At 36.0% G+C, this 144,179-nt stretch overlaps 6 protein-coding genes and 1 long non-coding RNA gene across 15 annotated transcripts in view; 4 read left to right on the plus strand and 3 right to left on the minus strand.

The window, feature by feature from the left end:
- The window catches only part of sh3bgrl (SH3 domain binding glutamate-rich protein like), a 15,789-nt gene extending 5,679 nt beyond the window's left edge, over positions 1-10,110 (minus strand). Inside the window, 3 exon segments of the mRNA NM_201209.1 lie at positions 1,551-1,631; positions 3,580-3,765; positions 9,974-10,110. Coding sequence (NP_957503.1) covers positions 1,551-1,631; positions 3,580-3,765; positions 9,974-10,018 — 312 coding nt within the window. The 5' untranslated portion in view covers positions 10,019-10,110.
- An 883-nt stretch (positions 10,111-10,993) lies between these two features.
- Positions 10,994-17,481, plus strand: hmgn6 (high mobility group nucleosome binding domain 6). The gene is made up of 6 exons (NM_001161336.1): positions 10,994-11,184; positions 11,820-11,846; positions 11,954-11,983; positions 13,901-13,948; positions 14,052-14,168; positions 16,742-17,481. The coding sequence occupies exons 1-6, from the start codon at positions 11,170-11,172 to the stop codon at positions 16,784-16,786; spliced, it is 282 nt and encodes a 93-aa protein (NP_001154808.1). The 5' UTR covers positions 10,994-11,169; the 3' UTR covers positions 16,787-17,481.
- Positions 17,482-21,823: 4,342 nt separating this feature from the next.
- rnf128b (ring finger protein 128b) lies at positions 21,824-40,707 on the plus strand. 2 transcript variants are annotated; one of them, XM_021481307.3, is made up of 7 exons: positions 21,824-22,301; positions 26,707-26,951; positions 27,087-27,158; positions 34,921-35,003; positions 36,232-36,319; positions 36,400-36,541; positions 39,662-40,707. In XM_021481307.3, the coding sequence occupies exons 1-7, from the start codon at positions 21,860-21,862 to the stop codon at positions 39,790-39,792; spliced, it is 1,203 nt and encodes a 400-aa protein (XP_021336982.2). In that variant the 5' UTR covers positions 21,824-21,859; the 3' UTR covers positions 39,793-40,707. The 2 variants fall into 2 exon arrangements, with proteins under 2 accessions (XP_021336982.2, XP_068069408.1); XM_068213307.2 differs by having other exon boundaries at positions 39,665-40,707.
- On the minus strand, positions 40,561-46,299 carry LOC141377686 (uncharacterized). Its single transcript, XR_012390225.1, has 2 exons — positions 45,840-46,299; positions 40,561-41,541 (listed from the first exon to the last, which is right to left on the minus strand). It is a non-coding gene; the product is annotated as an uncharacterized lncRNA (long non-coding RNA).
- On the plus strand, positions 45,859-64,997 carry rell2 (RELT like 2). Of its 3 annotated transcripts, none has more exons than XM_005157154.6 (6): positions 45,859-46,070; positions 52,082-52,280; positions 56,869-56,931; positions 57,064-57,127; positions 58,667-58,846; positions 63,712-64,993. In XM_005157154.6, exons 2-6 carry the CDS (start codon positions 52,088-52,090, stop codon positions 64,415-64,417), a joined length of 1,206 nt encoding a protein of 401 aa, XP_005157211.1. In that variant the 5' UTR covers positions 45,859-46,070; positions 52,082-52,087; the 3' UTR covers positions 64,418-64,993. The 3 variants fall into 3 exon arrangements, with proteins under 3 accessions (XP_005157211.1, XP_068069341.1, NP_001035391.1); XM_068213240.2 differs by having other exon boundaries at positions 45,871-46,070; positions 52,076-52,280; NM_001040301.1 differs by lacking the exon at positions 45,859-46,070 and having other exon boundaries at positions 51,993-52,280; positions 63,712-64,997.
- Positions 64,998-70,789: 5,792 nt separating this feature from the next.
- On the plus strand, positions 70,790-88,567 carry st3gal5 (ST3 beta-galactoside alpha-2,3-sialyltransferase 5). 5 transcript variants are annotated; one of them, XM_073921283.1, is made up of 8 exons: positions 70,790-71,532; positions 74,418-74,533; positions 74,615-74,735; positions 81,896-81,964; positions 82,127-82,233; positions 84,121-84,307; positions 84,409-84,567; positions 87,325-88,567. In XM_073921283.1, exons 2-8 carry the CDS (start codon positions 74,496-74,498, stop codon positions 87,574-87,576), a joined length of 933 nt encoding a protein of 310 aa, XP_073777384.1. In that variant the 5' UTR covers positions 70,790-71,532; positions 74,418-74,495; the 3' UTR covers positions 87,577-88,567.
- An 8,108-nt stretch (positions 88,568-96,675) lies between these two features.
- Positions 96,676-111,724, minus strand: atoh8 (atonal bHLH transcription factor 8). 2 transcript variants are annotated; one of them, NM_001079991.2, is made up of 3 exons: positions 110,844-111,724; positions 105,817-106,008; positions 96,676-97,663 (listed from the first exon to the last, which is right to left on the minus strand). In NM_001079991.2, exons 1-3 carry the CDS (start codon positions 111,444-111,446, stop codon positions 97,658-97,660), a joined length of 801 nt encoding a protein of 266 aa, NP_001073460.2. In that variant the 5' UTR covers positions 111,447-111,724; the 3' UTR covers positions 96,676-97,657. The 2 variants fall into 2 exon arrangements, 1 of the variants encoding a protein (NP_001073460.2); XR_012389536.1 differs by lacking the exon at positions 96,676-97,663 and adding an exon at positions 101,389-102,276 and having other exon boundaries at positions 102,697-106,008; positions 110,844-111,667.
- Positions 111,725-144,179: the final 32,455 nt, after the last annotated feature.

The raw sequence follows: 144,179 nt of genomic DNA on the forward strand, positions 1-144,179 counted from the left end.
CTGACGTGAGACACCTGCTTTAGCCAATCACAACAGTCAGACGCATTTACGTCCGCGCTGTTTGTGAGGATAAAAGCCTTTGAATATTTTTCCAGACACATTTAGCTGCTAGAAGTTAGTGAGATCACGTTTATATGTTCTTCTTAATGCCAACAGTGTAAATAATCATCGATGAGATGCTTATGATAAGCCGTTGTTTGTTTACCTTCAAGCTTTGCGTGCGCCTATGAGCGCCTGCACACGCACATATTATGAACATCTCGACATGCGAAAGTGATCCTGCGAAAGTTGTTCACAATATTGATCATCCACAGAGTTTGTAATTTAGTCAAATGTTTACAAATACAAGCGCAGCCGTTTAAAGCTCATTTGTGGTGAATGATGTCAGAATTTACCGGTATTTTGGAATGGATGTGTGAATGCTCTTTTCCGGAAAATTTCCGTAACGTCCTCGCCTGTGTAAACAGCGCTTTTTTCAATATACCGGTAAAGTCGTTCCGGAAATTTTCCAGAAATTTACCGGTATCACTGTGTGAAAGGGGCTATTGTCTTCAATAAACTCTTCTCCCCATAAGAACTTTGGTTAGCTTACTTTTTGGTTGTATTAGAGTCATCTAATACATTGGCGAGCTACCCAAGAATAGTTAAGCAAAATCTAACAGTGTCAAACAGTCATATGTGTATGGCCTATCCATCCAGCACATATATTTTTGTCCTATACATCTGACTGCCTCACGCAAAATTTCTATTTTAGCAATGATTTCTATTTCTGCAACATTGCAGCATAACGACAGGATATTCTATAATGGCCATGATCACCTCAGGTACCGATTTATGTGCTTTATTCAGTGTTAAATGTTACCAATTTTGTTTGAATATCATTATATGTTAAATGTATTGCCGTACTACTGAAAGCAGTTAGTTTCACACAGATCTTAAAAATAAAATAACTGCAGCTGGTTTGAAAATGAAAGTCAAAACTGTGACTCAGTCACTTACACCACATCAGTCACTCAAGACTATTTTAGAATGTTATTTTAGTGCTCATAAATATGTGTAATGTAGGTGTAACATATTTATAAATATGTATTCATTTGATTATAACTTACCGTTTCGTTGACAGTGCAGTGGCTGATATTTAAATGAATAGCTGGTATTTAAATGTTTCTGCCGTGTCGCATCATGTTTGATGCAGACAGACAAATTGTATGTCGCACTGAGTGATGTTAGGACATGGTGTAAAACAGGAATACTCTACTTCTTTATTTGATTTGGGATGACTTTAGCTGGATCAAAAATCTCTGTTTACATGGTAGACTCTTCGTATTAAAATCGGACTATTGGTGTCCATGTAAACGTTCTGATTGTCTGTTTGTGTGTTTTGAAGCTCATTTCTGCCAATTGCAAAAATCAGAACATGCTGAATTGGTGCATAAAATATCTGGTGATTGTTCAAGTTTGTTGGCTTCTGTCTGTATGGTGTGAATTGGGATAGTACAGTACATATGAAGTGGGAATAAAGTACCCTTTATGTCAGTCAGAACACCTACCTTTGAACCTGGGGGTGCAGTCAAACCAAGAAACGCGTACACAGCATTGTCCTCCCGAGCAGAGAAAAACGCCTCATAGTTCTAGAACACAGAAGTATCATTTAGGGAGCAGATAGCAAAAGAAAGCATTGCTCAATTCTTAGAGTCTCTCTTTGAGTGCTGTTAAGACAATCTAACACAATGTCACAATGTAAGACTGTTAACAATGTCACAATGTCACATAGACTAAGTCTGCAGTTAATCTACTATGAGTATTATAAATGTTTTCAATTTTTAAACTCTAAGATGTCATGCTTTAAAAAAAAAATAGTTAAACCAGTGTATATGACTATCAGTCAAACTTCATGTTGATGGTCCGTTTGTTAAATTTAAGCTATATTGCATCTACATGCCAATTCATTCTTATTAGATTATAAGTAGACTGTTAGGTTGGGGCTAGGGTAAGTGTAAGTTGACATGTACTTGAAAAGTTTCTTATAGTCAGTTAAATGTTTGTTGAAGGAGCATTATCAACATATTAAGCAAAAAGACCTCCCGTTTGCAAGGCGAGAGGGGAGTTTAAGCTCAGGTAGATGCGAGAACTCCCTGCTGTAGCTAATGAACAGATAGGGATTGCTGTTAAGAAATAACTACTTACTAGGAGCATGTCTATGGTGCCGATTTGGATTAGTCAATTAACTAAAGTTGCATGTTTTTGGACGGTGGGAGGAAACCAGGGAACCTGGGGGTAACCCACGTGTCCACAGGGAGAATGTGTAAACTCCACACATAAATGTTGGTTGGCTTAGTAAGGACTAGAACCAGTGGCGTTCTTGCTGTGAGGCAACAATACTAACCACTGGGCCACCGTGCCACCCATCTAGGAAAGGAAGAGGAGTAGGGGTGGAAGGGGGGATTCTTCAAAACGAATATGGCTGTTATATGGAATTTAGAGTATTTATAGTGGCTTTGGAATCGTCTGATTGATGACTCATAAACTAAATAATGCGGGACCGGCTGCAAGCAATCATAAGCACGTGATCCTATCGAAATCAGTCTATAAATAAACTTCACAAACAGTTGTTAATAAACAGTTGTAGTTAAATCAATGGAGCACAACCATTCAACAGAGCTCAGATAAGCATGGAAGAAACAAAGCTAGAAAGAATAAATTACATTCAGCGACAGGCTTCAGCCACTGTTTAAGCTCGTCTTTCTCCAAATAGGAGTAAGCGAACTTACATTTTGTCATTTGCTGTCTGTTTCACTCTATAGTTTCGCTACATGTGGAAAGCGTCACATCACCTTCCCACATTTGTCGCAAATTACGTGACATCACCTGGATGGAGGAGCTTGGCCGGACACGCCCTGGCCTCAACCAATCGCATGGATTGAGCACGCCGTTGACAATATTAGAAGGAAATTATATATATTTATGCTTTTTTGGAGTCAAACACTTTAGACAATGCTTAAACAAAATTTAAGACCTCCTAAAAATGTGATTAAGACTTTTTAATAACTATTAAGGGCCTTCATTTTCTCATAATTGGTTTATCAACTTTTAATACTTTTTGAGACCCCGCGGATACCCTGTGTACTGGGTGTTACAAAAGGAAACATGCAGTGCTGGTGGTCTTCCAGCAACATGGTTGAAAAACACTGATCTACACCAAGCATGGCTTGAGCGTGAGTAAATTATGGGGTAATTTTCATTTTTGGGTGAATAATGCCTTTGAAGGAATATTTTAGGTCAAACTTGTTACTTTACATTATAAGCAAAAGTTTATCTAAAAATGGGGTAAACTAAAAATATTATTTCAAAACGAAAACAAGATCAATTTTAATTCACTTTATTTTCACATATTATTTCTGAAAACAAGACAATATTTCTTGCTTGTCTAAAAAATGCCTCTTGGCTAGGAGTATTTAGATATTTAGGCGAGAAACAGTACAAAAACTAAGAAAATATATTTTTTGCAGTGTGTTATATTTCTGAATTTTACTCTGTGAGCCACTACACCAACACATAATATTCCTAACATGTACAAACCCCACAATATTTCTCTTCATTGAAGATCTGAGGTGGTAAGGGGTTCCCTGTGGCTGGTCGGAAATCATCTGGAACGTTCTCTCTCATCCACTTTCTGTTTTCTTCATCAGCTGCAATGTCACACTCCTCAAAATCTATTTTATTGACTGTCAAGAAGCCCATGACATCCTGTTGCTGTTTCTTGATCTGAGAGAAAAAGAAAATCAAATCATGTCAAAATGGATGGAAACCGAATCTGGTGCCCTCAAATTGAGGAGGTATGCAAGAAAAAGTTATTATTTAATGAAATTTATTTTTCATCAATACTTTTTATGTTTTATAACATGTAGATATAATTTTAATCCAGTCTACAAAAAAGAGACACAAAAGACTACTTGTTTTTTTAGCTAATCTTTTCAAAGGGAATCCATGCTCAATTAAAAGTTTACCCATTTTAATTATTGACCTATGGGCTCCTTAGATCCAACTGGCAAGTAAAATAAAACAATCCAAGATCAAAAGTCACATATAATCAATATATGTTTGTGATTGTTACGGACAAACCCTGTCAAAATGATATGTACTTAGACTTAGACCTTACTTATCTACTGTACACAAAATAAATATCTGTTGAAATGCATACTATTTACTACTTATTTATTTACTAAATGTGCGGTATCTTATACATGAAAGCATTTTCAGTGTTCCATTTTTATGTTACCACATTTAAATACAAATATTTGTGTTCATATGAGTCTGGAGTGAGTGAGATTGGAGTCTTTACTCTTGTTGAGAAGCCTCACCATTTACTTTATTAAACTAAAGGATGCAAATTAATTTCTGTAAGTTTGACACCCAGTGGTTGAACTAGGTATTGCACACCTGGTTCGAAACACACGCACGTGCAGATTGCCAGATTGACGACAGCAAGAGCAGTATTTAAAGTGTTCTATATAAAAGCAATGGCATGCAATGAAGACAATATTTTCCATATTAAAAGGAGGTTTTGTCCTATTCAACACCTGAAATTTATATTTTAGAAACAGCTTTTATTTCCTGTAGCTGAACAGCATGATAAACTGATGATCACCTCAGGTAAACCTCATGCGCTTTGTTCAGTGTTAAATGGTAATAATGAAAGTTTAAATGCCATTTTACATGACATTTATTCCCATACTGCTGAAAGCAGCAGAAGATAGTTTAACTCAGATCTTGAAAATAAAATAAACCATTTGAAATGTGTGACACATATCAGTGTCTCAGCATGTACATTTAATAATGTTAAAGAGGTTTAATATATAATACTTAGATTACAATCCCTACCATTTCATTGGAGTGCAGTAAGTGCACTATTCTGTGCTTCAGAATGGCTGTATTTCAATTTCTGTCGTGTTTTGTCTTGTGCAAATAGCCAAAAGGCTAAAGTGTTGTTAGGACATGGGGTTACAATGTAACCTGCACACCTAATATTTATGTTCGTAATACTTATATTATTTGCTAATTCATAACCACCTCATGTGGAACTCTGAATCTGCATCTCATTTCAGCGTCTGCTACTGTCCATTTTGGTTGCATTTCGGTCATTTACGCATGCTTTGAGAGCCTTTCTGAATGACTGATTGAATGAAATATGCGGTTTTCTACCAAGGCAAGCAGCTGAAATATAATTGCCTAAACTGGCAGTGAGCAGGTTAAATGATCAAAACAAAAACAGACGTTTAGGCACATAACGCACATTAGCATTGTTTTTTAGGGAAACAACTATGTTCACTTAGCAAGTTTATTAAATATCTGCAAACATTTTATGGTATTTTTATGTTTAGAAGAGTCAAAAGCTTACATAGAGCACCTTTATCTATGATAAATAATATGTTATGGCACATGTAATTTGAAACTAGTGGCTACTTAAAAAAGTTACATTTATGTTATTCGAAAATGTTTGCTTTATCCGAAGTACTTGTGCATCTGGATGTGGATTGTTTAGCAAGTTCGTGATGAAGGTCAAACCATTAAGATAACAAGAGAAATTGTTTGAGTGTTGCCAATTAAATCATTAAATAATCACAAAAGATAATACTTGATTGAGTTGTCGCTTCTTACAGACTGCAATGACAAACAAAAGCAATCATCACTGTTAAGAGGTAAAGTCTAGACAGGATACACAGCCGGCCAAAAGTGCAACATGCACATCAATATAGCAGCATTTTTTAACACACTGTATAAAAAAAATTCATAATTTTACGTTACTGTGACAGTTTAGTTTAGGGTTAGGGTAGTCGTTATTATAAAAAATTATTGAGTAATTTAATTGATAACATAAATATTACACAGTCTAACTGTTTTTACATTACTGTGATGGTTGGTTTTAGGGTTGGAATGGGGGTAGACATTTATAAAATACAATTAATGGGAAATTTAATAAATAATACAAATCATTTTCATTAACTTCTAGCTGCAACAACCCTGTAAATGTGGATAAAGTTGTGATAATTGCTTCATTGTGTTTTCTTCTGCAAAAGAAATTCAGTCAATCTAAATGGGTATACCACAGCTCTTGTCATCTCGAGTATCAAAACATGATGCTTTAAAAGAGGGAATGATTACAGTGTGATGATTTGAGCCTATCACAGACATTTAGGCTATTTTAAGTTAAGGTTTTTTTTATTTTGTTTATGACAGTATGAAAATTAGAGTGTAAGAATGAACGTAGACGAAAACCTTATAATCTAACGTTGATAAGCATAATAGAAAAACTAAAACTGTATTTTATAACCCCTTTAAGCCTGTCAGAATATTTTTTAAAGACACATTACTACTACTAAAATTCCATGACTTTTCCAAGACTTTTGCAGAACTTTCAAGTACATTTTCATGACGTAATGTTTCATGTAATGTCTATATACATAGTAAATAATAGGAAAAACAATGACGTTAAAATTAATTACAGCATATCATAGAACACAACAATCTATTTTGTTTAAATTTGTTTATTTATCTATGTAAAATTGATTTTGATAATGCTTGCACAGTAACAATGTGAGAGCACGTTTGTGGCCAAGGACAGAAAATAATAAGTGAAGAAAAGTAACCTATATTCAAGTTAGGGCTGCACAATATTTCGTTTCTGCATCAATATCGCAATGTGTGCAATCGCAATAGTCACAACGCAGGAAATGCAATGTTGGGATTATAGTTTAATATAGAGTTTAGTCATAATGGAGTAAAAGTTTATCATCTGCATACCTTTTTAAAGAGATTTAACCCAAAAATTACTTTTTTCATTACATTTTCATTACTATTTTCATTACACCCTTCACTTGTTTCAAACATTTATGAGTTTTCTTTTTTTTAAATGAACACAAAAAGAATATAATTTAATAACTCCTATAGTTTTGAAACAAGGGAAGTGTGAGTAAATAGTGAGTAAATTTTAATCTTTGAGTAAACTCTCCCTTTAAGGCATGTGACTGTGAACATTTCAATATTTCAAGTTTAAAACAAAAGATTAAATGATTTACAGTGAAGACTATGCAGTGTTGATTCTTCAATATCTGTACCTGAATAGGGAATAGCTGAAAAATATAATTCACTTTTATCTTTACTATATTTTATCTATGCTTCTATTTTATTTGCTACATATTTTTCGGGATTTACTCGCTCTACAAAATTCCCCCAATCAATCTAAATAAACCTGCTAAATCATCTGGTGAAACTGTATTCACATCGCAATATATATCACAGAAATACAAAGTATTGTAATGTCAAATTTTTCCAATATCGCACAGTCCTATTTCAAGTATAGATATTTGTTCAACTAATTTCCATGACTTTTCCAGGGTTTCTGTGATGGTTTAAATCCTGTACAGATGACTTGACATCTTTTGTGGTAACTGCATTTGTAATCCAAAACTGACATGGGACGATAACCATTTTCAAAGTGTACCACGGTTTGGAAAAGTCAAGGGGCTCTATTTTGACGGTCCATGTGCAAACGGTTTCAGGGTGTGTCAGAATCCACTTTTGCTAACATAAGGGTTGAAAAATCCGCTTTGCACTGTGGCGCATGGTCTAAAAGGGTTGATCTTATTTTCTTAATGAGTTATAGGTGTGTTTTGAGAATAAACCAATCAGAGTCTCATTTCCCATTCCCTTTAAAAGCCAGTTGTGTCGTGCTATAAGCGCATTTGCTATTTACACGGCGACTTTGTAAGTAGAAAAACTGAGCATTTCTCAAGCAAGAAAACAGTTTATCAGAGCATCTATAGCGCGAGAATAAGAGATAAGGCATCTCATAATCTACTTTCACTTTCGCTCCCGTGGATAGGGAAACCTTGTACATACAGACATCAATTAGCCTATAAATAATTTTGTTTGTTAAGCACAACAATTTGTTTCAAAACTATTTCTAAATTAAGTTCTAATTTCCACCAAACGAATAAATGTAATATAAACAATAAATAACAAATAAACAATAAACAATAATAACGAAGTGTGTTAAAAAAATGTTATATAAAAGTTATATACTAAAACACATGCTGTGCCCCATATGGTCTGAAACCTGACAGGTGGACAAATCTAGGCTTGTTTTTAATAAAACAAATAAAAATATGGATATAATAAATAATACTGATAATAATGATAGCATTATAAAAAAGTCCTGAATTGTTATGAATAAACTGAAAAAGCCTCCCGAGATGAAGAAGGCATGAAGGCAGTGGTTTTTAAATTTATGTAGACTAGAAAATGTTTTTTTTAATATTTTAATACTTTATATTTATATCCTATATATATCCTTATTATATCCTAAATAAATCCTTAATATTTAATTCTTTTTCATATGTAAAGATATTTGCTCTACATCTTGTGTGTATTAAGCAGTGTGTGAGCGAGGCGAATAACTAACGCACCCTGCTGAAACTAGCAAACAACTTTTGCGTCGTGCCTTGCGCCACATTGCGCCGAGTGTATGATAGGCCCAAGGTTCTAAAACCGCCAATATTTTCTGTAATACCGTTCCTAAGATATGTGTAAGTATCTCCAGCAGAAAATATATCCAAAGATGCCATTTTAAATTGTAAAGAAATCTTTATTTTAGAAACAAATGAAGACAGCAGAAGTCAGTGATTTCTTATGAATTGTGTCGCCTGACATGTTTACAGCTCCAAAATACTATAAATCTTTTAAAAAAATAAAATCTATTGTGTTCAAAGGGGAAAACGCTTTTACCCAGACATTTAATAAGAATATATTTTAGAGCAATGAGCACACTACCATGATACCATGAAACCGTGACATTTTTCTCCAAGGTAATCATACTGTCAAAATCTTATACCGGCCCATTCCTATCCATAACTACTAAAACACCAGCCTAAAAACAGAATCAAAATTAAACGTTACAGTATTGGTCCTTATATTTAAATACATTTGTAATAAATGATAATGTTTGTTTTGTTTAAAATGTAATACAAATATAACATTTAATCTGTGTCCACCTTAGAAAAAAAATACCTATTAATCTATAAAGTAATAAAAGTCAAACAAAGTCAAATTTAGCTTTTCCCCGCTCCTCATTTAAGAAAAAATACATACACACACAAAAAAAACTAAACAAATGCAACTGGTGGCAGGAGCATAAACTAGTCAAGACTGTGTGTCATTCTGATGTTACATAACTTAAAGTATCTGGAGCACAAGAGTTTTCTGCAACTCACCAAATTAGGAAGAGCTACAGCCAAATCACCTGCAAGAGGAACAGCTCCCTCTAGCGCGGCCATTTTACACACAGCCAAAAACTGTTAACTTTCCAACAGTCAGGATGCAGTTAAAACAAACCCACTAAAACCTGTCATGTTCATGTCCGTTTTTATGAACTACCTTGCAGTGTGCAATTATGCATTATTTTGCATCTCATTTCTGGTGGAGTTGAACAAAAGGGATGTATGATAGCTAGTTCCAGTACACCAATGAGGAAGTGGTTACATTAACTGTCAACTTCATCACCATATTTAGACTTTGTACTGAATGTGTTTCTTTGTTAAATTTGCTGGAGAAAGAAATAAGTTATGTAGTCTCTACAGTGGTAATATTTCCTGTAGGTTTAATTAGATTGTAACAATAATAATAACACAATATGAAATGGTTTGTCTAATAATATTCCAACATTTGCATGAGGTTTTCGTTTTAAAACATGCACAATTAACTGTCGCCAAATTATCCTATCATATTTGTATTTACTTCAGCATTGTTTTTTAATCTGACATAAATCAGCAATGACCAATCACTACACAAAATACAGGATTATGGACTAGTCACATTGATAAATGTTGCCATTGCTGTGACATTTTAGTGGCTGTTGCTACTTTGTAACTGTTTGCAGTCGCGTGTTACCATCACGGTGCTCATCTGAAGTTCTTACCGATGTTGATCCAGAGGAGGATGCGATGTAAACTTTAATCACCATATTCACAAATTCCAGAGCTTCGCGGGAATGCAAACAAAAATAGTATGAGCGAGAAAATAGGCGTTACTGTTCAACCCCGGTGTTAAAATCCCATTTACTCTGCTTGTCTCGGTGAGAATCTGAACATTCCAGTCAACAGTCTGTATCGCCCCCAGTTCTCTTTCTTTTACCCCTCCTAGTTCTCCGCCTCTTCGGCAAACATGCCTCGCAAAAATGCTTCTGCTTTATCTGAAACATTTGATCTCACAGTTAAATGGCGTGTTTTCAGAGTACAATGAAAACTGGATAGCTGTATTAGGATATATTATTTAAACAAAGAGCGTTAAAAAACGATAAATTTGCAGATATGGTTAAGCTACATGTATCTTTTTCTCCATTTTAGGTTATAATGTTCTGATATTATTATGCCCGTATTGTTTTAGACACCCGTAGAATGTTGTTTTAGTGGAAAAAGCACGTTTAGCACTTTTTGTTTAATGTAAGTCCTGTGAAATCATGAACGGTGAACGCGCATGTACTTGTGTATGAACTGCGCGGCAGTGAGTTTGCTTCAAAATAAAGTTATCTGTTGCTCCAGTGCTTTTGTGTGGAACAATGCTATTGTTACAAGGGACAACTGTGCAGCAGTCTGCTATGCTCAAGACAGACAGAAGTGTGGTTCCCCCTCTTTTGTCCCGTCATCTGCAGGCTGGAAACAAACCCTAACCCGATTCAAGTCGAAGGCGCCATTTTGAACACAGAACTCGAACAATGATTCACCCTGTACACAAACGACAAAACTGTTACGAAATTGGCCTCGCCTAATATTTTCCCTCGTCTACGTTAGCTACTGAATTGTAAGGCTTAAGCCTTCATATTTTAGGATTAAAGATTCATATTTTCAGTCGACCTTGTTGTACTGTCGACATTTATCAGCGATACCGGCTTAGATCTTCTTCATGCTTTGCTCTCAGTTCTCAACGCTGATTGGTCCAAACAGACGTCTATCACGCGTAGCCACTCCCCTCATCCCATTCAGTCCCTTTGCTGTAATGTTCCTCTGTGTTTACTACTGTATTTAGTGAATCGAACTGCGCACGTATATGCAGAGATCTCTTCCAAAGCTGCTGCTTTCCTAGTGTTTTAAGAAAAAAATCTGTTCAGGACCCAACATGCCTAAAAGAAAGGTACGTATCCTTTTGCTCGCGCGCACACACTCCTACACCAGGGAGGCGTTGTTCGGTATTGATAGCCATTTTCGTGGTTTATTTATCCGTTGCATTGCGAAATATATGTATGCACAGCTTAAACATGATTATCTCTGAAATCCGAGCCTCACACGGTTTATTTTTGCGCAGTATGAACAATGGCGGGATGAAGTTTGTTTTGCTGCCTTTCTTGCTCCTCGAGTCAACCATGCTGTGCAAGAAGAAACTCTTAGAAATTCATTCACGAAATATCCACATATGGTTAAATATGACTTGTTCAATGCTCACGAGTTCGCTAACCGCGAACACGTCGATATCGATAATAACAATGTAATAATTATTTTATAGTCTTTGTTCGTGTGAGCAGATGGCAGTAATGGCGCTTGAGTACCGAAAGATGGCGCTGCCGTCAGCTCCTCCTCAGGTCACATCTAGGGGTTGGTTGTGCTATTAATAAGGGGTGGTTGAGCTGAACTGATCTCAGTTGATTGTAATCACACACGTCACACGATTTGTTTTAGGTTTTACATTTGAAAAGTGAATTAATGCACGTGTTTTGAATAAAATGTTTAAATGATTTGATTTTAACTTTTGTTTTGTTTTTTCATTCACAGAGAGCCGATGGAGAAGCAAAGGATGAGGTGAATATGTTCATGCTTACACTTAATACACTGCATGATAATTCTGTTATTTAATTGTTATTTATAGTGGCGTGTGCATATTTCACTCATATCTGTACTCTTTTCAGCCTCAGAGGAGATCTGCACGGTTATCAGCAGTACGTATATTTCCCAGTTATTCTCTAGGATCTGTGTGTGTGTGTGTGTGTGTGTGTGTGTGTGTGTTTAAAAATGCTTTACTACAGAGCTTTAGGCCTGTCTGTTGGTCAGATTTACTGTCAGTGATCACCGTATTAGAGAAGATTTGACATTCTACACAAAGCCAATAAGCTGACAGGTCTACTTATTTATGTAGATCCGATAGAAAAGCTGTAATTTTCTGCTAAACCCAAAATAAATATTTATATTCACTTTATGTTAAGTGTGTTTAACGTACAAACATTTAAAATTAACAACTTGATGCACAGTATTACAGTGTACATATGTGTATTAGAAGTGAAGGTTTTGATAGATCCAACCTATGCTGAAAAGTGTTTCTTTTTTCCATCACATGACGGATTGGAAAGAAGTTTATTCTCAATTAAAATGAATTCAACACTTTAAAAGTGTAAATAAAATGCTTAATGGGTATAAAGAAGAAAATACTTTACATCATAGGCCTCAAACTCAATTCCTGCACAGTTTTGTTCCAATCCTAATCATACACAGCTGATCCAACTAATCGAGGTGTTCAGAAGAGTCATGAACACCTTCATTAGTTGGATCAGCTGTGTTTGTTCAGGGTTGGAGCAAACTGTGCAGAGCTGCGGCCCTCCAGGAATTGAGTTTAAGGCCTATGCCTTACATAGTGTAAATACAATCTGTTGCTTTTTGCATTGCTTTTACACAGTGTAAAAGTATGTGTATGCTAAACAAATAATGCTGCATTCCTTTTGTGTTTACAGTATCTTACTGGGATTTGTGCTTATAGAATCTATCACTATTTGAATGTAGTCAAACAATAATACAATAATAATATCCCGACCCTACCCATTAACCAATTATTAAACCTACCAATACCACCATAGTTTGCCTACTGTAAATTTAATCATATTCCAAAACAGTTTTGCAATACCACAACATGAGCAAAGTGTGTGCATAATATTTTGTTTTTTTTTTACAATTACTTTCTTTTAACAGAAGCACATAGTAGTTGGACCTTATGAAATCTTTATACAAAGCGGCATCAAATATCTTACTAAAATTAATTTTACCAAAGGGTATTACACCATAATCACGCACACACTCTAATATATATATATATATATATATATATATATATATATATATATATATATATATATATATATATATATATATATATATATATATACACAGTGCTTAATTAATATTGTCTTTAGGAAGCTTTACAATATTATATTTGCATATGCATTAGATTAGTCAGTACTGAAAACAAACCTGGAACTTATCTAACAAAACATAACTTACAATAATGGTTTAAAAATTTGTAGCCCAAATTTGTGTTTTAGAAAAATATTAAATAAAATTTTCAAAAATAGCAAAAATCAAGAGTAAAAAAAAGATAAAATTTTGTTAATGTTGTATTGTCATTTTTTGTTGCAATATTTTGCATAAATTAATTTTTTATTATAATTATCTTTCCATTTCTAAAGATGTGACTAAAATATTGTTTTAATAAATATATCTGTTTAATAAAAACTATTGCCCATATTTACTGAGAAATGGGTAAAAATATTCACTTTCAAAATGGGGTGTACTCAATTATGCCAAGTGCTGAATATATAAAATTTATACAAAATAAATAAATATATATATATATATATATATATATATATATATATATATATATATATATATATATATATATATATATATAATATTGTAATAGGATTTTTATTTAATCATTATTATTTTATTACTATTAAGAAAATAAAAATAATAGTAATGGAACGTAATGAAAAGTTTTATTATTCCCTTTTTGTTTACGTCTATATTTTCATGTGAACAATATCTGGTTACACTCATACATGATTTTTTAACCTATTTGTTTATAGCGACCAGCTCCTGCGAAGGCTGAACCCAAATCAAAAAAGACGGCTAAGGTAAATAATATCACAAAACTAAAGAGCGAACAATAAAACTGTAACATTATAATACTATCATGAATTTGCAAAATGTGCTGCTAATCAATCACTTCTTCTGTAGAAAGACAAAGCTGTTAAAAAGGAGGATAAAAAGACCAAGGTGAAGGCCAAGGAGACCTCAGAGTCTGCAGCCAATGAGGAAAACCATTCCGAGAATGGAGACGCAAAGACCAATGCGGTGTGTAGGGGAAACACTCACATATCACAGCACATAAAAACAATAAAAACTCTGTTTGATTATATTATCTTTAATTATCATAGTCATTTATATTGATTAAGAGTGATGAAATCAGTAGTTGTTCTCACACTAATATATTTAAAAAATATAGTTCACCCAAAATTAAAATTCTGACATTATTTACAAATCCTTTACTTATTTAAAACCTTTTTGAGTTTCTTTCTTCTGTTGAACATTAAACAGGATCTTTTGAAAAATGCTATTAGCAGGCACCCACTAACATCCATAGCAAAGAACTATGAATGACCAAGATGCGACACTCAATAGAACGTTCCATTGCAAAAGTCCAACTATGCCGCCATTTTGGTGTGAAAGCGATCGGCCGTCATTTGGATCTTATTGCTGTTGCGATGGCAAGCAGCTGTTTTGTTATTTATTTGTTTGTTTAAAAAGCGCATTAAAGCTGAGATACAACCTGTAAGATGACAAAACATTACTTACTATCACAATCATCAGCACTTTCAATAGTTTATTTTACAGACTTATAATATGCTGTTGTTCTATTGAAATTTTCACTCCAAAATGGCCACTCTGTGACACTAGCGGCATCTAGTGGCTGTTTCCTAAATCGCAGTAGACTTTCGCCTGATGGTAATTCTATGCTCTTTGTCCATAGTATGTTTTTTTCCTGTTAAGGAAGTTCATGGTTGCCAGTAATCAGCATTTTTCTAAATATCTTTTGTGGAAGAAACTCATAAAGGTTCAAAACAACATGAGCAAGAGTAAATGAGATACTTTTCTTCTTTGGTTCAACTATGCCCTTCAAGGCCACGGTATACTTCCAACAAAATCAGACAAGCTCCAACCAAAACTAAGCCCTTTTTGAGGTAAATTTCGCAGTTCAAAACAGCTCCTAAAACCTTTGAGCTACCATTGGTCTGTGAACATTACACAATCAGTGGACGTGATATGGAACTCCGCCACCTTTGCCTGATTCATTTCTTATTCAAGGGGGTCTGACAGGAAAACAGCATCCAAAATAACAATACTAGCCACATAAATACACTGAAGGGTATTTAAGGGTGAGTAGCAAAGCTGGTGCAGAAGTATCCGCACCTGTAAGTTCACTTGCTAGAGAGATTTTAAGACTCAGAGATGGTCAAAAACTGGATGAGAAGCCCACCTCTTAACTCCACAAGTTTTTTGTGTGTTTATGAAACTGTTCCTCTTTTAGCTGCCGTCGTTGTGTGTAGGGCTACATACAAGCAGCGTGACACGTTTACAACCCCACCTACTGCAGCGTTTTGTGTACTGTTTTGAGTATACAGTCACTCAGCCTTTTAAAATTTTTTGTGCTTTCAAAGATTCATACAGAACATAGTTTGAAGTATAACAGGGCCTTTAAAGTCAGATTTATACTTTCGCCTAGCAGAGTGTACCTCCACTGATTCGCGTTTGCCGTTGGGACATTCTTTAAAACGACAGGGGGTGGTCAAAAGTAACTTACTGTAAAATCAGAAGGATAAACAGAGAAGTAGAAAGTTTCTATATTCTATATCATTCAAGGTATTTGAAGTTATTATTTTTATTGTTTTTATAATTTATTTGAATGATTATAAGCTTTTTTTAAACATTCAAGATTTTTTCAATCAAACTTTGATGCATCACTTGCTTTTGTTTATATCTCAGACTTTTACTTATCTCAGTTTTACCTGTTAACGTTTATTAAAATATTAATGGCAAGAGAACACGGGTTGCTCTACAAATATATATTTTTATTATGACAGGAATAAAAGCTAAAAATACATTTATTAAAAAATACAGATGTTTTTTTTTTGGATTTAGCTCGCTCCACAATTCACACATTACTGTCTGGCTAATTTTTATAAAAAAGGCAATAATGGTCCAACATTGCTGACCATTATCACCAATAAAGCCTAAAAATGGCATCAGTATATTGTAAAGTGATAGGTTCAAATATTCCTCTCCAGTTATCAAAGAAATAATTTGTTCCTTCGTTTTAGTTTTGTTACTATTACATTGTTTTAAATTTAAAATTGTAATATATACATCACTGTAAAAACTGTGCCTTGTGGAAAAAAACATTCTGTAATTGTGTATTAAAACCACCTGGGTCTCCACTTTTAGCAAACTTATGCCTTAGGTTTTTCCAAACTCTTACAAAAACTTTCCACTGTTGCAATTACTTGCCAATAAATACTGTCCATCTGATTCTATGATCACACATAGACGGATCATAAAGATGTCTGTACAGTCATACCCGTTTCAGAAAAAATCTCTTTAAAGTGGTTCATGTTCAACTCAAATCAAACGTGATGCCTCGCCAACTGTTCGCTCGAGTCTCAAAAAAAAAAGTGTGCTCCACCAGCTGAAATCATGTTGCACGCACCCAAAAGCGAACCTTCGCAAACACAATGATGAAGTCACAGTCGCCACGCGCACTCAAGCGAACTAGCGGGTGCATCAAGTATAAACCAGGCTCAAGGCACATGCAAAAGTCAAAACTGTAATATTACACTGTTACATTGTTATTTCTCTCAATCTTTCCTCAGGTTGCGAAGACTAACAAAGAAGCGAAGGAAGCAAAGTCCGAGTAGCACTATTGCCCTCTCATCAACTCTTGTCATTGCAACTCCTCATCACTCCTAGTATCGTGTCATTGTCCAACCTCCAAGGCATATTGTTAACAGAGAAATATTTTTATCAATGGTTTTATAAGTATCCGTACAGATTTTTAGCACAAACTGAAGCTAAATACTGAGCACCTTGTAGATTTGCGGTGATTGCTTCTGCGAGAATGCCACTCTAAAAGTATTTTTAAATGCCACTTGTTGTTGATAACTTATTTGGTCTAGAAGAAAAACAAACCATACCCCCCCTCTAGAGCTTTGAGTGTTTTCTTGAACTGTTTCCACATGCATTCTTCTTCCTCACTCGTTTTAAGGTTTTTCAAGCGATTATATACATGGTTGGGAGAAATTGACCTCGTGTATATTTTCCTTGCTATTTAGTAATTTGTCCTAGAGTTAGTGTAGTGTTCATGATAGAAATGATATAGAAACAAACATCATAACCTTCAAGCAGATATTTGACAGAGCTGATGTATTTCACTCTACCCTGCAAAAAAAAAAGAATGAAAATGATGGCAGCTTACTAAAGATCATGATGTTTTCATGCAAATTGTAATTTTTTTACCATGTGAGTCTGACATTTTTTGAAGTCTGCAGGTTGTTATGTACATTATCTGATGTTGCAATGTCTGCTAATAAAGAAAACGGTGGAATTTTCCTCACTTTTGCCTCACATTCTTTTCTTCAGAAATGATAAATTAATTCAAAGGATATAAATACAGTCCTGTGTCTTTCATAAACGTAGATTTGCATATAATGTTGTAGTTAGAATTATTATAGTATTTTTGGTCCCACTTTATATTGTGGCCTTAACTAATATGTACTTACATAGGAATTAATAGTTTGTTACAATGTACTTATTGTGTAAATACATGTATTTACTGTGTACTTATGCTTGATTTAATACATGTATGTACTTACTTCTGTAATTAACTTTTGTAATTACATTTGTAAATACACTGTTGACCATCCCTTACACCTTAACCCACCCTTAAACCTACCCATACCACCAAACCTGTCCATAACCCAACCTCTATCCCAACTCAAAAGCACCACAAGTGTTCTCAAATACATTATAAACACAGTAAGTACATTGTATTTATTTTTCTGATGTAAGTACATAGTAGTTAAGGATACTTAATATAAAGTGGGACCGTATTTTTTTCTGTTTAATGGAGAAAAGCTTTTTTTAACACATTTCTAAACATAAAAGATTTAATAACTCATCACTAATAACTGATTTATTTTATCTTTGCTATGATGACAGTAAATAATATTTGACTATTTTTCAAGACACTTCTATACAGCTTAAAGTTACATTTAAAAGCTTAATTGGGTTAATTAGGCAGGTTTTGGTAATTAGGCAAGTTATCATATAACAATGGTTTGTTCTGTAGACTATCGAGAGAAAAAAAATAGCCTAAAGGGGCTAATAATTTTGTCCTTAAAATGGTGTTTAAAAAATTAAAAACTGCTGTTATTTTTGGCAAAATAAAACAAAATAGACTTTTTTTCTGAAGAAAAAATATTATCAGACATACTGTGAAAATTTCCTTCCTCTGTTAAACATCATTTGGGAAATATTTAACAAAGAAAAACAAATTGAAAGGGGGCTAATAATTCTGACTTCAACTGTATATAACTCTGAACAATATAAAGAGACATTTCTTGATAATTAATCTGGAAGTGGGCTGACACGGTGGCTCAGTGGTTAGCACTGTTGCCTCACAGCAAGACAGTTGCTGGTTCCTGCTCCGGCTGGGTCAGTTGGCATTTCTGTGTGGAGTTTGCATATTCTCCTTGTGTTGGTATGGGTTTCCCCTACAGTCCAAAGATATTAGCTATAGGTTAATTGAATAAACTAATTTGGCTGTAGTGTATGGGTGTTTCCTACTACTGGGTTGCAGCTGGAATCCATTGTGTAAAACATATGCTGGATAAGTTGGTGGTTCATTCCGCTGTGGCGGCCCCTAATGAATAAAGGGACTAAGTCGAAGGAAAATGAATGAATAATCTGGAAGTCCTTGTTGACCTTGGAGTGCGTCAGGAGATCAGTGGTTCTAAAGCACAGTAACTGGGGGAGGGGCAGACAGGAGCCACTCGTGTTATCAGGGGTCACACTTTAGCATATACATTATTCAGAATGATTTCATTGTCATTCATTTCATTTATCAATACAATTCAAGACGTAAGCTCATACACATATTACATATTCTACATTCTGATAAAAATTCAATTTAGCAAGCCAGTAAAACAAGTGGTTCTATAAGTGGCATTATTATTATTATTAAAGTAATTAATATCTCTTTCCTCTAAGCTTGCATAATCATGATTACTTCAAGGTGGCACTGTGGTTCAGTGGTTAGCACTGTTGCCTCACAGCAAGAAGGTCACTGGTTCGACTCCAGTTGGTATTTCTGTGTGGAGTTTGCATGTTCTCCCTGTGTTGATTTCCTCCTGGTGCTTCGTTTCCCCCCACAGTCTAAAAACATGCAATATAGATGAATTGTATAATTAATTGCCAGTAGTATATGATTGTGTGTGAATAGGTGAGTATTACTGTGTTGTGGCTGGAAGGGCCAACCTTTTCATTTTGTAACATTGACCCAAAGAAGAAAAAAAAAAAGAAAAAAATACATAGTACTGCAAAAAGAAAAAGAAAAAAACAACAACAACAACATAGTACTGCTATGTACTGCATGGTACTGCAAAAAGTTAGTTTATGTACTGTATGTGCTGTTTCCATGTTTGGATAGGTGTTACTGCAAATAATGACAAATATTTTAGCCAAAATCGGTTATCAATACCACACTTTAATCACTTAAAGTACCGGTAGGTACCGGGTTCGTGACGTCATCGACTTTCGCTTTCAGATTTAAAGGGCTAGCGTTGCACCAGACCCCCGTAAGTGGTGTCGTTTAAAAGAGTAGAATCTATATTTTATGCACATATGCATCACTTTGGTTTTTATACCACTGTACAAAAGTTATTTACACTTAAATACACAGTATTTTGGATACCCGAGCTAGGTATTTTACATTGGTTCATTTTCATATTTTTTTCATATAACACATGTACAAGTTATAGCTCAAATGAAAGCTCTTGCCGGTGCTCATACAGTTCTAGCATTCTTTTTACTGAATTATATTCATGTGTCAAACAGTTGTTGAATGAATTGTGGTGTTTCCATGGCACAGAAATGTAAACAATACATTCATGATCACTAAGCAGCCCCAGATAGCACAGACAGCTGTCATCTCTTACCTTATGCTGAGCGCTTCAGGGCCATTCTCCTCTGTTTTTGAGGTGATGTGCATAAGTAATCCTTTTATATGTCTGATGTGGTCCAAACACAGTGAATTATGTTTGATCAAACAAAAGAATAGTGAAATATGAAAACAAGGATTGGTCTCTGTGGCTTGTACAGCACCTACCATCAGTTGGAATGGAATAACTTTTGCATAGATTATGGTAGAGACATTTTTCTTTTTTAATATCATTACAGATATGTGCAGGAATCAACAAAATTAATTACAGCACGCTAGGACACACAGAACCTAAAAGGTACACTTTCAAATTTGAGTTTATTAAAAAAAAAAAAAAAAAGCGCCTCTTTTTTTAGGTGTTTATTAAAACACAGACAACATATACAGTTATTTTAAACACTTTCAATAGTGTTTTATGAAAATTCAAAGGGTTTTCTTTAAAATGATACCAAATTTTTGCATTTACACCTCTGCATGTGGATTTGGGAAGCTTTTAAATTTGGGAAGGCAAAACCTAGGCGGAAATCCCCAAATAGCAGCAGAGTTTAAGTGGTTAAAGGAGTGGTTCTCCTCTCTTTCACGCTATTGGGTCTGTGATTGGGGATGTGGTCCCCGCTGCAGTATGCATCCCTTATTTTTTTGTATTGAAAGTGGTAACCCTAGAGCCATACTAAATCACACATTCCAAATAAAAACTGAAAAATTGAGCATTTAGAATAAAATATTCTATTAATTGCAAATTAAAAATTGAAAAGCTATAGAGAATCTCTTATTTTGGATGTAAAATTTGGATTTTTAAATAATTTAAAACTAAAGAGGTTTTTTTAGTCCAAATATCTAAAAATTCTTAAATCAAGAAGCATTTTATTGACAAGCAAAAAAATAAATTCTTGTTTTAAGAAATAATATGCTAAAATTGAGTGTGTTTTTCCTTAAAGCAAGCGAAATAATCTGCCAATGTGGTAAGCAAAATAATCTTGATTTTCTTTGTGACGAGATTATTTTATCTCATTGCCAAATCATTTTATCCCACAAACATTCAATCATTCATTTTCTTTTCGGCTTAGTCCCTTTGTTAATCCGGGGTCGCCACAGAGGAATGTATCTTCCAACTGATCCAGCATGTTTTTATGCAGCGGATGCCCTTCCAGCTGCAACCCATCTGTGGGAAACATCCACACACACTCATCCACAATCATGCACTACGAACAATTTAGCCTAGCCAATTCACCTGTACCACATGTCTTTGGACTGTGAGGGAAACCCGGAGGAAACCCGCGCAAACGCAGGGAGAACATGCAAACTCCACACAGAAACGCCAACTGAGCCGAGGCTCGAACCAGCGACCCAGCAACCTTCTTGCTGTGAGGCGACAGCACTACCTACTGCGCCACTGCGTCACCATCCTACAAACATCACAAATGTAATGGAAAACTAGTATGGCCAATGTGCCAACACAGAGTGCTGAAACTTTCTGTGCATATTCATTATCCTAAATGATAAAAGCTCAACATCAAAATACGCTGATGTATCAAGCCACAGACTTATAAAAATGAAGCAGATGTAAAGCAGTGGTAAAAACAATGACACTGTTGTTCTACCAGATGGATTAAAGTAGCAGAAGTTTCCTGAATACCAAAGCCCAACCCTTTCAAATGAACTATAATGTACATAACCAATGTCCAAGGTCCACTGTGATAAGAACACTTCACCTAATGTAAAAAACCACCTAGTAGGTATCTGATTACGGACGATTGAGTGTTTGCCTGAAGCGATGAAATCGAAGTTGGGGTTTAGAGCAACTGGTGAACATGGCCGTTCATGTATTTGGCTGACAGTATTAACTTTCCAGTGCTGCTTCCAGCTGTCAGCCGCTGCTGCCACCTTTTTTTACTGGACTGCAGATGTTGGCTTGAGTTACTTCGACAGAGAGTCTAATGAAACGGTGATCAGTATGTGTGAATGTGGCAAGTTTGGAATAAACTCACCCTTGAGGTCAGCTTCTGGGTTAGCGGTGCTTCCAAATTCGGATCCTCTGGCATGCTCGAAGAACACTACTTTCACTGCAAGTCACCAGCCATGGATTGCCCTGATAAAAACTGGAAAATGCTCCTACACTAAGAAGATCAATTCGGCCCAGCGAGAAGGAGCCTCTGCTGTGGTTATTTACAATGAGGACGGGACAGGCAATGACGTTATACTTATGATGTATTCAGGTATGAAACTTTCTTTACTTGACAAAACACGTCAGTTTGTTTTGAATCAACTTTAGAAATAAATTGAGTTCTGGAGTGCCTTAATGGCACACAGCGGCTATTTGTGACAAGATAACAACTCCATAATGCATTAGATAACTGAATTAATACCAATGCTAAACAGTTTGAGATGTCGTTCTCTATTGTGTTGTAAAATGTCTCAGACGATCACGTTCTCTCACAAAACACGTGTTAGCAAAACTGAACTGTCGCCATTGTTGTAAAAACCGGAACAAGAGAGATGAACTTTTAGCTGAAAAAAATTCAGAATGCACTGTAATCAAATTTTCTTAAGACACGAATTCTTAAAGTGAGAAACAGAGGGAATTTTTCACATCAATGCTCGTGTCACGCTTCTTCAGGCACCAGAATATGAGTTATATATACAGCCAAGCCTGAAATTATTCATACCCCTGGAAAATACTGACTCAAAGTCTTTGTTAAAATGTAAATAAAAATTTAGATTGTTTTTTTTTTCCCCACAATGTTGCCTCTTGTTCATCGTCTTATTTTCTTTTGGCAGAAGTCGGTGTCATTTCCGGTCAAAAAAAAATGTTGGTTGAACAGAAGTAATTTTAAGTAAAAATTTATGGGTAATGAATAATTTCGGGCTTGACTGTGTGCTCTTCACACTAAGAAAAAACTGTTCACTGATTGGTTCTTTTTGGAACCAACAATTTTTTTTTTTTTTTTATGGAAACATTGTAAAAAAACATAGTTTTTAGGACTGTGAAATTAAATGACTGAATTAAGGGACTCAAAATGAAAATATTTCTTTGCGTTTTGGTCCTTTACTTCCACAAAACCAGACTGCATAGGTTACTTAGATATTGTGTTCGAAAACTGATTGCAATTTACATAACGAAAAATTTGTTAACATTTTCTAGATTAATTTGAGAATGTCACCAAATTTATCACATCAGTTTGATCTAAAATACATTGAGAAAGACAATAGATTCCATTCTATGCTATAAACAACAAATACATTGTTTTATTAAATCAAGGTAGATCAAATTGGGATTTTGCGAAGGAACTACATGGGGCTTTGAGTAGTTATGAAGAAATTTAATCGTACCAATGTAAAATTTAAATAAATAATTAATAATTATCATTGACTTCTGTTTTCTTCATTAGTTTCGAAAACATAGATTTCATTAAAATTTATAATGACATCGTTAGATTTGCTTTTTGCTGGGAATACTGTTCTCCTAAAAAAAACTAGATTAAAAAAAAAAAACGTAAATAAAAAATTCCTACACATACCTTAGGAATGGAATAGCAGAACATTTTGGCGGTTTTAAAATCTTGAGTTTTTTGAACCGCGGTAAAACGATTGAAAACAGTTATCGTCCCATGCCCATTTGTGAGTAGTTTTAAAGATATTCAATCTTAAAAATGTAAAATTAAAATAAATAATTGATAAAACACACAAAAATATTTACAGGAATGAACACTAACAAATCATGTGACTATCTGTGAATATGCAAATGTACTGTTAACTGACATATTAACTTTACTTATAATGTAAAGATTCATTTTAGAAAATTTGTCACCAAATTGATCACATAAATTTGATCTAAAATACATTGAGAAAGACAATAGATTCCAGTCTGTGCTATAAACAATAAATACATTGTTTTAAACTTTACATTACTTCAAGGTGGATCAACAGCATGTTTTTTTTACAATGGATGCCCTTCAAGCCGCAACCCATCTCTGGAAAACATCATTCACAAACACACTCATACACAACGGACAATTAAGCCTACCCAATTCACCTGTACCACATGTCTTTTAACTGTTCTGTTTCGACTGGGTTGATTGTTGTCGTGCGCGTACTGAAGGGGGGGGGGGGGGGGGGGTATCGCGGGGGCACTTTGGATCATTTTGGAAGGGCACTTTCTATCCAAGACTAAAAAGGGCATGTGCACTGCACAGGTTGAGCCCTATGTGTGCACGTGCCTGAATAGTGTTGTCTTGGTACTGAAATTTAAAAATTGTAATTTCCTGCTAACATTTAGGTGCCGTTGACCATGTCTTAAACACAGCTGATTTGCCATAGTATTCACCAGTGCTCAACAGAGACGACTGTGATTGGCCGTGAAGGTCATCAGTTCACCACTCTTCACCTAGAGCAAACCCAATTACAGGGACACTGGATCGATTTAAAGCCGCGAGGATCGGTCAAGTCATCTGCAGGTCGCTCCTCTGTGTTTGCACGTGGTAAACATTAGTGAAGTGCAGTGAACTGATTTTTTTTGTAAATTTCAGTACCGAAATTCAGTTAAGTTTGATAAATGGCTTCTAAAATGTGAAAGTGTTAGCTAACTAGTGCCATTTCCCTTAACTTAGCTGAATATTAGGTCCGACATCTCTTTATATTTTAACTCTCCATTCAGAACAGACCTTCAGGTCTCTCGAAATCTGTGAAATGATAAATGTGTGTCACCTTCTCTTCGCTGACAACATATACAGTCAGGTAAACAATAATACACCATCGCAGATATTTGTTGTCTGAGCAAAATGAAAAACATTTGTTTGGTCATGTAAATGTAGATGTATAGTGGATCTGACAAACTATTATGTTGAACGTAGGCATGGGACGATAACCGGTTTTAAGGTATACCGGGTTTTGAAAAGTCAAGGTTTTAATAAACGTTAAAAAGTTCAGTTATACCGTTCCTAGGGTATTTGTAAGTTTGTTTATTTGTGTTTTTTATGACTATTTTAAGTTTCTTTTAGGGCAACATTAAAAAAGGACCCTCCACATCCCAAGTTACTGGTCAGTCCATGATTCAGGAAACATCAGAAAAAGAAATCTTGAATAAACCAACATCCAGCATGCTGTAGAGCTGAATAGAGCAGAGACTTGCTTTATATCCAAAGTAAAGAAAGATACCCAAAGTTACCTTTTCAAGTTGAAAATAAATCTATGTTTTTGAAACTAATTGAGACAGCAGAAGTCCAGACTTATTTAAATTATTTAGCCTGACATTTATTGTTTCAAAATATTTTAAATATAAAAAAATAAACCATGTTTAAGGGGGGAAAACGTTTTTAACCCAGACATTTAAAAATAACTTATTTTTAGAGCAATAATTACAATACCGTTATATTGTGGAACCGTGATATTTTTACCTAAGATTATCATAACGTCAGAATCTTATACCAGCTCATGCCTAGTTGAACGGCAGAGGTTTTTGTGGCTATTAGTTAATCTGGGTTTTGTGGAAACATTTGTATGTCAAGTTTGTGAAGTAAAAGGATAAAATAGACCACTGAAATAACCTGGCTTTTCTATTTCATTGGCATCGTTTCTTATTAAATAAATATAATTCGGCAATTATTTCAAAATGTCCAAAACTGTTGATCAGCTTTTGTTATGAAAGTATTTAAAGTCAGAATTTTTATGTCATTAACCTTGACTGTTTATTGTTTAATACGCTTATGGCCCAGTAAAACTTTATGTGAGTTGGGTTTTACCTGAGACCATCAGAATGCATTTTATGACTCACTGTAAACTTGTTCCATAACGTGTTGCACCAAACCTGGTTTTCCTGACTTTTGTGAAATTTGCATAACATGGTTTTGTAACGAGTTATTATCTAGTCTCATGGCAGCTTCTTTTTGAAAATTGAACAACAGTATTTGTTTACATACAGTTGAAGTCAGAATTATTAGCCTCCCTGAACTATTCACCCCCCTCCAATTTCTGTTTAACGGAGAGAAGATTTTTTCAGCACATTTCTAAATATAATAGTTTTAATAACTCATTTCTAATAACTGATTTATTTTATCTTTGCCATGATGACAGTAAATAATATTTTACTAGATCTTTTTCAAGACACTTCTATACAGTTTAAAGTGACATTTAAAGGCTTAAATGGGTTAATTAGGTTAAATAGGCAGGTTAGGGTAATTAGGCAAGTTATTGTACAACGTTAGTTTGTTTTGTAGACTATCGGGGAAAAAAATTGCTTAAAGGGGCTAATAATTTTGACCTTAAAATGTTTTTAAAAAAAAATTAAAATTGCTTTTATTCAACCCAAAATAAAACAAATATTTTCTCCAGAAGAAAAAATATTATTAGACATACTGTGAGAATTTCCTTACTCTGTTAGACATAATTTAGGAAATTTTTAAAAAGGAAAAAAAATCAAAGGGGGACTAATAATTCTGACCAAAATATGTTTTGACCTATCAATGCATTTTAGCTGTAAATATAACCCAAGTTGCCCTGCTGATGAAGAATCACTGCAGCAATATATAAATCTGCACATCACATTTTTAAATAAAGTTTTCATTTGCTGTTATGTTCATCCCTTAAATCAACAATCATGGCTAATATACTATTTTATTTCAACAGGTGCTGATGATCTAGTTGCTATCAATATTGGCAATATTTTAGGCACACAGATTGCTTACCTGATCAACAATGGTTTGGATGTTAATATGACGATTAATGTAGCCACTCCAACTGGCGTGTGGAAGGGTACATGGGCATATGTGCTGTCTTTCACTTTCATTGGAATAACAGCCGTCACGATGTTCTACTTTGCATTCCTGTTTATGAAACGCATGTACATAAACCGACAACTTCGTAGGCAACAGGTAAAAGTTCACTTAAGCACTCTCAAACGTTTATCGTCTAATATAACATTAAATATTTGTCTTATTTTCTACAGTAAGAAATCTCATAAGTGATATTTTAATATTTATTCTGTTCTGTCATTCATTTCTGTGCAGATGGAGATAAAAAGAGAGACTGAAAAGGCAATTGGAAAGTTAGAAGTGCGGACTCTACGGACAAATGACCCGGTATACAGCTATTACAAAACAACAATAAAAGAACAAAGAAATAGCTCTTAAAAAATAAAAAATAAAAGCTTGCTTTATTTACTCAGATATAGATAACTTGACCTTTAGCTGAACTCGTGTTTCTTATTGATTCATAAAATGGGTGCTGTCATGGTGCACCTTAGATACTTTAGTAAACAAACACTAAAACATAAGACTGAAACTTAGTCAGTAAACATTTTAAACTGAAATAAAATAAAAAAAATGCACACTAATTGAAAACTAAAAGTAACTGAAACTAACAACAATCACCAAAAGACTAATTGAAATAAAATAATAATTAGCAAATTGAATTCATTCATTTTCTTTCTGGCTAAGTCCCTTTATCAATCTGGGGTCACCACAGCAGAATGAACCGTCAACTTATCCAGCATATGCTTTACCAACGGATGCCCTTCCAGTGGCAACCCATTGCTGGGAAACACCCATACGCTCTCATTCACACACATACACTAAGGAAAATTTTGCTTATCAAATTCACCTAAAGCGCATGTCTTTGGACTTGTGAGGGAAACTTGAGCACTCTGAGGAAACCCACGCAAACACGGGGAGAACATGCAAACTCCACACAGAAATGCCAACTGAGCCAGCCGAGGCTTGCATCAGTAACCTTCTTGCTGTGAGGCGAGAGTGCTGCCCACTGCACCACCACGCTGCCCTGCAAAATGAATAATTAAATTAAAATTATTAACATGTATGATTTGACCAGCCTGATCTCACGAGAAAACGTAAGTATTTTACGTTTTGCCAGTTTAGTGGCTAATTCGTACAAATTCGTACGAGTTCAGTCGTACGAAATGGTACGATTTTAAAAAGGAGGCGTGGCACCTGACCCCACCCCTAACCCCAACCATCATTGGGGGATAAGCAAATCGTACTAAATTGTACGAATTAGATCGTACGAATTCATACGAATTAGCCACTAAATGGAAAAGTTACGAATTGCCGTGAAATTGTGTTGGATTTGACCTGTGGCTGTTTAGAGAAGAACATGTAAATGGCACTTTTACCATAAAACAGACAAGACCTGTTAAAGTCGGCAAGAAACAGAAGTTAAGAAATATTGAGGGTGGTGAGAGCGTTGGTTATTCGCTATCAACACCCAGCAAAAAGCGTTTGTGTTTAATAGACATCTAAAAGACATCTAAACGTAGACAGCTTGGCTAAAACAAGGCTAATCTTGGGCTGTCAGTGAAAATCTAATAGATATTTAAGGATTGCCCAAAACTAGACTAGTCATCAAATAGACAGATTAGACAGACTTTATATGTGTAGTCATTAATTTCTGTTTAGATGAAGTTAGTTTTTTGCTTATTCTTAGAGATCTTTAAGATTTTCACATACTGCCCAAGTTTACCCTGGTTTTAGTCAAGATGACTGTTTTTTTGACCTCTATTGTGAATTTCATACGCTTGACATTATCCTGAATTTAGAAAAACTAATTATATAAAAACGAAATGGAAATATGTTCAGAAAATAAAAACTAAGCTAAAACTAACAAAACCATTAATGAAACAAACTGAAACTTACACTAGCTGGCCTCTATAACACTCACCCCCCCCTAATCTCACTCCCATCCGGGTCACGGCACCAATATATGGCACCCTCTCTGAGCTGGGATTGAACCAGTGACTTTCCGCATAGGAGTCAGCTGCAAGGAGGCTTGAGACCATGGCCTCTAGCGTCTGTTGCTAGAGCACCTTTTACAGGTCAGAGGACTGATGTTTTACCTGCACAGCACTTCACTAGCTGGCCTCCATTACACTTACCCCCTTTAACCTCACTCCCATCCGGGTCACGGCACCAATATAACCCCCCTGTTCTTACATCACCCAACCCGCTCTGAGCTGTGATTCAACCAGTGACTTTCCACATGGGAGTCGGTTGCACTAACAAGGAGGCTAAAGACCATGGACTCTAGCGTCTGTCACTAGAGCACCTTTTAGAGGTGAGAGGACTGAGGTTTCACCTGCACATCACTTCAATATCAGGCCTTCGTTACAAAAGGACACTGTTTGTTTTCAGAAAATAGAGATGGGAAAGAGGTTGGCGGGTGATGGGGGTTGGGTTGTTTGTTTGTTTTTACATGAAAAAAAAGTGTTTCTATAGATGATTTGTCAAGACCACTCAGCATTGCATGATGTTTAGAAGTTGTCCTGTGGAGGAGGAGGAGGTCCTGGTTTTGATCACAAGGTTTCAGGTGATTCCGGAAACATGGGTTTTTAGTTGTCGTTTGAAGACTACCCATGAATCCACAGTCTGTGTAAGAATGGGAAGACCATTCCACCACTGTGGAACATTGAATGAAAATGTTTTGGAAAGTCATTATTGCCTTTCGGTGATGGTACCACAAGGTGATGCTCATTCCCTGAAAGGAGGCTCCTGGAATGGAGACCTTCAGGAGCAGGTGGTAAGAAAGTGTGGTGCCAGTGGCTGTTCTGTAAGCAAGCTTCAATGATTTGAACTTGATACAAGCCTCTACTGGTAACTAATGCAGAGAGATAAGAGAGGTGTTACATGAATTATCTTGGGCTTAATAAAGACCAGGCAAGCTGGAGCATTCTAGATCATTTGTAGAGGTTTAAGGGTGCAAGATTGTAGTACAGCTAGAAATAGCATTTCTGTAGTCCAGACATGAAAAAGAGCTGTCACTTAAATATGTGCAGCATGACCTGTTAGGAAGAATTTGATTTTTCTGATGTTAAAAAGTGCAAACCTCCATGATCCAGCTGTGTTGGCAATTTGCTCTTTGACAGCTGATCATCCAGGATTACCACAAGATTCCTTACTGAATTGCATGGGGTAAAACTAGATGAAGGGAAAACAAGAAGTTCATTTTTGGCAACATTGAGCTAAAGGTGATAGGTCTTTCATCCAAGTCCAGATATATTGAAAGTAATGCTTAAGTGATCTGAAGTGAGCAATGGTTTAACTGTGACTTTACCAGAATTGCAATGTCTTGTCTAGATAAGATTTGTGTGTGATTGTGGTGGTAAGCTGCTTGAGGCTGAATAAAATTATGAGAGAATGGAAATCTGTAGCATAAGGTTTGTACAAGTGAATGCTGAAGTTATCTAATACTGTAACTTATAAAAGAAACAGCCAATTCTTCAGTAAATGCACCTAACTGACCAGAAGGATGGTAAATGAGCAGAAAGTCAAATTTAGCAAGAGAAGTGATACAGACTGACTGGTATTTAATATTATTGATAAAGTGAGTACAAATGGAGTATTTCCAATTATTCTCAGTATATTCCTCATTCATTAGAAATGAGAAACCCAGTCTTTCCTCCCCTTCCAATCAGGCGGGCAGTGTGGGTGAATGCAAAGTTTTTAGAGAGAGCAATTGCAGTAGGAGTCCTAGAGACGAATCCAGGTCTCAGACAAGGACAGGATGTTAAGATTAGATTATGATGCAAATGCTGGGATAAAGTCTGCTTTGTTGACAACTGACTGACAATTCCACAGACCATAAGGAAATGTGTATAGGGTGTAAGTTGTTGATGTTTCAGTGGCATCTGCGTGTGTTGTGTGTGCATGGAATTGTAATGACAGGAATGTTCTGCAAGCACATAGTGTGAAAAGTAAATGGAAAAGCCTACTAGTGTTGTGGTGGTATCCCTGATCGGTGTAGTCATGTAAGCCAAGTCAGTACCCTTTTCCCTTGTTGGTCTTCACACGATTATTGCTTTCGATGACATGGTAAGCGTTTACACCCAGGTTTATATACAGCTACTCATGCTCCACTGAACTGAATGAAACTGTGCTCAACTGTTCATTAACTGCCCAACAAAGCCTCCAGCTCACGAATGCAGTGAATTGAAATCAAAGCTGCTAAGAGCCCTATCATACACCCGGCTCAATAAGTCGCAAGACGTGTTTGGCATGATTTGTTGCTATCATCAGACCAGGGCAATGTTCACATTTTGCGGCATGTTGTTTAAATAGCAAATCCATTTGCACCACTTTTTGGACTCATGGGTGTTCCAGTCTAAAAAAGAGGTGTGTGAAGGCGCATTGTTGATGAGTTGCTATTCTTAGGAACTGAAATAGACTGTGCCATTGACAAACTAAAACCTGGTCTAAGTCTAAAGTATTATTTTCTACATAAATATAAAAAACAACTACCTCCATGCCTTCTACATGTTGGGGGCTTTTTTAAATTTATGATAATTTGCATTTTTTTAATGTTATTATTAAGATTAGAAGTATTTATTATATGCATATTTATATTTGTTTAATAAAAGTTTTTGGATATAACTTTTTTGACCACACTCCGTAATTATTCTTCATTTATTCGTTTGGTGGAAATTAGAACTGAATTTAGAAATAGTTTTGCTTAACAAACTAAATTAAATATGTAGGCTAATGGATGTTTTCAGTGGAGTGTGTACAACACCGTTTCGTTATCCACAAAAGTAAAGGAGTAAAGTAAAGAGTAGAGGTAAACAAAAGAGAAAGTAAATAGGCAGAATGGAGGAGGCTCATTCTTTATCCTCGAGCTGCAGATTGTCTGTTTAACTATTTTTTCACTAGTGAAGCGTTCAGTTTATCCTCTCATAAAGTCCACTATGTAAATAGCAAATGCGCCATGGCGTGACGCAACAGACTTTTAAAGACACCAATAACTCAATATAAGAATAAGCACAACCCATGCGCCAGGGTGCAAAATGTATATTTCAGTCCTTAAAATAACAAAAGTAGTTTCGGACACACCCTTAATGCTTTTGCCATGCGCTTTACAATTTGCGCCCTTTTTTTTACTGAGCGTAAAAACAAACATATTCCTGTGAAATTCAGTCTATGTCCAGTCTCTAAAGAACTTTTGACTGATTTTGACCCGACCAGCATACTTGTTTAAGCATTTGAACAGAAAGCATTCTACAACAATACTCGTCACCAAGGAGGACACCGGCGCCCAAAAGCATGATGGCCCAACTCAGCCTGAACAGGCTAAATAGTGTTTTTGTGCACAATCTGGAGTGAAGGTGTCTTCTGAACGTGAAGAGAAGCATAACTGCTTGGGGCAGTTCACATATCTCATCTTTTGCACATATTAGTAGTGCACATTGCACGCGCTCGCATTTCCCAGGTGTACCAGTTGAAAACCATGAGTCGCATGACAAGAACTGACCAATCAGCTTCTTACTTTGTAAGGAATATTAGGGGTGTAAAAATTAATTGTTTCTTCTGTATCAAGACAATTCGGTATCGATTCAGTAATAATCATAACCGGTTATTATGTACTGACGTCATTTATCTCCTATGCGCTCTGTCGCGAGGGAGGTGAGCGCCGGTATTTACAACACTCAGCCAACTCAGGGCCGGCCCGTAGCATAGGCTCCATAGGCAAATGCTAAGGGTGTGCATATCCAGTGGGGCGCCAGAAATGAGCGCGCTTCAGTTAGTTTTGTTTTCGATTTTCCTGACACACATTTAGTTATAGACGGCAATAACTCAAAAATCTCTTACCCTAAAAAGATCTAAAGTGTGTTTCCTACAGAAAGACAAAGCTGGTTATGTTTCACAGCTGTCTTTCTTTTTTTTCATCTGCGTTTACTTTAGCCGGCAGAGCTCGCGCTGACAGGAGCTCTCAGTAAGGGACCGTCGGAAAAGTGCTTATTTTTTTTCGTTTTTCTGCTCCGCTCAGTTGCAAGGGCTTAAGTGTGTGTGTTTGTGTGTGTGTGTGTGTGTGTGTGTGCGTGCATGTGTTTGTTTGATGCTGTCTATGTTTGTGAATGTGTTTGAATGATAGACAGTGTGGTGCTGTGTGTCTGTGTGTTTATACAGACAGCATGTTATAGCCTCCCCCCTAAAATATAACACTGTATATGGAAAGCATCGTCAATGCACCGTGATGCACCGAGATATCGAATTGAACCGAATCGATGGCATGATAATCGTAACCGAACCGAACCGTGAGACCAGTATAGGTTCACACCTCTAAGGAATATACACACTTCGGTAGACTAATTACCTCAGACAAACACAGAACACCCAAACACTGCTGTGCTTTTTCATACTATGGATGTCAGTGGTTTCGTGTATCCAGTTTTCTAGTCTTTCGAATATCTTAAGCTGCTATGATTAACTCATTGTAATATTTTTCAGTGAATATTAAACTACTGAAAGAGCTGCAGTTTATTTTGTATTTTCAGGGGTAAAATTTATATGTTTAAAAAGTAACTTCAAAGTAATTAGTAATTGATTATTTTTACATGAAGTAATTAGTAATGTGATCAAATTACATTTTTCGAGTAGTAATCAGTAATTTGTAATGAATTACTTTTTAAAAGTAACTGACGCAACACTGTGAGGTTCAGATCTAGCCATATTACCAAAATGTATTGTATACACACCCCCCAGTTGAAGGGGGGGGTGTACACATAGATATACACATATACACATATGTCTATAATCGGGAGTTTTCCTGGATGTTAGTATGCATTTTTTTTTAATGATGAAAATTTTTATTTGACATCACTTTTCTACATTGATGGATCACTTATCGCACAGGCATTCCTGACAAAAAGCTTGTGTTTGTGTGTATGAAAATGTACTATTCACTCTCCCTGTTAAATTTGATCTAATCGTGTGCTGAAATACACCTCCTCTCCTGCTTTCACTTCTCATACTGACGGAGGGAGCGATTTGTTTGTGAATGAATCTCCGTTATGAACGACTTGTTCACTAGCCGACAATAGTTTCTGGCACCACAGTATCTCTTTGTCATATTTCTTTTGCATTGTTTGCTGATTTATTCAACAAGCCTAGCATAAACCGAGTGTTTAGTGCGAGTTAGTGCTGCTTTGCCTTATGGTGAATGCAGACTATAGCTATTATTATCAATAACGTGACATGTATAGCACAAATTTCAAAACATACAAAAACGTAAAAAACTTAATCCTATGAAATGTTCTGCCTTTGTGCTTTGTTTTCTTTGTTTGCTCGTTACTTCACCCGTAGACAGCGCTTAAGTCCAGCATCTTCACGTAATAACACTGTCTTGACTAGTGCGGTTGAATGACATTTGTCCTGGGAGCACTGTACCAATGTGGCGGCGCTATAGACGCATGCTCAGGGTCCCTATGCGATATCTAGTGTATATATCTATGTCACAAATTGAGGAGCGGGGAAAGGAGGCGGAGTGGCGTGACAACGCGGGGAATCCTTCACAAACTGAGGAGCGATCACAAACCGAAAGTGGCAAGAGCGTCAAAGTAGCCAGAAGTCATTCATTTTTTAACGAGAACCGGCGGCGAGAAACAGCGGCGCGTCTTCATTGGCTATGACGCGGTTCGGCGGCAAGCAATCAGAATGAAGTAGTCCACCGCCTGAGCGGAGTTCAGAGAACACAGACCTGTAAACTTTGGTTCCGACCACAGTTGTTCCCAAGAGTTTGATTATTGCGGTTCCTGGATTTTCAATTATTAAAAATCGCGACGACGTTGGGCCCCCTAATCACGCAGGGCCCCCCCGCGGTGGTTGCCCTGCGGGCCCGTCCGCTACGCCACTGCCTCTATATGATTTTGAATTCAGTATTCTACTGAAGAAAGGGATGTATATCATGGATGGCCTGAAAGTTAATTAATTATTTGCTGATTTAACAAAAAAAAAAAAAATGGTAGGAAAACTATAGCTTTAAGAGAGCATTTCAGCTTAAGTGAGTTTTAAAGATGAATTTTGAGTTGAATTAAAAGTACAATGTCTGTGTGTTTTAAAGGAGGTTGATTCAGATGACACTGGCTGTGTGGTTTGCACTGACTCTTACCAACGTGGTGAACAAGTCACAGTTTTACCCTGCAGGTGCAGTATAAAGTTAACATATGATTTCGGTTAAACATTACTTTAGTACAGTAACAGTATAAATTATTTAAATAGACTGTCTTCATTCTAACACAACATGTATACTGTATGTTACATGTTGTTAAATCACAGAGGTAAATCAAAATCCCTTTAAGCCAAGAAAATTAACCTGGCAGCAATCTATGAAATTCTTCTTATCTCTTTGAATGGGGAAGCATCAAATTCTCCAAAACTGCTTGCCAAGCTTATAATTAAATTTCATATTTGGCATTACTAATGACATTTAACAACAGCTGTCTCTTAAATTTAGTTTCAAAACATTAGAATCAAGACAACAAAAGGTTTTTTTGGCTGTTTCTGAAGGACATGGTCAGACATCATCATGTCAATCAAACGATTTAGCCAAACAATAACTTACATGTGACAATCATCCTCCGAATAAGACCCTGTCTGTTTACGCCGGTCTTCTGAAGTAATTTCCAACTTATTCCTGATCCAAATCTTCTCCCAAAATGACGAGTGAAGTGGTTGCTGTCATGTGATTTGCATTTGAATGGTGGAGGCGGGAATTGGTCAGACAGGACACACTTTACTTCACATTCGTTTTATACAGATTACAAACCCTACTAAAAAAAACAGCTTAAACCAGCCTATGGTTATGACCAGCTAAAACCAGCTTGACCAGCCTAGCCAGGCTGGAAGCCCAGCTAATACCAGCTATGTCCAGCTTAAACCAGGCTGGTCAAGCTGGTTTTAGCTGGATTTAGCTGGTCAAGACCAGGCTGGAAATGGCTGGAAACCAGCCTGAAAATGGCCAAAACCCCTCTAAAACCAGGCTGGTTACCAGCTTAGGCTGGTTTAAGCTGGATTTTTCAGCAGGGAAGCCATAGAACATTTGTTTTCAAGTGTCGTTGGTTCTTTTAAAAGCAGAGATTGTAAGCTTTATGTGAATATATTTCTCATAAATGTCAGGCAAGTATTCGCTGAGATTCTGTCATTTTTGACGATGCCAGACATAACATTAAAGCTACAGTCGTCTGGATAAAGCTCCTCCCCTGGAGAATCATCAATAGCCTGTGCTGGCTCCTTTACTTGACCACATTAGTCCTTATTACACTTATTATTAAATTACATTTTTCCCATTCAAAACTATATGAGTTTTGATGCATTATATTTTGGTTTGCTTTTAATAAGAATAAAATTAACTCTATTCTCTCTTGTTTTCTAGGCATTTATACCATAAGAAATGTATTGAGCCATGGCTTTTGGAACACCCCACCTGTCCTATGTGCAAATATAACATCCTCAAATCCTCGGTTAGTTTGCAAGCAGATCAGCAGATGTAGTCATGAATGATATTATGTAACATGGGTTCTTTGTTTCTTTATATGTTTAGATTGAGGAGGATAGCTATGACCAGCCTTCACCATCATCATCCTCTTCTTCATCATCTTCCTCAAATGATACATTCTGTTTAGCTACAATAACATCAGCAGATCAACGCAGCACATTACAATCAAACATCCAAACTGAAGAAAGTAAGTAAAGTCTAAAAAAAAACCATTTGGTGCTTAAAATTTTTCATTCATGTTTGTGGGTATTAAAGTGATAATACCTCCAAAACTACTTTTTTTTGTTGTTGTTTACTCACCCTTACATGTTTTACTTTCTTCGGTTGGACACAAAATAAATTTTTTGAAAATTAGTAGAAACTCATAACCATTTATTTTTATAGTATTTGTTTAACCTACTATGCATGTAAGAGCCAGTTCATTCATTCATTCATTTTCTTGTCAGCTTAGTCCATTTATTAATTCAGGGTCGCCACAGTGGAATGAACCGCCAACTTATCCAGCAAGTTTTTACTCAGCGGATGCCCTTCCAGCCGCAACTCATCTCTGGGAAACATCCACACACACTCATACACCACAGACAATTTAGCCTACCCAATTCACCTGTACCGCATGTCTTTGGACTGTGGGGGAAACCTGAGCACCCGGAGGAAACCCACAAGAAGGCAGGGAGAACATGCAAACTCCACACAGAAACGCCAACTGAGGCAAGGTTCCAACCAGCAACCCAGCGACCTTCTTGCTGTGAGGCGATAGCACTACCAACTGCGCCACTGCCTCACCCTAAGAGCCAGTTATGCATAATTAATTTGTGATAATAATTTAGTTAAAATGGTTAAACATGGCGAAAGTTTAAAAAATTCATAATGATTCTATTATCTAAAATGCATAATTTAATAATTAATACAATTTAAGAACTTTAATTTTTATTTATTTATTTATTTATTTTTTCTTCCGACAGTAATACGACATGATGTCATTAGTTTGTACTTTAGGTCAGATTGCAGCTTAGGACATTGGAAGCAACACAGTTTTTTGACCGAGCTATATCAAGTCTACCCACAAAGCAAATTATCTCTGTCCCAGCTCTGGCTCACTCAGTCAGCTTTTGCTTGGCTCACATGCCACATTGAATTACGGTACATGACTGTACCAAGTCTGGCTTCCAGACAAGGGTCAAACATGGACCATATGTGGGTCAAGCGTCAGCCAAGTTTATAACCCATAACTGAGCCTGAACTGGGCCAGATATGCTGGTGTGTCATGACTGCAATGGAATTGATAAACCCATGAATCATTTCTCTTTAGGCGTGCTATAGGTGTGCTTTTTCTTTATTTGATAATAATTTAAATGTATTTTAAATGTGGGTCAAACCTACATGGCCAACAAATCAATTTTTAACATCTGTGGGACTGGGGGAAGCCGGAGCATCCGGAGTAAACTCATACAAGGAACATGCAAACTCCACACAGAAATGCCAACTGACCCAGCCGGGACTCAAATCAGCCACCTTCTTGCTGTGAGGCGATAGCGCTACCCACTGCGCCACTGTGCCGCCCTTCTTATATTAGCCCAGGGCTCCCTCCCATTGCAGGGCGAGAGGAGAGTTTGAGCTCAGGTAGATTTCGAAACTCCCCTTCCGTAGTAGCTAATGAACAGAAATGGGTTGCTCTTAAGAGATAACTACTTACTAAAAGCATGTCTATGGTGCAGATTTACATTAGTCAGTTAACTTAAGTTACAGGTTTTTGGGCAGTGGGAGAAACCGGGAAACTCACGTGAACACAGGGAGAACGTTTAACTTCTGCACAGAAACGTCTGCTTGCTTGGTTAGCACTAAAATCAGTGACGTTCTTGCTGTAAGACAACAGTGCTAACGAAGATGGCTGTGATATGGAACTTAGGGTATTTATAATGACTTAGGAAACGTCTGATTGGTGAATCATGAATTGGGTAATGAATGACCAGCTGTGTTCAATCCATAGACTGTAAAATATATGGACGTAGTGTCCGTGACGTCACCCATAGGTTTCTAAAGAGCGCAAAAGAAGCCACAAATAGGCGCGGCCAACCGTCGCCTTTTTGTTCGCGCGTCATCACACCCACGGCGGGATACCAAACAAGGGCAAAGAGGCGGAGAGTGAGCGGAGCTACAGACACGTGCTGGCATTTTGCCTGGACCTGGCTCAGACACACTGTACTTTGGGAGAACGCTTAATACTTTATCACCTGTGACTCGTTTGTGTTCTGACCACTTGTGCTTGGTTGTATACTATATCAATAAAGTGTTTAGACTTTTAAAAACACTGCTGTAATACATTGAGCCACTAAACATTGTTCTTGTGACGTTTTTCAACAGGAGGAAAACGCGAATTACTTCCAAACACTTCAGATATAGTCTGTGTTAGTTAATGTAAGACTATTGATGAAATCCAGCATAACACTGTATGACAACGCTTCAGAGGACTGTTCTAGAGCCTACAGCTAATCAATTCGTCAGATTCTGGAGTGCATTACAGCTCTAAATATAAACATAAACGATAAATGATCTTAAATAAAACAAATACATGTATAAAGATGGTATATAGTATATAACTTTACTCACATGGGAAACGGAGGCCACATGAATGGTTTGTGAGCACAATTAAGTGCACTCAGCATGCCATGCCATCTAATAATTGTAGGAAACAAGTCCAAAAGGCAGTTGACGGTGTAAAGCCACATAAAACAACACAGAAATACGATAAATATGCCAAGTTCAGTGGCTAATCTGCAGGATTCAGCTGAGGTGACGTGACGGCGACCAACGAGACCTAGCTGTCACTCAAGTGGCCACGCCCTTAATTATGCAAACCTAATATAACTTAATATAAAGGAAACGGATGAGTTCTAAAAAAATTCACCCCCCTCACAGTTGTCATGAAGGGAAATATTAGCTGTATTAACCAAAATCTTTTTTTGTATCAGGCTGTAAACCTCTTTTTTTCTGCTGTAAAGTTGGCCATTCTAACAGTGGGCTCAATTGAAATTTGCTCTATTTTGGAGCCAGGAGCAGCCACGACTAGCGGAATTTCGGATGAATTGCAATTTTAGTTACTTTCGTATTGGCTTCCTGAGGGAGAGCGGGAGGTTGACGCTTGGTTCAATCATAAGCACATGGTCCTCTTGAAATTAGCTTATAAATAAACTTCACAAAGTGTAAAATACGGTTTTGCCATCCTATCATTGTTATGCTGGAATAATCTATGCATGCCATGGTGTATAGTTATGACTTATGGTTAACCATGTTTTTTTTTTATCGACAGCAGCAGCTGGACATACATCCGACACTGTGAACTGCAACCTGGACATTCACACTCAACACATTTATGATAACCCAGGATTTGAAGAGGAACCAGAGATAATCGAGCATCAGAACATCAACCAACAACTTTAATACTAAACTGTGACATAATATATATTTGAATATTTACATATTTTGACATCTGAACAGGCACTGCACACATAGGGCTCAACCTGCCCTTTTTAGTCTGTGATATAAAGTGCCCTTCCAAAGTGAACAGAAGTGGCCCCGCGATTTACAACCACCACCACCCTGATCTTCAGTTCTTGACATGTTCTGCCCCGCTCATCAGTTCTTGACATGTTCTGCCCTGCTCTTCAATTCTGCACAAGCCCCCTGAAAGCCTCTGCATGGCATCTGAATATCTGAAACAGCAACATCTATGAAATAGAAGGACATTTAAAAGGATGAAAAATAGGAAAAACAAAATTAAGATGTGTAAAGTCAGCATGAAATGGAAGTTAAGATCGTCCTTTCCCCCTATCTTGACATACATCCAATTGAAATGGTTTCTAAAATGAGAAAAAATGTAGGGCAGTGCATGATTTTGCTCTCTGGCTACTGATTAGATCATTTGAAGATGGCTGCTCACAGCAAGCTAAGTTGCTAACAAAATGGAGGAAGCTTTAAATGCTTTTTGCACTTAGATTTTAAGGAATCACAGTCAGCTGAGCTCCCTCTGAAGCAAAAGGTTTTCAGGATAAGAAAGAGGAGCTAAGTTTTACAGATGGATTAGTATCATATACAAAGCACTGCTTCATAGAAATGAGGCATGCGCTGATAGTCCCGCCCTAAAGCCATGTGACCAGAAGTGAGAAAAGTTGTGTCAAGGAAGAAGAGAATGCTAAAGCGTATGGCGCAAAAGCATTAAGGGTGTGTCCGAATCCACTTTTGCTATTTTAAGGATGGATAAATAGGCTTTGTGCTGCGCCACATGGTCTAACAGGGTTGTACTTATTCTCTTAATGAGTTATGGGTGTGTTTTGAGAATAAACCAATCAGAGTGTCCTCTTCCATTCCCTTTAATGCCGAGTTCAGACTGCATGATTTTAGCTCCGATTTTGGCTCGGTGACACGTTTTGAGAAATTGCAGACAAATGCCTGAAATCACAGGCAAATCAGTGCTCGTGCACGTTATCTGAGGAAAAGGAAGAGATGGGGTGGAAGGGGGGATTCTTCCAAAACGAAGATAAGGCAATAGGGCGAAATCAGTCTATTTATTCTAAGCTTGAATCAATCTAATTGGATTATTACTGATTACGGATGAGAGGCCAGCTGTGATCAATCATATCACGTGCTCCTCTCAAAGTTAGCTTATAAAACTTCACTTATTGTTTATTGTGAATCAGTTTTAAAGGCCACCTACTTTGTTTTCATTTTCATAAGGGGTTTAGGCAACAGTGACAACTGTGTGAATACATCCAGTCTCTAATGGTAAAAAATAATTAATTCTGTTTTTATAATCCACATTTTTTTATAATTATTTTTAGGGGTTTTCACCGCTATTTGGATAGGACAGTGAAAATTTTACAGACAGGAAAGTGTGGGGAGCAGAGATAGGGAAAGGATTGGCAAAGGACCTTGAGCCAGGAATCGAACTCAGGTCGCCGTGAGCACCTTGGTGCTATTTGTTACTATAAATCCACATTTTAATGGACGTTTTCCATTTGTACATTTCATCAGAGGGGGAAAGCCCCCACCCATTCATGACGATTTGTCCCTCTTTAGCATTGAGAGCCATGAGTGAGAAGCTGCCGTCCGCCATTAAGGTTTTCACTTTGTACCTGCAAAAGATGGTTGGCTTGTTCGACTTCACACAGCATCACAAGAATCGGCTGCCACCTGAAAAAAGCAATGCATTCTGGTTAGACATTTAGTCCCACAATGTACTGTGAGAGCAAAACGAGAGCAGGTGCTCAGGTCAGATGCTGCAGTTGCTCAAAATTGGCTGTGAAAGACTTTCATGACAACACACTTTATTCTAATTGGTCAGAGTCTGTGACGAAAAGTATGACATGTGCTACATGGTTTAATCAGTAATTTATTTATTTATTACTCGTTTATTTATTAACCAAACTTTATCTTGAATAAATATATCAAAATATGTTCTTATTGATAAGAACAAATGTTTGAAAAAAAAACATTCTATATTAATAAAATAAAATAAAATTACATCGTCTTCATATATATATATATATATATATATATATATATATATATATATATATATATATATATATATATATGAAGACTATGTAATTTATTTTTTTCAGAGGAAAAGTTTTACAGCAAGTGAAATTTTGTAGTCCGGGCTCCTGCTTCTGTGCCTGCAAACAGCAGATCTTGCCTGTAAGTTGCAGGCTAGTGTGGGTCAGCACGAACAAACCTCATGTCAGGGACTAAGAGGCATTATAAATGCAGAGTTTTAGGATGGCCAAATAAACACAGTAGTCTCCATAGATGACCTTCTTCTGAGCCACTTGTTTTTCATTTTCAGAAATAACGTTAGTCCTTTTTTGATTCTGCCGCTATGCTGATTCATTGCCATTCCATCATCTTGGACCACCAATTCATTGGAGTTTTAAGTTAAGACGGTCGCACTTCCCCATTCCATGTTGAACTGCTCTTGGACTTTTGATGGCTTTTCTGAGGTAAAAGTGATGCATTTGTACATTATTTACAAGCTGTTAAATAACATGCAGTCAGAACAATTGAGTGATTACATGAGGTGTTTTCCATTTTATTATGTTGGACTGTTTTTTTTAACCAGTAGGATTGATGTTCACAATTTGCCATGGCACATTATAGATTGTCAAAAAAGGTTTAAATAGGCAGAATTTAAATTTAAACTGGGATTTTCGTCTGGGCTTTTTATTATTGCAAGCATAAAGGTTGTGATTATTGGGTGCCAGATGTTCTACAAATAATGTTTAGTACACTGTAAAACAATTCTGGTTGCCTTAAATTCTTAAACTGAATCAAATTAACCTTATGAGTCCATTGAACTCATGTTAAACTGACATAAATCGTAAATTGTAAATTACGCTCACGTAAATTGTAGAATTAAGTTAGAACATGATTAACTTAGTTTAATAAGTTACAATGAACTAAAAGCATATGCTTTCAGGAATAATTGATCATATATTTTTTTTTACAGCATGAAGGTGTTCAAAAAAATGTCAAATAAAGAAGAATGTATTCTTCTAACCAGAAGAGCTGTAATGTTTATTGAAACAATGGATCCAGGAAACTGTAAATTGATGTAAAACTGTTCTTGTAATAATGGAATTTAAAACTACAGTTGGCTATTTTGGGGAGAAAGCACCCCTGATCTGTAATTGATATTATACTTGTACTTATTAATGGGAAACTCTATGTTTGTATTTTTACATAAAGCTAATAAATTTACAGGTTGATTAACTAATATGTTCAAGTGAAACAAATGATCCTGCTGTTGCTATAAATACTTTATGAAGCTCTGTAAAACACTACAATTGTTATATGTTTATTTCTGTTGTACTGTAATGTGATGGTTTTGAGGATTTGCCCAGACACAAGAACTCTCTCTCTCTCTCTCTCTCTCTCTCTATATATATATATATATATATATATATATATATATATATTGCAATCACATTTACTGATCCAAAAACTAACAAAAAGTGCTCAGGGGTAACTTAGATATTGTGTCGATACTTTTTGGGCAAGGGATACATCAGAATAAACAGCAAAACCAGTCCAAGGCAGAGAGAGAGATTGAAACTGTGTAAAAAAAAAAAAAAAGTGTAGTGTACAAATAAATTCACATAAACATGCAGGTAATTACATTCAGTGCATCCGGAAAGTATTCATAGCGCTTCACTTTTTTCACATTTGTTTATATTACAGCCTTATTCCACAATGGATTAAATTCATTTATTTCCTCAGAATTCTACACACAATACCCATAATGACAATGTAAAAAAGATTTTTTGAAATTGTTGCAAATTTATTAAAAATAAAAAACCTGAAATCACATGTACATCAGTATTCACAGCCTTTGCTCAGTACTTTGTTGATGCACCTTTGGCAGCAATTACAGCCTCAAGTCTTTTTGAATATGACACCACAAGCTTGGCACACCTGTCTTGGGGAATTTTTGCCCATTCCTCTTTGCAGTACCTCTCAAGCTCTATCAGGTTGGATGGGAAACAATGGTGTAGAGGCAGTTTTTAGATCTCTCCAGAGATGTTCAATAGGATTTCAGTCTGGGCTCTGGCTGAGCCACTCAAGGACATTCACCATGGTGTGGTGAAGCAACTCCATTTATATTTTGTTGGTGTGCTTTGGGTCATTGTCAAATCGTCACTCCAGTCTGAGGTCAAGAACACTCTGAAGCAGGTTTTCTTTCAGGATGTCTCTTTACATTGCTGCATTCATCTTTCCCTCTATCCTGACTAATCTTCCAGTTCCTGCTGCTGAAAAACATCCCCACAGCAGCTGGAATGGTATCAGCCTGGTGATGAGTGGTGCCTGGTTTTCTCCAAACATAACGCCTGGCATTCACACCAAAGAGTTAAATTTTAGTCTCATCAGACGAGAGTATTTTGTTTCTAATGGTCTGAGAGTCCTTCAGGTGCCTTTTGGCAAATTCCAGGTGGTGAGTGGCTTCCGTCTGGCCACTCTACCATACAGGCCTGATTGGTGGATTGCTGCACAGATGGTTGTCCTTCTGTAAGGTTCTCCTCTCTCTACAGAAGAACACTAGAGCTCAGACAGAGTGACCATCGGGTTATTGATCACCCCCCTGACTAAGGTCCTTCTCCCCCGATCACTCAGCTTAGATGGCTGGCCAGCTCTAAATTCCAAACATCTTCCACTCATGGATGATGGAGGCCACTGTGTGGAATCGGAACTTTCAGAGCAGCAGAAATTTCTCTGTAACCTTTTTCCAGCCTTGTGCCTGGAGACAATACTGTCTCTGAGATCTACAGAAAATTCTTTGTCTTCATGCTTGGTTTGTGCTTTGACATGCACTGTCAACCCTGGGACCTTATATAGACAGGTGTATGCCTTTTCAAATCATGTCCAATCAACTGAATTTACCACAGGTGAACTCCAATTAAGCTGCTGAAACATCTCAAAAATAATCAGTGGAAACAGAATGTACCTGAGCTCAAAACACAGGCTGTGAATAATTATGTACATGTGATTTTCCAGGTTTTTTTATTTTTAATAAATTTGCAACAAGGCGATGCGGTGGCGCAGTAGGTAGTGCTGTCGCCTCACAGCAAGAAGGTCGCTGGTTCGAGCCTCAGCTGGGTTAGTTGAAGTTTGCATGTTTGTCCGTAGTGTATGTGTGTGAATGAGAGTGTATAAGTGTTTCCCAGTGATGGGTTGCAGCTGGATAGGCATCCGCTGCATAAAACATGTGCTAGATAAGTTGGCGGTTCATTCCGCTGTGGCAACCCCAGAATAACAAAAGGACTAAGCCAAAACAAAAATTAATTAATTAATTTTGATTCACTAATTTTGATTCACTATTTCATTTGTTGCCAGGTTTTTTTTTTTTTGAAAAATAAATGTTGCTAGATCAGTATGAAAAGTTGCTAAGTTGGTAGCACTGAGGCTGCCCAAACAAATGTAACAGTAGAAGCAGCGGGGAAGATGCTTAAAGTTTAGGGCGAGGATGCCCTCTGCTGACAGAATTGAGAACTTGTAGACCTATCGTGGCATTTAATTTAGTTAATAGAAGTTAAAGTCTGGATAAGTCAGTCATTTGGTTTTCTCATGAAGAAAACTGCCCTTGATATTGGCTAATTTGTTACATTTCAATAAATGTCACATAATGATGAGTTAAATTAAATGGGATGTTTTTGATCATCTAGTTGTTATATAATTGAATAGTAAGCAAAAGCACCAATTGTCATTGGAAAAAAAATAAGTTAGTATTATTTGATGTTGTATGATTATATTCAGTTAAACTATTATTATTTATCTTTTTATAAAGTTGAATATAAGATATGTCTTAATTTTATAATAACAGTTTTTTAACTCAATGACTTCACTCAGCTGTTTACAATGCAAAAATGAGGATGTCTTAAGTTTATATTTAATCTATAGAAATAATAAGCCCGTTAAATACAATTAGGTTACTGCACCTTTAATCTTTCCATCTCTGCAAAAGTGAAAGACCTTCTCCAAACAGAGTCATAGACAGACAGCTGTTCCAGACTCCAGTAGACAAAAAAGCTATTCGCTGTCATCTGCCTTTAAATATGTAGCGGACTGCAGCTCTTCAGTCCAGCTGCTGATGCTGCTGCTGTTTCGTCCTCAATGCCATGCTGAAAACATCCGACAACAAGCTTTTCTCCTGATCGTTAAAAGCTTCGGTGAGTCCCTCAGAATTATGCCATTATTAATGTTGATGTTTTCCAACAGTTTTACTGCATGTGGTCGGTGACTTTACTTCATTTTAAAGGTTATTAGGCCTAGGAAATGTAGCGTGGTATGAAAGACACTTGGGTTAAATGACACCGCGATTGCACCGTACAAGTAATATTGATATTAACAAACGAGGAATGTTGCAGTGATTGTGTTACGGGATGAATCGAGCGCACCAGCAGCAGTTCACACAGGATTCATTCTTACGTTTACCTCGAGGGACCCAACGGAATGCAACTCTTGCCTGAACTATTTTTAACTTGGCACGAGTCTGGAAATGAGCGTAGACAAAAGCATCTCTATGTGGGAACCAGCAAAGGATCACAAAGCGCAGAATGCGTTTTTATGGCGTGACAGAAGTAGACTCGATGGCATTTTTTAATTAAATCATAGACAGCAAAGTCTATGAAGGTGGGACGTGCTCTCAAGTCATAATAAACATTGTAAAGTACTTTGAGTTTATTTCTGTTTTTGTTTTTATAACTACAACAAATATGTACACCCTAAAAATGCTGGGTTATTTTGGGTAGGGCTGCACGACACACGGAAAAAAAAAAACTGACATTGCAATAGTATTATTCACTGCGATATACACTTGCCAGCTACTTCGTTGGATGTCCTCTATTGGATTGAGATCTGGTGACTGTGGAGGCCATTTGAGTACAGAATTAACATGACTTATTGTCATGTTTAAGTAACCAGTCTGAGATGATTGACGCTTTATGACATGGCGCGTTATCCTGCTGGAAGTAGCCATTAGAAGATGGGTATACTGTGGTCATAAAGGGATGGACATGGTCAAAAACAATACTCAGATAGGCTGCAGCACTGATACTATGCTCAATTGGTACTAATTGGCCCAAAGTGTGTCAAGAAAATATCCCCCACGCTGCTGCTGCTGTAGCCCATCTGCCTCAAGGTTGTACGTGTTGTGTGTTCAGAGATCCTCTTCTGCATACCTCGGTTGTAACGAGTGGTTATTTGAGTTATTGTTGTCTTTCTAGCCGCTCGAACCAGTCTGGCCATTCTCCTCTGACCTCTAGCATCAAGGCATTTGTGCCCACAGAACTGTCACTCGCTGGATAGTTTCTCTTTTCAGACCATTCTCTGTAAACACTAGAGATAGTTGTGCGTGAAAATCCTAGTAGATCAGCAGTTTCTGAAATACTCAGACCAGCCTGTCTGGCACCAACAACCATGCTACATTCAAAGACACTTTAATAACTTTTCTTTCCTATTCTGAACTGCAGAACTGCAACAGATAGGCTTGACCATGTCTACATGGCTAAATGCATCGAGTTGCTGCCATGTGATTGGCAGTTAGACAGGTGTACCTAATAATGTGGCCAGTGAGTGTTTATGGCGATATAAGCACAATTTCAGCAAATGACTTAAATAGCTCGTGAAGACTTCATAGTTTTAGATAGATTGGGATTATTCTGCAGGGAAGCACATCTGCATAAAATATCATTTAAATAATGACAAGCAAAGTTAAAGACAACAGAGAAAATATGCAAATAAAAAATGATTTATGATTTTTTGGAAAGTCAAACAATATTCAGAAGCAGAAATTAAATAATCACTGTATAAAAAAAATAATAATAACACTATTGTTTTAATTCAATATATAATTATATAATGTATAATGAATCTTGGCGATGCAGTGGCGCAGTAGGTTGCCTAACAGCAAGGAAGGTCGCTGGTTCGAGACTTGGCTGGGTCAGCTGGCGTTTCTGTGTGGAGTTTGCATGTTCTCCCTGCATTCCCGTGGGTGACACCGGGTACTCTGGTTTCCCCCACAGTCCAAACACATGCAGTACAGGTGAATTGGGTAGGCTAAATTGTCCGTATTGTATGGATGTGTTTGGATATTTCCAAAGATGGGTTGCAGCTGGAAGGGCATCCGCTACGTATAACATATGCTGGATAAGTTGGCGGTTCATTCCGCTGTGGTGACCCCAGATTAATAAAGGGACTAAGCTGAAAATGAATGAATGAATGAAAAATGTATCTTTAAGCTACAAACGTTTTATTTATTGTGCCCAAATGGCAGTAATTTGCTAATAATAATGTGTTAAAAACACATGCAAATAATAATCTTTCACTCTAAGGTTAAAATATGATTTTACTCCAGTATGTTGTTATATAACTATAATCTTAACTACATTGCAAATTCCTGCAATGTGATTATTGCGTACTCGCACATTGCGATATCGACGCTGAAACGATATATTGTGCAGCCCTAACTTTAGGTATATGTTTGGGTAAAAATGCTGGGTTCCACACAATTCCTTCATGTTGTCCCAACACAAATTAATTTCACTAATTGTTATTTATTGTTAATTGTTATTATTTGTTAACTAAACCGATTGCTGGTTTATTCATTCATTCATTTTCTTGTTGGCTTAGTCCCTTTATTAATCCGGGGTCGTCACAGCGGAATGAACCGCCAACTTATCCAGCAAGTTTTTACACAGCAGATACCCTTCCAGCCGCAACCCATCTCTGGGAAACATCCACACACACACTCATTCACTACAGACAATTTAGCCTACCCAAATCACCTGTAAGCCACGCGAACGCAGGGAGACCATGCAAACTCCACACAGAAACGCCAGCTGAGCCGAGGCTCGAACCAGCGACCTTCTTGCTGTGAGGCGACAGGACTACCTACTGCGCCACTGCTTCGTCCTGATTTAGTTTATTTAATTAAATTAAATTGATTATAAAACCTTATTTAATCTACCATTTGGGTTTGTCCATATTTTATTTAAATTTATTTGTAGTGAAATAACCCATCTTTTTTTTTAAGTGTACAGATTAGTAGACCATATACAATACATTGCATGTGAATGTTCCTCAGGATATTTATTGGCTGTACTGTGATAAGTTTAGTGCAGTTTTTTTCTGACATCTATTGTACACTGCAAAAAATTCAGGGTTATGCACAATTCATTCATGTTGTCCCAGCACAAACCCATTAAGTTAACTTCATGAATTTAAATGGATTAAACATAAGACAATTAAGTTGTAAACATCCCAAGAATTATGTTGTTTCAGCTCATTTTAAATAAGTCATTTGAACAAACTGTGAAATCCTTATTTTGAGTGTACCTTTAGTACATTCAGTACTAGTTTATCAGAAATATGAATCCTGCAAGTATATCAGTTTATGATTGCTTCTCGATAAATGGTAATGGAAGAAGGATTGCTTGAAAATCAGTAATTCCTGTATTTGTTGTTGAATATACATCTCACCATCACTAGCTAATTAGCTGTACTGCTTTAAAAAATTTGTTTACATAAACAATTTGGGGAATTAGATTCCTGCAGACAGGATTTGTACACATTAGTTTATTTTATATTGTGTTAATGAGTAAATTACTGTATAAAAAGACATAGGCTGAGCTAAAACACATAGATGATGAGGTGGAGGGTAGGGTTTCAATCATTTGAGGATGAGAATAATTCATGCGGTGTCATCAGTGAATGTTGGTTGTAGAGGTCATGAGAATGCTGAGTCATACTGCAGAACAGCTTTCTCATGCTTACCTGCTTTCCTCTTTTATAAATAGAGGCCACAATTTGTAAGTTGATCCAATGTCATAACCGAATCAGCAATTTCTATAGAAAGACTATGAGCCATGAAAGGTGGCATAAAAACACACTTCTTTGTTTACTTCATGCTAATACCATTCAAAGAGGTTTTCACTGTTTACATGCTAGGGCTGTTATATATGTGCCACTAGCATACCATCTGGCAGACTTCACAGGCAGTGTTTTTACATGTTAAAGAAACACACTTTTTTTTAGGGGAAATAGACCCATTCAAGTCACTTATAGTGTAACAGGTGAATTTTTATATTTTTTTATTCATTCAGTCGATATATGTTTCTGGCAGGAGCACTTTTAGCATAGCTTAGCTTAGCTTAGCATAAATTATTGAATTAGACTTCTCTGTAGTTACATCGGGTACTAAAACCAACAGAAAAGTTACTATTTTCTAGGTTGATATGTCTAGGAAATATACTCTATTACCCACTCACTCCTGTATATAATAAAGCTTTTAATGAGTTTTAAAAAAATTAATTCTGACAAAAATTGATCAATCAACTGATTGATCTTAAAACAATTTAGTTGTCCCAAAGAAAACTCAAGAATTGTGCGGTTTCAACTTATTTTAAATAAGCAGGGGAGGCACCATGTAACACGGGGTAAAATGTAACACAGAGTTTTAAGGTCTTTGCTCAGGGTTAACGATGTTAACCATGCTTCAAAGGTTTTCACCACAGTGTTGGCACATGTCTTCCTGCCAATTTTTGAAAAAAGAAACGCAGATGAAACCATTTTTGCAGCATAAAAGTATTTTTATTATACTCAATATTTTTTTTAATAATTGAGGGTGTTTTAACCGAATCTAGCACTGAACTGGGAGAGATTCTGGAAGTTTTCCTTTGTCAAATATTAGCGCTATATTTTTTAAAAATATAATTCTCTCTAATTAAATTGTAAGCACTTCTCTCTTTGTGCCATGTCCTTTGGAAGCCCAAATTAAGAAACAGAACAAGCCCTGTGGAAAAAGCAGCGTTTGGACGCCATTTAAGCTTTCACTGCTTTAACATTACAGTGCCTCTGGCCACGCCTCTTCGCTGGGCAGGGTGTGTGCGTGAGGTGAATGTACATAACCTGAAGCGTTTGTGATCTCACTTACCCGGACTTATTTTTTTGTAGTCCCCAAATTTTTTAGCTGTAGACTAATGTAAGCTAACTCTGTAAAAGCCAATGTCTTCCTTTGCATTGAACTTTGAGTGTATTACATTCAGATATGTTGCTTATGTTCACAAAGCTACATTACACATCAACTAAAGTTTAAAATATGTTATTGTAGTGGACCATCCCTTTAAAACTTGTGGGTGGGGTAAATAGTACAATTTTTACTCCTGCCACTTTTGGCATACTGCACAGAATTCATAGGTCTGGCGTTCATACTTTTCAGTGCTCATTTGTCGGAGAGGCTTGTGTGTTGTTGGTAAAAACAGAATATGGCTTGTCTAACCCCATTACTTTGTTCATTATTTGGCCAAAACCAAAAAAGTGTTACTCTGTGCCCCGCTCTCCTCTAGTATGAACAAACAGAAAATATTTTTTTTGAACGTAACCTATGAATTTACCCAACAATCTAAAGGAAAGGAATTTTCTCAAACTGTTTTTAACAAACAAGGTTTTGACAAAAAAAAAACATCACCATCATACCTAAAGAGACAGTTCACCCAAAACAGCCAAAAAATTGTAACAAACCACTTTAAGTTCTTTCTACCGCTCAACCCAATAGAAGACATATTGAAGAAACCTGCAACCATTGACTTCCACATTTGTTTTTCCAATTACGGAAGTCAATGGTTCACAGCTTTTATCAATAATATATTCATTTAGGTTTAACAGAAGAAGAAAAAAAAGACATAAAGACTTAGAACCACTTGAGAGTGAGTAAATAAGACTCTAAATTTTAATTTTGGGTGAGATCTTCCTTTAAAGTAATGTACTTCGCTAGATAAGTCTGGTTTCTCTCAAGGAGACATTGAAAAATAAACAGTATTTATGGCAGATTTTTAGAATAACTCGAATAGACTGAAATGTTAAACAATGTTATGATAATAAATACTTTTCAGGCTGTTGAAGTGTATCTATCAGTGGCTGAGTAAAAACAGAGGGTGTCGAGGGGTTGAGTTGCTCTCACCACATGCCTGGATGACAAGATAAAGGGACTTGTTAACATGAAATGTGCCCTGATGCAGCTTAGTGGCTGATTATCTCTCAGAGCCAAGAGAGTCAGATGGCGTGACAAAAACAAACATTCTGAAAGCTGGAGAGACCATTCAGGCTGTGTGTGACCATTACCTGCCATATAGTGTAACTCTTTCCCTTTTGTGTGATTTCTAACCTTCTTTGTAAGCGACAGAGGGGTATGACAGACCAGGAGAGCCCCACTGTGGATGATCCCCCTCCAACATACCCAATCTTCCTCCTTGTCTTTTTCTTCTTCATCACCGGCCTTCTGGGTTTTCTAATCTGTCACTTATTGAAGACGAAGGGCTACCGCTGTGAATTGGAAGAGGATGAAGAAGACTGTGAAGGCAAACTGGGAGCAGACCAAGATGGCAAGTCATGTCAACCTTTGTTTTATCGAATTCATACGTATTAAAGGGATAGTTCTCCTAAAAAAGAAAATTCTGCCATAATTTACACACTGTTTACACGTTCTAAACATGCTTGACGTTCTTTCTTCTGTTAAATACAAGATAAGATATTTTAGAGAAAACTGGAAACCTGTATTCATTGATGTGTTTGTTTTTCTTACTATGGAAGTTAATGGTTTTCAGCTGTCTTCAAAATATGCTCTTTAGTGTTCAACAGGAGGAAGAAACTCATAAAGGTTACATAAAACCACTTGAGGCTGAGTAAATAGTAAGCAAACGGAAACTTTGGGGTGAACTATACCCTTAAGAAAAAATCTAATGAAATGAAAATAAATTTGAGTAACAATATAATAACTGCACCCTGTTAATCATATATGAAGCATTAGCAAAAAGCTAATTCATCATTTGTTAAGCATTTACTTAACAATAGTGGACATTAGTAAGCAGTTTAGAAATAAAACTGAAATTGTGGTATTCCTGGCTTATAAAAACATATATAATGTGCTTTAAGAGTGTTTTTTGTTTATGATAGTTTTTTCATGTCTAAATTAAGTATTGCATTATTAAAAAAGTAAATGATAAAAAATATGTTTTTTGCATTCTTACCTAAAAATGAAAATATTGAACAGTTTAAACATCACTGAATAAGACTGAAACGTTTCATCATACACTCAAAAATATTCAAACTACTTATTTAAAATAATCAACTTAATTGTTTTATGTTCAATCTACTTAAATTTGTAAAAACAATTAAGTTAACTTAATTGATTTGAGTTGAGACAACTTAAAGGAATTATGTGGCATTTTACTCAATTAATCATTTTACACTCAAAAAAATAAATAAATAAATAAATATATATATATATATATATATATATATATATATATTAGCCTGTTCAAACTACTTAATTAAAATGAGCTGGAACAACACAATTCTTGAGATTTTATTGGGCCAACTTCATTTTTTTATGTTCAATCCACATAAATTTGTTAAAATTGTTAAGTTAACTTACAAGTCCCTTGTGTTGGGACAACATGAATGAATTGTGTGGAACCCTGCATTATATACAGCGTATGTTCGATCTACTTAATTTGTAAAAACAATTAACTCAATTGATTTGAGTTGGGACAACATGAAGGAATTATGTTATTTGTACAGTGTATTCACTCAGAAAAATGGTTGTTTAAACTCCTTATTTAAAATGAGCTGAAGCAACACAATTCTTGATATTGGTTGGGACAACTTAGCTGTTTTAAGTTCAGTCCACTTAAATTAGTTAAGTTAACTTAATTGATTTGTGTTAGGACAACATTAATGAATTGTGTGGAGCCCAGCATTTTTACAGTGTTTTAATATTGTTAAAATTATTATGTTCTTGTTGTTTCATCAAACTTGTTGCATGCACACAAAAAAGTAGAATTTTTTAACTGTGCAGTTATTCTGTTTTTGGATAAGATTGCAAAGATTCATTTTTCATTTGATAAAGTTTCTTTTGATAAAGAACAGTTTTGTTTTTCTATCTTGAAATTAATATTTTTGGTTCTGAACCACTCTGTCGTTCATTTCCTTTGTTCTGTTTAGAATATAAGCAAAACATACAGTTGAAGTCAGAATTATTAGCCCCCTGAATAAATAGACCTAATTTCTGTAAAACGGAGAGAAGATTTTTTCAACACATTTCTAAACTTAATAGTTTTATTTGCTCATCTCTAATAACCGATTCATTTTATCTTTGTCATGATGACAGTAAATAATATTTGATTAGATATTTTTCTAGACACTTCTATACAGCTTTAAGTGACATTTAAAGGCTTAACTAGGTTAATAAGGTTAACTAGGCAGGTTAGGGTAATTAGGCAAGTTATTGTACAATGATGGTTTGTTCTGTAGACTATCGAAAAAAATTTTATCTTAAATGGGCCTATCATTTTGTTCTTAAAATCGTGTTTGAAAAATTAATAACTTTGTTTATTTTAGCTGAAATAAAACAAATAAGACTTTCTCCAGAAGAAAAAATATTATCAGACATACTGTAAAAAATTTCCTTGCTCTGTTAAACATTCTTTGGGAAATATTTAAAAAATAAAAAGAAAACAAAGGGGGGCTAATAATTCCGACTTCAACTGTAAATAGTCCTCACAAAACTGTAGAAATGTATGTTGATAAAGTGTAACAGAGCCCAGCTAGCGAAGTGCTATGCAACTAAACCTCACAGACGCTAGAGGTGATCTTTATGGTCTTTAGCCTCCTTGTTAAAGTAACCGACTCCTATACAAAGAGTCGCTGGTTCGATCTCAACTCAGACTGGGTTGGGTGCAGCAGGACCAATGGGTTACATGTGGGGGTTCGTCCGGGATGGGAATGAGGTTTAGGGGGTGAGTGTAATGGAGGCCAGCTAGCAAAGTGCTATGCATGTGAACCTCACTCCTCTGACCTCTAAAAGTGCTCAAGGGCTAAACGATAGAGGCCATGGTCTTAAGCCTCCTTGTTAGCAACTGACTCCCATACAAAGAATCACCGGTTTTATCCGAGCTCAGACCATGTTGGGTGTTGTAGGACCGGTGGGTTACTAAAGCATGTATTAACATACAGAATAACTATTAGTATACGAATGAATACTAAGATATATAAATGTTCGTTTGAAGTTCATTTATCATTTCCTTACTCATTCTGAATGATCTTATAAAACACCAAATAATTCTAAGTAACTGGTTTGTATATAATGCAATAGTTTAGTAATTAACAAATAATTATTAACAGTCAATCATTAAGCACATTATACGTGTACAAATAAGTGAAGAAAACAGCATTTGCTGCTGTATAAACTGCTTACTAATGTCTGTTAATGTCCTTCTAACTATTTGACTTATTATTTAAGAAATTATTAATAGGTGGCACAGTGGCTTAGCACATAGCACTTTCGCTTCACAGCAAGAAGGTCACTGGTTCAAGACCCGGCTAGGCCAGTTGCCATTTCATAGTTTACATGTTCTCATCATGTTGTTGTGGGTTTCCTCCGGGTGCTTCAGGTTTCCCCCACAGTCCAAAGACATGCACTATAGGTGAATGTGTGTGCTTGTGAGAGTGTACAAGTGTTTCCCAGTACTGGGTTGCACCTGGAAGGGCATACGCTGTGTAAAACATATGCTGGAATAGTTGATAGTTCATTCCGCTATGGCGACCCCTGATAAAGTGTGCAGTTATTATGAAGTGTTATCTAGTTTTTAGAAATTAACAAGTGCATTGTATATATTATAACTGATTTGAGAAATTAAAATTCTTTTTACTTTTGTAGCTATGTTCCATAGAAGTTATTTGTCTTCAAGGTTCTTGGCTTAACATCAAGACATCCCTCAGATCGTGTGTTAACGTAATCTGTCATTGGATCCAAAAATAAACACAGTTTTTCCATTGACCTTTTGAATTTCCCCCGGACATTTATGGGTAGCTGGGATATTATATGATAAATAGATTTATTAATACATTTTTTCACCCACAGAGGACACAGAATGAGGATCACTCTAAATCTGTTTATGACTTTAATTAAACATTGTTAAAATGAAGTTGTGACTATAACCTTTGCCAGTGAGGTTGGAAATACCTCATTGTTCAACTGAATGTAACAGACACTACCACTGGAAGACTTTATATGCTTAAAGGGACAGTTCACCCACTCCAAATAACAATAATATCCATTCATTCATTTTCTTGTCGGCTTAGTCCCTTTATTAATCCGGGGTTGCCACAGCGGAATGAACCGCCAACTTATCCAACAAGTTTTTAGGCAGCACACATTCACACACACACACTCATACACTACGGAAAATTTTGCCTAGCCAATTCACCTGTACTGCATGTTTTTGGACTGTGGGGGAAACCGGAGCACCCGGAGAAAACCCACGCGATCGCAAGAAGAACATGCAAACTCCACACAGAAACGCCAACTGAGCCGAGGCTCGAACCAGCGACCCAGTGACCTTCTTGCTGTAAGGCGACAGCACTACCTACTGCGCCGCTGCTTCGCCTCATAATAATAATAATAATAATAATAATAATAATAATAATAATAATAATGTCATCATTTACTCTTTCCTGATTTGTTCCAAATAATTTTTTAATACAAAAGAAGTTAAATTATAAAATGTTGGAAACCTGTTACCATTGACCTCCATTACATTTGTTTTTCCTACTATGCAATGGTTACTGGTTTCCAGCATTCTCTACTACAAACAAAATGTTGTTATTTTTTTTTGTTTTTTTGGGGGGGGGGTGAACAGTTCCTTTAAACATTGCATGTTATGATTAGTTCACTAGCTATATATGAGAGTAAATTTTGAGGACTCAAAAAGGCAATTTTAATTAATTTAGTTATTTAAATTGATCATCATCTTGATCTAATGGAGGATTTACCCATATGGGCAAAGCCAGGGTTTGACATTAAACAAATCTCCTTAAACTGAACAAACTAAAAGTGTATTGACACATTTTTGTACAATCATGATCAAAGATTATTTAAAAAAATATTGAAAATCTCTGTTTTCCCTCCAGATGTATCAGAAGACAGTCAAGACACTGTGGAACAAATTCTGAAGTGTATCATTGAGAATGAAGGTACAGAAAAAGTGCATTATTAAATTCTACATCTATTTCAATGACATAAAATGTATGGAGCTGCATTTTATTTATAATCCTTCATGTATTTAAATAGTTTCTTACAACCTTTCTTATGGTTTTGTGTTCCAGCTAATGTGGAGGCCTTCAGAGAGATGTTGGTTGGCCAAAATGTTTGTGAGCATTATGACCCACGGTATAATAATTTAATTATTTACTGTCATAAAAATATAAAAAACAGCCTTCAGGTCACATTTGTCTCATTTTAATTAACATGTGGATTGAAAAGTTGTAGTTAGTACTACTGTAGTTTAAGTCACAATTCATGCTATTACTTCTGGCTTATTATCTATAGTTGAAGTCAGAATTATTAGCCCCCCTTTGATTTTTTTTTTTTTTTTAATATTTCCCAAATGATGTTTAACAGATTAAGGAAATTTTCACATTATGTCTGATAATATTTTTTCTTCTGGAGAAAGTCTTATTTGTTTTATTTCGGCTAGTTATTCATTTTTTAAATGTAATTTTGAGGACAAAATTATTAGCCCGTTTAAGCTATATCTTTTTTCAATAGTCTACTGAACAAACCATGGTTATACAAAAACTTGCCTAATTACCCTATCCTGCCTAGTTAACCTAATTAAACTAGTTAAGCCTTTAAATGTCACTTTAAGCTGTATAGAAGTGTCTTGAAAAATGTCTATTCAAATATTATTTACTGTCATCATGGAAAAGATCAAATAAATCAGTTATTAGAAATGAGTTACTAAAACCATTATGTTTAGAAATTTGTTGGAAAAAATCTCTCCGTGACAGAAATTGGGGAAAAATAAACAGGGGGGCTAATAATTCAAGGGGGCTAATATTTCTGACTTCAACTGTACCTATGATTCGCATATCAACACAATTTTTTTGGTAGTAATAAAGTATGATTTTATTCTACATCCCTAGTCCTACCCAAAACCTAAATCCAACTTGTTAATTATTAATAATTAGCTAATTAACATTCTATCGAGCTAATAGTCTTTATTAAAGGTTTGTTTATGACATGAATTGTGACTTAAAAATAAAGTATTACCAAAGTTTTTATATATATATATATATATATATATATATATATATATATATATATATATATATATATATATATATATATATATTGCATGCAAAAGCAGCTATGGACATACATAGACATATTGTATCGGACTTCTGGTGTCAATGGATTCACGCTATATTTACACTGTAAAAATTGCTGTGAAATTAACAGTATTACTGGCAATTTTGGATGTAAAAAACAGAATTTTTTGCTGCTTGATAGTTTGAAAATTTATCTTGAGAAATTACATCTGCATTGAAAAACTAGGAGAAGCAGTTTTAACATGAAGTGACATGACATCTGACGTACCAACACTGTCTCAAGGCAATTTGTAACTTTTTGATTTAGAGGCTAATTCGTATGAATTCGTACGATCTAATTTGTACAATTTAGTACGATTTGCTCATCCCCCAATGATGGTTGGGTTTAGGGGTGGGGTTAGGTGCCACGCCTTCTTTTTAAAATCGTACAATTTCGTACGACTAAACTTGTACGAATTCGTACGAACTTGCCACTAAACTGGCAAAACGTAAAATACGTTTTCTCGTGAGATCAGGCTTTTTAGTGAAGTGATTTATTTTTTAATTTTTACATTTTTAGTGAAGTAATTTATTTTATAATTATCTTGTTTTCACCCAGGCTGCGTCATAAAGACAGTGTCGGTGGTCTTCCCCTTCACCACCACACAGTTCATCTCGGAGGTGAAATCAGCTCTTGTGTTCACTGCATGCAAGGACAAATCTTAAAAACGCGACGCAGAAGCCGCGTGGCCAAAAGCAAAGCCCGGCCAGGAGAGCAGACTGTGTTTTCTGTGGGCAGGTGAGACTATTAACTGTGTGAATTACATTATCAGTTAAACCAGTACTGGACAAAGTGTTTTTTTTTTTTAATTTATCAAAACACTACCTAATTAATCAATATCTTCTTCGGATACTAAAGTTTCTATCAAGGAAATTAGACAAAAGAAATAAATATTAGCTGGAGAACCATATTTGTTCAAGGCATAGAGGTAAATAATCAGTTAATATATGAGCAATATCACACGAGTAGCAGTGTGCTATGGCTGTATATCAGCACTGGTGGGAGGCGTGCGCGGCCGAGTGCCTTAGCGCCCCACCAGTGCTGATATACAGCCATACTCGTGTGATGTTGCGTTTATACAACAGTTCGACGGCACAATCTTGTACATAAAAAAGAAAATCAAACACAGAGAGTCTAAAACCCTTTTGTTTTAGGAACTACTTTCTTCCGCCATTCATTCACATCTGCAGCTGACATCAGAAACCGTAACTAATTCACCAACATCACTTTAGAGCTAGTGTTTGAATGATTCTCTATAGCGTAATGTGAAATGGCGCTTCTGATGTGTGACCCCTTTAAGGTGATGACAAAACAGCAAATTTTGCTCACATTTAAGAATATAAGGCTGAACGTGACATGAAATGGCATCCGTCTACAGAGATTTCTCACCAGACGAGAGGGGTCTGGATGCAGACCTGGTGCAGTGCAATCTGAGCTGCATCGAATGCTTTTTAATGGGCTCACCTAACCCCACCCCTAACCCTACCCCTCACCGGGATGTCACTCGCTCCATTTGAGTGCATTGTGACTGACATTGCGTCGCTGAGTGATGCAATCTCAGCCTGCATCATAAAGGCTGCATCCAGATACTATTGCACCAGACTGCTGTTGTGTTTGCGATAAGGAGGGACAAGGCTGAATCCAGCTTCTTATTTGCAGCTTCATATTGACTTTATCCGGTCCACCTTAAAAACCACAAGGCTTTTCAGCTTTTTATTTGCGCTCAAAAGGACACACTCAGCAAGGGCTTATTATGCGGTTCTGGCGCAATCTTGTGGATAGACAACATCAACCCTGTTTGGCCCCCGACAAGCTGTCTCTCAGAAATTGTAAATATTTTAAAATAGGCACTGTTCTTGCAAATAAACTGCATAGTTGCAATTTAAACAACTACATTCTCAACTAAAAAAGCCTCAAAAGTATATTTTGTTGTGTAACAGCAGTAATATTTGCTGGCTGTATTTGGTCAAAGTAATACACAAAGGGTAAAGAGGCTATCAGCCAATCAGATTTGAGATCCAGACAGAACTGTTGTATATATGTATATATATATATATATATATATATATATATATATATATATATATATATATATATATATATATATATATATATATATATATATTTATATATATATAAGTCACTGGACTTGTTATTTTAGGGGTACTTATATATATCGCGGGCTGAAAAGTTTGAGTACCCCTGCTGTAAACTATCGACAAATTTTTTTTAGCTTAAATGGGCTAAAAATTTTTACCTTAACATTATTATTAAAAATTTTAAAAACTGCTTTTATTCTAGCCGAAATAAATCAAATAAGACTTTCTCCAGAAGAAAACATATTATTAGACATACTGTGAAAATTTCCTTGCTCTGTTAAACACAATTTGGGAAATATTTAAAAAATAAGAAAAATTCAAAGGGGGGCTAATAATTCGGACTTCTTCTTTTTCTTTACATCAGAAAAAGTGTCATGACCTATTTTTTGTCTCAGTGATGGTACACTTTAATAAGCGGATAGATTAATTTTTAACATAATTAAACTGCAGTTTTACTGTATTAATGGGACAGTTCACCTAAAAAAACTCTGTCATCATTTGCTCATGCTTTAATTGTTCCAAACCAATTTGAGTTTAAATAGACTGTTAACTAAAAGACAGTTGAAAACCTCCCAGATAGCAAAGAATTCGGGCCCATATTTGGCATAAATCTGGCCCAGCAGGCATCCATCCGGCACTGGCATACAGCATGGGTTTGGCAGAGGTGGCACCGTCTTTAAGAATGGCACAGAATACTTGGGCCAGATGTAAAATCTAGTATTTGGCTCAGATGTTAATAATTGACATGTGGGCCATGTAAGTTTGGCCTATCTTGACCCACATTTAAAATACATTTTTATTATTTTCAAATAAAGAAAAACAAAATCTACCTATTAGGTTGCTTCGAGAAAAAGGATACCCATAGCACACTTAAAGCGCAATGATTCATGGGTTTATCAATTTCATTGCAGTAGTAACACACCAAAATATCTTGCCCAGTTCAGGCTCAGTTATGGGTAGGCCCACAAGGAATCTGCGCGTGCAGAAGTGCGCAGATTTTTAGCCGATCATTAATTTTGTTTATTTATTTGTGTAAATGTGTGTACATTGATGTTATTTCAGTTCTAAAATTAATTTCAGTAATATTATTGACTAATATGAAAATATTTATATCATTTATTTTTAATACAGTTTGTAAAGTAATATTTTCTGTCTTTTAGTAGATATATTTTAGTAGATATATATATATAAGTGGAAATAATTGGATTGGCATTGTAAACATTAAATACAAGTTAAAAAGGTATTACTTTTTATGTTATATATTGAGGTTTTAGTTATGATACTCCCAAAATAATTCTGCAGAAATTTGCTAATTTTTACCAAAATTCTGTGCAGAAATAGCAAAAAATGTACGCAGATTCCGTCTGGCCCTAGTTATGGGTTATTAACTTGGCTGAAACTTGGCCCAGAAATGGTCCATCTTTGGCCCTTGTCTGAAAGCCACACTTGGTCCAGTCATGTACCATAATTTACTGCGGCATGTGGGCCAGGCAAAAGATAATTGTGTGGGCCAGAGCTGGGCCAGAGATATTTTGCTATGTGGGCTGTAACCATTAAGTTCCATATATTTTTTTTTCTAACTATGGATGTCAATGGTTTCCAACATTCTTTAGAATATCAACAGAACACAAAAATGGTTTAAAACAAGCCAAGGGTGAGTAAATAATGACATAATTTTGATTTTTGGGTGAACTATCCCTATATATTTTTTTATAAGAATTTTTTTTTTCTTGTCCAAAAATAGGGGAAAAATATTTCCCACCCTGACTCATTGGGAATATGGGCTACATTTTTGCAAACGTTACAAATCCAACAGCGGCTGAAAATTTTTTTTTTGTGATTCTCAAATACATTACTGTGCACAATTCAATTCAATTCATCTTTATTTCCATAGCGCTTTTACAATGTAGACTGTGTCAAAGCAGCTTAACATACAAATTCTAGTTAATAGAAACTGTGTCAGTCCAGTTTTCAGAGTTGAAGTTTAGTTCAGTGTGGTTTAATTTTCTGAAAGTCCAAACACTAAAGAGCAAATCCATCGATGCGCAACTCCACAAGGCCCAAACCAAGCAAGCCAGTTGCAACAGCAAATAAAATCACCTCACGTTCAACTGACTCGCACCCTTCCCTTAATCCAACCGATAGTGTTTTCAAAAGCAAAACAGGAAAAGTGGATCATGGGTTTTACCATCATTTTATTTTACATTGCTTTTTTACCTGGTTCCTGGAACCGTCCTTCACCAGACACAAACCCAGTCAGCCCCAAGTGCGACACTGTACAAGGCGAGCTACCGAGCAAACTGCTTTTATTTATCAATAATATATTCCTGTAAGCATCAGTAGTGTGAAAACAAAAGTAGTGCATTGGCATCATACCACATTCGTTTTACCCAGAAAATGCAGCCAAATGTAAGCTCAAGTATGTTTTTGTGGTTTACAAAAATGTGGCCTTGGCCTTGTATTTCAGAACGGGCCTTGATTGAAAAATGTATGAGCATGCATGAAATGTAGATGTTGAAAATTTAATTTTTCAACATAGGCTTATTCTGAAAATGTAGCCCTACTGTATATACATTTCTGGAGATCGCGAATTGTGTAGCCAGAAGTATGTATAGCTGCATTTCATCTATGAAACGAACGCTATGTCGCGGTATGATGCCATTCCTTTTTCTGCTACCAGCTAACCACTTGGCTCTATGTTGACAGCTTTTCCACTGTAACTTGTTTGTCTAAAGGCTCACCACGGATGGTGGAAAATTTGAGACACAGAGTTGACTGTGTCAACAAGGTTTGAGTCCAGTGAAGAACAGTTCCAAAAAGCAAGCAAGACAAGAACAAAAGTCAAAAAATAAATAAAACAAACAAGTAAATAACACGGTGAGAATGTGGTAAAATCTGAAAATGGGGTAAAAATCAGGCTGCTGTGAGGGCTTTACTGGATTGCTTTTCAAAACACTGTCATTGGGTTTAGGGAAGTGGGTGGACACTGGTCAATTGGTGCTTTTTAAAACACTATCGGTTGGGCGGATTTACACGAGAAGAGCAGGCTTGAATTGCACTTAAGAGAGAAATTTGAGATCTCAAAAAAACATACACAGAAGCCTCTGGTGGATTCGGGAAAACAAAAACTGCATAAAATGTAGCTCCTGGGACGTATTTGGCGCTTCCCAGAAATGTACACAGGGGTACTTAATCAGAACAAGCCTGGTTTGTAATTTTTAGCCCTTAAACATTATTCTTTTCATCCGAAGCATTAAAAATAAATAGAAATGTAAAGTCAGACAAGTGTGTTTTGATGGTGTGTTGTTCACTGTTAAATATCTGGCAATGAAGTATAATTAAGATTAGCAAGATTTACAAAAAAACTTATATATTATATAATAATGCTATATTAAATAGTACTTATTACCAACAATACTACTTTTCATATATAAATAGTAATTATTATTAATATTACAATATTAAATATTACTTATTACCAACATTAATTACCTGAATTCACAGATTCCGTGTCACCCACATGGACAAGAGAAACAGCCTTCACGGGTCAATGAATCTTCCTACCCCCAAGCCAGGAAACACATCGAATGACACAACGCTCTCAGACAGCAGGACGGGATTGAAGGAAACTTCACTGAAGTCTCAGGAGGAATACAACATCCGCAACATGTTTAAAGACTCTGGAGCAACTAACGGCAAAGTCCCAAATGTAGGCAAACGGAAGAAGAGTGTGACTTTGCTGGGCTTTTACAAGACTAGTAGTCCTGTGGAGATCAAAGCAGGGCCGGAAGTATTTGTGGAGGACAAAGAAGGATCAACCACTGCTGATCAGCTCTCCATCTCACTGGAAGAATGCTTGAGCTCCGTTCCGGTGTCTCCCTCTGACACTGAAGCAGCTTTAAATCAAAATTCAAATAAAGGTTCTGGTTATAAATTAGATGAGACTGTTAGGGAGAACAGCCCAGAGAAACAAAAGCCTGAGGATGATGAGACTTTAAATGCGAAATCGCAAGAGAAATTAAGTACGAGCACGGCAGAGATTGTTGATGATAGTTCTAAAGGATGCTCTAGATTTTCTGTGGTACGAACTGTGGAGGAGGCTGTCGTCATACCTGCAGCTGATACCGACAACAGAGGCGAAAGTACAGTACAACAAGATGACCCTAAGACTGAGCAAATTAGTCAGAAGAGTATAGACAGCAGCAAATAATCAGTAAACTAATAGACCATAGATATGATTACAGAATCCCAGCCCCACAAATATTAACGCCGGTCAGACAATCGTGTTTAAAGGAACACTTCACTTCAAAAACTCGCAAAAACTCACAAAAGTGTTTAGATAATTTTCCTACTTAAAGTTTGACTCTTCTGTAGTTACATCGTGCATGAAGACAGATACATTCATTCATTGATTTTCCTTTGGCTTAGTCCTAAGGACTGAGCCTGAAGGGACTATGTTTCTCGGCGGGCCTGGGAACGCCTCAGGATCCCCCTGGAGGACCTGGAGGAAGTGTCTGGGAAGAGGGAATGAATAATGAATGAATAATATAAAATAAATTGAATTGATTAAAAATGGTCAAAACTCAACTGTTTATCTCTAGGGAAGTGGTAAAATTAGTCTATTTTCAAAAACAGTATAGTGTCCTTTGAGAATGTGACAAGTTTTTGACCCTGGGCCACACAATGAGTCTTAAATTGCACATGTAAACTTGTGCGAATAGCTAAAAACGAATTGTATTCTGTACAAACTTCTATAGAATATTAAATAAAAATGTTATGTAAACATGTCATGTCATGCACTCAAAATATGACTTTTGCTGCTTAAGTTTTTTTGAGGGACAACTCTTAAATTTGTATAAATGATTTGGTTAACTTAGTCTATTTGTGTTGTGACAACATGAAGGACCTATGTGGAACCCGGCATTTTTTTTCAGTATGTGTACATTACTAAGCACTTCAATTTGACAGGTTTAAAGGTGATTCTTTCAATATTTCGATTTTTTGGATCCCTCAGGTACAGATGTTCAAATAGTTGTATCCCAGTCAAATATAGTCACATTGTAACAATCCAAACATCAATATAAAGCTTATTTAGTTAGCGTTTATTTGATTTCAATTTCCAAAAGTTGTAAGACTTAAGACTGGCTTGTGGTCGAGGGTCACATATGGAAAATGTATCAATTGTCATTACTCTGCTTTTACTAACAATACACTTTGTACATAACTAATTGCATATCCAATCTATATATATATATATATATATATATATATATATATATATATATATATATATATATATATATRTRTATATATATATATATATATATATATATATATATATATATATATATATATATATATATATATATATATATATATATATATTTATATATATATATATATATATATATATATATATATATATATATATATATATATATATATATATATATTTATATATATATATATATATATATTTATATATGATGCGCCTAATAGAAAAGCAATGGCTAATAAATAAACAGTTCAGCCAAAAGTTAAACTCTGCTATTAATTTAATCACTATTAAGGCCGTCTGAGGTGTAAATGACTGTCATCTCCTCTCCAGTCTAGGGTTGGGAATGTGAGTGACAACGATGAAAGAGAAAAAAATAAAGGACTGACTATTATCAACTATGCTCTCCTGTCACCAGTCACAGTTGTTGCAAAGTTTATAAAGAATGTTCTTAATTTGTGAACCCCCAGTGCTTGGAAACACCTATACACTCTCATACACTATGCCAAATTTCATGTTTTCTTTCAGCTTAGTCCTTTTATTCATTAAGGGTCGCCACAGTGGAATGAACCACCAACTTATCCAGCATATGTTTTATTCAGTGGATGCCCTTCCAGCTGCAACCCAGTAGTGGAAAGAGATCTCTTCTTTAACAGCACCACAGTGGAAAATGAAGCAGCATCCATGCTGACTGGCCTGCATTGGCATAGAATGGAAGGTTTAAACAAACAGAACCGTCTGGCCAGATATTGGAAAAGTTGCTAGTGTCTCTTTTAGTTCAGTGGTACAGGTATTTTCTTTCAGAGGCACAATCTCAACCAGTTCTTTCAAAATTTGCAACGCATGCCTAATGACAGCTATTGCACCCTTAGATTGATTGGGATGATATCGATTAACTCAACTCTTTCAGCATCTCACACTTTGGTCTTTTACACTGCATTTTGTACCTATTACCTAGGCTACTGCTACTAGGCTACCAAAACAATGCTGATCGTGATTGGTCGGCGAGAATCATTACTAAAACCATTATTATCAGCATCATTACTTGGTTAACCCAGAATGAAGACGATGATGCCATGGTAGTACAGGCATCCAAACCGTAATGATAATCCCACCAACTTTAAACGATACTGACCATCAGTGGAAATGCAAACCAAGCTGAGCAAAACAAAAGCAAGCTGAGCTGTGCCAAACTGCACCATACTGTGCAACAGAAAAACAGGTTTAGATCAGGACCCTGAATTTGCCATTTTATTATTTCAATGTTTTCAGTTTTAATGAACTGTTGTTTTTTCCCCCATTGAGTACATGTGTCATGAAGTTTACTGACTGATTGAATGATGGACAACAACAAAAAAAAAAACAAAGGAGCTTCACTTTGCATTTACTTGTAGATGTTTAAGTAGCCAACTCCTGCAGCAGAAAACATCTCCAAAACCATGAAACTTCTGTAGAGACAGGACAATCCACAGCAACTAGAGTCGTGTCTTTATTAAGAGGAGACAAGCAGTGAATCCGGATCTCACCATTTGCTGAAGAGAAAAGCTTTCAGGTCAATGTTTCTTTGACACGTAAGTTATTGTTGTCGCGTGCACTGTAATCCAAACGTGAGTCCAGCTGCGCTCTCATAGAGAGAAAATGAAAACAAAACCTTCACTGCAGCAAATTATAAAAGCAACACTGCACGCCTGTTTTGCCAACACAACGTGGCGTCTCTGCCGTCTACACTGTAACATTAATGAATATTAATGACGTTGCACAATAGAGTGCGCTGATTGGTTTGAACCAAGCCCTACTCATGCATTAATGCAGCACACTCTGAGACGTAATACACACTCCCAGGTACAGACGTCCAGTCTGCATGCTGGAATACACACTAAGATCTCATGGCCATGACAGAGCTTCAAAAATTCGTTTCAAACTCGAAAAAACTTAAAAACAACCAATTTTCACTTTTTAGTGGGATATGTGTCCTAATAGTGTTTTTAGCAGTTTGGGACACATATACAACTCTTAACAGCTCAAAAAATGTGTTTTGGTGTTTCGTGACCCTTTAACATATATACAGTCTGCACTCCAGAAGATGCACCAATGAATATAAAGCAAACCACTACAAAAACAAGGTGATCTGTGCAATTCAAATGGGATATATTGCCCTCCAAAGAGCACTTCAGAGTGAAAAAAAGATGGCTGCCATACTGAACTGTTGTTCTGAACTGAAGGGCCCTTTGAAATGAAGCATTTTGAAGAATAGACCTGATAGACACTTGGGGCAGGGGAGATGTTTGGTGTCACACACTGCATTCAATCACCCGCTTTAGCTGGATTTATACTTTCGCTTGGCACCACATTGCACACCTCTGCTGACTGCGCACACACCTCGCGAATTCATTCATTTATTTTCTTGTCGGCTTAGTCCCTTCACTAATCCAGGGTCGCCACAGGGGAATGAACTGCCAACTTATCCAGCAAGTTTTTACGCAGCGGATGCGCTTCCAGCCGCAACCCATCTCTGGGAAACATCCACACAGACATTTACACACACACTCATACACTACAGACAATTTAGCCTACCCAATTCAACTGTACTGCATGTCTTTAGACTGTGGGAGAAACCGGAGCACCCTGAGGAAAGCCACGCGAACGCAGGGAGAACATGCAAACTCCACACAGAAACTACCTACTGCGCCACTGCTTCGAGTTGAAGGTTTTTAAACTTGCTGCGTTCGCCTGTGATATTCTTTAAAACGACAGGGGGCAGTCAAAAGAAACTGACCGTAAAGTCAGACAGATAAACAGAGAAGTAGAACCTTTCTGGAACTACGTCATCATGAATATCATTCAATACTCTTAAACTAGTTATTTTTATAAATTATTTTAATGATTATAAAGATTTTTTTAACCATTTAAGATTTTTTTAAAATCCAACTTTAATGCATTACTTGCTTTTGTTCATATCTCAGACAGTTGTACCTATTAAACTTTATTAAAATATTAATGACAAGAGAACATGGGTTGCTTTACAAATATATTTTTTATAATGGCAAAAATAAATACAAAAAAGTTCACCTACTAAAAAATACAGATTTTTTTTTTTTTTTTTTTTTAGATTTAGCCCGCTCCACATTTCACACATTACTGTCTGGCTAGTGTGTCCTCTACTGATATGATAAAAAACCTACGATAGGTTCAAATATTCCTTTCCAGTTATCAAAGAATTAATTTGTTTCTTAATTACAGTTTTGTAACTATTAAACTGTTTTAAATTAAAAACTGTAACATATACATGAGTGTAAAACCTGTGCCTGGTGAAAAAACATATTCTGTAATTGTTTACCTGAGTCTCCACTTTTGCCATGACTTCTTTTGGCTTTAACAAACTCATCTCTCAGGTTTTCCTCAGTGCCATCCCATTTACCAAAAACGTTCCTTCTTTCCCATGGCTGTTGCAATTTCTAGCCAAGAATTATTGGTCATCTGGTTGTCTCTATGATCACTGATCATAAAGCTGTCTGTACAGTTGTATTGTTTCAGACTACATCTATTCAAAAAGTGATTCATACTCAACTCAAATCAAACGCGGCGCCGTGTTCGCTCAAGTCTCAAATAAAATTGTGCACTCCCCCGGCCAAAATCATGTCGTGCGCACCCAAAGCGAACCTTCGCAAACTCCGCAATGATGTCACATTCGTCCCACACACTCTAGCGAACTAGCGGATGCATCGGAGAACTCCAGATCCAGATAAGTTTTTAAATTACTGTGACAGTTGGGTTTAGGGTAGGGGTAGACATTTATAAAATACAATTAAAATTTAAAAAATAATAAATAATTCTCGTTAACTTCCGATTGCAGCCATATGTAAACTATAGCTTATTATGTGGATGGATGATAACAGCCTTCTGAGCCTACCAGTAGGCGCATTCAAAAAACTTTGCCCATTTGAATATTGAACAATTAATAATAATAAATAAATAATAATAATTAATAAAAAATAATAAGACCCGGATTAATTAAGGTGGGCGACGCAGTGGCACAGTGGGTAGCATATTATAGCTCACAGCAAGAAGGTCGCTGGTTCGATCCTCGGCTCAGTTGGCGTTTCTGTGTTGAGTTTGCATGTTCTCCCTGCGTCCATGTGGGTTTCCTCTGGGTGCTCCGGTTTCCCCCACAGTCCAAAGACATGCGGTACAGGTGAATTGGGTAGGCTAAATTGTCTGTGTGTATGTGTGTGTTTATGTTTCCCAGAGATGGTTTGCGGCTGGAAGGGCATCCGCTGCATAAAAACTTGCTGGATAAGTTAGCGGTTCATTCCACTGTGGCGACCCCGGATTAATAAAGGGACTAAGCTGACAAGAAAATGAATGAATGAATGAATGAAAAATATTAATAATAATGTATGATTTTTCTAGCTTCTCTTGTATAAAGTACATTTGAAAATTCATGGACAACAACAACAGCCTAATTAGTAAAATGTGGTTAGTTTTTCTTTGAATAATAAGGTCCAAGATTTACAATAAATTAAGTTCCTGGTAAAATGTTTTCTCTTAACAACAATAAAGTATGTTCTTAGTGAAAGATGACTTCATTTACGTCAGATTCCATGAGTTATTTACACAATTTTTAATGGTTTAGCAGTTGTAGTATACAACAGCAGTCAAAGTAGGACAAATGATCTCATGTATGGGACAAATTCTGGACCTTTGTCAGTAGGGGTTGGGTCTTTAGAACCACCTGAACCCACCATAGTTAAAGCAATGTGTTTGCTATGCTTGTCTTACTAGATCACTGTCTATTGAGATAATGCAGTTTTCCTTTTCCTTAATGTGTTCAGAATAATGAGAATACTTCCATTATAGTGAAATGTTAGGCCCTGGATCTTGGTTTCTGTCTGTTCCCGCATTCTCTCATTGAATGCAGGACTGATTGTGACTAAGTTCATTTTAATTCAACTTTAACTTTAACTAATGTTACATTTTCAGAAAAGTAATTCAAGTATTATTATTTTAATTTTTAAGTAATGCATTACTTCTTACCTTGAAAAGTAATATTACTTAACTTGCGTTACTTATAATGCATTACCTCAACACTGTTGACTAGTATTATATTTTACAAAGATTAAATTACACGTTACAATAAAGTATTAGTTATATATTTTAAAGAAGCAGGGTTGATGGTCAGAATATAAAGATCAGTTTTCGTTTTTTTTTTTAATAATTAAAAACTAAATCCCCTGACGCTCCACAGTCCATCCTAGTAGGTGGCGGTATAGCCTACATCTATAACTGGGTTACCAGTAGCCATAAAACAGACTAGAAGAAGAGACAGAGGAAGAAGAAGAAGAAGAAGAAGAAGAAGAAGAAGAAGATTAAGAAGCATCTCTGTCGATAACGCTAAACTAGACTTCTCTCAAATATTAATGTTAAAATGTAGTGCGACGGATAACAGCTTTGACCTGCACGCGCTGATACGTGTCATGTGCGTTTTGATTGTTGTAGAAAGAAGTGCCCAAGTCTTACACGTTGGACGGTTTTTATTGCATTATTATAGCTGTTATCATATATAATGATTTTATTGACTGTGTTTTATATAGTCGCTAGATACACCCCCAAATACGAAGGGCATTGAGTGGATATCTACTGCTACTTTGTAAATACACTGTAACACTTGAGCCTCAAATATTAGTTGGATAACATGACTGACCGCTTCAACAATCAATAAGTTACATTTTCTATACATTGTTGAAATTACTTACATCAAGGCATGATTTGTAACGTTACATTTCCGTCAGCGGCGTCGATTATTTTGATTATTGAGAAATTGGCGTCGACACGCTGCTAGCTCAGACGGCGAGCAATTTATTCGGTTGCAAAACATGTAGGGAGAAGATGAGTTTAAGAGTGATTCTTGACGCAGTGTCATTGGGTAGACTACATGCAAAAATCCAGTAGAGTACTAAATGGATAAATAATGTACAACAAGTACAACTGGGAAGTCAGTTTTAAGTTTAGTCAGCGGATTCTTCTGTCTAGCATACTACATAAAAGCACAGGTACGTGTGAATGATTATTTATCTATTACTAACTCCAATACTAATGACATATTTTGGATAGATATCATGTCCTGTTACACAGCAGGGAAATTATTGAGGTAAAGTTGGTTTTAGTGACAACGTGTGACATGTTCCCTGTATTGTTTACCATGGTACTTTCAATATTCGGCCTGAAATCACACGTATGAATGACTTCAAAACAACATTAGCTCCATTTGATTGACTGTGAGCAATGTTGTACTTTGATAGTCACTGGCTGCGAGTTATTCACTATTTAGTATTAACAAAGAATATATTTCTAAAGTTATATTATTAAGGATAAATTCTGAACGTGTGAATATTAAAACAACTTTACCATGACCCTTTAACTACCCCACCAAAAAAAAAAAAAAAAAATGTTTGGATTGCATTTCTTAACTCCTAATGTCACTAGTTTATATACACAATGCACTTTTTTCAACACATCCCATAATTTTTAAAATATCAACTTCTACCAAATGGTTGATTTGTCTATTTATGGTAAAAGTACCAGAATAAATGCATATACTAAGAAAAATCTGAAAATATGAAGTGTAAGAGCAACTTAAGTAAAAAAATATTCAAAATAAAAAACATGTTTGAATACTAAATCACATTTTTTTAAGTATGTCATAAAATATTTCAGATTCTCATTTAACATGTTTTTTTTTCTTTTCTTTTTTTTTTACGGTAAAATCAAAATCAAGTGTAGTAGTGCAACAGGATGTTTGTTATTTTTTTATAGATTTTTTTTTCTTTTGTAAACCAACAATGCTGTGTGTGTAAGCCTTTATTTAAAACACGGCACATGTTTTGCATATAGCTGATCATTTAACCTTCTCCGTTTGTGCTGCTTTTAGAATAACACTTCCGAAACGTGAGCAGGTTGTGTGGTTTCTGTGGGTTGCATTTAAAATGTTCCCTATACCCTTAAATAGTGCACTATTTAAGGGAGCAGCCATTTCTAGTGGTGTCTGAAACGGCATGTCATGATTTTGCAAAGTATGATGTGTTCCTGAATTAACATCTGTGTTGATCCTGGAACATCATTTTTTGAAAATGTAATCCATACCTATTCCTAGGGATGGGTATTGTTTACCGTGATGGGTACAACTTATTGGTTCGATATTTTAACGGTTCTCTTATCTGTAATTTTTGTAGTAAAAAAAAAATTGAACCGAAGTAACAAAATTCTGTAAAATAAAGCAAAACCAATAATTGTAAAAGAAATCAATACATTTTTTCCTGTTAAAGAACGTACAATGGTTTGAAGGAATTTGACCGTTTTTAACCTTTTTTCTTTTGGTAAAAAATTAACATGTTTGCTTTTTCTTGCAGAAGTCGGTGTCTTGGTTTATTGTGCTCCCTGCAGTTAAAAATATCCTCTGAGTTGCAAAATGCAGTTAAATAATCAGATAATCTTTATGATTTTTCATTAACGCATTCACATAAATGAGTCACCGGTGTTTTGGGAGTTAACAACAATAAAATAAGCATTTTATTTTAAATGTTTTAATATTAATAGTTTATTATTAGACTATATTTGTAAATACATTTTCATTGTAACAATGTGTGTGTTTATTAAACTAATAATATTATACTAATTTGGAGAGATCTTATGTGATTGGCAGTGTTATGGGGTTTTGTGCTCTAAGCACCATTGACTGCTAGAGCTCAGACATGTGCGGAGCATGTATGTGTTTGTTTGTTTGTTCGTATGTGGTCACGTGATGTGCGTTTTCTGCAGTATAGTATGGACGGAAAGATCTTTTCAGAAATGCTAAATGAAACGCCAGTGTGGACTTGGATCATTTTCGTTTTAAAATTACATTTTAAAACTAAGACATATTAGTGTAATCAAAAAAGTGTGTGTTTTTTTTTAACGAGCGGGTTGCTGCTGTGACGGGGGCGGGGTGGAGGATCGCTATGACGGCTCAGCATTGTGATCTATCGGTCATCTACGATGGCATTGTCTATCATATCAACCCAACCTTACCCCAAAACCCAAACGTCACAGTGATGTAAAAACAGTCGTTGTATCAAATATTATTTGTTATTTATTAAATTACCCATTAAATTGTATTCTTTAATGTCTACCCCAACCCTAAACCCAACCTTCACAGTTCTGTAAGAATATTATCGATTGTTGTACATTGTCACAAAAATGATGCTATATTAATGTGTGTATCCGCAGCTGTATCCCATCTAGACTTTACCGTATACTTGACATGTCACCATAGAAACTTTAAAATGCAATGGATTCAAAATAACGGTCACAATAAAAAAACTCGTGCAGAAGGGTCAGCTGGAGTATTTAAAAATCACGCGTGAAAAAGTTAAAAAAATGTATTATGTTTTTTAAATAATAAAAACACCATCACATTTATTCTCTCTATTAGATGGTGTTCATAATTCACACTATTTTTAGTGCCTGCAATAACAGTAATTAGCATATTTCTTACTGCAATTGCTGACAGTTGTCTAGCTACCTTAAAATACCTTTCTAAAATTGTACATCATCTTTCAATGTGTTTTTTAAAAATAAAATAGCATAGTTCAATTATATTAAACAATAAGTCAACTATGGAATGATATGTTTAAAGGAAGTCTATCATCACTACTTTAGTCAACTGCAACACACTTCTCATTCATCAGTTTATTGTATGGTTGTAAGTGGTTAAGATATTTAAAGTGCTTCCTCTGTTTCATGCAAATTGTTTTAGTTGAGCTCATCGGTTAATCAGAACTTTGGTGCCATTCTGTTAGATTACCGTTTGATGCACAGCCATATGCTTTCTTTTTCATAGTTTGACATCTGCACTATTTTAGTTGATCAGTTTGTTCTTATTTTCTGCTTTTGGTTTCAGTTCCTCCACACACAAGTGAAGTGAAGATCTCTTATTTTGAGCATAAGTAGTAAACCGAGGACTTGGTGTTGAGGAACCATGAGGAGAGTCATGAAACAATCCAGCTGTTATTTCAGGTAAATTGTAGACCCAAGGTTAATGTCTTTTTTTCTTAATGCTAATGTTTTAATTGAAGTAACTTATCCTTTTTTCCCTAGCAAACGGACGATGATTCTTCTTCTGAGCTTGGCTTTGATGTCACTGGCGTTTTTAAAGCTGCCTTCCTTTCATACGGAACTAAAACCTGTGGAAGTGCCTGTAGACAACAAATTCAGAAAGGTAAGTCGTCTTTTCATGACATTTTTACAGGAGTTCTCACATCAATGGGGTATATTCACAGCTATGCACACTGCCAAATGACAAAAGCGCAGTATTATAAGTTGAGAGCGCATTCATATAATACGAAAGAGCGAATATTTTTGCTCACGCGCTGGTTTCCTCTGTTCGTGGACAAAACTGCTCGCGAGCTCTCAAAACACTGGCTGCTCGCGTACAAATTATCTGCTCTCGCTCCATCGGATGATGCGGACTCACAATTTTTGTGTCTTGTGTTTCCTCTTCCTTTCGTGCTTTTGCTCTCCAGAGATCCTTCTGTTAAATTGGTTATTTCAAGAATGTTGATGTGGTTTGTATATATTGCTAGACTATTTATTAACAATACACAAAATCTAAAAGGTTAAGATAAATTCTATAATAAATTCTAGTGGTTTTGAGTGTTGGGTATACTGCCTGTTTTAGGCTAGTTTTATTTACAACTTGTTAATAAAGGCTTCACCATACTGTAGTATTAACAATAGTGAACCGATAAAATGAAATACAGTGTAGTTACAGTAAAGTGTGGTGAATTGTAGAATAATAAACCCTATATTGTAAAAAAAAAAAAAAATACAGTTTGTTTATATTACACTTGTTGTGTTACCATTGCAACTATAGTATTACCACAACAGAGTAATTGAAGTACTTCACCATAGTACTGTTCATAACACTGTACATGGCAATATACTTGTTTAGTGGCCCTGTGGAACAGCTTTTCCTCAAAATTTAGAGGATGACAATCTTATCAATGTGGAAGAGAGCAGAGACTAGTTCCCTTTATTTTAGTTGCCTTGATAAAATGGGATTGATAGTGAGATTTATTTGAAGAGTGAATAGTGCAGTAGGCTATAATACCTAATCAAAGTTTCCCCTATTTTCTATCACAATTACATTTCTGCTTGCATTAGTTTTATTTAAATGTTTTTTTATTAGTATGGTGCACCTTTTGGATGTTTAATAAATGTTTTTAAATTAAAACTGTTCTCTGGATCTTTAAGGGATTGAAACTGGAAATATCTCATCATATAACCTACAGCCAAAAATGTATGGTTTATTAGTTTAAAATGTAATATGTAAGTCTATTTTAGTATTTTGGTTATTGATAATAAAGTGTACTAATATAAATCTTATCAAAAAGCACGAAAGGAATAAGGAACACAAGACACATTGAGTCTGCATATAATCTCACTGAGCGAGCAGTGAACTGAGAGCGCGCAAGAAAATTGAGCAACGGATTATATTTGAGAGCTCGCACACAGTTTTGTCCACGAAGAGAGAAAATCTGTGCACGAGCAAAGAGATTCGCTCGGTCGTATTACATGAATGCACTCTTGACTTGAAGTACTGCACTTAGGACATTTGTCGGTAAAATTACGCCATAGCGGAGCTCACAGAATTTTTTTAAACTCAGGTGAACAGTTCACATGGCCCAGCATTTGATTTGAGTTGAATATGAAATGCTTTGAAGAGATTTTGTCTGAAACCGTACGACTGTACAGACATCTTTTTGATCAGTCCATGCGTGTTCATAGGGAGAACCAGATGGCCAATAATTCTTGGCAAGAAATTGAAACAGCAGTGGGAAAGGAGGAAAGTTTTTATAAAAGTTTGGGGAAAACCTGAGGGATAAGTTTGTTAAAACAAAAAAAAAGAAGCCCCAAAACATCTTCAATGATATTAATGATATGACCTAGTTCTGGTAACTTCCTACTTCTCTGTTTATCCGTATGATTTTACAGTCCCTTGACCGCCCTCTGTCATTTTAAAAAAATATCTCAATGGCAAATGCGTCAAGTTTAAAAGCCTCCTTCGTTTCGCCTGGTGCGCTATGTGGCACCTGGCGAAAGTATAAAATTAGCATTAGGATGTTTGTTTGTTTGCTTTTTCTGTAGTTCAATGGAGCATCTATCCTGTCTTTAGTGCTGTTCAATTTGAATACATTTATTTTACCACTAATTTCGTGATTTTTGCATTTCTCTTTGTGTATGCGTGTTTTTGATATTGTGATAGGTCTTACATTTAATACTTAATGGTCTTAAAAAGGTCTTAAAGTCTTAAATTTGACATTATGCTATCTGCAGAAACCCTGTCAAATCGGCGTAATCAGAGAATTGAACTGAAAACGGACAGGAAGTGCATTTTGAATTTTAATTTTAGATTAGAAGGCACAGATGAATTGTTTACCACAAAACTAGCAATGCAAGCTAACAAAATTATATGGTTAGTTTTGATTTAATGTGTACTTTAAGTGTTACAATTTGGGATTCATTTTATAATGTACACTGCATAAAACTGTGAATCGAAAACTGAACCAATAACACTTACTGCAGCAACACTGCTGGTGGTTGCTCAGAAAATTTGCCATTGTCACTTCCTGTTGTCACATTTATGTGATGTTTTTACAGTGGTGAAAGAGACACCGCAGAGATGTCTGTATGTGCATTCACACGTCTTAGATGCTTATTAAAATCATTTGCACATAAGCGCAGAAAAATTATGATACATTGTGCAGTACCCCATAAAATAAGATTTGTTAGTTTAGATTTGAATGGGCCTTTTCATAATCAAAATATTTGACTTTTATTTAAAATTAAATTAGTTTAAATTGTCATTTAAATGTATGTGTTTAAACAGTAGGGTTTTTTTCTTTTTAAAATCATTTTAGATTTTTAAACAAATGTTTTTATTTGTTTTGATGGAATATCAGGGTTATACCACCAAGCATTAGTTTCTAAACTTTGGTTTTTGTGTGGTTCAAAAATAAATATAAAGTAGTGCTGCACAATTTTGGCTAAAATAAGAATCACAATTTTTTTGCTTAAAATAAGGATCACGATTTTCTTACGATTTGATAAATGTAAAATAAAGATTAATATGAGTAAGCTATTATTATTGTTATTTCTCAAACATATGGTAAAACAACAATAATACTATTATTATGTGTATGTATACTGTTGGTTAAAATGCTAAATTTTAAAATATACTTTGAATGGTGGGCTTGAACAGACTTTAAATTCAGTCTTGGACTGGTCATTAATGCACAGTAAAGGGATGATTCCTAATTCTGATGTTGAATTGTTGTGTTTGAGATATAGGCTTGCCATCTGTCATTGACAACATTATTAGACCCTTTTATTCACTGGTAAAATCAAACATTTTTCATTATCAGATTCCCTCTTGCATTATATTTAACATTGTATAGGCTAGAGTAGTTATACTGACACTGTTAAACATTTATTTTCATGCACAACACTTTGTGTTCACTATGAAAGAAAAACATTATAAATGCTTATCGCAATCATAACTCTAAAATGTGATATGATTGTTTAAATGATGTGCTCGCTTTCGGTTACATTTTCACTGCTAATGGCCCGTTTCCACTGAATGGTACGGCACGGGTCATCTTGATCAGGCTTGCGCTTCCACTGCTAAAAGGGCACCAATAATACCCTTTTGGTGGGCATGGTGTACGAAAGAGTTTTAGTCAACATCATTTTCGCTTGAGAAAATATCTACAGTAAAGTTGTACGGTCAGGGTTCAACGCTAAGGATTTTTTCTACTGGCCCGATTGGGCCAGTGGTTCTGCTTTTTACTTGCCCTGCCAAAATTTTCACTGGCCCCACCAAAAAAAAAAAAAAGAAGTTATTAGCCCCTTTAACACATACAGACCTTTCCGGAAAATTGGGAAAGGTTGTATGTGTGAACAGGCCCTTTTTGAAAATACCGGTAAATTCGTTCTGGCTATTTTCCAGAAAGAGAAGTTGTAACATTATCGGCAATTTGCCGGAATGCTGCGCTGTGTGAATGCAGAAGGAAGATTGCCGTAATAAGCGCGTGCACGTCTAGAACGTGCTGATGTGAGACGTCTGCTTAAGCCAATCACAACAGTCAGACGCATTCACGTCCGCGCGGTTTGTGAGAATAAAAGCCTGTTAATATTTTGAAAGACACATTTAGCTGCTAGAAGTTAGTCAGATCACGTTTATATGTTCTTCTTTATGCCAACTGTGTAAAATAATCATCGATGAGATGCTTATGATAAGCCGTTGTTTGTTTACCTTCAAGCTTTGCGTGTGCCTGTAAAACAGCCCGTGAGCGCCTGCACACGCACATATTATGAACATCTCGACATGCGAAAGTGATCCTGCGAAAGTTGTTCACAATATTGATCATCCAGAGTTTGTAATTTAGTCAAATGTTTACAAATACAAGCGCAGCCGTTTAAAGCTCATTTGTGGTGATTGATTTTTACCGGTATTTTGGAATGGATGTGTGAATGCTCTTTTTCAGAAAATTTCCGTAACGTCCTCGCCTGTGTGAACAGCGCTTTTGTGAATATACCGGTAAAGTCGTTCCGGAAATTTTCCAGATATTTACCGGTATCACTGTGTGAAAGGGGCTAATAGCTATTTGACTGTGTGTGTGTGTGTGTGTGTGTGTGTGTGTGTGTGTGTGTGTGTGTGTGTGTGTGCGTGTGCGTGTGCGTGTGCGTGTGGTTATGGTAATTAGGCAAGTTATTGTATAACGATGGTTTTTTCAGTAGACAGTCTGAAAAACAATTAGCTTAAGGGGCTAATAAATTTGACCCTAAAATGGTTCATAAAAAATTAAAAACTGCTTTTATTCTAACCAAAATAAAACAAATAAGACTTTGTTCAGAGGAAAAAAATATTATCAGACATACTATCAACATTTCCTTGCTCTGTTAAACATCATTTAGGAAATATTTTAAAAAGAAAAAAAACAACAAAGGGGGCTAATAACTCTGACTATATATATATATATATATATATATATATATATATATATATATACAGTTGCAGTAATTTTTAAATGTTTTTAAGGAAAATTATTCAGTTCATCAAGGCTACATTTATTAAATGTAAAAAATTTTAAATTGTTACATATTTATCAAGTTTAAATAACTGCTTTGTTATTGTATGTAGTTTCAAATCAAATTGTTACTCCAGAAATTATTGCTTTTATTACTATTACCATTAATAAATATAATAATAGTTAATATTAGTGATTTCTGAAGGATCATGTGACTTGAGTAATGAAGCTGAAATTCCATCTTTAAAATAACTGGAATAAATGAATAAATTAAATGATAAAGTACTTTTGAACAGTTATTTAGTGCAACATTTCACAATTTGTATTTATGATGAAATAATTGCAGCCTTGGTGAGCAGAAGAAGCTTATTTTAACATATTTAGCAATCATACTGACCCCAAACTTTTGACAAGTTGTGTATAGAAGCGAAAATGTGCACTTTAATTTTAACAACCCACAGACATAGTCACCAAATACAAATCAGAGAGGTCAGACTTTCTTATACAGAGCCTCATTTCAATTGTCAGGTTTTGTAAAATCTATTTATTGAATTAATCAATCTATTAAAGAAACGTTGGCTAGAATTCTGCATTTTAGGCTTAAATTATAGAGACATGCTGATCAATGTTGATCTTTCGAGCTGTCAGTGCAGAAACGAACAAAACAACTGGCCTAACACAACATGTTATACGATTAAAATATGGAAAAAATGATCAGATAGTAATGTCGGTCATTTTTCCTAACGGATAAACCGAGATCAGGCTGGATAAACGGCTCTCGGTAATATTTCAGCATGCTTTCACTTTCGCATTTACCGGTAAGAATGACATCTCGCCCTGCTCATCATTCTCTCTTCATATAGCCGTATATATGGCTATTACACAATCATAATACACTGTGATATAGCCTGGGTCGTTAGTTCGTTGCATTGTTTTGTTTTCTCACTACAATCGATCCGCTCAGTAGGGCAGAGACCGTCTCATTCAGGCGATCTCGGACTGATTGATTTGGCGCGGATGCGAGCGCAACTGCTGGATATATGCCAAACAAACCGCGCTAACGGGGAAAACGAGACAGGTTCTGAAACAAACGTCTATGTGTGAAAGCACTGTAAGATTGTATTTGCACACAATTGACAGACAGTCGCAGCATGCAGCTCTGGCTCGATGTGGCAGGCAACAAGACAGCACTGGCCCGATCGGGCCAGAAACATTCTATACACTGGCCCGAGCGTCTCGTACGCTGGCCCTGGGCCATCGGGCAGTCCTTATTGTCGAGCCCTGACAGTGTCGCTCACATATCATATGAGAAGCACTTCACACAAAACAGATGCTTTATACACATAAATAACTTTTCTATGAACATGAGTTGATTATAACTGCAAATCAATGACAGTGCGAAATAGTCTACTGTAACATCTGCAATTACAAAAAAAATAAATAAATGCAACATATATGAACACATTCAGCAGCACATGTAACCTTTGTTAGAGTAATTCCATCATTCTGTATAGTCATCATAATGGTCCAAAAGGTGATAATAGTAGTTAAACAAGGCAGTTTGTTCATGTTTGCTGAAAAAATATTGTGCTCCTTTTTTTACGACTTCTCCTTTTTTTTTTTCGCACTTCACTCTCGCGTTAGTCAGTTTCTGATAGGATAGGGTTTCAAAAGCACGTCAATATTTAAGCGCATGTTATTATCATCAGCTCAAGAGGTTTGTTAGTTCAAATATAGATGCGCGGCAATTCAGGCTGGCTCATGAAAAAACGAAGGGGCACAGGGTAAAGCTGCTCTTCTTTTTGGCTTTGTGGCTGTTCATCAAGACTACGACGAGGTTTGTTTGAGCCCGGGTCGACCATGGCTCAGTATTATATGTATATATAATTCCTCTGTAATCTCTCAGCTGTGTATTTTAAACATTTATTATGTGTTTTTTATTTTCATTCTGGCTTGTTGCGTAAGCGAATGACGTATCTCTGTACACCAATAGCGTTCAGCTGCGCCTCTAGCTCTGCCTTTTGGTACCCTTTCTCATGTTTGGTACCCTTTCGAAAGGGTGCCGAAAAAGTGGTACAGTACGTTTAGGTTTGGTACACCTTTTGATAGTGGAAACGACCATAAAAAGCGTACCAAACCAAACCGTACCATACCACTCAGTGGAAACGGAACATAATACAATAAACCATTTTAAAAGTTGTAACAGTCTTTCAGGTAGAATCTAAAAAAAAAGTAGTGCCTGTTGAAATTTTATTTATTTATTTTTAATCACTGCATGTTTCACTTGCAGCGTGTCCATTCTCATGTCCGAGAGATACTAGACAAAGAATGCAGACCTTCCTTTGCCCGGCAGAGAATGGTGACTGAACATCATGGCTCCACACCAACAATAGATCCTTTTTTGAACAAGAACATGAAGTTAGATGAACAAATATTCCAGTATCCTCCACCCTTTGGGTTCCTGGACATGAAGAACAAGCTTGAGGAAATCCTAAACCTCTTACCAGTTTCTTCTGAACAGAGGCTTGGGGAGCGAGATTGTCGACGCTGTGTAGTGGTTGGGAATGGAGGGATACTGAAAGGATTAGGACTCGGACATCTACTTAATCGTTTCGATATTATCATCAGGTAAGAATGTGCTCCTCCTAATCTGTGATTTATATATTGCTCTGAAATGGCAAAGAGGAAAATCATTTCTACCGTTAACAATAACTAAGTGAATTCTGAATATGAATGCAAACAGAGTTTAAAGTGCAAGCTTTTAAAATATGTTTAAAATATATGTAATTATTACCAGAACACAGGGCTTTGTGAGAAGTCATGCTCTTGTATTACATTACTTTTTACTTTTGCTAATTAGTTGACAACAAAACGAACAATGGCAAACTGCAGTATAGTACAACAATAGCTATGTTTCCATCCAAAAATGTGAATTTAATGTATGCACAAAACTGGAAAATTGCATAAAAAATGTGCAGATGAAGCAGCGTTTCCATCCAATTTGCTGTGGTAGGAGAAGCTCCGTAAATCTTCTCTTCTTTTAATAAATGACCTGCACCTCAGAAGACAATGCCGACACACAATAAACGCATGTTAGTGTTTGAAGGCGTGAGACGCGGAACACAGAGGCTCTTGACAATTCTGGAGGTAATTGGGGACAGGCACCAAAGCTGATGTGCACCTATTTTATCTGTTCCAGAACTTATTATTCTCCCGGCTTCTTCTTACTCTTCTTTATCTTCCGCTCTGGGAGTCTATGGCAGCCCTATGAACATTTTGCAGCATTTGCGCAAACTCTGCAACACTGCTAGAAGACAGTCTGATCTGCAACTACAACAAATTTAGAGTCTCTAACTTAAACTCTCCAGTGCCACCACTTGTCCGAAGTTTCTCTTATGTTTATCGTTATAACTTTTGAACCCAATGGGCTACAATCAAAATAATTTTTTCCTCTGATTGCTTGGCTCAAGCCAATTCAAACGCATCATATAATGTCATTTTCCATTATGAATTTTGTCCTAGGTTGTTTTTTTGGATTTTCACCAAAATTGAATCACATGACCCACAGACCGTGCTGACCAAAAGTTATGGAATTAAAGTGGATTAGATGAACCATTTTGATTAATTTGCAAACAAATTTAACATAGAGCTTGCAAAAATTTACTTGATATGTTATCTTTGGAACGCATTTACGTATTCACACTTACCTTAATGTGTGTTATCACAACCATGGTCTAATGATGAAGGAAGCGACGTGTGCTTCTAGATGCAATTTATGACTGATTTACAAATTACCTGGTTCTGTGATACATCAGCCTTCCTGGATCCAAAATAACTTCATCCCACACCACAGATGTTGGCTTTTTTGGCACCAAGTCAAATGTTTTTCAGTCTCATGTTCTTGCACTGTTTAGGCGCGCTGCTTTATGATTGGTTCAAATACCGTCCTAGGGGGAAATACGGGTTGTAAAGTGATTTTTAGAAATCATACATGTCCAAATCCCAATTTCGATATGATTTTAATCAATTGCACAGCCCTACCTATTACCATTCACTGTCATTATATGAATCACCATACATCATGGATTGAGTTAAAAAATCTTCTATAATGTTTCACTGAAGAAAAATCACCTACATCATACATGACCTGTGAGTGAGTAAACCAACAGGAGATTTTCATTTTTGTATGAACTAAACCTTTAACATGTTTTTGCATTACTTATTTTGTCCACAAGATGTCAACACTGAACCATTCTTTCACTTGAAAAAGAAGCGAAAAAAAACAAAATACTGAACTAGGCAAATAGGTTTGTGTTGGCAAATGCATGTTTAAGGGCATTACAAGATATCTACAAATCTCACAAAGGCATTAACCTTTAATATGTAATGAAAATGCTCATTGAAGAGCCTATGACTGGGTACATGCTTTAGTCTCTATTAGGGTCGGAGTTTCTCAAATGTTTTATTGCATATGTTTGAGAGCGCAGAGGAAACTTCTTGGCTATTTCTGTGCAGACTGAACAGTGGTCCTCTTCAAGACTTCAGTGCAGATGTTGGGAACCGCACCACTATCAGAATGAGCTACCCTGAAAGCTGCCCGAAGGTCTGGGAAGATACGGATCCAGACCTCAAATATGTGGCTGTGATATTCAAGTCTGTAGACTTCCACTGGCTTCGTGCAATGATCAGCAGGACACCAGTTGTGAGTGCTCATTAAAATTGATTGATTTATACCAAAAGAGATGATTCTGAGACTTGTTTAGTGCTGTGTGCATCAATATCAAATGCAACATCGTCTTTCAGTCGCTGTGGGACAGGCTGTTTTTCTGGCAGAACGTGCCAATGAGCGTTCCAGTCAAGACCTCCCAGTTTCATCTCCTGAATCCCCAGATTATCCGTGAGATGGCGTTGGATCTGCTTAATTATCCCGAGCCTAAAAAGCGGCTCTGGAGCTGGGACCAGGTCAGTTCCTTTTTGCTCTGTTTTATTGGCTAAAGCCCCGGTCAGATCTCACGATTTTTATTGTCTGTTACGAAAGTCACTGTCAGATTATGCAATTTATTTATTTATTTATTTATTTATTCTCCTTGATAAAATCTTGACTTGTCATGAGTAACACATGTGCCGGACTACACATTCCTTCACGATTAGTCATCCCGTGACATCTACATTGATAATAACTACAATATGTAAGGGCATTAGTTACCATGGATGGGATCAAGCTTATGATTCCTTTTTAATATTAAGATACTTTCTTTGAAATCTAAAGAAAATTTTTCTGCCATGGGTTTCTTATTAAACACTACGTCTGAACTTCCCGCAAATGAGCTGAGAAAATGAGAGCATATAAGCAGCAGCAAGGGAAAATCAGATGCTTAAGACATAAAATAATGTTGATAAAATAGTGACATAAAAAATTAGCAAATATATACCTGAGATTTGTGATACAATCACATTGAACCATTTGTTAAATCCTTATTTTTTAATAGTTAAAAATAATAGTCAAATTAATTGAGTAGTGGAGGGGCATAAACGTCAGTGTTGCTAACTATTTCCAATGAAAAGAAGCTAAATGTTGCCAGATGATGTCACACACTAATTTGTATATCAATGACATCATCACTTAGTATCTGACAAGTGTAAAGCCTGGTTTATACTGCTGCGTCAAGTGACCGGCGTAACCAACGGTGCATGCAACGCGCGGAGCTGTGCATTTATACTTCTGCGCGCTGTCTCTGTTGGCCTGCATTAACACTTCCAAAACGCTAGTTGGCAGTGAGGTGTTAATGTGTCTCTGTGTCGAGTTTCTTCGCTGGTGTTTTGTTTCTAGGTTCTTTCTGAATGCTCATTTTGAGGCAGGAACTGGCGAGCATGCAACAACTTTAACTATGAGGTAAACGCTAAACTTTCCATCCGGAGCTCCTTCAAGGGACTCCACACTTGTAAACAATCGCTCCAGCGGGCTCACGCGGCTCTCGGTCCCGCCCTCACTCGTCAGTGCTACCAAGCCAACCAATCACAGAGCTTGCGCTACATGTCGTTAAAAAAATAAATTTTTTGAGAGGTGCACATCAGCTACAGCCACGGCGTAGGGCTATGCGTCGACGCTTGACGCTGAAGTATAAATCAGCCTTAAGCCCATCATGTCTCTACACTCTGAGGCGCCGTGTATTATAATACATTATATTAAAACATTACATCCAGATGCACAGTAAATAGGTTCTTACTAACATATTACTTTGCGTGAGGATGTCATTGCATAATCACATCTCAAAATTACATCTTCATGTTGTTTACAAATAATTGTTTTCTCAAATTGACTGGCCATCTCAGCAAAAACATTATTTGAAATGTGTCCATTAAGATTTGTATGAAAAATATAGTTGACTATTTGCAAAAGTAAAACAAACACTTATTTTGAAAAATAACACTGATAATGAACAGTTACATTATTTTAAACAATCACAGCTTGTGTACTTACTCTTTTTTTTTTACTTGTGAGATTTACACATTTGTGAAAGTGACAACACATGTAAAAGTATACAAAAAGTGACAACACATTTGTGAAAGTATATTGATGCAAGTGCTCATTTTGGGATCACATCTTGGTTTTGTTCTGTTGATATGTAATTTCAAATATTTGTAGTTTGGAACAGATGGAAATATGATTGATATTAGCATGACTACTATGGCGACGGCTTAAATGGAGCAGTGCTTATATCTAGTGAAAAAAGAAAAAGACAGCTGGGAAACATCCTGCTTTGTATTTTTGTAGGAAACAGTTTAGATTTGTTTAGGGTAAGAGGTGTGTGAGTTATTGCCTATGACTGGAATATCGAAAACAAAACCAACTTATCTCCGCTCCTTTAGCGCCCCTCACAGAGCTTGATCAACGCTGGCATTTCACTTGGGTTTTAGGAATTCCACCGCCCTGTCCAAGCTTTAAGGATACCAGGTGTCAGATTTGCACAATCCATATGCACAACGCTTAGGCCTGCTTCCCTCGCTTAAAAGCTTGACAGAGCCCCTACATAGGCATAGCCCTACACCATGGCCGTCGGCGTCGCTGACGTGCACCTCTCAAAAAATGTAACTACACGTCGCAACGACGCGTAGCGCAAGCTCTGTGATTGGTTGGCTTGGAAGCGCTGACGAGTCTGGGAGGGACCGAGAGCCGCGCGAATGGTTCGAGCCCGATGGAGTGATTGTTTACAAGTGTGAAGTAGCTCCGGATGGAAAGTTTTGTTTTGTGTTTACCTCATAGTTAAAGTTGTTGCACGTCCGCCGGTTCCTGCCTCAAAATGAGCGACTTTGAGCCACTTGTACATTCAGGAAGTGTTCAGGAAAAGCAAAACACCAGCGAAGAAACTCAACACAGAGGAGCATTAACACCTCACTGCCAACTAGCGTTTCGGAAGTGTTAATGCAGACCAACAGAGACAGCGCGCAGAAGTATAAATGCACAGCTACGCGCGTTGCATGCGCCGTGGGTTACGCTGGTAACTTGACGCGGAAGTATAAACCAGGCTTTAGCCATGATTGGTGGGTGTCGGTTTTTGGGTGTGGCTTAGCAAAAGGTCAATTGAATCTTGTCACGACACCCATTTGTCGTTTGCGAATCCCTACGACACCCTACGTCAAGGAAATTGTGTCAAAATCGTGACCGGGGCTTAAGAGAGACATTTTAATTCATTTCTCACCTTTGTTTTTTCTTTCCAGAACATCCCTACATTAGGGCTTACAGCTCTCAATCTGGCAACATACATATGTGACGAGGTGAGCCTAGCAGGCTTTGGCTATAACCTCAGCCAGAAAGAGGCTCCTCTTCATTACTATGACAGCGTTCCCATGACAACCATTTTAAAGGAAGCCATGCACAATGTACAGAAAGAGACTGTTTTTCTCAAACGTTTGGTAGCCTCAGGCAGTATTACGGACCTCACAGGTGGGATACACTGCAGCTTCTGTTGAAACCAAATGGCCCCTGCATTACCAAACACCATTGTGGGCCAGATTTTCACAGGAGCCTGAAAGGAATGAAGTTTTATAGTGAAACACTGCTAATGCAGCACTACTGAGTATTTTACTAACCCTGAAACTGTGATAATGCTGTGGTCTTAATCAAATTAAATCAAGTTTTAATGTGAGTTTTAAAGGGGTAGTTCACCTAAAATGAATGTGTACTCAGTATTAACTCTGCCTCAAGTGGTTCCAAACCTTTATGAGTTTCTTATATCTACTGAACATAAATGAAGTACTAAATATTAAAGTATGTTGGTTATGGGTAGCCATTTACATCCATAGTAAATAACGAAACAAAGTAGAACAGACCGAGGGTGAGTAAAGGATGACCGAATATTCATTATTGGGTGAACTATCTAATTTAAGTCTTTAGTTTTAAAATGTTCTTTGCCAAATCAACAATTTTAATAAAAACCTACTGCTTTTTAATATCTCAACATGCCAAATATAGCAATTTGTCAATGACAATAATGCAATAAGTCACTGCAATATGTGTATCGTCTCAACAGATAGAGCAGTTATTGTTAAACACACTGAAGAGCTAAATAATTATGCTGTGTCCTTCATGTGAGGTGCAACAAGCTTCCCCACGCTACATTTGGCATGTATGAAATAGCTGAGAACTTTGATGTATAATTTGTGTTGTGCATCCAGACTGATAACACTCGGATTTATTCAAGATGTTCCTAAAGAAATGTCTGTGATGGGCTTAAACTGTCAGAACTAAACTGACAATGCTTCTTGAGGAGTTGTGAAAATCTTACAAAGGATAGTTTTCACAAAGCAGTTTTATAAAAAGCCACACATTAGCATTTTACTGATATTTAAGACAAGGCACAGTGTTACTTCTCGCAATAATCTTGCTCTTAATGGATTTAAAGTATTAGTGTCCTTTTATTCAGTTGTGTGCAAATAAATGCAATAAAAAAATAACGAAAAACTGTGTGTGTGTATTCACTTTAATTGTGGGCTACTGCCGGTATTACTGGTCATCAAGCATTCTACTGTAGGGGAACCAACAGCTTTAACCCAAAAATGAGCAGTCTGTCTGATGATGAAGAGCCACAGATTCGTTTAAAAGGAAAGTTTACTGAAGATAATTTGCTGTTTCGTCAGCAGAAGCCAGCTTCAATACTTGAAAAACGTTTGTGTGCTGCTCTGGTTACAATCTTAAAACATCAACGATTATACTCGCATAATGTTATCAACTGCGTCATACATATAGGTGTTTTTACTTGACTGGTTGAAACCCAGATAGACTAAGAATAATTTCCATTTGTGTGTGTGCGTTGCATTCTTAAAGATATCTCAAGAATATAAATGTCAGCCCTGACATGTGAAATGTTCCACAAACACACAGTACAATCTGTTTCTTACTCAAGACTTGAGTGTACTCTTAGCCAAACTGATTAAAAACGGGTACAATCTACATTCAAACTGGCAGCTTAAATACAAAGGAATTAACTTTGAAAGGTTTAACCCATAAAAATGGCAAATAACTCAGGAAACAGTTGTCCAGGTCCACTCAAGAGGTCTCCATGATCTCTAACCTGACTGGGTAGATCCCAAGAAAACAAATCATTTGGCATACAGAAAAGCAATCACACACATATTATTGCAGTTTTACTCTAAAGTGGAATGACACTAAGGTCATCATATAGTCTAGGCTTTTAAACATTCAACTTTATTAATAATTACAAAGACATAAGAAAGGATATGTGTTACTCCATCCTGGAGAGGACATCCATCAGAATATTCACAACCTTCACCACTTTGATCATGTTTAGGTTTTGTCTGCTGATGATGTATCAAACTGTTTCTGTGCTTTAATTAACCCTCCCAAGGGTTTTTGAATCTTGATGTTTGGTGACTTTTTCCTAAAATGTCCCCAACATTAGGAAAAAAATGAATTTCTGTTGTAATAATTTCATGAAGGCTTTAGATGGTAAGATTACAGCAGTTGAACTGTCAGCTATAAAACCATTTTTACACCACAACCACTGGCACACACTCGCTACAATCCGAACCTGCTGCTTTCACTTTTAGGAGTAGGCTATTTTAAGCTATTTTTTAACAAGTGACTCAAAATAGCTGTGGTTGCAGGCTTCAGCTCAGATTTTTAATTGTTGGTAATTTAGGAAACAATAAATTCCAATAGTGCTATAATTGTTGTCACTTTTACAAATGTGTTAATTTCACAAGTTAAAAAGAGTAAGTGCACAAGTTGTGACTGTTTAAAAGAACGTGACTCTTCATTATCAGTGTTATATTTAAAAATAAAAAACAATTCTTATCAAAAAGTGTTTGCATTTTAGTTATATATACATAAAAATCTAAATGGACATATTTCAAATAATGTTTTTGCTGAGATGGCCAGTCAATTTGAGATAACATTAATTATTTTGTATACTACATAAAGATGTAGTTTTGAGTTGAGATTAAGCAATGGCATCATCACGCAAAAAAAATATGTTAATTAGGACCTATTTATTGTGCATCTAGATGTAATGTTTTAAAATAATATAATACACGGCGCCTCAGAGAGTACAGACATGACTATGGAAGGCTTTCTGTATTTTCAATATCGGAATTTTTTATTACATTTTTTTATTGTGTTTTAACTATACAAACATTAACTATAACAAAGGATGACATCAAGTACAATAATAAACGAGTAAAATGAATAATAATAATAAATAATAATAAAATATCATAATAAAAAACAGAGTACAGAGGCAAATTATCAAATAAAATTATATTTACAAAGTCCTTATAAAATATCAGTTTTTTTTTGTATTTTGTAAAGTAGTAATTAAACAATTTAAGTCACAAAGAAAATTTTGCAACTAAGGTAATGGTGAAGAAAATTTACATTTGTGAATATAATATTTACCCAATAAAATAAATAAATTGCCTTTAAATTCGGTTATGTCTGTCATGAGAAAAGAAACAAATTATATCACACATGGAAAAATCAATGTTAAACTTACATTTTGAAAAATAAATCAGACCAAAACACTTTAACATGTGGGCAAAATCTGATTAATCGATTCGATGTTTGAGTTAAAGAAGACACAATTTGATTACCGAATTTAGATTTAGAATTTAGATAGCATTTTTGGGGTAGATATTGTGCAACGCTTTTAAATGTAATTCTTTATCTTTGTTGGGAACACAACATTCATATGATAAGAGCCCAGCTTTTTAAAATTAATTTTATCTATTAGAGAAATCCAAACAAGTTTTCTGACTGTGGAAGGCTTACGCTTGTCAGATACTACATAATGATGTCACTGATATGCAAATTAGTGCGTGACGTCATCTGACAACATTTAACTACATTTCGGGCAGGCTTTAGCTACTTTTCATTGGAAATAGTTAGCAACACTGTTTTCGTTGTCCATCAAGTACATTATGTCGGGCACAGTGAATGGCTGATAAAGTAAAGGAGGACAGGCTTAATCTTCACTACATGCGATTTCAGCTGAGTTAGCCTATAATTCCTATTAATGCCATTGGTGTAAGAGTGATTTTCAAGAATTTTTTACTGTTTTTACTTTTTTTTTCCCACTGTTTTTGTGGTTTTACATTCATTTTAGTGGCAGTGGCCAGGTGGAGAGCACCTGAGGAACAACCTTAAACCATGCAACGAAAGTAAGCAAGCAGTAAAGGGCTAGTTTAGTCAAAAATAAAGTTCTGTTAATTACCTTTTTTCCAATCCTTGAGATTTATTTTTGCTTCACTAAAGTGTTCTTGGAGCTTCATATGATTACAACTGTGGATATTCAACATCTCAGGACTCTTGCTGTCTATGGGGGATGAGTGACCTCTCAGATTTAGTCTAAAATATCTTAATTTGTGTTCTGAAGATGAACAGATGAAGGTCTTAGGTGATTGAAGTGACGTCAAGGTGAGTAATTAATAACAAACTTTCCATTTTTTTGGGGTGAACTAATCTTTTCAATCAGCCAGACACTGAATTAAATTAAAACATTTAATTATTTTGTGAAGTCTCTCACATGCACTCCATATTTTACAAACTCATCAATCAATTTGGGTGGCGCAGTGGGTAGCGATCTTGCAGGTTCGAGCCTCGGCTGGATCAGTGGCATTAGTGTGTGGAGTTTGCATGTTCTCCTCGCGTTTGCATGGGTTTCCTCCAGGTAATCCGGTTTCCCCCACAAGTCCAAAGACATGCGGTACAGGTGAATTGGGTAAGCTAAATTGTCTGTAGTGTATGAGTGTGAATGATAATGTATGGGTGTTTCCCAAAGATGGGTTGCAGCCGGAAAAGCATCCGCTGCGTAAAACATATGCTGGATAAGTTGGCGGTTCATTCCGCTGTGGCAACCCCTGATAAATAGAGGGAGTCGGGACTATTTCATACTGAAATGACACTCATAAATTACAAATGACCTGCTTTCAGGAGTTCACACTTAACTGATGATTGATATTAAAACATGTTTGGCATTTGAAGGGCGAGAGGGGAGTTTGAGCTCTCCTGTGGTAGGTCTTGCTTGTAAATATGTTAGGAATAGCTAAGAGATATAGCTGGCTAAGAGTTTCTCTTATGATGTCACTTTGAATTAGTAAATTTATTGTGTGTCTTTGGATGGTGAGAGGAACCCGGGGAAAACCCACATGAGCACCGGGAGAACATGCAAACTCCACTGTGAGGCAACAATGCTAACCACTGGGCGCCTTGCTAGCCTATCAGGAGAAGGTGGAGGAGTAGGAGTGGAAGGAGGGATTCTTCAAGACGAAGAAGACTGAAGTGAAAAACTCTGGTTATTTATAGCGAGTTAGTATTCATCTGATTGGCTCAATATGTGAAGCTGATGCGAGACCAGCTGTGATCAATCATAATCATGCGATCCTCTTGAAATTAGTTTAGAAATAAACTGCACTTTGTCATGGTTGCTTTTTGGCTGTAGTATTAATAGACCGCAGTCCTGCATTTAAAAAAGTATGAACCATAACATTGTCCATAATTAGGCCCTGTTTACACTAGTGCGTTTTAGTTTTAACTAACTAACTAACTAACTAACTAACTAACTAACTAACTAACTAACTAACTAACTAACTAACTAACTAACTAACTAACGCAGTTTTAGAATGAAAAAGATCCGCGTCCACACTAGCTTTTTACCCAGCGTTTCTGAACTGCTCTCCGTCCACACCAAAACGCTGAAAACGCACATCACGTGACACACACACTCTCGGGCAAGCGCTGCAGCATTTCTACACAGATGAGAGCTGGTCGGTCTGCTCATCAAGCATCTCCCGCTGGATCTAATCTCACTATATTTGCTAAACGTGATATTTAATTAATCTTGTTGTCTATATGTAACGGCATATTCCCCAACTTTGGTCTTTTGAATGGATTACTTGTTCACAGGTAACGTATTTTGGCTGAGTGCAAAGATAAGTTAATAATTAATGTAACCACGTACATTGTAAACGTGTATAAACTTATTGTGCGTTATACTTTCATAATGGCTATTATTGATTATTAAAACTGACATTCAGCAAAGCAGAGGATACGTTTCGTATTTTCAATTAAAACGAAAGGATTCAGTGATGTTATATAGGCTCTGTTTTATTATAAATATGCCTACAGTGAAGATCCCGCATGACGTCTCAGCATTTCTGCTCTCTGTTAAGTTGTTAATATCAAAATGAAAATAGGCAGTTCCTTAAATCATGTTTTCATTTTATTGTTGAGAAAGTGAGACAGCGTAGCCAGGATGATGTGAATAACGTTATAAAGTACACTGTTCCCTTTGAAGATTTACCGGATTTGTCCTCGAGGGTCTGTTTTCCATGTCAAACTTGCAAAGTCTGAACTTACAGGGAGAGGATGCGAGACTGAACTGTGTGTGCAAGCTACTTAATATTGAGGAAAAGCCCCAATCAGATGTCTGCAGCCTTGCCTCCGTTTTCAGATGTCTCCGTTTTTCCCCATCCACACTGAGGCCCCGTTTACACTAGTGCGTTTTAGTTTTAAAACGGCGTTTTAGAATGAAAACGATCCGCGTCCACACTCGCGTTTTACCCAGCGTTTCTAAACTGCTCTCCGTCCACACCAAAACGCTGAAAACGCACATCACGTGACCACACACACACACTTTGGCAATCGCTGGAGCCTGTCTACCCACCCAGATGAAAGCTCTGCTAGTCGGACTTCTCATCAAGCATCTCCCGCTGGATCTAATCTCACTATATTTATTAAACGTGATATTTCATTCATCTTGTTGTCTTTATCTAACGACATATTCCCTGACTTTGGTCATTGGAATCTATTACTTGTTCTCAGGTAACGTGTTTTGGCTGAGCGCAAAGATAAGTTAATGATTAATGTAACCACGTAGCCTACATTCTGTATATTGACTGATCGCTTGCCTTTATTTCCTATAATGTATAAACTTATTGTATGTTATACTTTTATAATGGCCATTATCGATTATTAAAACTGATATTCAGCAAAAGAGAGGGTATGTTTCGTATTTTCACTGAAATTGAAAGGAGACAGTTGTTATCGGCTCCGTTTTGTTATAAATATCCACACAGTGAAGATGACGCTCATATATGCAGCACGGCGCCTCAACATTTCTGCTGTCTGTTTAGTTGTTAATATTAAAATAAAAATAGGCAGTTCCTTATATCAAGTTTACATTTTATTGTTGAGAAAGTGAAACAACGTAGCCAAGGTGATGTGAATGAAGTTATAAAGTACACTGTTCCCTGTGAAGATTGACGCGTGTCCTCGGTATGTTTTCCATATCAAACTGAGAAGAAGAGATGCAGCCTTGATCAAACTTGCGAAGTCTGAACTTACACGGAGAAGATGCAGGAATGAACTGTGTGTGTTAGGCTACTTAATATTGAGGAAAAGCCCCAATCAGAGAGGCGAATGTCTGCAGCCCCGCCTCCGTTTTCAGATGTCTCCGTCTTTCCCCATCCACACTGAGACGGAGCAGCAGGGTTTTAGAATGAAAACGGCCTCTCCAGCGTTTTCGAAACGCTCCGTTTTCGGCGCTCGAGAACTCCGGCGTAGTGTGGACGGATGGCGTAACCGTAGCAAAACTTATGCGTTTTCAAACTAAAACGCATTAGTGTAAACGGGGCCTGAGAAGGAGCAGCAACGTTTTAGAATGAAAACGGCCTCTCCAGCGTTTTCGAATTGAAATGCTCCGTTTTCGGCGCTCGAAAACTCTGGCGTAGTGTGGATGGATGGCGTAACCGTAGCAAAACTTACGGTTTTTAAAACGAAAACGCATTATTGTAAACGGGGCCTTAGTTAGTAAAGTATGTTGGCATTAGCATGGCTCAAAGTGCTCAAGCTAATTGATAGAACTTAAATACTCTGTTGGTAATTCTTGTTCCCGGTGCATGTTGGACTCCAGCAGGGTTGCCCTTTGTTTTTAGTTGTGTTCATTATGTTTATAGACAGAATTTCTAGCTGGTTTGTGGACTACATGATTTCATCTCTGCTATTTGCATATTGGCCTGTTTTCCTTATGTAATCAGCACCTTCAAGTGCGAGGCCATGACCCCGATATTTTGAAGAATGCTGGTTGCTGCCACCCACAGACTTCCAATTGTTCCAGCAACCAACCATTTTTTTAAAGATAATATATTTGTGTAAACAGAAAAAAAAAGAAACTTAGACACGTTTCGAACAAGTGAAGGGTGAGAAAACGATGACTGAATTTTAATTTTGGGGTGAAGTATCCCTTTAAAGGTTTAGCCCTTTAGGAATCACTCAGTGGAGAATGAAAGCAGATGAATATCTCACAACTATTTCAGGAGACATGATCTAGAAATGCATCACTAAACATCAGCATCTACACCACTGTTTTGTCTATAGCCCCTTTCACACAGTGATACCGGTAAATATCCGGAAAATTTCCAGAACGACTTTACCGGTATATTCAAAAAAGCGCTGTTCACATAGGCAAGGACGTTGCAGAATTTTTCAGAAAAAGACCATTCACACATCCACTCCAAAATACCAGTAAATTCTGACATCATTAACCAGAAATGACCTCTAAAAGACTGGGCTTGTGTTTGTAAATATTTGAATATATTACAAACTTAGTGGATGGATCAGTATTGTGAACAACTTCGATGAAAACATATAGAGAAACACTTTCGTATGTCGAGATGTACATAATATGTGTGTGTGTGCTGGCGCTCAGTCCTTCACGAGCACACGCGACACGTCAAGCAACTGAAAGAAGCAGAGCTTGAAGGTAAACAAACAACAGCTTATCATAAGCATCTTAATGATAATTATTTACACAGTTGGGATTAAGAAGGAACATAGAAACGTTGTCTGACTAACATCTAGCAGAAAATATTTAAAGGCTTTTATTTTCATGAACCGGGCGGATGTGAATGCGTCTGACTGTACCGATTGGCTAAAGTAGACGTCTCATGTCAGCACGTTCTAGATGTGAATGGGCTCTTTCCGGCAATCTTCCTTCTGCGTTCACACAGCGCAGCATTCCGGCAAATTTTGTAATGTTACAACTTCTCTTTCCGGAAAATAGCCGGAACGAATTTACTGATATTTTCAAAAAGGGCCTGTTCACACATACAGACCTTTTCAGAAAGGTCTGTATGTGTGAAATAGGCTTATGTCTGTTCATTTATTCAAACCATTTCCAATCATATCTACAATTACTTCAAAAATCAATCAACATCAGTGGTTAGCAGTGGTCGTCTCACTGATAGAAGATCGCTGGTTGGGCCAGTTGGAATTCTGTGTGGAGTTTGCATGTTCTCCCTGTGTTTGCGTGGGTTTCCTCCACAGTCCAAAGACATGCGCTATAGGTGCATTGAGTAAACAAAATTGGCCTTAGTGCATGAGTGTGTGTCAATGATAGTGTACAGGAGGGTCCCAATACTGGCTTGCGGCTGGAAAGACATCCGCCTGTTGGATAAGTTGGCGGTTCATTCCGCTGTGAGACTAAACCGAAGGAAAATGAATCAATCAACCTAAAATCAACAACCAGAGCTGTTCATTTATCATTGGCTCATTGGTGGAACAGAAAGTGTAAAGCTTTAATTCATAACAAATGCATACATTTAAATACATTATTTACACTGGTTGACCTAAAGAAGAGTTGCCAGTTGCATTTAAACAAGCAAATACATGAACAGTCTATCATTATTGCAGTGACTCTCATGTTTGCGATACATGTTTGGCAACTTTTATTTGAACCCTATTTGAGCAACACACAATACTGACTTTGGCATAACTAAATCCTTCATGTTGATGTTGTAGCTGAGTGTGACCTGCTGATAGGGATCCCAGGTCAGGTCATTATGTCCAGGTCTGTTTCCTCTTGAAGTTTAGTGTTTTTGGAAGGTCACCAACATTTTGTTATTGCTGATATAAGCAGTTCCTCAGTAATGAAGATGAATTCTTGCACTACATTGAAGTATTTCGACAGTAAATACATTTATGAAATACAGACTAACATAAACAAATGGTTGGCAAAGCCAGAGCGCACATTTTTCAAAGCACAGACTCCTGTTTACAAGCACGAGAACAAATGTTAATACAAGCCAAATGGGAGACAGTTTTCAGTTCATCATATGCCGTTTTCATTTATATCAGTGTTTATAATGTAACTGCTACAATAAAGAATAGCTTAATAAGATGAATTACATGAAAGAAAGAAAAATGCACACATGATAAGGACATTTTAAGCAGGTGTTTTACTGTGTAGGAACACTGCAAATCTCAAATAATTAGACAGTCTGTGACTGCTGCAACCAGCCATGCAACATTGAAAAATGAAACCGATTTCACGTCATCTGTATTTGAAAAATGTTTCTGCTGTGCAAAATGTTGTTCAACAGCAGAACCTAGTTTGCTGTAGTAACCTTAGCTTTAGTCAATATAGTGCAGTGTAAAACCTATTTTACACTTTCATTATAGGGGTTTACCCTCATTGGGAAAATGTCTTCATGGTTCGAGGTCCTTCCTTCTCCAGATTCACAGAAGACTTTCTTCATTTTATTCCTATTGTGAACAACAAAAGAAACACAAAAACATGTTAGTCGTCAAGAATAACTTTAGATACTTAAATATACTCTCACCAGCCACTTTATTAGGTACACCTTACTAGTACCGGTGTTCTGTGGATTTGTCCTATTTCCTATTCAAAAAGTGGGTAGCACATCAGTTTTTGCTACCAGTGTAAAATTAAATGTGTAATAGTGTGATATGAAGCTGTTACATCATCATAACCTACCTAACCCTTAACCTCAACCTCAGAACTATTCAAGTACAGTGTTGGTAGCATAATTTGATGGGTTGGATGAAATGTCAGGACACCTAGTTGGATCCCCTTCAGATCTACCTTAATCATTCATGGCATAGATTCAACAAGGTACTGGAAATATTCCATATTGACATGATAGCATCACGCAGATGCTGCAGATTTGTCAGCTGCACATACCAAAGGTGCTCAATTGGATTGATATCTGGTGCTCACTAAATTATTTTTTTTTTCAGACCATTCTCTGTAAACCCTAGAGATGGTTGTGCGTGAAAATCCCAGTAGATTAGCCGTTTCTGAAATACTTTGACCAGCCAGTCTGGCACTATCAACCATGCCACGTTCAAAGTCACTTAAATCACCCTTCTTCCCCATTCTGATGCTTGGTTTGAACTGCAGCAGATCGTCAATGTCAGGGGTGTCAAACTCAATCCCTGGAGGGCCGAAGCCCTGCACAGTTTAGTTCCAACCCTGCTCCAACACACTTACCTGTAGGTTTCAAACAAGCCTGAAGGGCTCAATTAGTTTGATCAGGTGTGTTTTATTAGGGTTGAAACTAAACTGTGCAGAGCTGCGGCCCTTTTGGAACTGAGTTTGACACCTGTGGTCTATGTCTACATGCCTAAAAGCACTGAGTTGCCGCCATGTGATTGGCTGATTAAAAATTTGCGTTAACCAGTAGTTGGACAGGTGTACTTAATAAAGTGTCCGGTAAGTGTATTTTAGTTAAAATTATAACCATTTAGATAATATATCTAGACACGTTTTCAAATATTTCACAAGTGTTGTTAAAGAGGAGGGAGCAGGAGAGAATTTCACAATATTTCCTTTTTATCTTTAGGAGAAAGTCATTTTTTTTTTTTTTAGTTTGGCTGATAAATGGCTATAAAAAATAATAATAAATAATTGTTATTGCCCCCCTCAAATACATACTTTGCCCAATGACTTGCCTAATTAACCTGATTTGCTAACTAAAACTCATTAACCTTTATTTAATTTACTTTGGCTTAGTCCCTTAGCCAGCAGGCACACAACATCATAAGACGTTAATATTAGGTTAGATTTAGGACATGACATCAGATGACCAAAATTCAATGTCTAGCCAGCGTCAAAAGTAGGCATGAGATTATGACTATTTTGAAATTATATATTGAAAAAGTGAAGGTTTTAAAATCACCACTATTTTCTGTTATACCGTTCCTAAGGTATGTGTAAGATATTTTGGTTTGTTGTTTAGGAAAACAGCAAAGCCGTTTCAAATTGTAAAGAAAAATGTCTTTGGAAACCAGTGAAGACAGGAGAGTCAGTGATTTATTTGAATTATTTAGCCTGACATGTTTACTGTTTCGAAATATTTTAAATGTTTCTCAGAATAAAATATATTGGCTGTGTCCAAAATCCCGCACTACTCAGTAGGTACTGCATTTGAATTTAAATTTACTACTTGACCGATAGAAACATACTATTCTCTATAAAGTATGAATGTGAGAAGTATTAATGGAGCTCAGATGTACAACATCCGCCATTTTACCATGATAACGTGATACACTCGCTACACTCCCATTTATGAATTCTCTTGTAGTGCATCATGGGATAGCTTAGCGTCCATCGCATATGCACTTCAGAATATCACCGGAATTAGTAGGTCATCCAAGTACTTCTCATCAGGGCTTAATTTGTTAAATCAGCTTAAATCTGATCCGGCACCTTATTTTACCAATACCCCTCCTCAACTGCCCTCCCCCGTCCGCTGTTCATTTTCTTCTGCGACTCCCCAACCCTCTTCACTTTTCACCCTGACACCCACGCCCCGCTCACTTTCGTAAGCGACACTACTCCGCCATCCACAGCACCAACCACCAACACCCCGACTCCCCACTCTACACTTTCGTGAGCCACACCTCTCTATCCTCGGCTAACATGCTGGATCCTTTACCCTGATCTGTTCCGAGACCTCGCAATTCACAAATTAAGCACTGGTTCTCACATACTGTTTTTCAATTTCTATGAATTCGGACATACTACTTGGCTCGCATACTGTTTTTAGCGTACTATATAGTGAAGTATGCAATTTGGCATGCAGCCTTTGTGTTCAAATCGGACAAAAAAAAGTTCTTGTTTTTTGCCCAGACATTTAAAAAGAATATATTTTAGAGCAGTTATTACAATACCGTGAAACCATGATCATTTTATCCAAGGTTATCATACCGTTAGAATCTTATTCCGGCCCATGCCTAGTCTAAGGACAACGTTATTTTGACATCCAATAACGACATCAAATTACGCTGATATTTGGTTGATGTTAGGTTGTGTTGGAAAGTGAGCAAAATCCAACGTCTGATAGATGTCATACGTACACACAACGTCAAGGTGTAACATGATTAGACGTTGATATTTGGTTGATTTTAGGTTGGACGTTGGACATTGACATCGGCCTGACTTTGAGTTCTGACGTCAATCTGATTTTAATTTCCAAACAAAATCCAACGTCCCCATGACGTAGGGGTACACTCTCAATATATGTCGTCATGTTGACGTCCTGTGCCTGCAAGGGATTTATCAGGGGTCGCCACAGCGAAATGAACCACCAACTTATCCAGCGTATGTTTTACACAGCAGTTGCCCTTCCAGCAGTAACCCAGAACTGGGAAACACCCATACACTCGCATTCACACATATATTAGCACTTTAAGCTGAATAAATAAGCTGTAAAATATTATGTACTGTCATTATGTCAATGACAAAATTACTAAGTGCTATTTACACTATTGTGTTTTTAATATACTCTGTATCTTGGGAAAATAATTGACAATAATTTACATTTTTCTCAGCGGGGTTAAGTTTTCCTTCAACTGTTTATAGATGTCATTTATTTTTATTTTAATCATTTGAAGCATCCGCTGCGTAAAACATATGCTGGATAAGTTGGCGGTTCATTGCGCTGAGGCAACCCCAGAGTAATAAAGGGGCTAAGTTGAAAAGCAAATGAATGAACTTGAAACTTGGTGTCACGGTGGCGCAGTGGGTTGCACCATCACCTCACAGCATAAAGGTCCCTGGTTCGAGCCCCTTCTGGGTCAGTTGGCATTTCTGTGTGGAGTTTGCATGTTCTCCCCGTGTTGGCGTGGGTTTCCTCCGGGTGCTCCGGTTTCCCCCAGTCCAAAGACATGCACTAGGTGAATTGAATAAACTATGTTGGCTGTAGTGTATAAGTGTGAATGTGAGAGTGTATGGGTGTTTCCCAGTGTTGGGTTGCAGCTGGAAGGGCATCCGCTGCGTAAATATATGCTGGATGAGTTGGAGGTTCCTTCCGCTGTGGTGACCCCTGATAAATAACTAAACTAAATTGAAAAGAAAATGAACGAATGAATTTAAAACTTGCATTTTATTTCATGCAAGAACAGTGAATTATATTTATGGTTTTAGTTTTATCTAGCTCTAACACCCTGAGTTGTCTATTTTTTTTATGTACTTTCTGAAAAATGTTGGAGAATTGCAACACTGGCGCACATTTCCATGTTCACTCGTTGCTTTTCATCAGCCTGCTTTTGCCAAAACATTTTTCCCTTCAGACTCACTGGCTCTACTTGACAAAGGGATTTCTTTCTTGGACGGTGCCCCTCCTCCAAACCCTCCTCCTGTTTCCCCCTCGCCTCTGTAACAGCTGCTCTTTGGAGCCGTATCCTAAGAGAGTGATGATCGGTGTGTTTTTTTTATTTCAAAGTGTTTTTTTGGAACAGATGGCCAAGGGAGAACTGGGGAGTCAGCCAAGACCGCGCTGGGGAATGTGCCAATTCCTGTAGTGAGTGAGTTCTCTGGGTTCCAGCTCGCGTGCCTTCCCTCTGCCCTCTGCCCTGAGTGGCGCCAGCAGGACTTCCCAACTAGTGTTGCGAACATCTGGTGTCTGGCTCTGACGGGGGGGAGGGGGAGGTGCTGGGCCCGCTTCCTTTTCAACACGCTTTGCTGAAGGAACGTTATTAGCTAGCATGGAGATGCGGGGCTGCCTTCCTTTGCACAGAACTTGTTGTGCTTCTGAAGAACTTTTATTGGATTCGTTTCCACTTCCACGATAAACGTTTCCATTTTTACAATGTTGTCGATCCAAGATTGTGATTGTCATTGTTTTTACAGTCCTAATCAAATTAAGGTTTTTGAGAAAAGCTTTCCGGGATCAATGGTTTGAATTGCGGCTGCAGTTCCAGTGCTGCTTGTGTCAAATTGTTTTATTGTAATATTTATTTATTATAATTATTCTTTTTGCCCCAAAATAATTCCCATATTTCACAGTATTCCCTATGTTATTTTTTCTGGTGAAAGTCAGATATATATAGTAGAAGTCAGAATTATTAACCCCCTTTTTTTTTCCCCTAATTTTTGTTTAATGGAGGGAAGATTTTTCAGCTCATTTCTAAACATAATAGTTTTAATAACTCATTTCTAATAACTGATTTTTTTTTATCTTTGTCATGATGACAGTAAATAATATTTGACTAGATATTTTTCACGACACTTCTATACAGTTTAAAGTGACATTTAAAGGCTTAACTAGGTTAATTAGGTTAACTAGGCAGGTTAGGGTAATTAGGCAAGGTATTGTATAACGATGTTTGGTCTGTAAACTATTGAAACATATATAGCTTAAGTGGGCTAATAATTTTGACCTTGAAATGTTTTTTTTATTATAAAGAAAAAAATTATTTTTAAATAATAATTAATTATTAATTATTTAATAAAGAAAAAAATTCAAAAGGGGGCTAATAATTTTGACTTTAACTGTATATGTATATCTTTTTTTTGATTGGCTCCAGGACAATTCCTTGGCAGTCTAATGACTTGGCAAATTAACCGAACTTGGCCTAATAAGCCTAGTTAAGCCCTTAAATTGCACTTTAAGCTGAACACGAGCATCTTGCAAAATAACCAGTAAAATATTATGTACTCTCATTACGATGACAACAAATTAAATGAATTATTAGGAATTAGTAAAACTATTTTTTAAAATGTCTCTCTGTTAAACATCACTTGGGAAATATTGAAGGTGCAGTAGGTGATCTGACAAAATGTTATCCATTAGCATAATATCTTTGAAAACACAGTCCCTCCCCTGCCGTTCAAAGCCACGCCTCCTGAAATTACGAATGCGCATCTTTAAAGATGACAGCAATTCTAAACGAAAACTGTGTTATATCTAGCACGTTTTAAGTTGCTGGCCTGTGGAGTGGAGGAATTACACTTATTACTAAGCCGCTTACAGTTGAAGTCAAAATTATTAGCCCCCTTGAATTATTAAGCCCCCCTGTTTATTTTTACCAGTTTTCTGTTTAACAGAAAGCTGATTTTTTTTCAACATATTTCTAAACATAATAGTTTTAATAACTCATTTCTAATAAATGATTTATTTTATCTTTGCCATGATGTCAGTAAATAATATTTAACTAGATATTTTTCAAGACACTTCTATACAGCTTAAAGTGACATTTAAAGGCTTAACTAGGTGAATTAGTTTAACTAGGCAGGTTAGGGTAATTAGGCAAGTTATTGTATAATGATGGTTTGTTCTGTAGACTATCGGAAAAAAATTGCCTAAAGGGGCTAATAATTTGTCCTTAAAATGGTGTTTAAAAATTTTAAAACTGCTGTTATTTTAGTTAAAATAAAACAAATAGATTTTCTCTAGAAGAATAAAATATTATCAGACATAATGTGAAAATTTCCTTGCTCTATTAAACATCATTTGGAAAATATTAAAAAAAGAGATAAAAATTCAAAGTGGGGCTAATCAAAACTTCAACTGTACATGCTATTTTAGAGCAAATATTCAGAGTAGCATGGTAAACAATATATGAAGCGCGTTGTCATGCTGTATGCTGTAAAAGTTCATTTATGAAATTCAAAATAGTCACATCAATCATTCGTCAGAAGATTTCAGTGGCTGAACAACACTTGTGTGCATATAACACATTCATTGGTAACACTTTACAATAAGGTTCATTAGTTAATGCATTTACTAACATGAACTAATCATGAACAACACATGTACAGCATTTAATAATCATAATTAAACTTATTTACTAATGCATTATTAACATTCAAGTCCATGCTTGTTAACATTAGTTAATGCACCATTAGTTAACATGAACTAATAATGAACTACTGTATTTTCATTAACTAACGTTAACTAACATGAACAAATAGAGTAGTAAATGTATTGTTTATTGTTTGTTCATCTTAGTAAATGCATTAATTAGCATTAACTAATGAACCTTATTGTAAAGTGTGACCCATTCATAAAACCAACACAATCTACATCAGCTCTGCGTGACTAAAATAGGGTTAAAACAGAACATTATCTGTCTAAAAGAAATACTTCAGCCATGGTGTTATCTTTTCCTCCAGCGTACAAAAGTAACTCCAATATTGATTCAGGAGTTTAAAAAGTTTTTATTCAGCATTTGTTTTTACCACTGTCACTCTATCTCTCTTGTGTGCACGCGCTAATGGCGGGTCTGCATGAACAGGTGCACTGATATACACATCTACATTTGTTGACAGACAGTTTGGGCAACTTATCAGAATTATGGGAATTGTCAGACCAAAATTTTTAAGTGGATGAACATTTTTTAGTCTTATGCCTTACCCAGAATATAAAAATACATATAAACACATTTAGATCATTTACTTTAATCATCACCATTGGAATGTAAAGAAACTTTCAACCAGCATAACAAAACATGTTTCTGAAGACAATCACCTACTGCACCTTTAAATAAGTTCACAGGGGGATAATATTTTTTTCAACTGTATTTATAATAAACAACTGAGCACCATAGACGCCCACTGTATCAAGACAACTATTGTTTTCAATACAAAACCTTCTTTGCTGCTGAGGAAATAAAGAAATGAACATCTCTGGTGACAAGGAGGTCAGTAAAGGAAATTTTCATTCTGGAGGTGAACAGACCCAGGGTTTCTACAGGTTTCATCAAGTCAAATATAAGATTTTTAAGCCCCTTTTAACGGGTTTAAAGACTTTTTCTAATGGCCTGGTATTATCATGAGGAATTGTGTAATTGTTTTTTGTTTACATACCTGATTGGGAAATTTAATTTGGGGATTTTGCTGTAAAAATGTGTAATATATGTTGTCAATTGTTTCTCTTTGCAATAATTATTAAAAAAAAAAACAGTTTTATTGAAATGTATTGTTGGTCATTGGATGGATGTCGGTTCGATTGAGTAGCTTTACTTGGATAAAACAAAATTAAGACCTGTTTAAAATGATTTAACACAATATTTTAGTGAATTTCCGGCCAAAAATATACTTTTTAAAGACTTTTTAAGACCCAGCGGACACCCTGCAACCATGCACTACCTGCATAAGCACTTTTAGATTGGATTTGTCACTACTGCATGGTTATTAATTATAAATGTTCATACTTTCCTAAGAAAAGGATGATGGAAAATGTGTGGTTAGCTGTACATAAACCCCGAGCACAACGACCATCCTTACCAAGGGAACACACACATGTTGATATAGGATAGCGCTACAGGAAATTGGGACTGCATAGATGACTGTGTCATAAAACTCCCTACAAAAACACATCAATCACTCCATTTATTCACCCGGGATGCTTTCTCAGCATAGTGGAGGGAGAAAAAAAAGAAGCTGGCGGGACACCCAGTGCTGTCTCTGACAAAAGTTGATGATAATTTCATTTAATAGGATCATTATTAGGCAAAAGGGAAACTCTCTCTAATTGGCATGTATATGCATAATGTATGTTTTGCTTTGGCTACTATTCCTCCTTGTTGAAAAATAACTAATGGATGACAGAATTACGTCTAAGAATACAGAATCAGCTCTGTTAAGCAGTCTATAATTATTCACTGTTTACCTTCCTCTTCTTGGAGCGACCCTCTGCCTGTAGAGTTCTAGTGCACTGCTCCACACACTCTCTGAAGCTCATGTTGCGGTGGTCTGGTGTATAGTCCAGGTCTGCAAGCTGAGCAAGGGACAGTATGTAGTTGCAAGCTATTCTTAATATAGCCAGCTTGGAAAGCTTCTGCCCATAAGAGTAGCAGGGTACCTGTAAAAGTAGATCAAAGGGTCATCACGTGAGAAAATGCAGCTTGTGATTATTAGAAATTGTGATTATAAAATATAAAATTAACTCCTATATGCGAGCTGAGAAATACAAAGTTTTCTTTTCCTTAATTCAGACACATTTTATTTTTTCCTGAATCCATTTTATTAGTTACAATTAATTTGATCCATTAAAAGGCTTGCATGCACTGTTAAAAATACTGTGTTTTTAATCATAAAAACTGTAACCTGGTTAATAGTATAGTAATAGTAATTTTCTTTATACAGTTGAAGTCAGAATTATTAGCCCCCCTGAATTATTAGCCTCCTGTTTATTTCTTTCCCCAGTTTCTGTTTATTGGAGAGCAGATTTTTTCAACACATTTCTAAACTTATTGGTTTTAATACCTCATCTCTAATAACTGATTTATTTTATCTTTGCCATGATGACAGTAAATAACATTTTACTAGATATTTTTAAGACACTCCTATACAGCTTAAAGTGACATTTAAAGGCTTAACTAGGTTAATTAGGTTAACTAGGCAGGTTAGGGTAATTAGGCAAGTTATTCTATAACAATGGTTTGTTCTGTCGACTATCGAGAAAAAAATATAGCTTAAAGGGGCTAATAATTTTTACCTTAAAATGGTGTTTTAAAAATTAAAAAATGCTTTTTTTTTCTAGCTGAAATAAAACAAATAAGACTTTCTCCAGAAGAAAAAAATATTATTAGACATACTGTGAAAATTTCTGTGCACTGTCATTTAGGAAATATTTAAAATATAAAAAAACTCGGGGCCTAATAATTCTGACTTCAACTGATATAGTCATGCCTATATGAATAATTTCGGGCATGACTGTATATATTTATAGTCAAGCCCAAAATTATTCATACCCCTGGGCTATGAATATTGAATAATATATATATATATTTTTGTTACCATTAGTTATTTTCAATGTTTTCTCATCACTTATGTATATTAGCCTTTTTTTGTTACATTTATTATTATGATATATTGGTTAATTAACGCTGTGAATCAATAAAGTTTGGTAACTTACCATAAAATGTAGAAAATTATTTTACAGTTTTTATCATATTTTTTAATGGTTGAATTCAGACAAATACAGCTGCCAGTTTTTTTTTTTTTTTACCATAGATATTTTTTTACAGTGTACTACATAAATAAAAATGTATATAATTAAAATGACATCTACAAAATGTTATGTATAAATTTATGCATTTTTAGAAACTCAGAATGAACAATGTGAGCAGCGGGAAATAAATAATTGATTATTGTTTTGAAAATGTTTAATTATTATTATTATTATTATTATTATTATTATTATTACTTTGGAAATTGCAATCTGTAATTACTTTAGGTCTAAACAGTATTTGTAAATACAGTGCTCAGCATAATTGAATACACCCCATTTTGAAAATTAATATTTTTCTCCATTTTTCAGTGAATGTAGACAATGTTTTTTTGGTGCATTTAAACAAAAAATAACATTTTAGTCACCAAACATATATAGAAATTGAAAGATAATACAATTAAATGCAAGCAAAATATTGCAAAATAAAAATTACAACCTACAATATTGCAACTACATTTTTTCCTTTTTTTTCTTCTCTTGATTTTACTTCTTATTTATATTAGTATTTAATATTTTTCTTAAACATATACATTTGTGTGTATTTGTTTTTGGACTTTTATAGTAAGTTATTTTGTTTTTTAGATTGGCTCCAGATTTGGCTTCAGTACCGACTAATCTAATGTATATGCACAAATATAATATTGTATAGCTTCCTATTAAAAGTAAGAAATTAAAAGATAGATTTGTGAGTGGTCTACTCATATATGCAGAGCACTGTGTTTGTTTGTATTTTTCAAATAAATCAAAGAAATGATTCTTAAGGCAGCTCTGGAGATGAAGTGTATGGTGCCATATAGTGAGATGCCATATGCTGAATAAACAAAAACAGGACCGTTCATTCACCAGACATGCAGAAGTTGTTTAGACTAAATTATAAATTTTTTTATTCATAAATAATATTTAATAAGGTGTTCCAATCTAATTTTGATTCATTTATGCAATACTGAATTATATAAATCAAAATTAATCATATGTTATTATTAACCATATGATTTTGTTAGCTCACATTGCTATTTTTGTGGTGAACAATTCATCTGTGCATGTCATTAAGAAAAAAAAATGCTTTTCCCTTCTAATCTTCAATTTAAATATGAAAATGCACTTCCAGTTTGTTTTCAGTTAAATTATCTGATGACTTTGAGATAATGGGCGTGGCTATCATGCTTAACCCCGCCCCTCCAACTGTCAGTTTTGACAACAAACAGAAATGGTGAAAAGGAGGAGCCTGTTAGGTTGTAATAACTCTTCTAAAACCCCCTTTCCCGATCTTTCTGAATGAAATGGCTACATTACAACATCCACTCAGCTCTCACTGGAAAAAACAAGCCACGCCTACTGTTTGCTCATCCAAAATTCAGTTTCTCTAGGAACTGCGTCATAATACAAAACAAAAAAATGATGATGGCAGCTTCCGGTTGATTGCAATTTTAAAATAGTGATTACTCAAATGTTCATTTTAAGCCTGATTAGCTGTTGTCATTTTGTTGTGGAAGTGTTTGTGAAATATACTAGCTATTTCAGACTGATTTATGTTCATAATAAAAAGTATAGTCTTTTTAGTTAGTACTGTGATATTCAGTATAAAGTTTGACTAAAGTTTCTACTATCTTTCACAAAATAAATAATAAAACACAACTAATGAATCATCAAAAGTCTTTTCCAACATACTGTGAATACTACACTGACAGAAAAAATATATCAGTAAATAAAGAAGAATTAAAACGCACGCAAGCAATCCGATAATTCAACATTTTGACTGTTCTATCTGCCATTTATTTGTCTACCTAGCAAAGACACTGATGATTTATGACTCTCTTCATGTTGATTTGTACTTTTTTGTACTCAGCTCAGTTTAGTACTCATAAGCAGTGTTGAAGAAAGTTACTTTTGAAAGTAATGCATTACAATATTGAGTTACTCCCCAAAAAAGTAACTAGTTGCATTTCTTAGTTACTTTTTATAGTACGTAACTTATTATGTTACTTTTTCTGGCATGGCTGAGGCTTAATTTCTTTCATAACTTTTTTGTTTTTAATAGAGGATTTCTGCAATAAGCAGCACACTCTATAACCTTCATTTACCTTTAAAAAACACATAAAAATAATATTATAGTATAATCTTATCTGAGAACGTCCTGACCCCAGAGCTGTGCATGCCGTATTTACAGATTATTGAAAGCTTAAAGCAACTTGTGTGCTATACTATTATAGTATTTGTCTTAAGTAAAATCACTGTTCACTGAGACTATATTCCCCTTTTCCTTTTTTCGTCATTATTCATTGTGACTACTTTAATTTTACTTCAGCAATTTATTTTTTAAAAGCTAATTAATTAAACTAAAGTAACTCTCGTCACATTTTCAGAAAAGTAACTGAAATATTATTACTTATTTTTGAAAATTAATGAGTAATACTCAACTAGTAATACTCAAAAAGTAATACTATTACATAACTTGCGTTACTTGTAATGTGTTACCCCCAACACTGCTCACAAGTAGTGCTCGGCAAAAACTAATCACGATTAATCACATCCAAAATAAAAGTTTGTATTAACATAATATATGTGTGTGTACTGTGTATATTTGTATTATATATAAATACACATATGCATGAATATATTTGAGAAATATATATATATATATATATATATATGTGTGTGTGTGTGTGTGTGTGTGTGTGTATTTGATAAATATTATACATTTGAACATGTAACAACTTTTTTATACAGTTGAAGTCAGAATTATTACCCATCCCCCCTCACCCCCTGTGTATTTTTGTCCCCAATTTCTGTTTGACAGTGAGAGGATTTTTTTCAACTCATTTCTAAACATAATAGTTTTAATAACTCATTTCTGATAACTGATTCATTTTATCTTAGCTATGATAACAGTAAATAATATTTGACTAGATATGTTTTAAGACACTTCTATACAGCTTTAAGTGACATTTAAAGGCTTAACTAGGCTAATTAGGTTAACTAGCCAGGTTAGGGTAATGAGGCAAGTTATTGTATGACGATGGTTTGTTCTGACTATTGAAAAAAGATATAGCTGAAAGGGGCTAATAATTTTGTCCTTAAAATGGCGTTTAAAAAATTAAAAACTGCTTTTATTCTAGCCGAAATAAAACAAATAAGACTTTCTCCAGAAGGAAACATATTATCAGACATACTGTGAAATTTTCCTTGCTCTGTTAAACATCATTTGGGAAATATAAAAGAATAATAATAATTCAAAGGGGGGCTAATAATTATGACTTCAACTGTATGTGTATCACATATACATAGTAAATATATATAATACACACATATGTCAAAATAAACTTTTAATTTGGATGCGATTAATCACAATAAAAAGTTGGCCAGCACTACAGATTCACAGGTATAAAACCTCTCCATCAAAACAGCTCAAATCCTTCTTGCTGTGTAAGAAGCTAATTGGGGAAGTTATAAGTTTGTTTACTTCTTTACTTCCTTGGAGAAACTTCATGAGAAGTAAAGTTTCGTGTATACATTCCTTTGTGTTTATTCGCAGGCTTGGATACATTACACTCCACCTATTCCTCTATCCTTCTTTCTTCAGCGGTTTCAGCTAAAGCCACTGCCAGAACCTTCAGAATTTATGAGAACATTCATCCTGTTGCACTTCATACAACACCGAATCAATGTGGCCCGTGGGAATTTACCTGCTTTCTGAGCGCCTCGAAGGCTGCGCTGATGGTGTGCACGCGCGTTCTCTCGCGCGCGTTCGCCAGTAGCCTCCGAGTCTGCTGAATGGCTTTGATCTCCGTGACGACGCCAGACGGCTCTCCAGCGCGTTTCCTAGGCGACTCCGCGCGCTCGCTCCCGCCTGCAGGCGCCTGAGAGGCTGCGCGCTGAGACAACACAACCCGCTCCAAAGGAAAAACCTGCGGAGCGCTCAAAACAGACACTTGAGGACTTGCCTGAACTATTTTGCTGTTGACAGTCTTTTCGGAGACGGATCTTAATTTCGAGTCAGGTACTTCTGCTGCAGTTATGGTGTTAATCCTCATGTCTACGGCCGTATTCAAAACGTCGTTTCTGACACTGTCATCCCTCGACGTGATGATTTCAGACCTGTGCGTTTCTTGCGGACTACCGTCTCCAAGTGTCTCTGCCATTAGATGCGGGTTTTTGTAGAGTTTAAAGTAAGGGTAATGATCCTCACTGACATGCTTAATTGGCTCTCGTGCTTTCCGTTTCATCTTCTTGTCTCCTGACACCGTGTTCAGGATCTTGCAGGGACTGTTTAGATGTGGGTTCTTCATTTCGGATGTCCAGCCTGACTAATAAGTCCAGTTAAAAAAAAGTAAAAGATGAAGAAAAAAATGTTGAATCAGAGCTGAAGCGCGCTGTAAGTGTCAAACGAGCGCTCGGTCAGCTGCAGTGAAGTCTTCTGGAAGGAGCATGTCTGCTTCGCTTGTTTAAAACTCCATGTCAGTGTATTTCTGAGGTGACGTGCTTCTCCTGTGGTTTCCAAGAGTCTTGTGAAGTCAGGCAGACATTGCCAGGACATTTTTGTGAATGTGCTCGACGGTTCATCTGTGTTTATTTAGCCTCAGTTAACACAGAAGCCCCTGTTGGTGAGATAAGTCAGCGCCGAGAGACCGCCCAAAATAAACCCTCCAAGAGGACCTGACACATTACCAATGAAAGCATTCTGTCCACACATTTCTAATGAATGAATGAAGGAATGAATAAATAAATAAACAAATGCATACAATATATATACATACAGATGAAGTTAGAATTATTATTCCCCCCATCCCCCCCCCCTCCCCCAATTAATAACACACTGTCCCAATCCCCCCCCCCACCCCCCCCACCCCCCCAATTTCTGTTTAACGGAGAGAAGATTTTTCTAACCCATTTCTAAACAGTACTTTTATTATTTTATAATAATCGTTTTTTTTTACCTTTGCCATGATGTCAGTAAATAATATTTGACTGGATATTTTTCAAGACAATTCTATACTTCTTAAAGTAACATTTAAAGGCTTCAACTAGGTTAATAAGGCGGGTTAAGGTATTTGGGCAAGTTATTGTATGACAATGTTTTTTTTCTGTAGACTATCGAAAAAATATATATAGCTTAAAGGAGCTGATAATTTTGACCATAAAGTAGTTAAAAAATTTTTTACTGTTTTTATAGGTGAAATAATATAAATTCTCTAGAAGAAAAAAATATTATCAGACATAATGTACTTAATTTACTTGCTCAGTTAAACATCATTTAAGAAATATTTAAAAAAGGAAAAAATTTAAAGAAGCGCTAATAATTCTGAATTCAACTGTATGTAAATATACATATATATATATATATATATATATATATATATATATATATATATATATATTGTAGTTTTAATATTAATTGCAACGTTGTCACAATTAATAAGCTGTTGATAAATTGGGCAAATTAACAAAGGTGGTAATTCATAATTAAAGAAAGTTTCAGTAGTCGTGCTGTTAAATAAATTTTTTCTTTATTATCCATATATTCGATAGTGTTAGTTACAAAATTTACAAAAAAAATTACAAAATGTAAATGCAAACTATTTAAAATCTAATATTTTTTACTTGAACTTATATATTTGGTTGCTATTTATGCTAAACAATGTTATTGTTCACTGTAAACACTTAAAGTTTTCAGTCAAGTGATTCAGCATTACATGAAATTAAATTATTAATTACAAAATACTCCTGAAATTATTTAACACTTAGCTGAAAATTTATCATAAAGCGAGTTTGCCATGCCGTTCTGGGGAGCCCTGATCTCATAAGATCCTCAATCCTGGGCCTCCCTCCCTATTGGTCTCAGGTAAGTGCCTTATTTAGGGCTAATGAGAAATTATAAATTGCTATATAGAGATATACTGCTGGTTAAGAGCTTGACTATAGTGCTAGTTTAGATTTATTAATTCACTTATGACGCATGTCTTTGGACTGTGGGAGGAAACCGAAGGATGGAAAACCGACATTAGAATGAAGAGAACATGCAAACTGCACACAGAAACGCCAACCGGCCAGGTAAGGACTTGAACCAGTGATGTTGTTGCTGTTAGGCAACAGTATAATAACTGGGGCACCGTACCACCCTATAAAGGGAAAGGAGGAGGAGTAGAGGTGAAAGGGGGATTCTTCAAGGTGATTATAACTGAAATAAGAAACTCTGGTTATTTATAGTGAGTTATGAATGATCTGATTGGTGAATCATGCGTTAGCTAATGCTGGACCAGCCGTGATCAATCATAAGCACATGATCCTCTCGAAATTATTTTATAAATAAACTTCACTTAATCTAATGATCCATAAATTCTGAATTTTTTAGCAAATTCTTAATTTATTACATGAAATTTTCTGTTAAATGCAATTAAAATTTATTTGAAAGGACCCCCCCACTTCAAAATGATAATTTATTCAGTATTTAATCACCCTTAGTGGCTCCAAACCTTTATGAATTTCCTTTTCTGTTGAGCACAAAATAAGTTATTTTGAAAAAAATAAAATAAAAAAATTGTATTTGACTTTCCTAGTAGTGGAAAAATACTATAGAATCCAATGTTTACCGGTTTCCAACACTTTTCTAAATTGGCTTTGTGTTTTTTTGTGACAGTAATTTTGTGCCACCAAAGGTGCATCACCAACGTATTGAGCAAAGGCTGTGAATACTTCTGTACATGTGATTTTTTAATTATATATATATATATATATATATATATATATATATATATATATATATATATATATATATATATATATATATATATATATATATATATATATATATATACATACATACATAAATTTGCAACAATTTCAAAAAATCTTTTTTTCACATTGTCATTATGGGGTATTGTCTGTAGAATTTTGAGGAAAAAAATGAGTTTAATCCATTTTGGAATAAGGATGTAACATAAAAAATTGTGGAAAAGTGAATCTTTGAATACTTTCCAGATGCACTGTAGCTATTTAAAACAACTAGCTGTGTGCAAACCAACACACAATAATGCTCTGTTTATTGTCTGCAGTTTTTCCATCTGGTGCTTTAAAGGCCTGAGGGTTTAAGATGAATTCTGATTGTGAATATCACTGTTTTTGTATTTATCAGGTATTTATTCCCGCTGTTTATGCTCAATAACTGGCATGTACAAATTTGAAGAAATTATTCATAAATACTTTCCAGAATTGCAACGTGTCAGAGTATGGAGATCTCTTTGTGAAGCGCTGATGATTGTAGCCTTTTTTGCTGCTCACAGCTCATGTAAATAAACAGCACAGTGACAGACAAGAATGAAGCAGATCTCCTTTACTACGGTAAGAACTTTCCCAATGGTTATTTGATTTATTTACTTCAAGCACACACAATGGCTTTATAACATAAACAAGTTTAGCTTAGCACTGTTTTTGCATGCCAAATGTGACAGGATACACAATAATGTATGAAAATACGAAGAGAATTGTGAAATATACAAAGAGACATTTAAAATACTATCATAGATGTAATTACAATGTTACAACAATGTAATTACAATGTTATTACATATTAATTATAATATAATGCCATAGTAATAATATACAAAATAACAGTTTTGTAATTACATATGTAATGCCTATATTTAAATGCATGTCAACTATACAAAGAAACATTTGTTTATAAATATTATCTTTGATGTAATTACAATGCAATAGCAATGTAATTGCAATGAAATGAGATAGTAATTAAGTTTATTTGTACTGTATATATATATTTACGTATACAACCATAAAGAACAAACACTGTACATTCAATGTACAAAGAAACAGTTAGATTCATAAATATCTTGGATGTCTACAATGTAATTACAATGTAACAACACAGTAATTTCACACAAGATAAAAGTTTGTAAATACATATTACATCATTACATCTCAATGTAGTTAAAATGTCATTACATGCAAAAGAAAAGTTTGTAATTACATATTTACTGTGTACTTTACATATAAATACACAAATACTCTACGTGAAATATACAAAAAACATGCATAAATATTATCTTGGATGTTATTACAATGTAATAGCAATGTAAATACAAAGTAGTTACAATGTAATGACACAGTAATTGCACTCAAAATGAAAGTTTGTAATTACATTTATTGTGTATATTTGCATATACAACTATAAATGACAAAACACTGTACAGGCAACATACAAATAAATATTTACATTAATAAAAATCATCGTGCATGTAACTACTATGTAATTACAATGTAATGACATAGTAATTACAATGTAACGACTTAGTAATTACATCAACGATAAGTTTTTCATTACACATTACATGTGTACTGTGTATTTATATATATCTAAAACACAAAAATACTGTACTTGAAATATACAAAAAACAATTTACATTACTATCATCTATGTAATTACTATGTTGTAACAACTTAATTACAATGTAATGACACAGTCCTTAAGTTTGTAACTACATGTGTACTGTGTATAATTAAATATACAAATATAAATGACCAAATACTGTACATGCAATATACAAATAAACAGTTAAATTTATAAATATCTAGGATGTAACTACAATATATTTAAAATGTAATACAAGATGAACCTTTGTTATTACACATTAAATCTCTGATGTAATTGCATTGTTATATCAATGTAATTACAATGTCATTACATCCAAAATAAAGTTTGTAATTACATATGTACTGTGTATATTTACATATAAATACACAAATACTGTACTTGAAATATACAAAGAAACATGTTTATAACTATTATATTGGATGTGATTACAATGTAATGACAGTAATTACAGTGTAACGACAAAGTAATTGCACACAAGATAAAAGATTGTAATTATATACATCACATTTCAGATGTAAATACAATGTTATAACAATGTAATTACATTCAAAATAAAAGTTTATTACAAATCGCCGCTTAGAATTATAAGGTTCTATCTGCGCGCTTAATGAGCTTGATTTATTGAGCTTCAAAGATCTGTATTGTATATAGCAAACAATATGTGTGTAACAGTTCTCTTTCATACATTATCACGACAGAGACCCTAAATGTACTCTAGATGTAAATATATCGAAATTCTCTAAACTTTGGGAATTGGGGTAAAACAAACTGCAAATGCAGATAGAACCTATTAATTCTAAAGTCATAACCATAAAGTCATTGTCCGCTTGTTATAAGGTTCTATCTTGCAGATCATTGATTAAAGCATTACTTTTTCCAGAAATACAATCAAGTCTGCTTATTAATTTAGTAAAAAAAATTTGGTGTTGTAACAATAAGTTGATGTTTGAGAAAGTAAAATTTTTTGCTTTCTATAACATTAATGTTTTAGGATGACTATTTTTTCTTGTTCAAATTAAGCATACGAGGCTGTGCTAAATATTTTGTCCAGTGCAGATGTTAATTTTATGTAATTTATTTGAATTATATACTTCATATGAATTATTGAATCATATTTATTGAATTATATTTATTGAATTATATGCCCGATAAGTTAAATTAAGCTTTTCAGTTTCAGGTTTCTGCTGAATTTTATGAGGTGCAGCATTATTTAGTCGACTGATTTTGTTTCTTTCTGGTCTTTCCCCGTCAATGAGGCAGTCCGGCGAAATGACAAAGAAAGCTGATCCTAATTAACCCTTGTGCATGCATTCGAAATGCTGATTGGCTCACAGAAAGAACCTTACAGAGCCAGGCTAGAGCGTGACTTTGTAGATAAAATCTTTGTTAAAAGTCTTAAAATGTAAACAACTCATTAAAAAACATGACATTATGTAAATAAGTTGTTGTTTAATAAGATTATGTGAATAACTCAATTTTGACAAAATGTCAGATACAACCTTATTGTTGACAATGTTTTGCTGCCATAGTCTGTCTGTAGACTTGAGTATTGTTCAATATTTTTGTCTCATGCTAACTATGTCAAAGTTTATAATAAACTATAAGGAGCACTTGCAGATCAGCTACTGGCATTTGAAAAAGTCAATGAAATATCGTAGCAACTTTGGTAAGTAAATTGAGAGTTAAACTTAGGGTTTTACTATCGAAATGCATTCTGCTTTTCTCTGGAAGGGCCATGAAACCCCCTTGCTTCAGCAGGGTTTTCCACACCTCTACTTTGGAAGAAGTCAGGAAAGTGGGCGTGTCCAGCTCTGTTTAGGTGGGAGTGTCGGAGGAAGGGAAGAGGGAAGGTTGGTAAAAATTTTCATAAGATATTTGATTCGAGGAATTGCTGAAAGCGTGTATTTTTCATGCAATGTTAGTTACCGCACGGCGATTGAGAGAAAAAACCCTCCGCATTTCTCTGTAACTTATATGCACTCAATAGGTAGCGTCAGAAAGCCGTGTGTGTTATTCCTGTCACAAATGCGGCGAAAATCCTACACGACGGTAAGTTTGATTGTGGTGCTTACATGTTTACACTCGGAGAGCAGCATTTACAGCAGATTTTTCAGTCCATAATATTGTAGTGATATTAACGTACTGTAAACTTTATTAACTTAGAAATCATTTAACTTTGGTACGTCTTTAAACACTAAAAGAGTACTGCTGAACATACAAACTAACTTTGTCTCTGAATATACAAATAAAGACCACTGGTCGCTCACTTACTAATCTGTAGAGACAGGACAATCAACACCAACTGGAGCCGCGTCTTTATTTAAAGGAGACGAGCAGCAAATTAGGATTTCACCATTTCCAGATGAGAAAAGCTCTCAATGTTCCTTAGACACATATTTGTCGCGCCTCGCATGCACTGATCTACACGTGAGTCCAGCTGCACTCTCATAGAGGGAAAATTAAAACAATCCTTTACTGCAGCAAATTAGAAACGCAACACTGATGATCAGTATCTCCAAACATTTCTTGTTCTCCCGCTTGCCAACATAACATGGCGTCTTTCTGCCGTCTGAACACTGTACTGGTACAAACAGTCTTCAAAGCTATCATGCATATTAATGAGGTTGCACCGCATACACAATAGAGCACGCTGATTGGTTTGAACCAACACCAACTCATGAATGAATGCAGCACACTCAGAGACATAATAAGGTACTCTCAGGTACAGACATCCAGTCTACAAGCTGGAACACATGCTAAGATCTGATAGCCGTGATGCAGCTTCAAAAATTTGTTTCAAACCGGAAGTACGAATTTGCTCGAAATAACGCAAAAACAACCAATTTTCACTTTTTAGTGAAATATATGTGTCCTAATAGTGTTTTTAGCAGCGTGGGACACATATACGACTGTCAACAGCTCAAAAAAAATGTGTTTTGGTGTTTCGTGACCCTTTAAAGCTCATAAACATTTAGTGTCTTCAACATTTTTACCATTGATTGACTATGGTGATATTTTATACATGAATGCTTCAACCAAATGTCTTCAGCTTTTAAACTGTTTATCACAGCGATCTGATGTTTGTTACAGGCTGTCAGAGACTAACTGACCGTTGTGAACTGTATGCCAAAGCTGAGTGGCCTTCTCTGAATGTAAGAAGGTAAACCCACTGGATGACTCTGGTCTAAGGCTCTTCTGGGACTGGTGCCTTTATACCTAAGTTCCCTTCTTCCCTTCTTTATACCTAAGTTCCCTACAAGTCAGAAAGCCAGTATGCCCTACATTCAAGTAAATCATATCATTTGACTGTTCCCCATGTTCGAACTGAAATAGGGAAGCGAGTCTTTAGTCATGCCACCCCCTCAACCTGGAATACTCCTCAGTCTGAACTAAAAATATCTGAGCTCATCCCAATCAAATCATTTCGCTCTATACTTTTTAACAAACAACAACAGTCCATTTCTCAATGTACGTGTTTTTAATATATTGTAATGTGGTATAGCTGAACAATTAAATGTTGTATTTTTATATTATCTTAATTTTCTATTTATTATTAATATTATTATTAATTTTTCATAAGTCGTGTGGCCAGGTCACCCTTGCAAATGAGATCTCATCGGGTTTTTATATGGTTGAATAAAGAAACATATACATAGGTATCGCTACTGTAGGACTTTTTTATGTTGTTTGTCTTAGTTTCCTGTCTTATTTTGACTTGCTCCCGAATCTACCCCTACTATCTGTCTGTTACTTGTGATCATTGATCAACTTCTTCAGTATTCTTTAATTTTCTAGTCGTATCTTAAACCTTGGCAAATAACCGAGAAAGCACCAATGTAGACTTCTTACAAAGTGTTTTACAGTATTTTAAAAATACAAAAATATAAGACACTAAAGTATTTTGATAAAAAAATATTTAGCCATTTTTTATAAACCCCATCAAATACAAATGACAAAATACTATTTTGTATTTGAAATATATATTTGAAATAGATTTATCATAAATACTGCCCGTCCCTGACCTTAAGTACTAGAATTAAACATCAGTGTCTAATTATTATTCATGAGTTTTTTTATCCAATGAGCAGAGATGCCTCTAAATTATTAGGTCAAGCTATGAGACTTTTAAACTACCCCTTTAAACTACATGCATAAAGACACATAACTTGAAAAGAATTTAGTCTGATCTGAAGGTGAAAATGGAGACATAAAGTAAGAGATTTTCTGCTAGTAGTGACGTTTGTGCTGTGTTTGAGTACTTCTAATCACAGAGTACCCAAACAGATTAAGCAGATTATAAGATGCAATATTTGTCAAATACACATACATTTTAGGCATCTTCATTCCTTTTATTCAGAACCAGAGTTTTTATCTCTATAAAAAACTAAAATTCATGAGCATTTGCGGATCTGAAGGTGTCAGAATGTGTTTGAAAAGATTTTACCAAATTGAGTTTGTGCTGCAAGTTCTCCCTGTGTTGGCGTAGGTTTCCTCCGGAATCTGCTAATGATGATGCATTCCAAAGCAGACAAGCATGCCTCCGAAGTGAGAAATCATGTTTGCCAATACCTTATGGTCTTACAAATACTCAAATTACTTTAATAGAGTAGTTTTTCTCAGGAATTGAGTAGTTTTAAAAATTTGTACCTTTCCTTTTACTTGGACACATTTTAGTGCTGTATCTGTACTTGTTATCTTCAATCACTCCTTTTGTATATATATATATTTTTTTTACTTTGGTGATTGGGGAAGTAGAATAATCTCACATGATTCCTGTCCTATCAAATTGCTTTAAGTGTCAAAGACTATGCATAATCGTTAAACACTCCCCAGTCCCTTTATTAGGTACACCTTACAAGTACCGGGTTGAACCACCTTTTGCCTTGAGAACTGCTGTAATCCTTCATGGCATAGATTTAACAAGGTATTGGAAATATTCTTCAGAGATTTTGGTCCATATTGATGTGATTGCATCTCGCAGTTGCTGCAGATTTGTCGGCTGCACATCCATGATGTGAATCTCCCGTTACACCACATCCCAAAGGTGCTCTTTTGGATTGAGATCTTGTCACTGTGAAGGCCATTTGAGTACAGTGAACTCATTGTCATGTTCAAGAAACCAGTCTGAGATTCGTGCTTTATGACATGGCGCATTATCCTGCGGGAAGTAGCTATTAGAAGAAGGGTATAATGAGTTTATAAAGAGATGGACATGGTCAGCAACAATCCTCAGGTAGGCCGTGGTATTGACACGATGCTTAATTGGTATTAATGGGCCCAAAGTGTGCCAAGAAAATATCCCCCACACCATTACACCACCACCACCAGCCTGAGACCATTGATACAAGGCAGGATGGATCCATGCTTTCATGTTGTTGAGGGCAAATTTTGACCCTATTATCTAAATGTTGCATCAGAAATTGAGACTCATCAGACCAGGCAATGTTTTTTCAATCTTCTGTGGTGTTCTGCTGCTGTAGCTCATTCGCCTCAAGGTTAGACATGCCTGACCTCTGGGATCAACAAAGCATTTCGCATACAGAACTGCCGCTCTCTGGATATTTTATCTTTTTCTAACCATTCTCTGTAAACCCAAGAGATGGTTGTGCGTGAAAATCCCAGTAAATCAGCAGTTTCTGAAATACTCAGACCAGCCCATCTGGCACCAACAACCATGCCATGTTCAAAGTAATTTAAATCACCTTTCCTCCTCATTCTGATGCTCGGTTTGAACTGAAGCAGATTGTCTTGACCATATCTACATGCCTAAATGCAGTATGTTGCGTAATATTTTAATGTCATATCATTGCAGTTGGACAGGTGTACCTAATAAAGTGGCCAGTGAGTGTATGTATGATGACTGAAAAAAATGCAGGCTTTTCGTGATCTTTTTTGGATGTGAAAACTGAAAAGAATTTAGCAATATTTTAAAAAATTATTGACAGATGAACGTTTTGGAGGCAGTTTGTCAATATAATTGACACAATGTGAGATTGAATTAATTTTTTTATTCATAATTTTTTTTTCAGCTTAGTCCCTTTATTAATCCGGGGTTGCCACAGCGGAATGAACCGCCAACTTATCCAGCACGTTTTTATGCAGTGGATGCCCTTCTAGCCGCAACAGATCACTGGGAAACATCCCCTCACATTAATTCACACACATACACTACAGACAATTTAGCCTACCCAATTCACCTGTACCGCATGTCTTTGAACTTGTGGGGAAACCAGAGCACCCGGAGGAAACCCACGTGAACGAGGGGAGAACATGCAAACTCCACACAGAAATGCCAACTGACCCAGCCGAGGCTCGAACCAGGACCTTCTTGGTGTTAGGCAACAGCACTACCTACTGTACCACTGCGCCACCTGAATTTATTGTTTAACGTGCAGAAATTTCAGACTCTGTGCAATAATCTTTAAAATAAAACAGAACTGATGTATGCTACATTTTTAATTTGCAAGTGGAATATTTTTTTTACAGCATAATGTTCACCACTCACTGTCTTGAGTACTTTTAGAAGGGCTACTTATGACTTTGCTTTGAGTAGTATTTATAACAGTTATTTTTGACACCACAGCCAAAGGGTCATTCTAAACCAAAGTCCTGAAATCTAGTCCCTTTAAAAGAGCCCTTTATATAAACAGCATCTCATGTTAAGTTTGAGTAAATATAAATGTGACCTTGTTGATTGTAGCTATACCAATGTCTAAAACAGCTGGACAAATTGCTTTCAGTAAGAGGGAAACAGGATATGTGTGGACACCACACCAGTGGACACCGGTGAAAAAGGTCGCAAAAATGTGTCCTATATAAATACCAATTTATTTGCTTATTATACATATCCATTTCAAGAAAGTCCCACAGATCATTTGAAGCAATATTGAAGGCAGGTTTTAAGCAACCTGCAATCTTCAGACCAGCTTATCTTATCATTATTAACTTTATTGTCAAATATTATCTGTGATCATGGGCTTTGCTTGCCTCATGAATCACGCAACAGTCTGCTTTGTGTTCTGATTGGCCTGTTGTTCCCAGGGGTTTTACACTTGTGGAATTAGCATGATAGCAAGGAAACAACGGCACCAATATTCTACAACTCTCCTGCCTGCCTGATTTGCTGGAATGTTCCATTATCAGAAATACCAGCCTGATCTTACGGGAAAACGTAAGAATTTTACGTTTTGCCTGTTTTGTGGCTAATTCGTACAAATTCGTACGAGTTCAGTCCTACGAAATTGTACAATTTTAAAAAGGAGGCATGGCACCAAACCCTACCCCAAAACCCAACCGTCATAGGGGGATGAGCAAATCATACTGGATTGTACAAATTAGATTGTACGTATTCATACAAATTAGCCACTAAATCAAAAGTTACGAATTAGCTTGTGACTGTGTTGGAAATACTGTTATGGCTTTTTATTCTGTTTTCTCCATATATACAGTTGAAGTCAGAATTATTAGCCCCCTTAAATTTTTTTCTTTCTTTTTTAAATATTTTCCAAATGACGTTTAACAGAGCAAGGAATTTTTTACAGTATGTCTAATAATATTTTTTCTTCTCGAAAAAGTCTTATTTGTTTTATTTCAGCTAGAATAAAAGCAGTTTTAAATTTTTTTTAACACCATTTTAGTGACAAAATTATTAGCCCCTTTAAGCTAATTTTTTTCGATAGAATACAGAACAAACCACTGTTATACAATAACTTGCCTATTTACCCTAACCTGCCTAATTCACCTAATTAACCTAGTTAAGCCTTTAAATGTCACTTTAAGCTGTATAGAAGTGTCTTGAAAAATATCTAGTAAAATATTGTTTACTGTCATCATGGCAAAGATAAAATAAATAAATTATCAAAAATAAGTTACTAAAACTATTATGTTTAGAAATTAGATGAAAAAATATTTTCTCTGTTAAACAGAAATTGGGGGAAAAATAAACAGAGAGGCTAAAAATTCTGACTTCAACTGTATATAAAAGCAAAGGAAATCATCTTTGATCCCAAGTGGTTGTCGAGCATTTACCGGTGTTTGTACATAATCAAGAAATCACTCAGGTACAGTCATACAAGTATTTGGGAATTTACATAGACAGGTCTCTAACATGGGACCCACTTAAACTGGATCTGTGAAAACCTTCACCAAAGACTGTATTTTCTACGAAGGTTATGGTTCTATGGTGTTGATATGAAAATCATGTACCTATTTCAGGCTCTATTTGAGTGTCATCAGGTATGTTCTGTCTACATGGTATGGCAATCTTTCTGTAAATCTGAAATCAAAAATTGTTGATTTCATCAGGACTGCAACAAGACTAATAGAATCTGAAACTCTTACCAGTGTTTAAACACTTTACCAGCAATGTACTCTGAATGAAGCGAAAAGAATTTTAAACAATGCTTCTCATGTACTCTTTCCATTTTACGAATGTTCACCTTCTGGTAGAAGATACAGAACCTTCCACTGGAAGCGGAACAGAGTAAAGAACTCTTTTTTCCCAGTGTCAATCAGACTATTGAACACTGATCGATTCTGTGTTGTTGTTGTTATTTCCTGTATGTAATTATTTTGCATGTTTGCTTATTTTTAATTGTTATTATGTTAGAACGTTGTGGTGTGTGAGTTCACAGAAAAATTTCCCCTTGAGGGACAATAAAGTTTACAAACAAACTAACAACATATATGTTCAGCTGCAATGACACAATCTATTCAGTTCAATCTTTATTTCTATGGGATTTTTGTGATGTAGATTCTCAAAACAGCTTAACATAGATGAAGAATAGAGTGTAAAAGCCATGATATTTCAAATGATTAAATTGAAACAGTTTCACTTCAGTTTAATATAAATGTCACTGCTGAAGTTCAGTTCAGTTTATAAATCAGTGTAATGCAAATGTCACTGCTGAAGGCAGATTCACTGAAGAGAAAAACCAGCAATGCGCAACACCAGCAGTCACAGCCAAGCAAGCCAGAGGCGACAGTGGCAAGGAGCCAAATTGATAGAAGTGAAAAAAAAAAGAGAAACCAGGGTGTTTAAGTGTGCCAAATTTTTTAGTGTGGTTTGTGTGTATTTAATATTCCTCTGAGACAAGTGTGCTGCTAATCAACAAGTCTGTACACCATACTAATCAAGCAATACAACTGTTTGTTGATGATATACACAGCTGATATCATTCATTCATTCATTTTCTTTTCAGCTCAGTCCCTTCATTAATCTGAGGGCCCCACAGCGGAATGAACCGTCAACTTATCCAGCATTTGTTTTTACACAGCGGATGCTCTTCCAGCCGCAACCCATCTCTGGGAAACATCCATACACACACATACACTATGGACAATTTTTTAGCTTACCCAATTCACCTGTACCGCATGTCTGGACTGTGGGGGAAACCAGAGCACCCAGAGGAAACCCACGCGAACGCAGGAAGAACATGCAAACTCCACACAGAAACGCCAACTGACCCAGCCGAGGCTCGAACCAGCGACCTTCTTGCTGTGAGGTAACAGCACTACCTACTGCGCCACTATGTCGCCAAAGCTGATATCAATCATCATAATAATATTCAGTGATCATGAGCAACAATCATGAGCATCATTTATAAAAATATAACAAATACAACTTCAGGGGTGTGCCATCATCTACCTTTTTTAGAATGGGGAGCTTCAAGTTTGCAGAAAGACCAACACATTTGTCTGAGAAATATTGGGTGGTGTGCACTGACCTCACAAATCGAGCCTCCAAATCACTATTGCTAAAATGTGGGTGCTGGCCAAAGATTAGCCCTCCAAGTATGAGAGAGACAAATCTGATTAGACTTGGCCCCTCTCCCATTCGTAGGAACTTTTTTAGGTCCCACTTTATATTAAGTGGCCTTAACTAATATGTACACAGGAATTAATAGTTTGTTACAATGTACTTATTGTGTAAATACATGTATTTACTGTGTACTTATGCTTGATTAAATACATGTAAGTAATTACATCTGTAATTAACTTCTGTAATTACATTTGTAAATACACTGTTGACCATCCCTTACACTTTAACCCACCCTTAAACCTAACCATACCACCAAACCTGTCCATAACCCAACCTCTATACCAACTCAAAAGCACCAGTGTTCTCAAATACATCATAAAAACAGTAAGTACATTGTGTTTATTTTTTGATGCAAGTACATAGTAGTTAAGGACACTTAATATAAAGTGGGACCCTTTTTTATGAATTACATAAAGCAGTTCATCCTGAGATTATGTGATCATCGACAAACATTCTGCACCCGTGTTGCTGTTATTCATTGCCTGTAACGGGCACAGCTCGACCTTCAAGGCCACAAAATTTCCCTCCCTTCTGTCCATTGAGCGCATCAAAGAGAAGAAACAATTTATTTAAATTCCCTAGTGAGAAAAACAACCCACATTTTACACATGGGTCAGCTGTCTACGAGCTGCTGTCCTTTAGCCAAACGTTGAACATTATGAAGTTTTTAAAACTAGTTTCAGGAGAAGCACAAAGTTAGTAAACGCAATGAAATCTCTATCCGCAATCACACTGATCATCAGAATCAAAGAGAATTCCTATAAATAACCAGGCTCATCCTACATCAGTCATCTGCACTGCTGGCAGCTAGCTCTCTGCAACTCTCACATGGTCGCCCACTGAAATACTGGGCTGTGCCCGTTCAGTACTTGGATGGGAGACCACATGGGAAAGCTAGATTGCTGCTGGAAATGGTGTTAGTGAGACCAGCAGGGGGCACTTAATCTGTGGTTTGTGTGGGTCCTAATGCCCCAGTATATTGATGGGGACTGCTCAGTGACCGCCGTCTTTCGGAGGTCTTGACTCTCTGTGCTCATTAAAAATCCCTGGCCTGATTAGCCCACTGGCCTTTCCATCATGGCCTCCTAACCATCCTGTTACATTCTATGGTGTTTGAATGTATTATTGTTAGGTTTGTTTTCTCTCTCTCTCTCTCTTTCTCTCTCTCTCTCTCTCTCTTTCTCTCCCCCTCAACAGCCCACATTACCATGCCGATATAGTTCCACTGACGGACACACACATTCACTACTTATATTGGTGTACAGATGATAAAATAATATAAGCAGTACCATATTTAATAGATGTTTAAACATTTAATGTGTTACTGAAACAAAAACAACCCATTTATAACAAATTCATACATACAGTCAAACATGCAGTCTGTATATCCTAAATCCCACATTATCTGCTGATAATGACATTTTAAAATGTACAGGAGTTAAGCTTACCGCTGTTACTGTAAGCTGTCAGAAGTAATGTGAAAATTACTTAGTATATTTTAGGAAATTGACTTGTATAGAAGTATATTTTGCGATTTCTTCTTACCTCCTTTACCGCACTACTGTCCTCCGATGCAGCAGCCGAAATTTAAACCTCCAAGAAGATTTCAGTTAATTTTATACATTTGGTAGCATCTGATTTTAGAGCCTTTTTTGCTTTATCTGAGCTTTTCGGCACCACCTTTTTACGGTCTATCCCTGACAATTAGCACTTACTGTTTGTTTGACATTCTTGCCAGATTTTAATTACGTCCGCGTAACCTCTGATTGGGTTGGCCCATCTCAAAACCAGCCGGCCATCACGGTTTGGGTCAAATGCTTAATATTTATTTTGATTATTATTATTACTATTATCATCATCATATACACATGTTGCAAGAGATAAAATCTGCCTGCATGTACATTTAAAAAAAAAAAAAAACTGACTGGCCAACATTTAAAAAAATGGTCCGGCCCTTCTGGCATTTACCAGAATTGCCAGACGGCCAATCTGCCCCAGCTGTTGAACTTGTTTAAGTTAAAATCTGTTTTAAAAGCTTTTGAAATGGTTAAAATTTTGCTTGTGAAACATAACTGTGTTAGGAAGCTGTAGGGATGTAGGTGCCATTTTATTTCTAAAACTCGTTTTCTCTTGTTTATGTTTATAGCTACACTCTAAAAAAAAGGTTCCTAGAGGTTCTATATAGAACCTTGGGGTTCTATACTTGGCCAGTAGAACCTTTTACCCAAAAAATGGTTCCATTTAGAACCCTTTGAGTGCAAAGAACCTTTTTGATTAAAATGGTTCTATAGTTTTTGATTCATAACATACTTATCTAGTAAAGATTATAAAATAATTATAAGCTATAACACAGATATACAAAGCTTTTTGAGTCAAAACCTAATAAAATGAATGCTGTGGTCAAAAACTTTATCAGTGTACAGTATGATGTGATTTTTTTCATTCAGGTTTGCACATTAGCATATAACTTATATTTTATATATACTTAATATTTAACATTTTTAACAAATTATTTTGTGAAATAAATAAAATAACCAGTTTATTTATTTAGACTGTGCAGTACCATGTTTTTATGATTTAATAATTTATTTAAAACTAATAATCATTGTCGTGGACAGGTGGTGAAGAGCCTTGAGAGTGACGGTTAATTTTTTCGAAAGGAAAAGTCCACCACAGCTTCATCATTCACACAATATATATATATATATATATATATATATATATATATATATATATATATATATATATATATATATATACTTAAAGGTTTAATATTTCACAATACATTTAGCCTGCCTTTTTGTGTCCTTTATAAATAACACCTGATCTTTCATCTATGGTCTATTAAAATATGTTTGGCTTTAAAAGGTTTTAATAATATCCAGGGACGTACTGGCCCTAGGGAGAACCGGGACCTTTCCCGGTGGCCTGATGGTCAATCTAGCCTGCCACCGTGACTCTGGCCTGCCGCGCATACACAGACTCGGTGCGGGCACGAGCGCTGCACTGCTACCTAAATAAAGAACCCTTAAATGGTTCTAAATATAACCATCTAACTTGAATTCGAAGAACCCTTTGGGGTTCTATTTAATGAACCCTTAAAATAGTTCTATTTAGAACCTTTTTGGGGTTCCATATATGAAGCGCTTGATAGCACCATTTTTGGTTCTATATAGAACCGTTTCTTTTAAGAGTGTAGTTAGGGAGTTAGTGTACATTTCTGTTGATTTAATTTTACTTTGTCAGTTTAGACCACAGGTGTCAAACTCAGTTCCAAAAGGGCCGCAGCTCTGCACAGTTTAGTTCCAACCCTGATTAAACACACTTGATCAAACTAATTGAGTCCTTTAGGCTTGTTTGAAACCTACAGGTAAGTGTGTTGGAGCAGGGTTGGAACTAAACTGTGCAGGGCTTCGGCCCTCCAAGAATTGAGTTTGACACCCCTGGTTCAGACAGTTTTACTCCCTAACTAGCTAGTGTACTTTTATTTGATGTTTTGGCCTTTCCCCTTCATAAAGTCTATTTTTGCTTCCCAGCTTTGTTTTATTATTGTATATTTCTGTTAATAAATTCTTTAACTTGAATTTGGTGTGTTGTCGTGAGGGCAGGGGACTGATCCACACTCACCCCAACCAGCATTAAAACTTTTCACTGTGGCTCCCACACCTAGACATTTAACATCAGAGATGTAACAATCCCCATATAATAATTGGCTTCATCACTCTGTCTGCTCTCCCCCAATCAGCTGGTGTTTGGTGTGCAGTTTGGCACAATATGGCTGCCATTGCATCATCCAGGTTGGATGCTGCACACTGGTGGTGGATAAGGAGATTCCCCTCAATGTGTTAAACGCTTTGGGTGTTCAGAAAAGCGCTATATAAATGTAAGTATTAACTCAATTTATTTCAACATTGCATCCCTCCTCCACACCTTTAACCAGAGAAGGATACGCAATGACACAAAAGCGTGACACTAAGGGTGCTTTCACACCTACACTTTTGTCTCGTTTGCCCATTTGGCGCGGTTCATTTTGCATATATGAAACCACCAATCGCGCTCGGATCCATGCCAAAACAAACGCTCCTAGATCGCTTGAATGAGGTGGTTTTGGCTAGATTGAAACAAACTCTTGAGCGGATCGATTGTAGTGAGAAAGCAATACGATCCGAGTGCGGTTATATCACAGTGTATTATGGATATGTAATAGCATTCAGCTATAGAAAGAGAGAATTATGAGTAGGGCGGGAGGTCATTCCAGACATCCCAAGTCTCTTGGAAGTTTCGTTAGTCTCCCGCAAATGCACAGAGACTCCGTGGTGTCCGCAACCGCGCGAAAATCGCACGTCTCCCTCCCAGTCCTCAAATACTTCGCGCAACCTTCTCACCCTTCTTCACCGCATCCATTCTCGTTCGTCAGACACGTCGCGCGCACGCTGTCAAACACCACAAAACCACTACCATCCCCCTGACACCTGAGCGGGACTAAACCGTGAAACTCTGACATGTGACTTGTTTTAGCTCTTTTGGTCCGTTTAGAAACTTAGCCTTGTGAAAGCGAACCGCACCTAGAACAAAGAGCAACATTGTAACAATTTTAATCCCTATTTTGGAACAACTGAATCGATTCACAGGTGTGAAAGCACCATAAGGCCCCGCTTACACTAATGCGTTTTAGTTCGAAAATGCATACATTTTGCATCCATCCGTCCAAACTTCGCTAGAGTTTTCGAGCGCCAAAAACGGAGCGTTTTGAAAACTCTGGAGAGGCCGTTTTCATTCTAAAACGCTGCTGCTCCGTCTCAGTGTGGATGAGGGAAAACAGAGACATCTGAAAACAGGCGGGGCTGCTGAGATTCGCTACCTGATTGGGGCTTTTGTGTCATTGCGTATCCTTCTCTTATTCGTCAAGCCCCTATCACTTGACTATAACATATGGCTTTAACGCTACTGGAAGACAGCACACCAGCCTTCACTTTAAACAACAACATGGACACAGAAATGGGAGTGTTGTTTGCACTATTGTCTGTTTTAGGCATCATTGTGCAGTTATTCATTTGTTCCGTTAAGTAAAAACTTGACCTCGTCCTCTGTTCACAAAAATACCTCTTGCTTTCTTTGCCATTGCGTTTATTGTTCAACCGGCATTTGTTGACTAACAATAACCAAATGCCGAGCGTGAAACATGCTTTCTGTTTATACTAGAATGCGCATGCCCAGAGTGCACAATGGTCACATGATATACGTTTTTGGTGGCGTAGTGTGGACGGAGATATGTTCTGAAAAGCTAGTGTGGACGTGGATCGTTTTTGATCTAAATGTCATTTTATAACTAAAACGCACTAGTGTAAACGGGGCCGAAGAGGGAGCTTTCTGGGATCGGGCTAGACACTGAGCTTGTATTCCTCTCTGTCTCTCTTGATGGAGAGAATGGCTCTAGCTCAGACGTCTTTCCAGCCTCAGAGTTCTTTCTGTGTGAGTGCGAACTTATGAACTAAATTGTAAAAGTGCTATAGAAATAAAGATTAATAGAATTTAATACATTTTTTTTTTTCCAGTGAGCAGTGGTTGGTATTTATCAAAACCGGTTAATGAAGGACAACCTGCCATCAGAGATCACAATAACTTTTTATAGTGCAAACACATTTAAAAATATTACAATTTGATAGCTGAATGTCAATTTGTTGTATAGGCTTAGTAAAATACCTATAAACAGCAAAGGCTAGACTGCCTGGCCAGGTCACAAAGAAGTGCTAATATAGTTCAAATTGTTAAAAGAAAGCGGCAAAGTTTCTGTCCACCAAAAAAAAAAAAAAAGCATTTCCACTACAAGTATATAAGAGTTCCAACTGGACCATCAATGAATGGGAAAACGTCTAATGTTGAATGGGAAAATGTCTTATGTTCATCCATAAATCTCTGCAATGACTCAAATAACAAAGTCATCTGGAAGGCCTAAGAACTTTCTACTTTTAAATGAACCAACTTCACTTGAAAACAAAAGTTTTCTGGTTTTGTAATCTGTATGAAACAAACGTGAAGTACAGTCCGTACTGTCATACGCACAACACATGACAGCATACTGTCATATGATAAAGAGTCACTGTCATTTCTGGAGGAGATTCAACATCAAGACCAAGAAGACTAGCATGATCAGACAATCATTATCCAGAGGATGATAATGTGTAAACCGGCCATAAATAAGGTTGGTGTCCTTGTTTCATTTTGAGTGCCCATGCGCATTAGCTTGGGCAACCTGAAAATATGCTGATTTAGTTTGATTCGGACGTTTAGAATGAAAACTTCTGAAGACAGTTGTTGTTTAATTTTATTGGCAATTCCAAATTTTTTATGTAATCATAAACTTGGCTTACAGTTTTGGAGAATTTGATGTTTCCACATTCAGACAGAACGAGTGAAATGACTTGACTTAAAGGGGCTATTGGCTCTAAATGAATTAAATAAACTACATTGGCAGTAGTTTGTAAATGACTGTGTATGGATGTTTCCCAGTACTGGGTTGAGGCTGGAAGGGCATCTGCTGTGTAAAACATATGCTGTGATAGTTGGTAGTTTATTTCGATGTGGAGACCGTTAAAATAGAGACTAATAGAGCCGAAGGAAAATGAATAAATGTTGTTTAAATGTTACGTTGTACAGTTAAAGTCGGAATTATTAGCCCCCCTTTGATTTTTCCTTTCCTTTAAAAATATTGTGCAAATGATGTTTAACAGAGCAAGGAAATTTTCACAGTATGTCTAATATTTTTTCTTCTTAAAAAAGTCTTATTTGGTTTATTTCAGCTAGAGTAAAAGCAGTTTTAATTTTTTTTCTAAAAACATTTTTAAGGTCAAAAATATTAGCCCCTTTAAGCAATATTTTTGTTAATAGTCTACAAAAAGTATCATCGTTATACAATAACTTGCCAATATAACTTAGTTAAGCCTTTAAATGTCACTTTAAGCTGTATAGAAGTGTCTTAAAAATATTTAGTCAAATATTATTTACTGCCATCATTGCAAAGATAAAATAAATCAGTTATTAGAATTGAGTTATTAAAACTATTATGTTTAGAAATGTGTTGAAAAAATCTACAGGGAAAATCTACAGAAAAATAAACAGGGGGGCAAATAATTCAGACTTCAACTGTATATTTACATTTACATTTAGTCGTTTAGCAGACGCTTTTATCCAAAGCGACTTACAAATGAGGACAAGGAAGCAATTTACACAACTATAAGAGCAACAATGAATAAGTGCTGTAGGCAAGTTTCAGGTATGTAAAGAAAGTGTAAGAAGCAAAACATTAGTAATTTTTTTTGTAGTAAGTGGAGGAGTCAGAGAGGTAATTGCATATTAGTAAGGAAAGTGAAGACTAAATAGTTGAGTTTTAGTCGTTTTTTGAAGACAGCGAGTGACTCTGCCGTTCTGATGCAGTTAAGGAGTTCATTCCTGCAACTGAGCAGATTGAGCGCTATAGTTCGGGAAAGTGATTTCTTCCCTCTTTGGGATAGAACCATGAGGCGACGTTCATTCACAGAACGCAAGTTTCTGGATGGCACATAAATCTGCAGAAGTGAGAACAGATAAGAAGGGGCGCAGCCAGAAATCGCTTTGTAAGCAAACATCAGAGCTTTGAATTTGATGCGAGCAGCAACTGGCAGCCAGTGCAAACGGATGAGCAGCGGAGTGACATGTGCTCTTTTAGGTTCATTAAAGACCATTCGTGCTGCTGCGTTCTGAAGCATCTGAAGAGGTTTGATAGAGTTAGCTGGAAGCCCGGCTAGTAGAGAGATGCAATAGTCCAGTCTGGAGAGAACAAGAACTTGAACGAGGAGTTAAGCTGCATGTTCAGATAGGAAGGGTTGGACCTTTCTGATGTTATAGAGTGTGAATCTGCAAGATCGAGCTGTTCTAGAAATGTGGTCAGAAGTTTAGTTGGTCATCAATCGTTACTCCAAGGCTTTTCACCATTTTGGATGCAGTAATGGTTGACCCATATTTTAAACAAGACTAAAATGTCCTGTTTCACTTAAATGTAAATAATTGTTTGATTTATTTTATCTATACATTGAGATTAAGTTGATTTTTAGTATTGAGTCAGATAATTAAATTGAGTAAGTAACAGACACGGCAATTAGAAAGTAATTTAAATAGGATTGTAATTATGTAAATAGTAAGTAATAACTTTTTTTTATTAACTTGCCTGATACGGCACCTCACCATGTTAATAATGCATAAATGGCTACCAGCAATACAGCTGGGAAACTCCTGAAACTCTTCCAGTGAGGTAGATAGAAAGTCTACTGCATGCAAATGTGATGTGTTGATGAGAAAAAAACAGCTCTAAATATGAGCATCTAATAATAATAATAATTATAATAATAATAAACAGAGGACAGTGAGGCCAGTGTTTCCCTTCAGAAAGAACACACATGCTTAAACATTGCTTGTCTTTTTACTTCCTTTTTTCCCCCTCCAAACATAAGGGCGCCCGTTTGTTCCTGGGCACTGTGCCAGTCATCCAGCGACCTGCTGTTCCCTCTGATATTACATTCCTCTGGCACTGACTGTGCCCTGCCTGACGCCAGCGCTCCACAAGAACTCACAAGTAAATATTTCCAGCTGTCAGTGCTGTTGTGCTCTCCAGTGAGGTCATTCATTGTATTCTCACCCATTTAAAGTGTTTGAAAAGCATCCAGTCTGTTTATTACAAGCTAATGCATCACCGGGCTGTTTTAAATGTATTAATGGAGTGCTTTAGTTCTTGTGCTGATTAGATTAGAAGTAGAGAAAACTAAAATAAAATAAAGAATGCAGGTGTCGGTTTTTATCAATAAGACTTTGGTTAATGTTAATTATATGCAGTATGTGTCCAAATCAGGGGCGTTGCTAGGGTCGAAAGGGATAAGGGGCTTAGCCCCAAAGAACCCCCCCCCCCCCCCCCCCCAAAAAAAAAAAGAAGTTTTAATTCACCGCACTAATATACCAATTCTTATCTTATTAACAGGATTAAAAATGGTTAATAATAAATAAAGGGTTTTTAAGACTTGTAAAATCCAAATATGAAACGTTATGAGCCATAACATACCTCTTGAGCCTCCTATCTCCTCCTGATTTGAAGTTTCTGTTTGTTTTTTGAAAATGTAATTTTCTGCATGTCTTCAAATCTAAAAATATGATTTATTTTTTATAGTGTGAGTTGTTATCTAATGTGATACAAAGCTACAAACATGTTCATTTGGACAGAGTGATTAACTGAGGTGTAGTGTTGTCAAAATAATGGAATTTCTAAATTCAATACCTTGCAAAATATTGATATTCAATAGGCTACTATTTTTTACATAATAACAATTCTATCAAAAATAGTAGGCTAGGTAAGGCTACAAAAAAAATAAAAATAAAGATCTATATGCTAGAAATATGTTTACTTTAAATTTCTTCAGAAGGATTTTTTTTCAGTTTTCCTCAAAATAGGGTGATGTGGGCATTGTAGCACTTTAAATGCATGTAATGCCTGTTTTATTCATACTTGAGCAGAAATTCCATATATATTCTTCACAAAAGTAGTAGAACATTCTAGGAAATCCCTAATATGGATGAAGGCATCCAGCTGTTGCTGTAGTAGAATAAAAATATGATCTGAATAAAAATAAAAAGGCTTTAACTGATCATTTACACGACTGCGACAATAATTTTTTTTATACAGTTGAAGTCAGAATTATTAGCCCTCCTTTGAATTTTATTTTATTTTTTAAATATTTCCCAAATGATGTTTAACAGAGCAAGGAAATTTTCACAGTAGCCTATGTCTGATATTTTCCTTTTGAAGAAAGTCTTATTTGTTTTATTTTAGCAAGAATAAAAGCAGTTTTACATTAAAAAAAAAACATTTTAGGGTCAAAATTATTAGCCTCTTTAAGATTTTATATATTTTTCCTATAGTCTACAGAACAAACCATCGTTATACAATAACTTGCCTTATTACCCTAACCTGCCTTTAAAGCCTTTAAATGTCACTTTAAGCTGTATAGAGGTGTCTTAAACAACGTCTAGTCAAATATTATTGCACTGTCATCATGGCAAAGATAAAATAAATCAGTTATTAGAGTTGAGTTATTTAAACTATTATGATTAGAAATGTGCTGAAAACAATATTCTCTCCGTTAAACAGAATTTGGGGGAAAAAATAAACGGGGGCTAATAATTCAGACTTCAACTGTGTGTTCTTCCAACCATTTTAGGTATTTTCATAAGAAAGTCGATTTATAATTTGATTCAAACTGACATAGCATGTTACAGTAGAATATACTTAAATAGTAATAAGCTAGATGCATAAACTCACTGTGATTTAACTATTACAGAAACAGATGTGACTTGCTATATCATATAAATATATGATATCTAGAAAGCTAGTACAATTAACGTTTTTTTTACTTGTATTTACATTGATATGATGCACATTTTACTGATTATAGTTATTTTATGTCACCAAAACTACACATATTTTATACTGTGGAAACAAGCTTCATCAGTAGTTAAAACTATTCAGTTTCGCGAAAGAGTTGTATTATTACCTCATTAGCTTCAGTTCCTCAAAATAATAAATGAATGATGTGCAGTGGCGGGATTTTTTTAACACCATGTGACAACAGAGCCACTCCCACCTGCCGGTAGAAACAGGTACTGCTGAACAGCTGACGGTTTAATTACCTGACACAAACGCTGCGTTAAGTGGAATGTTCGTGATGTATGTGGTAATTTTTAGTACTTAAATAACAAAATAAATGTTATACAACATATTTTTATTTAAGTGCAACATATTCCAAGAGATCAGGGGCTTTTGACAATACATCAGGGGCTTAAGCCCCCAAAGCCCCCCCCACCCCACCCCACGAAACGCCCCTGGTCCAAATCATTTATTTCTTGATGTAAGATCTTAATACATAAACTCAAACAAGGATGAGTAAAATATTCTGTTCAAAATCTAGGTTCAGTTCTTTGATAGAAAATAAATAAAAATAAAAACAGTTGAAGTCAAAGCCTCCTGTCAAATTTGTAAACTTTTTGAATAATATTTCCAAGTGCTGTTTAACAGAGATTTTTTTTTTTTTACTTAGCAGTATGATACATGAATGTGCTCCACGCAGGTTTCTGCATCTGGTTTATATACACTATGAACAGCAGTTACGCTAATTATTCTCTTTATTCTCCATTTCCCCTGGGGATACTCCTCCCGAGGCCCTCAGACTCAGCGCCACTGATTCGATCTAAGACCAGCAACGAGATGATCCCAAGGTGTCCATATCCTGGACCAGGCCGTATCCTGAACTGCTGCTGTGGTGGTCATGGAGGAGTGGAGAGCATGAGACTGATTCCTCTGACGCTCCAGGGACAGCTTTCAGTCTCCACTGCCTAGACTGCAGCTGCACAAGATGTTTGGCCAGAGGAGAAAAGGTCTTGCCCAACTGAGCCTGGTTTCTCTCAAGGTTTTCTTTTTTTTTTTATTCTTCACTTTCGCCAATTGGTGTTTTTTCCTCGCCGCTGTCGCCAGGACCATGCAGAAATCTTCCAAGGGGCATGTGCAGGTAAAAAAAATGTTGAAGAGCGAAGGTGGGGGATGCTCTCGTGGGCGTACTGAAAAGCGGGGTGGGTTGGCGGCGGGGGGGAAGGGGGTTGGTGTCGCTGGGGGACTTCAGATCATTTTGGAAGGGCACTTTCTATCCAAGACTAAAAAGGGCATGTGCACTGCACAGGTTGAGCCCTATGTGTGCACGTGCCTGGCTGTCGATGAATTGCTCTTCAGTGTTTGGACTCTCAGTAGTGACTATTAAGCCACACTGAACTGAGCTAAACTTAACTGAACTTAAACTCTGAAAACTGAACTGACACTATTTCAATCTACTATGATCTTCTATGTGAAGCTGCAAGTGCTGTTTAACAGAGAATTTTTTTAAACATATTTCTAAACAAAATAGTTTTACATAACAGTACATAACAGTTTTACACAACAGTACAGAAACATAACAGTTTCTTCATTGCCATGACAGTATATGATATTCTACTACTGAACCCTTGGGGAAGTAGGATGTTGGACCCTGGGGATGTTTTTATCCACTCTGAGGTGATTTAAGTCTTAATTTGCCCATAACCTTTTTGTATTTCAGCTAACGGAATTATTTTTGGTGACAAATCTTATTTTGACACATATTTTGAGAAATGCTTTGATAAAATTTACTACACTTTTGTAATGTTCGAGATGAAAATAATGAATAAAACTTCTGTAAGAATGCATCACAATTTATTTATTTTTTGCATAAATCTGTTAATTAAGAAAATTACAAGATTTGAACTCTTTAATTGTCAAATTCATAAATGATGTCACCGATTCGGTAAAAAACACACACAAAATGGCATATTTTAATATAAAAAGTAATTGTGGATTGGATTTTTTGCCTTTTATCACAGTCTTGGACATGTAAAATAACATTGCCTCTGACTGTTTTTCATTGATTTATTTTTTTCTGTTGGTGGCTGTTTTTGTCCCATTGACTTCCATTATAACCACATTTTTTTATTGCAAAACCATGACACCATATTTTCATGCATTTTTGATTATTGGTGGGTTTTCCCTGTTAAGAGGTCAAATTTGTAATTTTTACAGTGGATCATCAGCCGGCACCATTAACCCTTTAGATATGCCTGTGAAAAAAAGCTTAGTTTCTGGATTTAATATGGAGTATAAAAGCAAATTTAAGTGTGTATGTGTGTCTGAGTGTGTGAGAGTGACTTTTACGTGCTTGATGTCAAAATCAAAAATCAAAATCTGCATCTCAGCTCTCAGAACTACATGGAGTAAATAAAAACAAGGCCTGTGTATTTATGCACCATCAAATGTGGTTATAATGGAAGTCAAAGGGGCAAAAACAGCCATTAACAGTAAATTAGGGAGAAAAATGAAAATCTAACAATGCATCAAAGCCAGTGTTGCTAATTGCTCACTTGTTCAAGACTGATAAAAGTTAAAAACAATCCAGTCCACATCCTTTTGTGTATTTTTTCCCCCAAATCAGTGAAATCATTTGTTAACTTAGCAATTAAAGAGTAAAATCCAGTAATTTTCTAAACAATTTAGTAGTTTTGAACAGGACTGAGTTTGTTCTGTAGCCAATCAAATATTTATATTTTCTTAAGGAGGCTAAAATATTGGTCTTAAAAATCATTTACAAAATAATAAAACTGCTTTTATTACAGCCAATATCGAAAAAATAAAACTTTCTCAAGAAAAATAAAAAATAAATAAAATTTAGGAACCACAAGGGATAGTTCACTCAAAAATGAAAACTTACACACTATTTATTCAGCCTCAAGTGGTTCCAGACTTTATTCTGCTGAACAAAGAGATAATGAACCAAGTAATTGGTAACTTTTTAATTTAGTTGCTAATTTGTATAAATTCGTATGATTTAATTCGTACAATTTAGTACGATTTGCTCATCACCCAATGACGGTTAGGGTTAGAGGTGGGTGCCATGCCTCCTTTTTAAAATCGTACGACTAAACTCATAAATTATCCTCTAAACTGACAAAACGTAAATATTTACATTTCCTTGTGAGATCAGGCTGGTCTAAACACTATAGGTGAATTAAATAAACTAAATTGGCCCTAGTATAGTGGGTAGCGCTATCGCCTCACAGCAAAAATGTCACTGGTTCAAGTTCTGACAGGGTGAGTTGGCATTTTCTGTGTGGAGTTTGCATGTTTGTTTCCTCCGGCTGCTCTGGTTTCCCCCGCTGTCCAAAGACATGCATTATAGGTGAATTGGGTAAGCTAGATTGGCCGTAGTGTATGGGTGTGAATGTGTATGGGTGTTTCCCAGTACTGGGTTTTCGCTGGAAGGGCATCCTAAACATATGCTTGAATAGTTGGCGGTTCATTTGACAGTGGCGATCCCTGATGAATCAGAGACAAAGCAAAGGAAAATGAATGAATGAAAACCTGTAACCAATTCCATAGTTAAAGGAGTAGAAACCAGTACATGTTTCCAGATGTCTTCATAATATCTTCTTTTCAACAGAAGACATGAAGTCACAAAGGTTTGGAACAAGTAAAAGATGCGTAAAGGATGACAAAACGTTCAGTTTTGGGTAAACTATTCCTTTAAACATCACAGTAAATATTTGAGAAAGACTTAAACCTTCATGAGACAGCTAATAATTTTGCCTTCAACAGTATATGTGCTTGTTGTAAGTCTTAAACACTTTGAAGTGAAATCATACAATATACATTTCTGTAAATAAATAAGAAAAAGTTGATTTGTAGCAATGATACTCATTCTGCGCACCAGGGGATAATAAACCGACTTCAAAACAACACTACAATGACATCTAGTGGTAGAGATTAGTAGTTTGATCTACTCTTTTTTTAATTATTAAACTCTGATCACAATTCAAGTTGACTCTGTCATTTCCAGACCACAGCATTGTTTTTATCATTAAGGACCACAAAATTATAGAGATCAGGATCTGGCAAGGCTGTTAACAGATGAATTCTCTAATCTAATGCAGCCATTGACTTCACTAGCCACTGCAGGACCTGAAAAATAGCACCATTCAGCAGTACTGTACTAAAGGTATAATTACCCCCTAAAATAAGCATTCTGCTATCATTTACTCATCTTTCACTTGTTACAAACCTGTTTGGTCTTCTGTTGAACACAAATTAATGACATGAAATAAAATGTTTGGTTCTGTGGGTCTGAGACTTTTTTTTTTTTTAATTTCTGTAGTTTTTATACCAATAATGAAGAAATCCCTACTTTAGTTGTTCTTTTTGGATGTTGAATAGGCAAATGAATAAACATTTCTGTTTTTTTTTATTGCATCATTAAATCTGTGCATCTATTCCCAGAGTGGTGTATTAATAAAATACTATTTCTATATAATTTTTTAGAGACAATGTTTAAAATCGACCTAAAAGAATTAAAATTATGAACGAGTTTAGAATTACGGTTTTATTTTCACCTAAGTAACAGTGGAAGAACAAATTTGCACCAAAGCCTGTAAGACCTTCAGTTTTAAACTTCACCATCACCCCCTTTTTGAGTTAATTTCATTTCCTTTTTGGCATAGTCCCTTTATTAAAAAATAAAACCCACGCGAACGCAGGGAGAACATGCAAACTCCACACAGAAACGCCACTGACCCAGCCGAGGCTCGAACCAGCGACCTTCTTGATGTGAGGTGACAGCACTACCTGCTTTTTGAGTTCACTTTTGACATTTATATATGAAATATGCATATTATTTATAGTTTGTCAAGGTATGTTCAGGCTTAGACAAAATAATAATTAATTATGGACTGAAACATGCAATGGGACAGTGAAAGTTCTGAGGTTAAAGCAGGTTTTATTGAGTTGTAGAAATGGGTTTATACAGATTTATTATTTAAAGTGCTAATACTATGCCATATTAAATGGCCTCATTTATCCTCAGTTTTACATGCATCCATAAAAACATATTAATTTTCATAATATCTTCTCAAAGAGTCTTACAGAATTCATTTGAAGATTCATTCATTCAAGATCTTGCTCTGCTCTGATCAGTCAGATGGCCCAGTATGTTGTGACTGATTGATGAATTCATCTGTGTGTCAGCAACTAAACACGTTATCATATCTGCTCAAGAGGCTTCCTTCCCTCAGTGACTGACAACAATAATTGTGTAATTATATTAGTTCTGATTTTCATCTGATGAAAAACAGCCCTAAAACACAGAAAACATTGAATGATTTAGAATCAGCACTGAAATCCTTTTCTGTTTAATATTCAACCAGTTAAATGTGTTTCCACAGACATGTTTGAGCTTCTGTTCACCGACTGTGATGTGCTCTGTGAATCCATTATTTAAGTATTAAACTAATCTCTGGCAACGGGATTAAATATCTATTACAAAAAATGTAATCACTAGATTATTTTAAAGAGTCACACTCAGAATTATTATGTTTAAATAAAAGTACAAGACTCCAAAATGAAATTTTCATTTGTTTATTTGACATCATATATTTAAGGCATTTTAGACTGAAAATATTTGATTACATGTAAATAAACTGTATTATATTAAACACATATTAAAAGATTATGCAAACATAAGAAACAAATGACTGAGATGTCAGACTGAGAACAATCTTTATCCCATGTCTTACAAATATAAGCACAAAAAGCTTTAAAAAAGGAAGAGATAAAGAGAATAAGCAAGTATAATGTTTGATCCGGCTTCAATCTTGCATATTCACACAAAATACTTAAAAAAGAGCATAAAAATACTCTGAACTGAAAACAAAATGCACATGACTGAGACGCTGAGAAATATAAAAAGACTATACTTTTTTTTTTTAAATAAACCCACCACCACCCCCTCTCTATGGGGGACAACTTTATCTTTAATAATAATTTCATTTTTTACATTTGCATATCCATTTTATGTTATTATTACACAAACAACAAAAATTGACAAATAGGCACAAGATGACTGTGAGACTGGACTGACAATCTGGGGTGCATTTCCGAAAACCATCATTAGCCAGAAAGGTCACAAGTTTTGTTGTTACAAACAGTTCAATGATTTGACGTTTCCCAAATACGTAGTTACAGCATACATTCGCCAACATGTGCACTTGCAACTACACCTCCGGAGCTGTAGTTAGAAACATGGCTGTGTTCTATTTCCAGTTATCCTCCCTATGCCCTATTCTTTTAGAACATTCTAACATTTAAACTAGGGATGATTAAAAAAGCATTAAAGTCATCACTCTTAGCTGTAATTTGCTTTCAAACAGTGCACTGTGAAAACATTGATGTCATTTTGAACACAGCCGAGCGGAATTTATGTTACGTCTCCCAAAGCTAGTATATTTTTTACAGTCATTGCTTTAAAGCTTGTGAAAACAATAAACATAGCATATGTTAATGCTTTTATTTTTAGTAGGTTGTTTAATTAAGAAATGTAGCCTATATGACATGGGCCTGCTGGTTAGAACATTTCTGCAGTGGTTTACATGTGTTTTACAATTGTAAAAGTAGACTTTTCAAAAAATAAATAAACAACATCCTACTTATTAATAATAATACTTAATATTGTTAAAGTAGGATTTTGTTTCATTTCCTGGTAAATTTTCTTTTTAAATAAATTGCCTCATTATTTATTTTTATGATTTTTATATATTAGAATAGGTGTTAGCTTTTGTAAGTAATTTTATGTTTTAGAATAGAATATGGAATGTTCTCAATAATATTTGTAAAGAAAACACAGGCCCTATATGTGCCGTTTACATATATTTCAATTAATCTGGAAAGCGAGTGCGTTTTTACCAATATATATATATAAATAAATATATATATATATATATATATATATATATATATATATATATATATATATATATATATATATATATATTATTTTTTTCAATGCATGTGTGTGTAAAACAATATAATTTGAACAAAGTAATCATGGGGTTCTTCTCTAAAGAAGTTGTTACTCCACCCCGTTTAGAGCATCATGGGTGTTTTACGTTATAACTAACGTGGTTGAAGCGATGGATCTGCGACAAAGAAATTACATGTTTTGGGAAACACTTGTCACTAAATTGTTCTTTTCCCAAACGATGCATCGTACTATGATAGTTCAGCCGCGAGTTACGTGGTAGTTTGGGAAACGCACCCCTGGTCAAATACCCAGATATAAGGCATGCTGACTCAGATGTTCATCCATGTGTTGATACAAACTTACAAATCTCGAGTCACAAATAAAGTCAGAATTCTGAGTTATAAAGGGTCCATTGACCTGCGTATAATTGGTTTTCTTGTTTTCAAGACGGAAAAACAAATGAACGGTTCTTATATGGTAAATTTGAACCTTCTAACAAACATATAAATTGTTTTTTTTCAAAAAAAAAATTTCATCACACTTTGTTATTTACATACAAAATTAAAATGCAATTTAACCAAGATGAAAAAAACAGCTGGGCGAGGCAGTGGCGCAGTAGGTAGTGCTGTCACCTCACAGCAAGAAGGTCGCTGGTTCGAACCTCGGCTCAGTTGGCGTTTCTGTGTGGAGTTTGCATGTTCTCCCTGCCTTCGCGTGGGTTTCCGCTGGGTGCTCCGGTTTCCCCCACAGTCCAAAGACATGCGGTACAGGTGAATTGGTTAGACTAAATTGTCTGTAGTGTATGAGTGTGTGTGAATGTGTGTGTGGATATTTCCCAGATGTTTGCGAGATTGTGTTGGAAAACTAGGTTGCTGATGGAAGTGGTGTTAGTGAGGCCAGCAGGGGTGCACAACTGTGGTGTGTGTGAATCCTAATGCCCCAGTAATAGTGAAGGGGACACTATACTGTCAGTGGGTGCTCTCTTTTGGATGAGATATTAAACCGAGGTCCTGACTCTCTGTGGTCATTAAAAATCCCTTGGCACCTGGGTCCTGGTCAAATTCACGCCCAAACATCCCCACCACTGAACTGGCCCTATCACTGTCTATAGCTGGTGTGTGGTAAGTGCACTGGCGCTGGATGCTGCACTTGAGAACAATCTTTATCGCATGTCTTACAAATAAGCACAAATGATTCGGCTGCCATCTTGCATATTCACACAAAATACTTAAAAAAAAAAAAAAAAAAAAAGAGCATAAATTACTCTGAATTGAAAACAAAATGCATATGACTGAGACACTGAGAAACATAAAAAGATGATGAAAATACTTTTTTTTTTTTAAATAAACCCACCACCACCACCCCTCTGTAGGGGACAACTTTATTTTGACAC

Source organism: Danio rerio, chromosome 14 (genome assembly GCF_049306965.1).
Source record: "Danio rerio strain Tuebingen ecotype United States chromosome 14, GRCz12tu, whole genome shotgun sequence".
NCBI classification, from domain to species: Eukaryota; Metazoa; Chordata; class Actinopteri; order Cypriniformes; family Danionidae; genus Danio; species Danio rerio.

Coding starts and splice junctions, on each gene's coding strand:
- atoh8 (NM_001079991.2), bottom strand. CDS start 111,446: ATGAAGAACCCACATCTAAACAGTCCCTGCAAGATCCTGAACACGGTG. Junction 106,009..110,843: donor TCGAGGCGCTCAGAAAGCAG/GTAAATTCCCAC, acceptor CTACTTTTACAG/GTACCCTGCTACTCTTATGG.
- rell2 (XM_005157154.6), top strand. CDS start 52,088: ATGACAGACCAGGAGAGCCCCACTGTGGATGATCCCCCTCCAACATAC. Junction 52,281..56,868: donor ACTGGGAGCAGACCAAGATG/GCAAGTCATGTC, acceptor TTTTCCCTCCAG/ATGTATCAGAAGACAGTCAA. Junction 56,932..57,063: donor GTGTATCATTGAGAATGAAG/GTACAGAAAAAG, acceptor TTTGTGTTCCAG/CTAATGTGGAGGCCTTCAGA.
- st3gal5 (XM_005157139.6), top strand. CDS start 74,496: ATGAGGAGAGTCATGAAACAATCCAGCTGTTATTTCAG. Junction 74,534..74,614: donor CAATCCAGCTGTTATTTCAG/GTAAATTGTAGA, acceptor TTTTTTCCCTAG/CAAACGGACGATGATTCTTC. Junction 84,308..84,408: donor TGATCAGCAGGACACCAGTT/GTGAGTGCTCAT, acceptor ATCGTCTTTCAG/TCGCTGTGGGACAGGCTGTT.
- hmgn6 (NM_001161336.1), top strand. Junction 11,984..13,900: donor GATCTGCACGGTTATCAGCA/GTACGTATATTT, acceptor ATTTGTTTATAG/CGACCAGCTCCTGCGAAGGC. Junction 13,949..14,051: donor AATCAAAAAAGACGGCTAAG/GTAAATAATATC, acceptor CTTCTTCTGTAG/AAAGACAAAGCTGTTAAAAA.
- rnf128b (XM_021481307.3), top strand. CDS start 21,860: ATGAAATCGAAGTTGGGGTTTAGAGCAACTGGTGAACATGGCCGTTCA. Junction 35,004..36,231: donor GTCACAGTTTTACCCTGCAG/GTGCAGTATAAA, acceptor CTTGTTTTCTAG/GCATTTATACCATAAGAAAT. Junction 36,542..39,661: donor AAACATCCAAACTGAAGAAA/GTAAGTAAAGTC, acceptor TTTTATCGACAG/CAGCAGCTGGACATACATCC.